We start from the raw sequence: 125098 nt of genomic DNA on the forward strand, positions 1-125098 counted from the left end.
GTTTTCAGTTTCAATTTCATTTATTTGCAAAAACCCTGTGAGCCATTCGGTTCTTGATTCGGGTGCAACCGCAACAAACAATAAAATTACCAGATACATGTAAAATGTACTGTCCGCAAAGTGAAACGTCCCCTACAAAAACAACAAAATATTCCAGAAAAAATATATCTGCGAGGACGTCTTTTCTTCGCTCGGGATAGGCCCTCGACACTTAGCTGGCCTGGACGAACCGAGGCGCCGATGGATCGGCTCGTCTGGCCCTTTGTAGCCAGGCTTTAGTTGTTTCCGCTGCAACACGGCGACGAATGCGGCTTCACTTTGCGATGTCCTTCGTGGTGAACTTCGTTCACGTAACAGGGTGGGCCACGGGAAGGCCGACATCACCCGCCCCATTTGCCTACTCCAAAAATGGTGATGCACCGCAGCAGTAACGATCATCGCCCCCCCCACCAGCACGACTGGCAGAGGAATGCCGCCCAGGATCACTCACAGACTCATCCTGCTGCTGTGGCGTCCTCACCCTGGAGAGGCAAGATCAACTTGCAACCTGGACCCGCTCGGTCAAGTTGCTCTGCTTTCTAGGGGATCTCCCCGATATCCGTATACCCCCCCCCCCACTCACTCATGTGAGGTTCTTGCGCCTTTAAGAAACCCACCTTGTCTTCTTGGTTATTTCGGTGAAGTCACATAGAAGGGAAAAAAAACATAATAAAATAATATATTATATGATTATATTATTTTATTATGTTTTATTTTTATTATTTTATTACTTCCCTTCTACGTGACTTTACCGAAAGAACCAAGGAGATGAATCCCTGCAGTCACGAAAGCTTTAAATCGAAATTTAAACCCACCTTGGTTTCCCCTCAACCCCCCACCCCCAGAAGCCCTCGTACGAATCTATGTTGTACTTCTTTTGCACCGTACGTAGCCAACCGTGCTAATCAGAGGTATCAAGTTCCTGCGCCTTTAAGAGGGGACTCCACGAATAAACTCGCGCTCTCCGGATCGGGTCCCTTTAAGGGTCCCGCGTCGCACGGTCGCTCGCCAGGAACCTCCCCGCCCCTAGCCCCCCCCCCTCTACCGCCCCCCCTCCCCGCCCCCCGCGTGACCTCGCCGCCCCGTGAGTGGTGGCCGTGGTCGTCCTCTACTCGAGGGTTCGTGTTTCTCGGCGTGGCATTGATTCTCTCGCTCGTCCGAGACGAATCGTGCCGCGTGCCTTTTCCCCGGGCGGGGCGCGCCTCGGATTTCCCGTGGCTCTCCAGCCGGGAGAGGCGGAGACGCGCCCGTGTCGGTCACTCGCTCGCTCGCTCGCTCCGTCACGGCCGTCGGGTCCGTCAGCGATGGAGTGCGCACGGTAATACTCGTCGACTGTGACAAAAAGAGGCCTCAGAGCTCACCAGTATAAATAGATGTGTTCTGATTCTGATTGAATTTGCCGCGTATGGATCAACGACAACAACGACACCGTCGTCCCTCTGACGTTCTGTGTTGATAACTGGGAGCGTGGCCGAGAGAAAACCGGACGCGTTGAGCGAAGTCTGAAGCCACGTGGCCGATCGTCACCCTAAAGTTGACCTTCTGAGCCACTCGCTCTCTCATCCCATCCACCTTTCCTCCTCTTCCTATCATTATTATCCTCCTTCTCCTCCTCATCATCGTCATCATCCCATCATCCTCCTCCTCCTGCTTCTTGTTGCTATGCGACCCTCCCCTCCCCCCAATCCTGCCTCCATGCCCCCCCCCCAACCTCATGCCCCATGCCACCCCGGGAGATTTTAAATCCAAGCTGGCCACGTGGGTTTGGACCCCGTGGCCTGACCGCCTCCCAACTTTACCCCCCCCCATCCCCCACTGGTGGTCTGGGGGCGTGGGGGGGGGCTCCATCATTTGAGGCGGTGCGGTGGGCAGATGGACACCTACAGGGCCCCATCTCCACCGCTGCCGCTGCCGCGACAAGCTCGCGAGACGTCTCACCTCCCTGGCGCGATTGGAGTCGGTCGCATTTCCCCCTCCTCCATCGATGAAATAGAACTGAGATTATTGTGATTTATGTGGCTGAGGAATACATCAATGAGCCTCGAGAATGTAAATTTGTATTAGAGCCCTGCTGCATTGGGGTGTTGGGTCAATTCCACCACCAACACCACCACCACCACCATATTAACCCAGTCACACAACCATCACAACCAACAACACCCATCATATCAACCATCCCTGCACTAACCACACAAACCACAACCACCACAACACTCACCACATCAACCATCACAATACTAACCGCACACTCCACAACCATCACCACCACCGTTCCCACGTGGTCACGAGGTGGGGTGGGTGGAGGGGGGACGAGGTGAGTGGGGGGACGAGGTGGGGTGGGTGGAGGAGGGTGGAGGTGGGTGCGGGGGGGCCCACTCCAGTTCAGAGTTCACTCGCCGTGACCGGAAATGGAATGTAAGTGCCGTGAGCGTGAGAGTGGAGGTCGCTCACCGCGCTGCGGGTCGCTTTATAGGGGGGTGGATTTGAAGGGGGCGATGGCTCGGTGGATGGAGAGGGACGGGTTTCTATGCTGGGGTGAGGTTGACAGACGGGTTCATGGGGAGATGAGCGGCGCGTTAGGGTGCGTTCGGAGAGAGTGGGGAGCGGTGGCGTAGCGATACGAACCCGGTGACGATTATCTGAACCGGTCTTGAGCCTCCCTCTAGGTCGATTCAGTGTGAAATGAGTACCTGGTGCGGTGTGTGGTGCTGGCTCCTCTTGTGTGCCGTGCCGGCCTTCATAGGTGCTACTTGCTAAGAGCACTTGCCCCAACAGTCTGGTAAGGCTATACGGGCGGTCTTTGTCTTTGGAGCGAGCGGGGCGTATGAGTTTGAAGTGATGGTTCGTGATGGTGCGCTTACAACGAGGTGTGAGTTTATCATGAAGAATATATGCATTGTAGTGGTGATGCTGCAGCATTGGCAGTGATGCACAATATAGAGTTTTTTTTTTATTAGATCGCGTAAGCGTAAATGTGTCCTTAAACCCGCCACCACCCGACACAGCCAATTAGCAAAATTTGTCACCTAGACAAAACATGCCAATTCGTTACTAGTCCAGCACGCCGCTTGTGTTGGAGAGTAAACCCACAACATTTACAACTAGCTTAATTTCCCGTCACATGACGGGTAAAAAAAAAAACTAAAATGTAAAGATTGTATTGAATTTCTTTAATTTAAAATGTCTCTATATATTCCACATTCGGTGTAAATTGACGGTCATCTCTCAAAAGTGTTCTTTGAGATTACTTTTTGGATTGAATCGGCACTTTGGTGTCGGTGGAATTTTCTGGCATCTTGACAAAGCAACGTAATCACGAAGTTGCCAAAGGGGAAACAAACCCACCAGGTTCGTTGAGATGAAAATCCAACATTCCCAAAAGTGTGTCCTTGTGACTGATTGACAGTGACAGTAAATGTGTATTTGAGTAACGGTGTGGTGAGCGAAAAGACAGAATACAAAAACAGATGCGGCACGTGGCTTATCTCAAATGCGGTGCTGGACGATTTTTTTTTGAAAAAATCGATGATTATTGTAAAACCAAACTGATAATTAAGTTCCAATTTTAATAATAAAACTTTCATGAAAAGTAAAAAAGAATTGCATGAAAATCCACGTAGCCCACCCAGCAGCGTCACACACACACAGCCTACAGACACCTATCACCAACACGATCTGTGTAACATTCTGATTCTGGATTTCAAACCTCACTACTGCGCTAACGCTGCACCACCCATGACGTTCATCACCGTCAATACCAAATACCCGCCACAGACCAGGTGCACCTTAAGCGGCTCTTTCTCTATGAATATTATTATGTATATGTGTCATTGTACGTGTGTCAGTTCTGTGAGTGGTGAGGTGAGTGGGCGAGTGAGTGGATCGCGTCAAAAGCCTACCCAGTTTAACACGAAGGCTTTCGCGACCACTATCATCCATAAAACATGTTTTTTTTGGAGGGGGGTTAGATCGCGTAAGTATAAATATGTCGTTAAAGCCGGTGGTGGCGGTTTTAACGACGCATTTATGTTTATATTTGCGTAATCTTTCTAGCAACCAGCTGATAGCCAGAATTGTGGAGAAATCCTTAAATAGAAGGGGGTGGGGTGGGGGGGTTAATGTATTCATGTAAATTACGAGATCTGACCCCAATAAAAACCTCTATTATGGATAATATTGGTCGAGTAAAGCCGTCGTGTTAAGCTAATGCAACACATTCGCACGTTATTTACGTGCTGAAGAAGGGGCATTGCCCGAAACGTCGCTCATTAATATATATTTTTTAAGACCACAGGGTTATTGACGAATTCAATGTAACACCCGGAAGGCTTTCGCGATCGAATATTGCGATTCATGATTGACGCGCGCCGTCACGGGAATGTGTGCCGTGCACCCTCCTCCACCCGACCAACGCGTCGAGGTGGTTCAACACACGCCGCGTTCGGCTACCATTAGCCGCGATGCGAGCGTGACGCCGCCACTGCGCCCGTGTGCCAGGCTAGGTGCACTGTGGGTGTCGCGTGGGAGCACAAAGATAAAGCTACCCCCGTAGAGCCTCAACGGACTGTTGGGGCAAGTGCTGTTCGCGAGCACCTACGATGACTGGCACGGCACACGAGAGGCTGGGTGGCCGGCACCACGCCTGGCCGCCTTTGTCTCCCCAGTGGCGATGTTTACGAACCGCACCAGGGACTCATTTGAGGCCGAGTCGCCCTCGGGTGGAGGCCCAGAACCGGTTCACAAAGACCAAAATCCCCCGTATAGCCTTAACAGATTGTTGGGGCAAGTGCTGTTCGCGCTCCCCACACACACTCACACGCAACAGCGTTTGACAAATAATTAATTGAACCGGGTCTGGGCCTCCCCGATGTCAACTCAGTCGTAAATGAGCACCTTCGTACGGTGTGTATAAATCCTCAGCGCTGGGGAGACAAATACGGCCGGGCGTGGTGTTGCTGGCCACCCAGCCCCTTGTGCTCCGCATCGGCCTTCAGACAGCACTTGCCCCAACAAGCTGTTAAAGGCTATACGGGAGATCTTTGCCTGTGTCTTTGTGCCCGTGCAATAATACGAATGTGAGTGTGTGTATGCGGGTGATTTGCTCGCTTCTTTAAATCCCCTCGTTTTGCCGCTCTCTCTCTTTTCTCCTTTCCCTTTCGCTCTCCCTCCCTCTCTTCCTCCCACTCTCCACCCAGCTCGCTCGCTCTCTCTCTCTTCTCCTTTCCCTTTCGCTCTCCCTCCCTCTCTTCCTCCCACTCTCCACCCAGCTCGCTCGCTCGCTCTCTCTCTCGCTGTCTAAACCGCCCGCGCGGCTTTGTGCCATCACGGAGCGCGCATTAACGCGATGTCGCCAGAAACAACGGTCCCTGACGCGCGCTTCTGAGACACAATGGGAGTCCTCTAGACCTGGACAGGAGAACGCGGTGAAATGTAGACATTAGCGATGTCATGAAGACATGTGCTTGTGCGTGTGCCTTTTGTGTGTGTGTGTGCGCGCGCCTGCGTGTGCGTGTGTATGGGGAGCGGTGGTGTAGCGGTTAGCACGCCGCACTACAAACCTGGCAACCCGAGTTCGATTCCCGCTCACGGCCAATACCAGTGACGATTATCTGAATCGGTTTTGGACCTCCCCTAGGTCGACTCAGCCTCAAATGAGTACCTGGTGCGTGAAAAAATTGCCACAGGGGAGACAAAGGCTGCCGGGCGTGGTGCTGGCCACCCACCCCCTCGTGTACCGTGCGGGGCTTCATAGGTGCTCGCTAACAGCACTTTACCCGACAGTCTGTTGAGGCAATACCGGCAATCTTTGTTTTTGTCTGTGCGGCGAATGGAGAAAGTGTGCGTGTGCGGGGGTGGGGGAGAGAGCGGGAGAGAGCAGGAGAGAGACACGCTGTCTTGTACATCGTCTTGAGATGGCGATCCAATTGTCTTTATATATGATGCCAAATTGTGTTATGTGTGTATGTGCGGTGGTGGTGTGTTGAATGATTTTGTATGGGCGGTGATGTGTTTGTGGCGCTGTGCGTTTACGGTGGTGTTGTGGTTATTGCACCGCGCTACGAACTTGCCGACCAGAGTTTGATTCCCGCTCACGACTAAGAACAGTGACTAATATCTGGACCTCCCCTAAATCGACTCAGCCTGAATTGAGTACCTGGTGTGATGAGACAAAGGCGGCCGGGCGTCGTGCTGGCCACCCACCCACCCCTTAGCGCGCCGTGCCGGCCTTCAAAGGGGCTCGCTAACACCACTTGCCCAAATAGTCTGTTGAGCTATACGGATGATCTTTGCCTTTGTGTGCTTGCTTGTGGCCGCGTCGTCAACGCGCAGCGCCTCCAAGTGAATTGGCAACAGAAATTGGCTCAGCCCAGAGCAACCGTGAGCCCCCTCCCCACCAAACCCCACACCCCCCCCCACATCTCCCCCCCCCCACATCTCCCCACACCCCTCCCACCCCGCTACAAGCCCATTACCCAGGGTGGAATTCATTCTGCGAAGACAATCATGACTCGGAGTCGCGGACGCGCGAATTAATTAAGGCGCGCGGGCTGTGTGGTTATATTATTTGTGGAGTCTTGTGTCTCTCAAACAAACACTGAGATCTGCTCACACGCGGTGGGGGGGGGGCGATGCCTGAGCCTCCATGTGACACGGGCATGCCGTGCGATGGGGGCGGTTGTGATGGGAGGGGGAGCAGGGCCGACGGGACGAGTTTGCTGGTGGTGTGGGTCTGGCAAGTTCACTCTCCTCCACTGTAATCGTGACCCCCCACCCCCTCCACCCATAGCTCTACCCCCCAACGCCCTTCCTTGGTGATCTCCCCAGCTGGTGGGACGAGGCTATGGACCGAGCCGTTGAGAGGTCGCTTGCTGGGGGGGGGTGGGGGGCATCGATCCTTCCGCGTGGGACATCTCCACGTGGGGCGGATATTTCACAAAAAACAAAGTGGCAATCCATGCCTGGCCCTCTGCCGGCCGCAGTCTACAGCCACGTGTCGTGCACCGCGGCCGCACGGCCACTGTCCCAGGCTCGCCACTGTCCCAGGCTCACTCGCTCCTGAGATCTGACCAGGCCAGGCGCTTTCCGTGCGCTTTGCTCATTAGGCAGTTTTGTGTACGGCTTCAAGAAAAGGACACGGCTCATTAATGGGATAAGTCGGTGCTTTGCAACGCACGCGCGAAATTGAATGCATCACCACTACCATCATCATCACGGCGTGGACTGAAAGGTCTCTTCGTCTCAGTACGTCCAACACCGCGATACTTAATGAGCATTGCACCCCGCTTGGATACGTGTGAATGCGTGGTCTCTGAACTTGCAGCACTTGGTGGGCCGGTGGGTTCACAGACTCGTGGGGCCGTGCGCGAGCGGGCTGGCCGGCAGGGCAGGAGCCGCGGGTTGGCCGGCTGGCTGCCTGGCTGGCTGCCTGGCTGGCTGCCTGGCTGGCTGCCTGACTGGCTGCCTGGCTGGCTGCCTGGCTGGCTGCCTGGCTGGCTGCCTGGCTGGCTGCCTGGCTGGCTGCCTGGCTGGCTGCCTGGCTGCCTGCCCGAGTCGGCGTGTTGCCCTGCCGCCTGTCATCTGCCCCAGACGCGGATACTCGCGGGCACTCACATTTACAAAAACAAAGATCCCCCGTATAGCCTTAACAGACTGTAGAGGCAAGTGCTGTTAGCGAATACCTATGAAGGCCGGAACGGTACACGAGGGTGTGTGTGTGGCCAGCAACAGGCCCGACCGCTTTTGTCTCCCCAATCTCGATGTTTACACACCGCATCAGGTACTCATTTGAGGCTGAGTCGAGCTAGGGGAGGCCCAGGATCCGGTTCAGATAATCGTCACTGGTGTTGGTCGTGAGCGGGAATCGAACCCGGGTGGCGGGGTTCACAGCGCAGCGCGCTAACCACTACACTTCCGCTTCCCACAGTCACACACACACCCACACACACACCCACACACACACCCACACACAAGAACAACAACCGCCATTCGCCACTAAGTGGCGGTGACGTCACCACGACGCTTGTGCCAGGCCATGTGCACCTTGAGGCCACGTGAAGTGTCGAACGCCCGCTAGCAGGAGGTCACGGGGCAGACCCAGGTTCCACGGGTCGACTGACTGAGATGACTGAGATGACTGGCTGATGCACCACCTGTGCCCCCTACTGTGCCACACCCACGTAGACCGACAAAGATCCAGGCTGTTCGCGAGCATCGAGTAGAGGCTGGCGCGGCACTCTGGGGGGTGGTGTGATGCAACACCGTGCCCGGCCGCCATTCTCTCCCCAGCGCTGAAGATGTACACACTGCACCAGGTACTCATTTGAGGCTGAGTCAACCTAGGGGAAGCACACGGCTGGGTTCAGATAATCGTCACTCGGTGTTGATTGGCGAGAGAGAGGGTATCGAACTCGGGGCGTCGTCATGTTCGTAATCGCGGTGCGCTAACCACCGCGCCACCGCTCCCCACACTCGCACAGCGCGACGTTGGACGTTGATCCGGGCCGCGAGACGACCGCGATAACCGCAATCTCTGCTGCGATGTCTCCGTTATCTCGGCTGCCGAACCCCAATGAGCCCACGCTGACCTCCCTCGCTGACCTCACGCGCGCGCGGGGTGACAGCTGATGATGACCCTCGTGACGATGATTCACGTGAAGAGTTTGTTGGATGGCGGCAATGTGTCGTGCACCCGCCTCCACCCGGCGCAGCCAATCAATAAGGTTTGTCACGTGGTGGAACACAACGTGCCCATTGGTTACGACTTCAACACCACCGGTTGTGTGTCAGAGAGCATTCCACAACATCAACAATTGAGTTAACGACGTTTTGCTGGCATCTGCCATAAATTATAACGATGCTTATTAATGACGACGATGTAAACGGGCGTGATTATTGCTGGTAATGGTTATGCTGGCAGGGCACGTGGTGAGGATGTCGTTGTTTTACTTATCGCATTTATCCAGCGACAGTCGTAAGACTCTTTTCAGGAGGGTTCTGCCGATGCCACAATGAGGTTGTTGTTGTTTTTTTCATCTTAAGATGTTTTTAGTCCAATTATTCACGAGTTGTGTTTATGATACAAGTGCTAAGGACACCGGAGGACCCGGAGGTGGTAGAGCCAACAAACTCTATCCCCGCACAGATGGAAACAGATGGCAATCAGTCCACTCCCTGTAGCGCCTTCTCCTGGCAAGCCAGGAGTGTGGCACCTCTTCGAAGTTCCACAGGATGGCAGCTTCACGCCATCTGTGTGGTGACCCATCAATCCTAGCTGCTGCCTCAACATCAAACTTCGTGAAAAAACCCGATGTAAACTATTGTTTATTTTACCAGGTAAGGCCCACCGAGCTCTACAGCTCGTTTTAAGAAGCGACCTGGCGATCACAAATGACAGCTCAACGAAGCGGCTCATCACGCGGACAAATCGTCTAAACGCATCTTTAGAAATGTGGAGGGAAAACCCGAAGGACGCGGTGAAAAGTCCACGCGACTACGGGGAGAGAGGCACACAGACTCCAAATACACAGCAGCAGGCGTCAGGGTCTGGCTCTAGCACACGACCTCCTGCGTACCAGGCGAGGGAGTTCACATCTCGCCACTGTGGCGCCCAGCGATGGGTTACAGACAGCCACGTGCAGCGTATGAACTCAAGCAGAATGATGATGATGATGACATTACTCAAAGTACCTATAATGATAATTGTGATGATTTTGCTGCTGATGATGATCATCATCATGGTTACATGTGATGACGATTGACAACTCGCGTTGGCGGTGCTCCTGATGATGATAGTAATCATGATGATGTCGTCATCGTCAGCAGCAGCAACGACCCGATGATAATTGTAATTATTAACATAATAGTGTTAATTATAATTAAGCCGCTGATGCTGCTGCTAATGATGATGCATGATCCAACCATGCCCGTCTCCCCGGGGCCACGTGCCACCATCACGCTCACTGGAATGACAGCGGCTGCACCACCCACCCACTCCCCTCCCCTCCCCCCGCCTACTCCGCCCCCCCTCAGTCGCTCTAATCCCCCTCCGCCGCCCCCCAGGAGTAATCATATAATCGCAAAGGCATCGCGGTGCCGATGTTCACGCATGTCGCGCGGCCGATAGCGCGAGCGAATTAAAATCAAACATCGAGGTGGGTGGACGGGGGTGTCTCCTCCGTGTCAGCCCCCCCCCCACCTCCATCACCCCACCGTAATCTTCTCAACCGCGACACAAAAACCACGCTACCAACAACAACAACAACTACAACAACCGTCATTGGCCACTAAGTGGCGGTGACGTCACCACGCGGCGCTTGTGCCAGGCTAGGTGCACCGTGAGGGCGTCACGTGAAGTGTCGAAGGCTCTCTGCTGGCGGGAGGAGGTCACGGGAAAGACCCAGAGGGCTGGCACGCCACCCCACACACACACACACAGACACACACACACACACAGACACACACACACACACACATATACACACACACATACACACACACATACACACACACACCACACACACACACACCACACACACACCACACACACACACACCACACACACACATACACATACACACACACATACAGGCACACACACACACAGACACACACAGACACACACACAGACACACAGCCACCCCACACACACACACACAGCCACCCCACACACACAGACACACACACAGACACACACACACACAGACACACAGCCACCCCACACACACAGACACACACACACAGACACACACACACAGACACACAGCCACCCCACACACACACACAGGCACAGCAGTGTGGAGATCACGAGCCCGACAGGACGGCATAGGTCGGTCGATAGAGGAACTCGTAAAGGGGTGGTGTTGGCGATGGTGGCGATGATGGTGGTGGTGATGGTGGTGGTGTTGGCGATGGTGGCGATGGTGATGGTGGTGGTGTTGGCGATGGTGGCGATGGTGGTGGTGGTGATGGTGGTGGTGGCGGTGATGGTGGCGGTGATGGTGGCGGTGATGGTGGTGATGGTGTTGGCGATGGTGGCGATGGTGGTGGTGGTGATGGTGGTGGTGGTGATGGTGGCGGTGATGGTGGTGGTGATGGTGGCGGTGATGGTGGTGATGGTGGTGGTGATGATGGTGTTGACGATGGTGGTGCTTGTTGTGGTTGTGATGGTGGCGGTGATGGTGGTGGTGATGGTGGTGGTGATCATGGTGTTGGCCAGGGGCGGTTTCTTCATTAGGGCGATTGGGCGACGCACCACCAATGTCATTCAACCACAGAGTCACGCTAGCCGTCACTGTGCCTCTGGATATAGTCCAATCAGCGTCATGTCACGTTCTGTGGAGTACCGCCTCTTTTTGGGCGATTTCACTCCGGCTGAGAATCGCCCCGAGTGGTCCCATAGACTTACATTCAAAGAGGTTTTTTTTCGAACGGGGGGCGCTGCAATGCATTCTCTATGGCTTCCAGGAGGGCTCACCCTAACGTGCTTACGTCATCATACGTGCTTACGTCATCATACGTAAGCACGTTTCATCCAACAATATAATTTGTCGCCATCTAGTGGAATCTTTAATGAAATAAACTTTAGGGGTTTGTTTTAATAGTGAGTATAGAAACAAACAAGATGTATTGTAAGAGTCACTTGATTTTTCATTAATATTAAAGAAGTGAAGTTGCCTTTACATGCTTAAGCTGTTAATTCATCCATTGCATGGGTGGACCTTATCCTTATCAATCATCCAGACATTTGCCCCCCCTGAGAGATTTTGCAGGAGCTGCCACTGGTGTTGGCGATGGTGGTGCTGGTTGTGGTTGTGATGGTGGTGATTGCGGCTCCGTCTCTGTGCGAGACGCAGATTAGGAGGCAATCTGCCCCCGAGGCGCCCCTAATCCCCATCGCGGTATCCGCCGCAGCGCTGACGCTACACGCGGGTTGCCGTCATCTCGACGCGCTCGCCGTGCGTGTCACACGGCACACATCGTTCCAGGATGCCTGGCTTCTGCTTTTTTTTTTGTCTTTGACTGTTTATTTTGGCCACAGCTAATCATCGATTAGGCGATACGTGAAACTATTAAAACTAAATATTTTTTTTTATCATGTAAGGCCCACTGAGCTCCGTAGGTCTTTTTTTCAGAAGCTACCTGGCAACCACAAATGATGGCTCAACGAGGAGGATTATCGTGTGGAAATGCATCGGAGCCAATTACTCGAAACACATGTTTGTAAGTGTGGAGGGAAAACCCGGAGGACCCGGAGAAAAAATCCACGCGAACACGGGGAGAGAGACACGCACACTCCAAACATACAACAGGCGTCAGGGTCGGGATCGAACCCACGACCTCCTGTGTACCAGACGAGGTAGTTAACATCTCACCACCATGGCGCCCTATAAGGGAACTGGTTACATTCTCATTTCTGATGGGGAATTGGTCACACCACGCAAACTTGGTGAGTGCAGCAAAAAACTAAAAACAAAGATGAACGGAATAATTTTAAATCAATTCACATTGTCAAAGTCGGAATGGCAAGGTCGTCCATCAAAATGGTGAACTCAGCATGAATAATATTTAGAGATATAACGAGGCATCTGCTGATGAGACGATTAATTTCGCAAAGCAGTCTATTGTGTTACTTGTGTTAAACCAAAAATGCTGCTGAACATACATTAATTTTTTTAAAATCTATTTGAGGCTGCTGAAAAAATAAACTCCCACAATAAAATGTTTTGATGAATAATAATTATTGATGTATTCATCCAGGAGAGCGACACGGAGCCATATGACTCTTGACAAGGACGGTCATGCATTGTGTTTTTATTTAAGGCCAATTAAAGATGAGTGGTATGCTCATTAACGAGTGTTATATTCATTCATTGAGCTCTGTTGTCCTCTATGTATTAATATGTTATCGGCGAAATAATGAGTGCTTATCCACGTGGGAGGAAGCCGAAGGACCTGGAGAAAGCCCACACACGAGAGGGCGCAACACGGTATCCCATACAGATAGCTGTTAGATTAGCACAGTTGGCTAAGTATGGTGCGAGATAAGTTCAACATACATACATGCATGGTTAGGTTTAGGGCGCGTGGCCGATGGGATGAGTAACAAAGAAAGTAGACATTTACTTTTGACGTGGATAGACAGGAGAAGATGTTGTGTCTGCTTGTTTATTATGCGCGAGGAGAGGTTGACATTATAGGGGGCTGAGTGGGGGGGGGGGCAATGAGGGTACTACCCAATACTTTACTAAGCGGTGGAGGGGGGGGGGGCGTAGGCACCCCCATACATCTTAATTTTTTCACCGCCACAGAATGTTAAGTGGGGGAACGTCGGGGTGTCGCGACTGTGCAATTGTTTGCGGGAATCTGGCAGCAGAAAGGTAGCGACGGCGAGGCGAGAAGGAGGAGGAGTAGGTGATGGTGGCAACCGCGGCGTTGTGTTCATGAGTGTCTTCCCAGATCTCCCGGAGTAACCTATTTTAAATTGGGGGAGGTTACATAGGCATTTCGGTCGACTTGGCCTCAAATCGGTACCCCATGGGACATGCGCACATCATCATCACTGGGGATACAAAGGCGTATGGGCGCTGGTCACACCACTCTCACGCGTGCAGTTCCGCACTAATAGGCGCTAGCTAACAGCACTTGCTCCAACGTCCTACATTGGTACCACGGGGGTGTTTGTCTTTGTAAACGTGATTAATGAGAGGCCGTGGGGTGATTGTGAGTGTGAGAGTACGGGTATTAGCGGCCCGTGCCCTAGACCTCTCGTAGAGAGGTTGGCGTAAATCCGTTAATGAGGTCACTTTAAGTGACCGCGACTTGCTACATCGGGTAGTGGCAGACGGATGCAGAGTGTGATGGCCTGCAGGGATAGAGACGCAGTGCCATGGAGAGCTCCACCCTGGGGAAGAGACGAGGCACCATGGAGAGCTCCACTCAGGGATGGATGTTCATAACAACCTCCACGTACAGAGGTGCATGGTCATCTCTAGGTACGGACATAGACGTGTAATGTCCGTCATGTACGGATAGATGTTCGTGTATGGAGTGAGGGTGAATTGGTGAGAAGTGAAGCAGTACTTGAGTCTGTGAGTACTGTACATAACGACCGAGTGGAGAGCGAGTGAATGAATGAATTAAGTGGGAAGTGAATTAAACGAGTGCTGATCCAGTGCATGGATAGTGTGTGAATATTGGGTGCGTGGGTATGGAATGAGGGAGTGAATGACTTGAATGAGTGAATGAATGAGTTGAGGGGTGTGAATTCCGCGTGAGCTGTCGTTGCGTGGCGATGGAGCGCGCCGTTCGATTTTCTTCTAAAATCCCGATTTGGGTTTGACCCGAGATCGTGACCTTCCCCCCTCCACCCACTCACCTCCTCCCCCCGCCATCATCACATCGCCGAGTCCAGTGAAGCGTCCCTGGGTAAATGATTGACGTGATTGTTGTTGTTGTTGTTGATTGTGTTGGTGGTGTTGGGGGGTTCGGTTGTAGCATTTGGATTTGGCAGGGGTTGTGTTGCGTTCTGTTGTTTTTGTTGATGTTGTTGATGTTGTGCTATTGTTAGCGTTGCGGTTAGTGTCGTTGTAGTCGACGGCGATATTGATTGGTGTTGTTGCTATCGTTGACAAGTGTGATTGGAATGGAAACTTCTGTGGAGGATCTTTATTCTACTCAGAGGTGGGGCCACATATGGGAGGGGGGATGTTGGAGGTTGGGGGGGGTCGCAATGCTCCCTTTCTTCTGCATGGATCTAAGCCGCGAGACTACACTGCCCCACGTGCGCCACGCACATCAATATAATTGTCGTCACGATCATCGTCATTGCGAGCAATGTCCACAGCGTCATCATCAACAGATCATCATCACGAGAGGGGCGGTGGCGGTGGTGGCCACTAAAGGAAGTGGCCTGCAGCGAGGGTTGCTGGCTCGCCGCGCACACACACACACACAGACACACACACAGACACACACACACAGACACACACACAGACACACACACACAGACACACACAGACACACACACAGACACACACAGACACACACACACAGACACACACACAGACACACACACAGACACACACACACAGACACACACACACAGACACACACACACAGACACACAGACACACACAGACACACACACAGACACACACACACACAGACACACACACACAGACACACACACACAGACAGATGTTGTTATGAAACTCCCGTCCCGTGGGCGTCGATGAGCCGCCGCGTCCTCTGGCTCACCAGGAGAAGTCGCTGCAGCCAGAGTCTGGACTCCATCTGTTCCATCTGTACAGGGATGGAGTGTTTCTGCCCTCGCGCGCGCAGATTGTTTCCGGCTGCTCCGGGTTCCTCCCACAAGTATGATGAATTAATTGTACTGAAAATATCTTATTATATAGAGGACTGCAGAGCTTGGACAATCGTGGATCCTAATTGGCTCCTCACCGCGTGGGGCTGTCACTGTCTTTCTGCTCGTCTGTGGTTGCTCTGTCCGGGAAGGAGTGTTTTTCACTCACACGCGCCGGTTTCTTCCCGCGTGTAAACACTCATTAATTGGCCGATAACACCTTTATATATTGAGGACCGCAGAGCTTGGCATTAGTGCGTGGCTGCCGCTGCTGCCCTTCCCACTCGGCCGTGGTTCCTCCTCCTGGCGCCTCTGAGTCGCCCCCCCCCCTCCACCTTCTATCTCTGTACGAGATCGAGTGCAACCTGTTCATCGACGAAGCAGCGTTGCGAGCCGAAGCCATTGTGATTTGTTACTCATAGCAAGAGCAACTTCGCCTTCAACGATCAGTCATCGTCAGCCCAGCAATCAATCAGCACGGCCGGCGTCGTCACTCAGAGCGCGCCGTCTCCGCTGGTGCCGCGGACGGTCTCTGAAGCCAGCGCCACGATTCGCCTTTGAGGCGAATTGAGTGGCGACCGCATGGGAACAGTTAAAGCGACACGTGGCGGCACGAATAAAGGACGCCTAATCCACACACACAAACATTACACCCACACAAACACATTACACCAACACACACGTTACACACACATTATATACACACTACACACACACACACACTACGCTACACACATCACACATTACACCCACACAAACACATTACACCAACACACACATTACACACACATTATACACACACATTACACCAACACATTATATACACACACATACACTATACACCCACACATTACACACACACTACATACATCACACACACATTACACACACATTACACCCACACAAACAGATTACACCAACACACACATTACACACACATTATACACACACACTATACACACACACACACATTACACACACACACTACACTACACACATCACACATTACGTCCACACACACACATTATGCACACAGTATGCACACACATTACACACACACTAACACATTACACCAACACACACATTACACACATTATATACACATACACACATTATACACAAACATTACACACACATTACACACACACATTACACACACATTCTCAGGTTTTTTCGGTAAAGTCACGTAGGTAAAACATTAAAAGTAATGAAAGTAAAATAAAACAAAACAAAAATAAAAATAAAATTCACGACGTTTCGGAGGCAACACAAGTCTCCGTCATCAGGTGGGACCGTCACAGCCAGATTAGCTGCATCAAGTGAAGCAATGATTCAAAATGTAATCCCTTATAAGCAAGTTGAAGGGGGGGAGGAGAGGGGGGGGGAGTTCATCAGAATGTGGTAGCCAATGAATGGAACGTATCGGGAGGGAGGGGGGTGGGATGGTAGCCTCCTGGCTACCATCAAAGGTTTGTACACGAAGCCATACAAATATACAAACACAGACATAATTTCAACCGTGATGATGGGTACAAACTCAGTAATCACTGGAAAGATGTTATTAACCACGCAAAAAAGACTTAATTACACTTTTTGGACCATCTTATCTGACAGGCACTATTTTAATTTACTTCACCGAGTGTTAACATCCCCAGTTATTTTTAACAGTACTCTCTTCATTTTTCAGCCTGCATTGGTATAAACATGGGCATTTTCGTTCCTTTGTTCTATCATGTGTATCAGACCTCCCCTCCACCCTTTCTGCCCATTGTGTTGGCGTGCGCAGCAGCCGCGTCGAAGCCGTCGCCAAATGTTTTGTTGGCTCCCTCCCCCTCCCACCCCCCTCCCTCCCGATACGTTCCATTCATTGGCTACCACATTCTGATGAACTCCCCCCCCCTCTCCTCCCCCCCTTCAACTTGCTTATAAGGGATTACATTTTGAATCATTGCTTCACTTGATGCAGCTAATCTGGCTGTGACGGTCCCACCTGATGACGGAGACTTGTGTTGCCTCCGAAACGTCGTGAATTTTTTTTTTTTTTTTTTTTTTATTTTTTTTTTATTTTACTTTCATTACTTTTAATGTTTTACCTACGTGACTTTACCGAAAAAAACCTGAGAATATGAATCATTGCAGTCACGAAAGCTTCAAATCTAGAATTACACACACACTTCACACATACATCGCATACACACATTACACACGCATCACATTATACACACACAAATCATCGCACGTGTTACACACACATTATACAAACATAACCCAAGTACACACATTGCACGCACTACACAAACAAACATGAAACACATTACAGTACATACACACGAGCCGAGCAAATGACGCTTATGTTTGTATTTCACAACAACAACAGCAGCAGGAATAACAGCACCGCTCCCCGCTCGAGTTTTGTCACCCTTAATAGCCCGAGAGACTTCTTCCCTTTCAGCGAAATCAGCCCGAGCGCTTCACATCAAACCAGCGCGCGGTGCTGAGATGCCAGCTCCCAAAGGTGGGGGGGGGGGGGGGGGGGTGGTGGGATGGTGGGGGGAGGTGGGGGGATGGTGAGGGGATGGTGGGTGGGATAGTGGGGGGATGGTGGAGGGATAGTGGGGGGAGGTGGGGGGAGGTGGGTGTGATGGTGGGGGGATGGTGGGTGGGATGGTGGGGGGATGGTGGGTGGGATGGTGGGGGGGAGGTTGGTGGGATGGTGGGGGGATGGTGGGGGGAGGTGGGTGGGATGGTGGGGGGAGGTGGGTGGGATGGTGGGTGGATGGTGGGAGGGATGGTGGGGGGAGGTGGGTGGGATGGTGGGTGGGATGGTGGGGGGATGGTGGGGGAGGTGGGTGGGATGGTGGGGGGATGGTGGGGGATGGTGGGGGGAGGTGGGTGGGATGGTGGGTGTATGGTGGGGGGATGGTGGGGGAGGTGGGTGGGATGGTGGGGGGATGGTGGGGGATGGTGGGGGGAGGTGGGTGGGATGGTGGGTGTATGGTGGGGGGATGGTGGGGGATGGTGGGGGATGGTGGGTGGGATGGTGGGGGATGGTGGGGGGAGGTGGGGGGATGGTGGGGGATGTTGGGAGATGGTGGGGGGAGGTGGGTGGGATGGTGGGGGGAGGTGGGGGGAAGTGGGGGGATGGTGGGGGGGGGTAGTGGGGGGGAGGGAGGGAGGGAGAGTAAAATGCGGGTTGATGGATGATTGGAGAAGACCCGGGGGTCGCCAACCTTTCAATGAAGAAGCGCCAATTTTTGTTTTTGTTCCTCTCTTCGACCACAATATTTCGAGAGCCGCATCGCACGCAGCGCTAAGCTGCACACAAACACAGCAGCAGGTAGACGGCAGATGACAAACACATTCTGCCTTAATTCAACACAATGTGTGATGGAGTAAACTGCGTCTATTTATTTTTTCCTCTCTGAATTATTCTCGCCCCCCCCCCCACATCCCCGCCCCCACCCCTCCTGAGCTATTCTTCAGTTTGACTGCACATTTCGTCGTCACCAAGAAAATTAACATTGCGGAAATCCCCGATTTACGACGGCAACACCCGATTTACGACGGGGCTCTCCCGATTTACGATGGCAACCCCCGATTTACGACGGGGCTCTCCCAATTTACGACGACAATCCCCGATTTACGACGGAAACCCGCGATTTACGACGGGGCTCTCCAGATTTACGACTGCAATCCCCGATTTACGACGGCAACCCCCCCGATTTACGACTGGATTTCCGTCGTGTCGTAAAAGCGAGGACCGCCCGCGCTAGACTCGTAGAGGACGGGAGCCGCCGCCGTGCGTGGCGTTTGGAGAGGGAGAGAAAATATTACATAGAAAACAGGGGGGACATTGACATCGAGTAGGGAGAGAGGAGGGTACAGAGAGAGGGGGTGGGTAGAGAGAGGGTGAAGGGGTAAGAAGGAGGAGAGCAGAGCGTGAAATCTTTCGTGAAATCTTTCGTGACATCTTTCATTTAAACGGCGGGGGGGGGGGGCACTTAAAGCAAAGCATTGAAAACAAAAACGAAATGATGAACGAAGCAAAGTGCCGACTACACCGAGCATCTTCTTGTTTCCTCTGATCGTAAAAAAGAGAGAGAGAGAGGCGCTCACGGAGGAGAGATTGGCAGAGAGGGTTGGCGCGGGGGGGGTGGGCGAGAGCGCGGCTCAGCAACGGGAGCCGTGGACCCGGCTCCGAGCCAGACTCGGAGGACGACGGCTCCGAGCCAGACCCGGCTCCGAACCAGACTCGCGGCCGGGTGTGGCTCGGAGCGCCAACCCCGGCGACTGTTAGAAGCTCAGCTCACAGCGCTGATTCCCACCACTTGAATCAGAATATTTGTTTACGTCGGAGGAATCCGATGAGCTATGAAGCTCTTTTTGTTCACAGATTGTCCTGCAGGTGCGCGGGGTCAGAGCGTTAGAACAACAAAGAAAACAAAAATACGATGGGAGTGCAACGAAGCAGCCGTCTTCACCTGAAGACGGCTGCTTGCGTTGTAGCCGAAACGTCGTGAGAATTATTTCATTTTATTATGTTTTATCTTTATTATTTTATTACTTCCCTTCTACGTGACTTTACCGAAAGAACCAAGAAGATAAACTTTTTTTTTATCTTACCAGGTAAAGGCCACTGACGCATTAACTTATTCTAGATTTGAAGTTTTCGTGACTGCAAGGATTCATACTCTGTTTTTTTCGGTAAAGTCACGTAGGTAAAAAATAAAGAAATGAAAAAAACAACTAAATTTAATCACGACGTTTACTTATTACAGTGGCTTTGTCTGTAACGGTTCCACCTAAAGACGGAAGCTTGTGTTGCCTTCGAAACGTCGTGATTTAATTTAGTTGTTTTTTCATTTCTTTATTTTTTACCTCCGTGACTTTACCGAAAAAAACCAAAGAGTAAGTGTGACCTTATTTTTCAGAAGCCACAAATGATAGCTCAAACATCAGTGCTGATGTCAGCTCGAACCCGCTCCACAACCCTCAACCACAGCTCGGATACGAACCCAACTCGGCGCATTGCGACACCCACGGGAACTCGCGTTTCGTTGGTACTCGGGAGGAACCGGTAATGGCCGTAGTAGCCATCAGTCAATGTTTGTGTCTGGAATAATACAGCCTCCAGTTCAGCGACGACATCCGTTCTGGTTCATTGCGATGCAAAGCTCTTACTTTGCCGGGAACTTGGAAGCATTGCTGTTTTCATTTTTGCCGATTTTTTGTTTTTTTTATAATTGGGGTGTTCAATTCCCCGTGTTGACATGTTTCGTTTCTCTCTCTCTCAGTGCCGGTGACATTCCTTTGAGTGTCGTCTCCACGTTGCCAAAGCGACGTTTGTCCCAAAAAAGTTCCGAATTGATTTCACGACTCGTATACGCATGGGTGTATGCGTGTGTGATATACAGTGTTGTGTAGTGGAGAGCGGTGGTGTAGCGGTTAGCGCGCTGTGCTATGAACCTGGCGACCCGGGTTTGATTCGCGCTCACGGCCAACACCAGTGACGATTATTTGAACCGGTCCTGGGCATCGCCTAGGTCAACTCAGGCTCAAATGAGTACCTGGTGCGGTGTTTAAACATTGCACTTAGGAGACAAAGGCGGCCGGGCGTGGTGCTGGCCACCCACCCCCTCATGTGCCTTTCGGGCCTTCATAGGTGCTCGCTAACAGCACTTCCCCCAGCAGTCTGTTCAGGCTATACGGGGGATCTTTGTCTTTGTGTATTATATATGGGGAGCGGTAGGGCAGTGGTTAGCGCACTGTGCCACGAATACGGCGACCTGCGTTTGATTCCCACTCACGAATCAACACATCAGTGACAAATAACTGCACCGATCCTGGGCCTCCTTCTCGGTCGATTCAGCCACCAATTAGCACCTGATACGATGTATAAACATGAGCACTGGAGAGACAAAGGCGGCCGGGTGCTGTGCCGGCCTGCTTAGGTGCTCATGAAGAGCACTTTCCCAAACAGCTTGTGGAGGCTATACAGGGATCTTTATCTTCGACCCATGTATGTGTGTCCATAATTCATACAGCCGTGTGTATACAATTGGGAGGAGGCGGATGATAGAACTAGGTCAGTGTATGACCTACTGCTGCCTCCGTCTGCACAGATGGTTACTTTTAAAATAGTGCAGGGAAATACGAGGGGGAGGTAACGAGGAGGAGGAGGAGGTGGAGGAGGTGGTGGGCTGATTCAGAGACGCACACGAGAGACGCAGTCCCGAAGGATGTCGCTGTCCGTGGTGCTGACCTCTCGCCGCCACTGGCACGCCTCGGGTCGCGCGAGGTCATCCTCGATGGTTTGTCGGTACCAGCGAAGTTGGAATATGCTACCAAAGGTTTTCACAAAGCGTTGCACATCTAGATTACGGATTTATATGATAGCAAGAGTGCGCGAGTAGCATTTTGCAAGAATTAAATGTTGATCAACAAGGGTGACGTGGTGTGTTTGATTGCGTGTTGGCAATCATCCGTGGAACATGAGATTCAATCGGAAAATTTGTCCGTAATCGAGACACTGGTCATGCTTAGACTTCTGCTTGTGGCGATGGATACAGCCCAATGGTGAGGTGAAAAGAGTTTAGTTGTCTTTGTATTTTTTACCTTTCCTATTTTTGCACTCATATCGTGCTGTTTTGTTTAATGTTGTTGTTGTAACGTTCTGACCCGCCTCTACTGGACATCTTTAAAAATATCTTTGTAGGTCATCGGATTCCTCCTCCAGGATAAATACAGATTCTCATTTGCCACCCCCACGTGGTATCAACTCAAATTCCCTTCGTAATCACACACTACTCATGAGAAGTTGGTGGGGGCAATATAGGTCACAAAGCGACGAAGCAGACAACAATGCCTACGCGTATAAAGATAGGAACCTCCTGGTTACACCAGCCCACAGGGGATTATTGTGTCCGTCCGTCCGTCGTGAATCCAAAAATGAGAGGGGTGGGGCTGGGTGGAGAGGGGAGGGTGAGGAGGGGCTGGGTGGGAGGGTGGGGAGGGGCTGGGTGGGGAGGGTGGGGCTGGGTGGGGAGTGGGTGGGTGGGGTGGGGCTGGGTGGGGAGGGGCTGGTCACCCCGTGGTGCCCTTATAAAACTCAACGTTCAACCTACTCACGCCGGCTTGTGCCCGCCCTCACAGTCGGGCATATTTGCGGAATACACCACGCCGCCGTTGACCCTGGCCATTGACCGAGCAACCCGACGTTCCTACCAGCTCCCTCCGCAGGACAATGTGTTTACACGTCCCATCAGCCACATGGCCGTCCGAGAGCGCATCTCATCAGCAGCATTGGTTCAATTCAAGCAAACCTCGGGACCGGTTTCTACATTCGATGTCTCATCAGCAGAGTCGGGATTACTTGAAGCATTGCTGGTGAACTGCCAGAGTGAGCGACTCAGAGAGCGACTCAGAGTCGCGAATGAGGAGCCACAGACGAGCGGGAAGGCAGCAGCAGCCAGGCGGTGGTTGAGGAGCCGACGCCACCAGCAATTGCCCAAGCTCTGCGTTCCTTTATATATATATTTTAAGGTGTTATCGACCAACTACACGTGGAAGGACATCCGTAGCACCCGGAGAAAACCCACGCGTGCGAGGGGACAACACTCTATTCCCGGCATCATCGTCATCATCATGTGTAGGTCAATGAGCGGAACCCGCGTGGAGTTGATCCACTCCGCGGTGAACGCGCGGTAGGAGGAGGAGGCCCTATGGGAGTGGACATCACGAGTATGGGGCGTGTAACATGGATGCTTCGATTACTGGAGCAGTCATCGCAAGAGGTATCCTGGATGTGGTCTGCCGGGTGCGGAAACGTGTCCCGGGTCCCCTACCCGAAGCACAGTCCCAGCTGGATTGGAGCCTCTGGTTTGTAGCCGTACGGAAACAATTCCTAACCCACCCCCCGTACCCCCCCCCCACCCTCGCCTCACTCCACCCAGGAGCCCACACGGGCACACAGCACAGTGAAGTCGACCAGCACGTGGCGTGTGGCGGGGTAAAGTGCGGCTACTCCAACTCTATTTTCTCACTTGAACAGCGTGGAAGAGGAGGCCAAACGCCCTCGGGAGACTTAGGGCGGATCCCCGCAGCTCCCTCTGAGCGATGGACCTTCGTGAGCAAAGCGACTCGCACGGATTCTCCTTTAACCGATCGACCAACTGTGTCAATGGACTCATATCTACTCGGTCTAATGGGAGGCCCCATGTCAATGACGAATGACCCATCATCACCATCACCACCATCGTGGTCCGCCGCCCGCTCGCCTCTGCCAATTTCCCGTCTCTCCCCCAGGAGGGTTCCTCCGCTCGCTCGATTATGGATTTAATAACCGCGGAATGAAGCAGCAGCGGCGGCGGTGGCGCTCCAATCAATGCTGAGTGCGCGCTGCTGTTACCGAATCACGCGGTGAGGGCGGGGGGGGTGCGGGGGGCTGTCCGGAGCATTTGGGGGGGGAGCGGTGGGGGCGAGGGGGTGGGTGGAAGGCTGGAAGAGGGGGGTGAGAGATGTGGAACAGTAATATCAAAAGTGTAACGCGCGCATATTTCGTTCCCTCTCAGATGAATAAAGAGCGAAGGAGAATGAATCCGCGGGATGGAGAGGCGATTATTCAGGGAGACGGAGAAAACGGTTCAGAGAGAGAGCGACAGAATTATTGAGCAATAAAACCGAAGCTACTGTGCCAAACAATTGCCCAAGATCTGCGGTCCTGTTATTTTGATCATTGACCAATGCCATTGAGTGAGCGCCCTACGGACGTGGGAGGTAATCGGAGTACTCTGAGAAACCCCACGCGAGCCTTCTGCTCGCCTCTGGCTCCTCCTCGCGCCTCCGAGTCACTCACTCTTGCAGCTCGTCAGCAATGAATGGCTCAAGGAAGCCCGCTGAGGCACTGAATGTCGAAACCGGTCCAGAGGTTTGCTTGTATTGAGCCAGTGCTGCTGATGAGATTCACCCTCAGAAGGCCGCCTGCCTGATGGAATGTGTAAAAAACACGTGTTTTGTTTACACATAGTCATTGTTGTTGCATGCTTATACTGGTAGGAACCTCCTGGTTACACCAGCCCACATGGGATTATTGCGTCCGTCGTGCAGGGAGGGGCTGGGTGGGGAGGGAGGGGCTGGGTGGGGAGGAGAGGGTGGGGAGGGGCTGGGTGGGGAGGGTGGAGAGGGGCTGGGTGGGGAGGGGCTGGTCACCCCGTGATGCCCTTATAAAACTCAACGTTTAACCTACTCACGCCGGCTTGTGCCCGCCCTCACAGTCGGGCATATTTGCGGAATACACCACGCCGCCGTTGACCCTGGCCATTGACCGAGCAACCCAACGTTCCTACCAGCTCCCTCCGCAGGACAATGTATTTTATATTGCTGCCGATATTTCCCCCACCGACTTCAGATGTGTCTCGTGTTATTATTCAGGGGGGTTGAATCGGGACCACGTGGGGTGGCCAATCACAATTTGTTTATTTTGACTGCAGCAGGAATGCGATGAGCTGTGAAGGGCTCTTTTCGCAACAATACAAACAAACTATCGCATTGCAAAATAGACAAAATTGTTTAGAAAGTCTAAAAATGTGAGTAATAAATGCATTAGTTGTATCAGTCCGCTTCATCAAAAATTGGGCAAGGCAGCAGAAAACAAAGAACGAAACAGCCCGGGAACCACAGCAAGATAACACCGCACATCAGCACTCCCGCAACGACAAGGCAGATGCACATTCAACTCTGATCAAAGTCACAAATGAAATGATGCAAATGCGACTGCTTTCCAGCGCGAATCTTCCGCTTCAGCTGACACGTTTTTTTCGCGAGGAAGATTCGCGATGCTCAGGGAACAAGCGAGGTTATTCTCTCTCCGTGCGGATGGAAGTCAATCCCACTTGCTCAACTGCCACCACGCACCCAGGCAAGGCAGCAGTTGACACAGGCGGAGAGCGGCACTCTCACAAAGGCCTCTGTGTGTGTGTCATACCTGCCAACCCCTTATCAGCGCATAGCTCATTACAGACAAGTTCAGACCTTACTGGTCACCCCGTGCCCTTATAAATCTCAACGTTCATCCTACAAAGTCCCATCACAAGGTAGAAACACAAATAGACGCAACCAAATGTGCCCGTATTGAAACGTCTGTACGCAGTATGGAGCCGAAAACTCAATTTCCCTGTACAAGAATACGGTGGCAAACCGTGTGGGTTGACAGCTTTGGTTCGCGTGTGTAATCCACCAACCCACATCGCTGCGTCCGCGGTGCCGCGTGACCGTCCACGACGCGCAGCGCGCGGCTCACGCGAGAGGTGGTCGCCCCCTGCCGGCGCCGCGGGGGAGTTGAGGGGCGGAATGGGCCACGGCAGCCGCGTGACGGACGATCGAGCGGTGTGCAGGCGGTGCACCTGCGTCGGAGCCCACGAGCCAGGCTACGAATCGGGGTGGTGGTGGTGGGATTGGGACAGGTACTTCCCCACTATTAATGTATTTATTCATTTGGCGCGCCACGGTGGCTAGGAGATGTTAACTACCTCGCCTGGTGTGCAGGAGGTCGTGGGTTTGATCCCGACCCTGACGCCTGCTGCTGCTGTCTATTTGGAGTTTGCGTGTCTCTCTCGCTGCGCTCGTGTGGATTTTTCTCTGGTTCCTCCGGTTTTTCCCTCCACATTTAGAAACAACTTCACGCGTTTAGAGTATTTAGCTGCTATAAATGTCCACATGATTAGCCACTTCGTTGAGCTAGCAACTGTGTCTTGGTCGCTTCTGCAAAATGAGCTTCATAATTCAATGTGGGTCTTACCTAGTAAAATAACAATAGTGTATTGTTTTTAGTTTTATTAATTGCACCGGGTCCGTTGCCATCCACGGCACGCTACGAGTGGAACCAGATTAACGACCGCGACGATCATTCTATCGTTCGTGCCCTTTGTTTACAGCGGAAACGTCTCGCCGAGTCTCAAGGCAGCGTCCGTACTGCCACAGTTTTGGGGACGGACGAAACCTCGCTGAGCGTTCGCAGAGCTCCGCACAGATTGATTCAAGATGTTCATGGCTGCGCTCTTATCTCTTGGTCAGCTCGCAGCCCGATGCTTGAGGCACAGAGAGACTGAGAGGCAGAGGCACAGGAGAGAACGTCATGCATCTCGATTGAAAACTCATTTCTTTGGAATGAGTTTTCGTGTTTAGTTTGCTGTCCGGTTGGCTACGTACGGTGCGAAAGACGTTCAACACACACACACACACAGATAGAATGACATGGTCACTCACCTGCTCACATCGTCACTCAAAGAGACGGAGAGATACTGAGAGACGGAGCGATGAAGAGACGCAGACGGAGAGAGACACACACAGAGTTGGACATCACATTTGCCCCCCGGATATTTAAGACCGAAACAGGAGAAGGGACTTCTTTACAACTCTGGCCGTCGCCTGATGATGGTTGTTGTAATAACTGGCGAAACGTCGTACTCGAATTGTAAATGTTGTGGGTTTACTCTCCAACACAGCGGTGTTATTTACTAATAACTAATTGCCACGTTTTGTTCACGTGACAAAACTGATTTGCTGCGTCGTGTGGTGGCAGGTTTAACGACACATTTACATTGACGCGATCTCACCCAACAAACCCTCTGTTATAGAGTTGAACACTGTCACAGACACGGAGGCATGAACAGAAGCTTACACAGGGACAGGGAGAGAGACAGACTCATAGACAGACGGAGACACGGGCACAGATAGACACAGACAGCAAGAAGCGGACACGGAGACAAAGATCCCCCATATAGCCCTAACAGACTGTAGGGGCAAGTGCTGTTAGCGAGCACCTATGAAGGCCAACACGGGAAAGAAGGGGGTGGGTCGCCAGCATCACGTCCGGCCGCCTTTGCCTCCCCAGTGGTGATGTTTACGCACCACATCTGATGCTGAGTCGACCTAGGGGAGGTCCATGACCGTGTTCAGACAATCGTCACTGGTGTTGGCCGTGAGCGCGAATCGAACTTGGGATGTTGGGTTCATAGCGCAGCGTGCTCGCCGCTCTTCTACCACTGCACACAGAGGCAGAGACACAGGGACACAGAAAGACAGAGACGCAGAGAGACACCGAGACACAGAGACACAGAGAGACAGAGACGCAGAGAGACACAGAGAGACATGGACACAGAGACACAGAGACACAGAGATACAGTGAGATAGGGACACAGAGAGACAGAGACAGAGAGAGACAGAGACACAGAAAGACCGAGACACAGAGAGACAGGTACACAGACAGACAGAGACACATGGAAACAGAGAGACAGAGACACAGAGAGATTGAGTCACAGAGAGATCGAGACACATATAATCAGAGACACAGAGATACCGATACACAGGGAGACAGAGAGACACAGACACAGAGAGACAAAGACACAGAGAGATCGAGACACATAGAATCAGAGACACAGAGATACCGAGACAGAGGGATACAGAGAGACAGAGACACAGAGAGACAGAGACACAGTGACACATGAAAACAGAGAGACAGAGACACAGAGAGACACAGTGACACAGAGAGACAGAGACACAGAAAAACAGAGACACAGAAAGACAGAGACACAGGGACACAGGGACGGGACAGAGACACAGAGAGACAGAGACACGCCTCTGTGTCGTCCTGTGCAACGCACGTCACGGATTGACACGTGACCTTCATTTATTTGTGATCGGGTCTGAGCCCATTGGGACCGGACACCTCTTTGGCAATGGAGACCCCTGGGGGGGGGGGGGGGTCACAATCGTTGTTGATCGTTGAGCTTCGATTGCCAGCGCTCGGCAGGACCCATTGATGGTGTTTGCACGAGGGGATCGGGGGGGAGGAGGTGGGAGTCACGTGATGTGCTCCGTCACCGCCGCGCTAATTACCACGCGGGCCAACACCGGCACGTGGCGGGGGCTACGGGGGGGGGGCGAGGGGATTGAAAGCTGCAACTCATTCCGTATCGCCGTGTGGCTCATGTCGATGGAGAGATTAGCGGCTGCCGTGTCGCGTTGGGGTGGGTTGACGAGCCAGGGCAGCGTTCTTCCAATACACAGCACGTGAGCACGTCTGCCCAATCATCATCGTCGTGCTGCTGTCAAACCCCCAACAATTGTTTCAAATGCGTGGCGGCCCTCAACACACACTGATGATGTCTTATCGGCCAAAGTGGCACCCCTCTGAAAGTAAGTGAAGGACACCGAGCCTGATGATTGCGCCAGGAGAAGCCGAGTGGTTGGTGCATCATCGCTGTGATGACGATGACCCCTCCCTCGGAGATGTTTTGACCTCGCCAGCTCATTCGTTGCCCACCGATGTATGTGGCCGGCTGGCTGAGGGGTCAGAGAGACACTGAGCCTCACGCCGCTCAGAGCCTGGCTTCGAATTTTGGTTTCAGGCGCCCAGCCGTGATTAAACCCGCTTATCAAGTGGTGGTTAGTTGTTGGATTCAGCCCGGTCACAGATGACTTGCATAGAGACCCATAGACTTTCAGAGGCTTGCACAGAACACATTCCTGCGGAGGGAGCTGGTAGGAACGTTGGGTTGCTCGGTCAATGGCCAGTGTCAACGGCGGCGTGGTGTATTCCGCAAATATGCCCGACTGTGAGGGCGGGCACAAGCCGGCGTGAGTAGGTTAAACGTTGAGTTTTATAAGGGCATCACGGGGTGACCAGCCCCCACCCAGCCCTACCCCTCCCACTCCCCACACAGCCCCACCCTCCCCACCCGGCCCCTCGCCACCCTCCCCACCTAGCCCCTCCCCACCCTCCCCACCCAGCCCCTCCCCACCCTCCCCACCCTCCCCTCCCAGCCCCTCCCTCCCCACCCAGCTCTTCCCTGCACGACGGACACAATAATCCCCTGTGGGCTGGTGTAACCAGGAGGTTCCTACCAGTATAACCCATGGTACTTATATGGACACCACCAGACTGGCATAGATTGAGCTCTGATTAAAACCGAGTTCACAAGCGAAGTGAGCGTGTGGTGGATTCAAACAGGTCACAAATGACTGCACACACAAAACAAGACATTATTACAAGTTTACGTAGACTTATTATAAAACGAAGCGTGGTGCGGGGACTGCTGCCCCTGCTGCCCCTGCTGCCCCTGCTGCTGTGGAGCAGCAGAGGGCATCGTCGCTGAGACGTCTTCTTCCACGACGGGGAGCTGCGTCTCCCGCTCTGCGCGTGTGTCCCTGTGTCTTTGTCTCTCAGTCTCTCGGTGTCTCAGTGTTTCTGTCTCTCTGTCTTTCTGTTCTCTGTGTCTCTTTCTCTCTGTTCCCTGTTTCTCTGTGTCCCTGTGTATCTGTCTATCTGTGTCTCTGTGTCTCTCTTTCTCCCTGTGTCTCTGTCTCTCTGTGTCTCTGTGTCCCTGTGTCTCTGTCTCTCAGTGTCTCTGTGTGTCTGTGCCTCTGTGTCTCTGTATATCTACCACACAGGGGGTGACCGGTGCACTGCACGTTGAGATTGCCGAATGGATTCTTCGTCTGGTGACAGCGGGCCCCGAGAGCACGCACGGTGCCAGTGACCGCCGCGCAATTTAGAATCAGAATATTGATTCGTACTGGAGGAAGAATCCGATGAGCTTTGAAGCTCTTTGTCGCAGGTGTCCAGTCGAATTCAAAATGACAACGCACGCGCGAGGGAAAGGGGACGCTGGAAAACGTCAAAACGATTCGACGGAGATTCGCACGACTTGCAACAACAACAACAACAGCAACAATAACATTGTTAATCATACATCATGGCAACTCGTAACACTGCACCACCGCAGCCGCACGGGTACCCGCTCGCTCCCGTGGACTCAGAGAGAGGCGACTCACACGCGCGAGGAGGAATCACGGGCGAGCGCGACGAGGCAGCGGCGCACACAACGCGGTGGCCTGGAGCTACCAGCAATTGCCCAAGATCTGCTGTCCTCTACGTATGAAGACGAGAAAACCCGCGCGTGCGAGGTGTGGGGGGATGGCAACACTCAGATCAGAAATTGTATTCATACTGGAGGAATCCGAGGAGCTATAAAGCTATTTTTCACAGATGTCCACAAGATGGAACAGTTCATATTAGCACACAAGTCGCTGTGCCATCTTCTCCCCGGTGAGCCACAGGTCCGGCTTCTCCTCTCGACGCCCATGGGAAGCAGGGAGACTCGCATCATGTGTGTGCGTGATCCACCAACCCTCGCTTGCTGCCTCCACAGCGCTGGCCCACGTGTAGCAGTGGCAGCAAAGCCACCACCACGAACACTGCTACTACTGCCACCACCACCGCCACCACTACCACCGCCGCCGCCACCACCACGGCCACCACCACCATCACCACCACCACTGCAACCACCACCGCCACCGCCACCACCACCACTACCACTGCCACCACCACCACCACCGCCGCCACCACCACCACCACCACCATCACCACCACCGCCGCCACCACCACCGTCACCGCCGCCACCGCCACCACCGCCACTACCACCACCACCGCCACCGCCACCACCACCGCCACCGTCACCGCTGCCACCACCACCACCACCACCGCCACCGCCGCCACCACCGCCACCGCCACCACCACCACCGTCACCGCCACCACCACCGCCACCACCACCGCCACCGCCACCACCGCCACCACCACTACCACTGCCACCACCACCACCACCGCCGCCACCACCACCGTCACCGCCGCCACCGCCACCACCGCCACTACCACCACCACCGCCACCGCCACCACCACCGCCACCGTCACCGCTGCCACCACCACCACCACCACCGCCACCGCCGCCACCACCGCCACCACCACCACCGTCACCGCCACCACCACCGCCACCACCACCGCCACCGCCACCACCACCACCACCGCCACCGCCGCCACCACCGCCACCGCCACCACCACCACCGTCACCGTCACCGCCACCACCACCGCCACCACCACCGCCACCACCACCACCACCGTCACCGCTGCACCACCACCACCACCGCCACCGCCCGGGCTAATCACCCACCCCTGCACTCACCGTCGCTCTGCTCCCCAAGCACTCGTGTGCTGCACGTGCCTGGTGCGTGTGCACGTGCGCTGCGCGTGCAGCACCCAGCGTGAGCTCCACTGCTGGATGAGGACCTCTCCGAGTCCGTGCGGGGTCGTGGGGGGGGGGCTATTTGACCAACGTTCCGGAGCGCCACTCTTGATCAGCACGGGCTCGTGAAGGCGTGGGTGGGGGTGGGGGCGGGGGCGGGGGGAGTGCCGACGTGCAGGCATCGGCTTGGTTGCACTGCCCTCTGCTGTGCCGTCCACAACCTCAACCAGCAGCAGCCCGAGACCAACCCTTGCCACGCACCAGTTGGTCGCCCATCCACCAAGCCATATGCAGATTGAACTCTGCTCAACTTCTGAGATCGCCATCCTGGACGACGACTTGGCCACATAGAGGTGAGAGATAAAGGCGCAGCCCTTGAGATGTCTTGGCGCGCCACCGCTAGCGGAACTGCCTTCGACAGAGAGCACTCTGGGTACGAGATAGCCCCCTCCAGAAGGGATTAAAGACCCCATGTCACCACGCTGGTCACACAATGTGAACGGGCGTTTTCACGCTCTTCCCTCTTCTTGTTTTCAATTTTATTTTTTTGGGAACAAACCAACAGCAACCACAAAGAACCACAACGAAATCACAGGCGCACAGCGAACGCGCCTTCCTCACCCGCGGTGAGGCCAAGCGAGAGAGTTCGTCACTGCCCCCCCCCCCGCCAGGCTCCCCCCCCACCCCCTACGCCGCGCGTGTAATCATAGCCCCCGCGCGAAATTGGTTGAAGCTCCTCGCCTCTCGACAAACTCAAACATGAGCGCGATGTGCCACATTCTTAGTTCGTGTGAGTTCTGAGAAAGACGTGTGAATGAGAATGCAGAGTTATGGGCAGGAGGGCGGGGTGTGGGGGAGGCAGGGGGTGGGGGGCGGGGGGGGGGGGCGAGCTGGGAGGCGTGGGTGACAGTGGGATTGGTGTGGGTCCCCAGAAATATTGAGCGAGAAGGTCCTCAGAGTCCTGGGCGTGGGATGTCCCGGCTGCGCGTGGCTCCTCCACGCGACCCGTCCGTGGTTCTACCCTGTGGTAGTGCGTGGCAGGCTCACCTACCATAGGGTAAAACCACTGGCGGGGCACGCGGGGCATGCACGGGGGGGCATGGCGATGTAGGGCCCGGGCAACCTGCAAGACAATGAGATCACGGTCATCATCATTATTTAATAAATCGTGGTCATCATGATCGTATATAGTAACAATGTATCATTTCATGCGCTATGAAGAAGTGTCATTGCCCGAAACGTTGCCCATTATATCTCTCTAAATCAGCTCACGCCTCCTCCCGTAAACCACGTGACTTCTGTGTGGCCACCCCCACTCTGAGCCCCTCCCCTTCCCCTCTCCCCGCCCACTGCGAGAACAGACGCTGCTCCTCTGCGCATCAGCATCAGCAGCAGCAACATCAGCAGCAGCGTCGAGGCCCCGATGCAGCCTCTTCCTCCTCCCTCTCCTCATCTCTCTCCTGACCTGTGCCCCCGTTTCTCCGTCTCTGCTCCATCCTTTGCCTTTTATTTCCCATTTCCTTCTTTCTGTCTTTTCCCCACGTGGCACATCCCTGAAGCCGACTCCCCTTTGCCGTGCCATGGGTACAACGGTGGCTAGAGGTGATATCTAATTTTAAGGCCACAGTCCTATTGACGAATGTGTTCAGTTGGATACATAAAACAGGCCGCCCCTCGCATAACCTGCGACATGCGTTCCTGAAGAAAGCAGCGCGCTGTGTGAAGCCTATTTTCTCATAGAGATTCATGTTGTAAGGGGGGATGCGTTATCGAATAAAAAAGAAGTATGATTTCGTTATTTTAGCCATGGATTTACAAAATACGAATACATTTAATGATACAAATATTAACATTACGAAGCAATACTCAATAAGGAGTTTAATAACAAAAAATAATTACGATTAAAAAGATTATTACTGCCATGACGCACCTCCGAGTAATATGGTTGGCTACGTACAGTGCGAAATATGTTCAACATACGTACATATATCATATTGAGATTTTAGTTGGTTAATCTGCGAAATATATGTTTTACTTTTGACAATTTTAGATTATTATTTATTTTAAAATGTTTAAGTTGACAATTTTTCTTGTTTGTTTTTCTTGGGAGTGCGCAACTGTGAAACGCAGAGCGTAAGTGTGAAGAATGTCCCTAAAATATGAATCGCGTAACTGCGAAGTCGGGCCTGGTGGGGCGGGGGGGGGGGTGGGAGATTCACTAACTCACTTTCCCACTCACTCACCAATCCACCTACTCACACATCCACCCACTCTCCCATCAGCCTACTCCACCATCCACACACTCAATGTCGAACCCACCAACTCACTCATCCACTCACCACACCCACTCATGCACTGGCCCACTCACTAAAACACACATGAACTACACAAGTAACAGCACACTGGTGTGTTAAGAGAGGGGGAACCCCCTTCCCCCACGCAAGTCACTCACTCACCCACCCACCCACTCACTCGCCCAACAACCCACCCACTCACTCACCCACTCACTCAGTCACCCACTCACTCACTTATTATATATGCATAATTACAAACTATAAAATAATACAACCATCGCCATTGCCATCATCAATTTATCATAATTAGAAATATCATCCATATTATAATCAACATCTTCATGATCATCACCATCAATCCGTCACCAAAGCCATCAATCATCGCCAACATCATCATGAACATTACTCGATCTATGAATCTGCAGCATCGGGCTAAGGTTCATCGCCTGTCAATCTTCATCCCTGACGTGCTTCCCCGTGTACTTTGAACCTCTTCTTGGTTCTTTCGGTAAAGTCACGTAGAAGGGAAATAATAAAATAATAAAAATAAAAGAGAATACAATAATTCTCACTGGCTTCACCGTCGGTGTTTAATTTTTATTATTTTAATATTTCCCTTCTACGTGACTTTACCGAAAGAACCAAGAAGATGAATCCCTGCAGTCACGAAAGCTTTAAATCGAAATTTACTTTGAACCTCTTTCGCACCGTACGTAGCCAACCGTGCTGATCGTGTACTCGATGTCTGTGCTTCGGCACAACTGGTCCCGGGATGACACTCCCGCGGCCTGCCACGCACAGTCAACACATCTCAACTCTCTCTCTTAGCTTTCGATTTAAAGCTTTCGTGACTGCAGGGATTCATCTTCTTGGTTCTTTTATTTTTTTTATTTTATTATTTTCTCTTTCTCTCTCTCTTTCTCTTAGCCTTGGCGTCACTCGCGCACGGGAGGGCCCCCATTGATCGGGTCACTCGATCAGACACATTCATTGGTGGCAGTTTAACACGTAAAAGGGCTTTCACGACCAATATCATCCATAACACAGGTGTTTTGGGGTGAGATCGCGTAACTATATAAATGTGTCGTTACACCCAAGAATAGCACACGAGTGACGTCATCACATCTTCGCCTCTATTTATGGAACGAAACAGGTGGACGTCTCCACAACTGTGGCTGTCGCCTGATGAAGCTGGTTGTAATTACTGGCGAAACGTCGTACTCAGATTGTGAATGTTGTGGCTTGGCTCTCCAACATACCGGTGTTGCTGTACTAGTGACGAATTGGCCACGTTCTGTTTACGTGGCAACCCTTACTAGTTGGCTGTGTCGGGTGGTGGCGGGTTTAACGACACATTTATATATTTACGCGATCTAACCCCAAAAAACCTGTATTAGGGATAATTGGTGGCAGTGGTGCACAAAACACAAATAAGAACAAACGCAATGTGGCCTTAAAACATACACATATTTATAAACACACATTTATATAAACATACTTATATAGAAAATTGGCGACGTTTTTGCTCAGTAGCCCTTCTGCAGTGGCTCTACTACTCTGGCCTATCTACGATTAAAGCGGTTAACTACGTAAGGTGCGAAAGAAGTTCAAAGTACACACATGCACACACGACTGGGCCTTGACTCGGCCCCTCAACGAATGAGGCGTCGTGTGCCACTTTATGGAGAGTTCAAAAAGTGGTTGTCCGATGGACAGACTCGAACTCGCCATAGGAATGCGGAATTTCCACCGCTGGCTCAGGGCTGTAAACAAGAGATGCGCGCTCTCTCAATGCTCATTTGAGCGGGGGGAAAAAAATCACCTTTGACACGAGACCCCAAACAATGTAGAACTACTCTCGAGTCTGAGCCTGCCAGGACACCTCAGGTAGTCCTTCCCACTGCCCATGTAACCCCTCCCACTATTCACGTAACCCCGCCCACTGCCCAGGTAGCCCATCTCACTATTCAGGTTTGACCCGCCCACTGCCCAGGTAGCCCATCTCACTATTCAGGTTTGACCCGCCCATTGCTCAGTTAGCCCCGCCCACTAAGGTAGCCCCACCCACTGCTCACACCACGAGGCCAGAACCTTGGAAACTGGATTCAGGACAGAGTTTGACGAAAGTTTCGGCGGAGACACGGGGATAGTTTCTGTATCTACCCGGAATGTCCCGGCCAAAGAGGGACCTTTGACGGCTTCACTGAACGCGATGTATTATAGTTTTGATTAATTGGAGTTAGAAATTATATAAATTTGCGTCGAACTAGGAGCGATTTCTTACAAAGAGGGTCTTTGTCCATGAACAGTTCACCAGGATTGGTTCAAGTGAGCCTGACTCCGCTGACGGGACATTGATTATGGAAACCGGTCCTGAGTTTGCTTGCTTAGAACAAACGCAGCTGATAAAAATTCACGTCCAAGAGGCTTGTCCGGAAGAATGGTTTTGCGTTAAATTTATTTTAATTTATTTTATCGTGAGGAGATCGCTATTTTAAGCGAGCCCACGTCCACCCTTGTATCTCCAGTGCTGAATGTTTTACTACACACCACGCCAGGTACTCATTTACGGCTGAGTCGACCTAGGGGAGGACCACTTCAGATAATCTTCACCGGTGTTGGCCGTGAACGGCGATCGAACTCCAGTGGCCGGGGTTCGTAGCGCAGCAGGGCGCTAACCGCTGCGCCACCGCTCCCCACCCCAATCCAAGACACCTCGCCGCCCAACAAGCACCAATCACAAGCTGCCAAGCCGCAGCGATAAGTGAGCCTCCACTCCTCCAGTCACGCGAACTTGCACCCACATGCGGGCACAGCACCGCGTTACTATTCTGTTCAATGGCATTAGAACCAAGTGTCTCGTTACCAACAAACCACTGCTTGCCAATGAGCTGCGTGGTGAGTTTAGTGGTGGGTGGTGGTGAGCTGCGTGGTGAGTTTAGTGGTGGGTGGTGGTCAGTTGCGTGGTGAGTTTAGTGGTGGGTGGTGGTGAGCTTGTGGTGAGTTTAGTGGTGGGTGGTGGTCAGTTGCGTGATGAGTTTAGTGTTGGGTGGTGGTGAGCTGCGTGGTGAGTTTAGTGGTGGGTGCTGGTGAGCTGCGTGGTGAGTTTAGTGGTGGGTGCTGGTGAGCTGCGTGGTGAGTTTAGTGGTGGGTGCTGGTGAGTTGCGTGGTGAGTTTAGTGGTGGGTGCTGGTGAGCTCGTGGTGAGTTTAGTGGTGGGTGCTGGTGAGCTGCGTGGTGAGTTTAGTGGTGGGTGGTGGTGAGCTGCGTGGTGAGTTTAGTGGTGGGTGCTGGTGAGCTGCGTGGTGAGTGTAGTGGTGGGTGGTGGTGAGCTGCGTGGTGAGTTTAGTGGTGGGTGGTGGTGAGCTGCGTGGTGAGTTTAGTGATGGGTGGTGGTGAGTTCGTGGTGAGTTTAGTGGTGGGTGGTGGTGAGCTGAGTGGTGAGTTTAGTGGTGGGTGGTGGTGAGCTGAGTGGTGAGTTTGGTGGTGGGTGGTGGTGAGTTCGTGGTGAGTTTAGTGGTGGGTGGTGGTGAGCTGCGTGGTGAGTTTAGTGGTGGGTGGTGGTGAGCTGAGTGGTGAGTTTGGTGGTGGGTGGTGGTGAGTTCGTGGTGAGTTTAGTGGTGGGTGGTGGTGAGTTGCGTGGTGAGTGTAGTGGTGGGTGCTGGTGAGCTGCGTGGTGAGTGTAGTGGTGGGTGGTGGTGAGCTGCGTGGTGAGTTTAGTGGTGGGTGGTGGTGAGCTGCGTGGTGAGTTTAGTGATGGGTGGTGGTGAGTTCGTGGTGAGTTTAGTGGTGGGTGGTGGTGAGCTGAGTGGTGAGTTTAGTGGTGGGTGGTGGTGAGCTGAGTGGTGAGTTTGGTGGTGGGTGGTGGTGAGTTCGTGGTGAGTTTAGTGGTGGGTGGTGGTGAGCTGCGTGGTGAGTTTAGTGGTAGGTGGTGGTGAGCTCGTGGTGAGTTTAGTGATGGGTGGTGGTGAGTTCGTGGTGAGTTTAGTGGTGGGTGGTGGTGAGTTCGTGGTGAGTCTAGTGGTGGGTGCTGGTGAGCTGCGTGGTGAGTTTAGTGGTGGGTGGTGGTGAGTTCGTGGTGAGTCTAGTGGTGGGTGCTGGTGAGCTGCGTGGTGAGTCTAGTGGTGGGTGGTGGTGAGTTGCGTGGTGAGTCTAGTGGTGGGTGCTGGTGAGCTGCGTGGTGAGTTTAGTGGTGGGTGCTGGTGAGCTGAGTGGTGAGTTTGGTGGTGGGTGGTGGTGAGCTGAGTGGTGAGTGTAGTGGTGGGTGGTGGTGAGTTGCGTGGTGAGTTTAGTGGTGGGTGGTGATGAGTTGCGTGGTGAGTCTAGTGGTGGGTGGTGGTGAGTTGCGTGGTGAGTCTAGTGGTGGGTGGTGGTGAGTTGCGTGGTGAGTTTAGTGGTGGGTGCTGGTGAGCTGCGTGGTGAGTTTAGTGGTGGGTGCTGGTGAGCTGCGTGGTGAGTTTAGTGGTGGTGGTGAGCTGCGTGGTGAGTGTAGTGGTGGGTGGTGGTGAGCTGCGTGGTGAGTTTAGTGGTGGGTGGTGGTGAGCTGCGTGGTGAGTTTAGTGGTGGGTGGTGGTGAGCTGCGTGGTGAGTTTAGTGGTGGTGGTGAGCTGCGTGGTGAGTGTAGTGGTGGGTGGTGGTGAGCTGCGTGGTGAGTTTAGTGGTGGGTGGTGGTGAGCTGCGTGGTGAGTTTAGTGGTGGGTGGTGGTGAGCTGCGTGGTGAGTGTAGTGGTGGGTGGTGGTGAGCTGCGTGGTGAGTTTAGTGGTGGGTGGTGGTGAGCTGCGTGGTGAGCTGCGTGGTGAGTTTAGTGGTGGGTGGTGGTGAGCTGCGTTGTGAGTTTAGTGGTGGGTGGTGGTGAGCTGCGTGGTGAGTTTAGTGGTGGGTGGTGGTGAGCTGCGTGGTGAGTTTAGTGGTGGGTGGTGGTGAGCTGCGTGGTGAGTCTCATAGCGACTGCTTCAAGTCAGCATCGTGCAACACGTGCAGCGCCCTAGGACAGACGGACGAGTACAGACAGACGGACATGCGCAGCGTCTCCTGCAGCAACGTATCCCGCCCGTGCCATGTAGACACAAGGCGCGGGCAGCTGTGTTAGAACGGGGCCGACAGACAGCCACGCGGACAGCTGTCAGGTGCCAGGAGCACAGCCAACCCAGCCGGCCCCAGCAGCACCCCGCCCCAACGCATCTCCCGCACCTCGTAGCCAGACAGCAGTGGGGGTGCGTCTGCCAACGTGTGACTCGCTGCCTGAGACTCGGTTGGAGTTCCTCGCACAGTGAGTCTCGCGGTGGCGAGAATGTTCACTACCTCGCCTGGTACGCAGAATGTCGTTGGTTCGAGCCCGACCCTGACGCTTGTATATTTGGGGTTGGCGTGTTCTCTCTCTCCTAGTGGTAACGTGGATTTTTCTCCGGGTCCTCCGGTTTCCCCCCCCACCCCCCCTCCACATTTAGAATCGTCATGAGTTTAGAGAATTTGGCTGAAATACATTTCCACGCGATAAGCCGCTTCGTTGAGCTATCATTTGTGGCCAGGTCGCTTCTAAAAAAAGGCTACAGTGCTCAGTGGGCCTGACCTGGTAAAATGTAAAAAGTATAAGTTTTCGTCTCACAATGAGTCTCACTCACTTTCGAGATTCGCTCGCTGCCGGCCTCACTCGTAGTGAATCCCACTCGCAGTGGCACTTACTCAATGTCTGCGCGTCTCGCAGTAGAGAACGGCCCGCGGAAGGAGTCAGCACAAAACTGCTTCTGGGATCGCACCACGTGACCTTTTTATCTAGACACGAGGGGGCGCTTGCACTTTCGGCTCGCCCCTTTAACGGAGGAACTCATCTCCGTGTGGCAGCTAAACTATATATTTATTTTTATAATACAATTTCTCAGAGCTGAAAGTTTGCCAAATGATGTGCAACCCGTAACGTAACACGACTTAATAAATGATCACATAACGGCACGCATTAAAAGGTTCACACATAAATACCTGCATACGCAAACCCCCCTCGCCACATCACAAGTGTGGTCCAGCGGCGAGTGGAACTGCTGGCGTGTTTCACACGCGGCGTGGCCCGGCAAAGTCTCAGTTGTGCCAAGCGGCAATTTCGGCATTTTTCGAAATCGTAGGAACGATCCTCACTGCTCGCAAGCGATGACAGAAGAACTCTCCCCCCGTGCCGTTCAGTTGCCGATCTAGCCTGCCCTCTCCCTCCCTCCCCCCCCTCCCTCCCCACCTCTCACCCCCCCTCTCACCACCCGCTCCTTAGACGCGCATGCGCAGTGCGGCAGCAAACAGCCGTTAGCCCCCACCCCCGGCCCCTCTCAACTCGCCCACCGCCGCTGCCTCCCCCAGCCTGACACTGCTCGTCAGCAGCGTCAGGGCTGGCTGAGCAAGTGCTGGAAGTGTTTGTCCACACTCGACGTGGGTTGGGATCTGCTCACGACCGTTTCCAGCTCAATGTCACTCGCCACTGATGTCAGCCGTGGCCGGGTATCGAACTCGGATCGCAGTGCGCTAACCACTCCGCCACCGCTCCCTCTACCTACCCACCCACCCACATGCTGTCCTTCCCCTGCACCTCCGATTAAGCACGGTCGGATACGTACGGTGCGAAAGAAGTTCAACGTACAGACAGTAAAAAATGAACTCCACTCCGGCTCCAAATCCACGGTGGGGGAGTTTGCTTCCAGCGCCGTGGACACGTGGTGACGTCACGTGCTTAATACACTATGACGTCACAAAGACTTACAATTGTCCAGGTGTCTTCTTTTGCGTGCCCAGGTGAGAATTGGAGAGGACAGGACCGAGACTCATTCACAAGAGCGGCCCGGGCTATTCGCGTTTACCAATCATGAGGCGCGTGTGGTGTGTTTCTTCTAAACCTGTATTCGAGTGGATTAAAGCCTGTTGGCATTATTACATTCCCTGTGTGTGTATAATGTATGTGTCTATATAAATGCATTAGCGGGGAGCGGTCGTGTAATGGTTAACGCACTGCGCACGAACCCGCCCACCCGAGTTCGATTCCCATATATATAATATCGAGTTCGATATTATACGAAAATAATATCGGTGACGAATATCTGAACCGGTGGTGGACCTCTTCGCTACGTCTCACCTCAACCTTAAATGAATACTTGACACGGTGTGTAAAACATAGCACTGGGGAGACAAAGGCGGCCGGGCCTCGGCTTTCATAGGTGCACGCAAACAGCACTTGCCCCGATAGCGCGTGAAAGATTCTACGGGGGATCTTTGCTTTTGTTTTTTTATATTTGTGTGCAGAGGCAGAGTGGAACGTTTAACTTCGCCGGGTTATTGGATAACGGGTTAATTATAAGTAATAAGGGTGCGTTCTCTACTGTCACCGGGACGAAAGAAAGGTCTCGACGTTTCATTTGGTTGGCCTCTTTCAGGAAATATATTCCTTTCACTCCCACTGGTGACAGATTCAAGCAGCTTGCAACTAAAATGATCATCATCATCATCATCAATACCCTATGATTTTGCCTGTTTACCGCAACTTATATCTCACGGGAAATATTTAAATGAATATGCAATCAATAATTTCGTCGTGGTCAATCCACTGCTGGACTGAAGGGCCTCCCGAACTCGCTGCCGATTCTCACGATCCTGTCACGTGATCAGCTCCACGTCTCATTTAGTCCTCGCCAAAAGTCCGTGCCCTTCCGATTCCATTCCATTCTTGCGCACGATGATAACGATGATGACGACGATAACGACGATGATAACGATAACGACGATGACGATGATAACGATGATAACGACGATGACGACGATTGCGACGATGGCAGGAGGAGCAGCAGCGATGTGGTTCAGGAAGAAGCTCCATGCCAATGTCGAGTTTGCTGCTGCTGCTGCTGCTCGCCACGACGACGAGGCGGCTTCAGCAGACAGAGACAGAGTTCGTGCCGCTGTCTCCTGCCTCCTGCGTTCAAGGAGCTCAGACTAAAGCGCTTCGCTCTGCGGCCCAACGTTGAGTGAACGTCACGGGGCGGACTTCGTTTGCCTGCATGTCGTGTGCATACTGTGTGCATACTGTAGGCATGGCGTATATACTGCATACGCATATAATAGTGACGGGTAGCAGGTCTTTTTTTGCCGGCATTTTGATCGGCTTTAGCGTCACACTCCTTGCGATAAGTATCCGAACAAATTGAGCGGTCGAAAAGTGTGATTTTTTTTGTTACCATTAAGATTCAGCGCCCTTCAAAAACGATATCCGGGTACAAAGCAAAGTGGATCACAACAACGAACACATAAAAAACGTTACAAACATTTTACGTCCTCAGTATATTTTTCTTGCGGGTGGAGGGGGGGGGGCAGAATTTGGGAAGGATTTTGGGAGTTTTCAGATTTTTTTTTAAAAGTGCTTTGCTTTGAGTACCCTTTCTAAAAGAAAAAAACGTTCCTCGGCCTTGGTTCAAGAAATGAAACTTTTCCACTTAAAAAAAATAATAAAAATATATATATCACCTTACGCACTTTTTTTTGGAAGGCCTAAATATCGGAAAATGTGATCAATAAGATTTCAAAAATTACGTCACGGCCTCATTTGGATTTCGCAACCTCTGGAAAGTGTTCCAGACAAACGTGGACGCGTCGAGATACAACAACATTCGGTTGCCAATGTGCCCAGTATTTGGCACTGGACTTGTTTTAATTATTTTCGGCGTAGACAGATGATACGTTTGCGAAATGTCGTCTTTCTAGCATAATAATAATAATATGAATAAAAAAAAACATTTCTAACGCGCAGATATTTCTGGAATAGAACTTAACGTGTCGACTGAGAACTCTAACATCGTTAGGATTGATGCCATTCACCGACCTACCTCGCCCACTCAGGCGCGACAGTCAATACGAGCGAAACACTCTCGCGCCTACAGTATACAATGCCCGCGCCTGTGCCTGTGCGTGTAACGTGGCACCATCATCATCGTCGTCGTCGTCGTCATCATCACGCGAATTCATCATCCACTGGCACGCATCGTTACACAACCTAGTCAAAGAAACGCATCACCAACTCCATCGCCACATCGTGAATTCATCATCATCACTCAAACTCACCCGCTCACTCACTCGCACGCTCATTAATTCACTGGCCCACTTACTCACCCCACTCAATCACTCACTCACCCGTCCACCCGCTCACGTGCTCACTCACCACTCACTGGCTCACTCACACACTCACCCACTCAATCACTCACCCATTAACCGACTCGTCTAGTAACTCACTCACCCGCATGTACACTAATTCACTGGCCCACTCACTCACCCCACTCAATCACTCACTTACTCACCCGTCCACCCGCTCACGTACTCACTCACTCACACACTCACCCACTCAATCACTCACCCACTCACACACTCACCCATTAACCGACTCGTCTAGTAACTCACCCACTCACGCGCTCATCCGCTCACTCACCTGGCGAGAGCCGTGGGGGGTAGCCGAGTGGTAGCCGGGTGGGTGGTGGGGGGGGGGTGCTGGCTGGGAGTGGTCGCCGGGGGTGCAGACACCCCGCGGCGACTTGTTGCGGTCTCAGCCCAAAAGAAGAACATCTCTACCACCGCAAGTGGCCGCTGCACCGACACGCCGCTGCCCCCCCCCCCCGGTGCCTCCACGCGCTGCCGCGCTCCGCGTGCGCGGCGCGGGGCGCGGGGCGCGCGTTCTGGGATGCCGCTCGTGCCACCCACTCCCCCCCACCCCCCCCACCTCACCCACGGGCAGTCCGCGAGTGGCCGCGTGCGACCGACGGGGACGAGGAGGTCGCGATGAATGCGGTAACGCGGCGCCGCGCTTTATAGGGGCACCTCGCCGGGCGCGGCCGCTCAGCACCCGAACAAAGAGAGCCCATTCAGACGCGGGACGCGGCCTGGCACGGGAGCGCGCGCGCGCGACTCCGGGCTCGCCCCCTCTCCCCGCACCCCCCCCCCCCAACTCCCCCGCCATCACCTCGTTCCCTCTCCTCCCCCTCCCTCCCTCTCGCGCCCATCCCCCCGCTCCCCCCCTGTCCCGCACCGCGCACACGGGCACACAGCGCACGCTTGTCCGAGCGCGTTAGAGGCGCGCGGCTGTGAGACCGCTAATGCCGCCGAGCCGCCGATGTATAATGACTCGAGGAGAAACCGCGTGCCGCGCCGTGACCTCACACGAGGGAAATTGCGTAAAACGAGAGAGTGAGAGAAGTCTAAAACTGAACACAGGAGGGTGGGGTTGAGGTGGGACGTGTGTGTTAGTTTGTGGGTAGAAGGGTGGGTGGGTGGAAGTTGTGGCTTTTGGGGGTGCGGGTGGGTAGGGGGTCGGGGGGGAACAGGAGGGAGGGAGGTACGAGGCCGTGGGGGGCTGGGTGCGGTGGGCAGTTTGGTGGTGGTGGTGGTGGTGGTGGTTGTGAAAGGGTGGAGATGGGGGGTGGGTGAGTGAGTGGGTTGAAATATCCGACTCTGTTAGAAAACACCACCGCCACGGCCTCCACGAGCCGCCTATTAAAGTCGCCGCGTTGAACATTGCCCCGTGGCGGCTGGGCGCGCTGCGTTTGCGGCAACGGCGGCAACAGCAGAGGCAGCAGCAGCAGGCGAAGGCGGCCGGCAGGGGGGCCTTTAAGAATCACGTGATTGTGCCGCCCCGCGCCGGCTCCTCGCGCCTCCTAGAGCGGCACGGCTTGAGCCAGGAACAGAGCCAGGAAGTGAGCCAGGAACCGAGCCAGGAACCGAGCCAGGAACAGAGCCAGGAACCGAGCCAGGAACAGAGCCAGGAACCGAGCCAGGAACCGAGCCAGGAACCGAGCCAGGAACCGAGCCAGGAACAGAGCCAGGAACCGAGCCAGGAACAGAGCCAGGAACCGAGCCAGGAACAGAGCCAGAAACCGAGCCAGGAACAGAGCCAGGAACAGAGCCAGGAACCGAGCCAGGAACCGAGCCAGGAACCGAGCCAGGAACAGAGCCAGGAACCGAGCCAGGAACAGAGCCAGGAACAGAGCCAGGAACAGAGCCAGGAACCGAGCCAGGAACAGAGCCAGGAACTGAGCCAGGAACCGAGCCAGGAACAGAGCCAGGAACCGAGCCAGGAACCGAGCCAGGAACAAAGCCAGGAACAGAGCCAGGAACAGAGCAAGGAACCGAGCCAGGAACCGAGCCAGGAGCCGAGCCAGGAACCGAGCCAGGAACCGAGCCAGGAACAGAGCCAGGAACCGAGCCAGGAACCGAGCCAGGAACAGAGCCAGGAACCGAGCCAGGAACAGAGCCAGGAACAGAGCCAGGAACAGAGCCAGGAACCGAGCCAGGAACAAAGCCAGGAACTGAGCCAGGAACAGAGCCAGGAACAGAGCCAGGAACCGAGCCAGGAACCGAGCCAGGAACAAAGCCAGGAACAAAGCCAGGAACAGAGCCAGGAACCGAGCCAGGAACCGAGCCAGGAGCCGAGCCAGGAACCGAGCCAGGAACCGAGCCAGAGGGGTTAACAGAAACCGTTCCTGAGCCGGGCTCCAAGGAGTTGAAATGAGCCAGGCCCTGAGCAATGTTTTTGAGCAGAAGAGTTGAGAAACGGTTCGGGGCAGGAACTGAACCAACTGTTGAGTCGGTTCCTGAGGCATGGTCAGAGCCACGGGGGTTTGAGTTTCTGATCCATCCAGAAGCTGGCTCAGCTGCTGAGTCAGACCATGTATGTTGTATGTATGTTGTATGTATGTTGTATGTATGTTGTATGTATGCTGAACTTCTATCGCACCGTATGTAGCCAACCGTGCGGGAGAAGGACATCAAACTAACACACAAGGACCGGTTCAAGAACATCGTCACTGGTGTTGACCGTGGGCGGGAATCGAACTCAGGTCACTTGGCTTCGAGGCGCGGGGTGGAAGGACAACAAACTAAACACAACACAAACACGCCCTGCTAAAGTTTCGATTTAAAAAGTGCATGGCTGGCTTCGGCGGGCTTCCTAATCGTGAGCAATCGGACCAACGCGGTCCGCTGTGGTCCCACAACCCCTAGTTGACTTCAGGGGGGCATGTGGCCCGTGTTAGGCAGTAACAGTAATGCAATGAGTGTGGTGGTGGTGATATAACGATCGTAATTTACAACCCAATGGAGAATTCACGACCGGAGAGAAGACAGCCGAGTGCACGTGTCGGTATTCGCCGGTTGTTTGACCATACTTCACCACACTGGTCGCTGCGGCTTGGTGAAATGGGTGGCGGTGCAGGCACGGTGCAGATCTCACTCGCCACTGATGTTAGCCGTGGTCCAGAATCTAACGCAGCTTTGCCGGGATCGTGATTACTACAGGGCGCTTCAAAACAATGTGAACACTGCTATGGGACTTTCGTTTTTAATGGTAAAATAACGGATAAAACACTGTAACTTGGTAACAAACGTAATGTTAACAGCTTCAAAAAGTCAAATAGTCCCCACTGGTTCGCCATCATCGTCAACGCGCGCCTGGAATCTTCTCCGGGTGGTCCCCAGAGCCCGGAGGCACATTTCTTGTGTTGTAAATTCTCCGAAGTGTTCACATGTTTTTGAAGCACCCTGCATTTTAAGTAGTACAATGTTAACTTTACACGCTAATGCTGATTATCTCCCCCCCCCCTCCACCCGTACACATGCCGCACTGTGCACGACACATCACGCCGACACACAGCGGCACGCTGCTTCGAAGTTTGCCACCAGAAGCCACTGACGAGCAAACGCCGCTAGGGGCCTCTGACCGTCACCCCTCTCGCCTCGCGGCCCACGTGATCAGTGGCGGATCCACAAGCGACCAATCACATCGCCGGCGGGAAAATTAATCGCTCACTCAGCCCTAATTGCGCCCGGGGGTCTGACCACCGTTATTAGCCACTGGCATGAATAATGATGGAGCCACTGAGATCAGCAAGGAGAAAGGCTCCACTGAGTCTCGAGGCGCATGGTACAAGAGGGTCCTGCTACAGCGAGATGTTTGGCGAATTACTCTTTTTTAAAATAAATAAAAACTTCACCGCGCAGACGAGGGGAGAACACCCTTCATGGGAGCGTCATACAGGCGGATTCACGGTCCCACTTGCTGCACTACCAACCTCCTCGCAGCCCTGCGGGGAGTTTGTGATTCCATCGCTCCATCTCCGCAAGCGGACGTACTCTCGATCGTAACTCCCCACTTTGGGCTGCAGCTCCGTCACCCGTCACTACCGTCGACCCATCGGTTGGCTACGCACGGTGCGAAAGAAGTTCAACGTTCATACAGACCCGGCCCAACCCGAACCCACCTCTCTAAGCGGTCAACACGACGTCTGTGACCTGCGCTCGTTCTCTAACCCACGCGTTCCCCCCCTCTCTCTCTCGCTGCCTCTCAGTGACGGTAACTTACACAGTCGCAACTGCTCCACTCGTGACCACTCCACCAGGGGAAGCGTAGTAGAGGCAAGCGAGAGATGGAGAGCAGAGCGAGAGAGTAGAGAGAGAGCACGGGGCATGAGATGACAATTATGGAACGGGAAACTGGAGCACGGGGGTGAGGAGAGGTGACGAGAGGGAGAGGAGGAGGAGGAGGAAGAGGCTTCAACAGCGCCTCGACGCTGCTGTACGGAGCAGCGTCTGTTTTCACAGTGGGCGGGGAGAGGGGAGGGATTCAGAGTGCGCGTGGCCACACTGAACTTCCAGCATGCGTCTCTCTCTCTCGGAATCTTTGCGCACTTTTGCAGTTTTTGTTTGTGTTGTTGTTGTTGTTGTTGTTTTTATTTGTGGTTGGCCGTGCCTCCGATAGCGCCCCCCCCCCCCTCCCTCCCCCTCACACGCGCGTGCCCCGTACAATCTCAATCTAATTTATATATATAGAGAGAGGGCGCCTTCGCTCAGGGCGCTTGGCCTAGCTATCAAAGCGGTGTGACACAATGGGATGATGTAGTTGGCAGGGCAAGTGCTGCGAGGGTTGGCGAACGGGGCTCTGATGGCTCACGGCAATGTCGTGGATGGACGAGAAGGAGTGGAGGTGCGAGGGATGAGGAAGATAAATCGGCAATGGGGGAGAGGTGAGGCTTTAAGAGAGGAACGGAAGGAGGTTAAGGATGGGGGACTGCTTCATGTACATCACATGCGGGGAGAGGAGGGGGGGGGGCGGCATTTAGTGGATCACGCAAAGTGATCCGTGAACTCCTCAACCCCGCCGGTGTTCCGCGATGGCAGTACAGCAAGTGGGTCGGTGATCGACCCCGCCGTGTGCGCGCAGCGTCGCCATCTACCACGTGACGGGTGGCACGGAGCATTCGCCGGGACTCCTTCCACGCGCCGCTCGACATCTCAGCGTGGCCGGGCACCCTCCGCTCTCGTCGAGCCTCTCGATACTCGAGTGAGATCTTCCAGATATAAATAAATGACATTATTATTTGTATTATTGAAAGATTTTACTTTTCTTCATTCATCGTGCAAACGTGGAATGAATGCGTCGCGTATGACACACCGCATGAGAGGGTGTCATATTATATACTTATGTATTTTCTGTTTTTTATTTATATATCTTTTTTACTTTCGTGAAAGCGGAGCTGACTCTCCTGTTCATAATTGGAAGCAGTGATGCAACAGCGAGCCGCAGATTTGCTCGGCGACAAAATTTTCCACTTCTTGTCGTTTCAACGCAACTCGCACCCACTCCGTCTGGGTGGGTCACGTTTTAAGAGGCGATCTGCGTTCTCGCCCGAATAACGGTCTCCTGTGTGTCTGTGTGCGTGTGCGCGCATGTATGTGTGCTTTGTGGACGTTTTGCTGACGTGAACGTTTCTGTGTGTAATGTGTAGTGCTTATGTTTGTGAGCATGTCTGTGGATATATGGGCGCGTGTGTGTGGGGGGGGGAGCGGTCGTGCGGTGGTTAGCGTGCTGCGCAACCCGAGTTCGATTCCCGCTCACGGCCAACACCGGTGACGATTACCTGAACCGGTCCTGGGCCTCCCATTGGTAGACTCAGCCTCAAATGAATACCTGGTTTGGTGTGTAAACATCGCCACTGGGGAGACAAAGGCGGCGGGGTGTGGTGCTGTCCACCCATCCCGTAGTGTGTTATGCCGGCCTTCGTAGGTGCTCGCTAACAGCACTTGCCCCAACAGTCTTGTTAAGGCTACACAGGGGATCTTTGTCTTTGTGTACATGCATCAACTTGGAACCAGTGGGCAGCATAGGTGCTGCATCTGCTGGTCAGCTCATTCAGTGAATCGAATAACACCTGGGTCTGTCCCTTGACCTCCTGCCAGCAAATCTTCACTAATGTCTTCACTAATGTCGTCTCATAGTGCACCTCGCCGAGCCAACAATCGCGCGAGGGTGACTGCACCGGCACTTAGTGGTGAGTGGCGACTCTTGCTGTTGCGTGTACGTGTGTGTGTGTGGGTGTGTGTGTGTGGTTGTGTGTGAGTGTGGTTGTGTGTGTGTGTGGTTGTGTGTGTGACCAGCTCCGGTTTAACAGCAGAGGTCTCACTCCGAATCAGTCGAGCGGCATTATCTTTTCATCGGTTGCGTAACGCTGTGTGGAAGCTACCTGGTCTGTCGCTCCGCACTAAGCTTCAGGTCTTTTCGGCCACGGTCATTCCCTCCCTTCTCTACGCTTGCGAAACGTGGACTATCCTAATGGAGCATCTTTGCCGGTTGGAAACATTTAGGCTGGCCTGCCTACGATCCATCCTGGGTTTAACCAGGCTAGATTGTGTGAGGAGCTCACAAATCCTTGAAAGATCTGGGCAAAGTCCCATCGGTGAGCTTCTCTGGCAGGCAAGGCTGCGTTGGCTGGGTCATGTAGCCCGCATGCCCAGCCACCGCATGCCTAAACATCTTTTGTTCGGCCGGATAGAGGGGGCTAAACGGGCGCGGCACGGGCTAGAGAAGAGATGGAGTGATGTGGTACAGGAGGACGTGGAGCTGAGTGGATTTGCCGATGACTGGTACCAGCGGTGTCAAGATCGGCCTCAGTGGAGGAGGCTCGTGAAGGACGCAACTGGGCAGTTGGAGGCAGTCGCCCTCCAACAACAACGGAGGGCGGAGGAGCGACGCTCACCACAACGAGCGGAGCGCCGGGTGGCTAAAGCACAGCAAGTTGGCACAGTAGGGGGCACAGGTGCTGCATCAGCCAGTCATCTCGGTCGTCTCAGTCAGTCGACCTGTGGCACCTGGGTCTGCCCCCTGACCTCCTGCCAGCGGGCGTTCGACACTTCACGTGGCCTCAAGGTGCACATGGCCTGGCACAAGCGTCGTGGTGACGTCACCGCCACTTTGTGTGTGTGTGTGGTTGTTGTTGTGTGCTTCAGTGTGATTGATGACGACCCGAGGATGATGGTGACCGTGATGATGATCCCAGATTATTAATGATGACTCCGAGAATATGATGATGATGACGTTAATCCCCCACAGGCACCCCCTTGAGCTGAGAGCTCCTTCCTGGCTTCGTTCCTTCCCAGACGCTTCAGAGAACGGGCACAGGCAGCCTCACACGTACGGGCCGAGAGAGAGAGGGGGGAGGGAACGGAGAGAAATATAGACAGAGAGGGAGGAGAGAGAGGAGAGAGGGAACAGAGAGGGAGAGAGTGAAGAGGGAGAGAGAGAGGAGAGAGGCGCCTTGTGCGTCCCAGCCGCATCTGGTATTAATTTGTTAGGGGGAGACGCGCGGAGCGTGCGTGTGTTTCTGTGCGTGTGTTTGTGTGTGTGTTTGTGTGTGTGTGCGTGTGTGTGTGCGTGTGTGTGTGCGTGTGTTTGTGTGTGTTCGCGTTAGTGTGCATGCGTGTTTGTGTATGTGCGTGTTAGTGTGTGCATTTGCGTATGTCCGTGTGTGAGTACGTGTTTGTGTGTTTCAGTGTGTGTTTGAGTGTGTGTGTGTGCGTGTGTTTGTGCATGTTTGCGTATTTACGCGTGTGTGTGCGCTTGTGTGTGTGTATCAGTGCGTGTTTGAGTGTGTGTGCGTGTGTTTGTACATGTTTGCGTATGTGCGTGTGCGTGTTTGTGTATATCAGCGTGCGCGCGTGTTTGTGTGTGTGTGTGTGTGGGGAGCGGTAATGTAGCGGTTAGCGCCCTGCGCTAACAAAGCCAGCGACCCGAGTTCGATTCCCGCTCACGATCCTGGGCCTCCCCCCCCCCCCAGCCTCAAATGTGAGCACCAGTGGCGATGTGTCCTCACATCGCCACTGGGGAGACAAAGGCTGCCGGGCGCAGTGCTGGCCACCCACACCCTCGTGTGCCGTGTCGGCCTTACGAGGTGTTCAGTATGTGAAGGCTATACGGGGGATCTTTGTCTGTGTGTGTTTGTGTGCTTGTGTGCTCATGTGCATTTCTATGGCCATGTGCGTGTGTGCGTGTGTGCGTGTGTGCGTGTGTGCGTGTGTGTTCATGTCATTGTGAGTGTGCGTGTGTGTTCATGTCATTGTGAGTGTGCGTGTGTGTTCATCTCATTGTGAGTGTGCGTGTGTGTTCATGTCATTGTGAGTGTGTGTGTGTGTTCATGTCATTGTGAGTGTGCGTGTGTGTTCATGTCATTGTGAGTGTGCGTGTGTGTTCATGTCATTGTGAGTTTGTGTGTGTGTGTGTTCATGTCATTGTGAGTGTGTGTGTGTGTGTTCATGTCATTGTGAGTGTGCGTGTGTGTTCATGTCATTGTGAGTGTGCGTGTGTGTTCATGTCATTGTGAGTGTGTGTGTGTGTTCATGTCATTGTGAGTGTGTGTGTGTGTTCATGTCATTGTGAGTTTGTGTGTGTGTGTGTGTTCATGTCATTGTGAGTGTGTGTGTGTGTTCATGTCATTGTGAGTTTGTGTGTGTGTGTGTTCATGTCATTGTGAGTGTGTGTGTGTGTGTTCATGTCATTGTGAGTGTGCGTGTGTGTTCATGTCATTGTGAGTGTGCGTGTGTGTTCATGTCATTGTGAGTTTGTGTGTGCGTGTGTGTTCATGTCATTGTGAGTGTGTGTGTGTGTTCATGTCATTGTGAGTGTGTGTGTGTGTTCATGTCATTGTGAGTTTGTGTGTGTGTGTGTTCATGTCATTGTGAGTGTGTGTGTGTGTGTTTAGGTATACGTGCAGGGCAGGATTAAGGCACGAGCTTTAGGGGCTGCAGCCCAAAGATGAAGTGAAAAGTTATTTTATTTGTGAATGCTGAATTTTATTTGTTGTTAGCCTCGTAAAAATACAATTTTATTTTTCTTTAACTTTGTTTTCCTTTTGAAAATATTACTGGGGGGCCTCACAGGACCTGTAATCCGGCCCTGTATACTTGTGTTGCGTTTTTTGTGTTTGTTTGCGTGTCTGTTGATCTGTGCGTGCGCAGGTCTGCGTGTGTTTGTGTCTGCGTTTACAGCACTTGCCCCAACAGTCTGTTAAGGCTACAGGGGGTCTTTGTCTTTGTGTGCGTATGTCTGTGTCGGGCGCGGTGCTGAACACCCACCTCCTCGTGTGCCGTGCCGGCCTTCACAGGCGCGACTCGCTAACAGCACTTGCCCCAACAGACTGCTAAGGCTACGCGGGAGGTGTGGGTGCCTTTGTCTCTTGTATGTCTGTGTGTCTGGTGTTGTGTGCGCCACTGAATGTGTGTGCAGTAGTGTAGCGGTTAGCGCGCTGCGCTACAAACCTGGCCACCCGGGTTCGATTCCCGCTCACGGCCAACACCAGTGACGATTATTTGTACACGTGCACGCGTGTGTGTGTGCACGCGTGTGTGTGTGCACGTGTGTTTGCACGTGTGTGTGTGTGCGCACGTGTGTGTGTGCACGTGTGTGTGTGCACGTGTGTGCACGTGTGTGCACGTGTGTGTGTGTGTGCACGTGTGTGTGTGTGTGCACGTGTGTGTGTGTGTGCACGTGTGTGTGTGTGTGCACGCGTGTGTGTGCACGTGTGTGTGTGTGTCCGCGTACGCCTCTCGGTGTCAGTGAATGTGCGCGCCTTCATGGACTCGAGGCCGCGGCTGCAGTAATTGCTGCCTCGTGTCTCGCCAACAAGGGCCCTTTTCATTTCGCGTGACGCAGGCGAGACGGGAGAGAGAGGGGGGTGGGCGAGGGCGGTGTTTGGTTGGGTTTTGGTGGTCTGTGGGGGGGGGTGCCGGGGTGATGGAGGTGTAAGGGTGGGGGTCAGTTTGTGTTACAACTCGGAGCGAACACAAACGCAGAATTTCTTTGGTACAGACACTCCCATTGCTTGAGTCATGCCGCTGCATAAGGAACTCCTTTCAGTCCAAGACTCTTTCCCTCTCTCGCCTGCGCGCCCCCCGCCCAAGTCCCCCCACCCCCCAATCCCCACCACGTCCATCCACCCCACCACCAACCACCCCACCTCCACCACCACCACCACCACCTTGTGTAGTTAATGTAGTCTCTGTGTGGAAGTCGATGCGACTGGCACACGTGGGGGTGTGTACAGAGTGTAGGGTTCTGTGTGTGTGCGAGTGTGGTTAGGATTGTGCGAGCGTGTGTGTGTGAGTTCAGCTCCCACACGTACATAGCGGCAGTGTCGTGGTGAGCGCGCCGCGCGACAAACCCGGCGACCCGAGTTCGATTCTCGCTCACGGACAACATCAGTGACGATTATCTGAACCGGTCCAGGGCCTCCCACTGGTCGACTCTGCCTTAAATGAGTAGCTGGTGCGATGCGTAAATATCGCCAGTGGGGAGACAAAGGCGGCCGCGTTTGGTGTTGGCCACCCACCCCCTACGTGTGCCGTGCCGGCCTCCATAGGCGCTCGCTAACAGCACTTGCCCCAGCAGTCTGTTAAGGCTACACGGGGATTCTTTGTCTTTTGAGTTCAGCTCTCTGTGGGATTGGAGTCTGGCTGCATGAAACCACGAGGCGCATTGGCACCGCCGTGCCCCGTGACCCCACGTCGGCAGCCGAGACATGTGGGGCGTCCCGATTTGGGGGGTGCGAGCGCTCACCCGGTTCGATGAAGACCCATGCGGGCCGGCGAGTCGGGTGAGGTCCCGCTCACAGGGACATCCACGGCGTTGGCCATCAGCTACTGTGTCCAGCCCCGCAGGAGCCGTGGTGGAAATTCCACGTTCCTATGGTAGTGGGGGCGGCGGGGCGCCGTCTATCCATGGGACGACCACTGTTGGTCGTCCACACAAAGTGGCACTCACCTGCTGTTGATAAGGGACACGCTCTAATTTTGTTGTTTATGCGGCGAAAGTCTCACCGAGTCTCAACTTCTCTGAGATTCACCAGCAGGGTGTGGCCCACTTAACCAAACGCTGCCGTGTGTCCAACACGTCCCAGGCTACGAGGCTTCGCCTAACACCCACACGGTGTGTGTGTGTCAGTGTGTGTGTCAGTGTTTCGCCGGTTGGAAACATTTAGGCTGGCCTGCCTACGATCCATCCTGGGTTTAACCAGGCTGGATTGTGTGAGGAGCTCACGAATCCTTCAAAGATCTGGGCAAAGTCCCATCGGTGAGCTCCTCCGGCAGGCAAGGCTGCGTTGGCTGGGTCATGTAGCCCGCATGCCCAGCCACCGCATGCCTAAACAGCTTTTGTTCGGCCGGATCGAGGGGGCTAAACGGGCGCGGCACGGGCTAGAGAAGAGATGGAGTGATGTGGTACAGGATGACGTGGAGCTGAGTGGACTTGCCGATGACTGGTACCAGCGGTGTCAAGATCGGCCTCTGTGGAGGAGGCTCGTGAAGGATGCTACTGAGCAGTTGGAGGCAGTCGCCCTCCAACAACAACGGAGGGCGGAGGAGCAACGCTCACAACAACGAGCAGAGCGCCGGGTGGCTAAAGCACAGCAAGTTAGCACAGTAGGGGGCACAGGTGGTGCATCAGCCACTCATCTCAGTCATCTCAGTCAGTCCACCCGTGGCACCTGGGTCTGCCCCGTGACCTGCCAGCGGGCGTTCGACATTTCACGTGGCCTCAAGGTGCACATAGCCTGGCACAAGCGTCGTGGTGACGTCACCGCCACTTAGTGGCGAATGGCGGTTGTTGTTGTTGTCCGAGCAGAGTTTGTGCGTGGAGCGGTGGTGTAGTGGTTAGCGCGCTGCGCTACGAACCCAGTAATCCGAGTTCAATTCCCGCTCACGGTCAACACCAGTAACGATTTTCTGAACCAGTCTTGGGCCTCCCCTAGGTTGACTCAGCCTCAAATTAGTACGGTGTGTAAACATCGCCACTCGGGAGACAAAGGCGGCCGGGCGTGGTGCTGGCCACCCACCCACTCGTGTGCCATACCGGCTTTCATAGGTGCTCGCTAACAGCACTTGCCCCAAACGTATGTTAAGTCTATACGGGGGATCGTTGTCTTGAGCAGAGTTTGTACAATTCGAGCACGCTGTGAAATGTCATCAACATGAAATGTCACGGACTAACCGCACGGAGTCTCAAGACTACGTCTCAAGGTAACACGAGGGTGCTGTTACATTTGGAATGGTGTGGTCAATTCTACCGAGGGATCGATATTTTTCAGAAGCAACCTGGCCACCACAAATGATAGCTCAATGAAGTGGCTTATCACATGGAAATGTATATCAGCCAAATACACTAAACGCGTGATGTTGATTCTTAATGTGGAGGAAAAACCCGGACGACCCGGATTAATCCACGCGAACACGGGCACATATACATGCAAACTTCAAATATGCAGCAGCAGGCGTCAGAGTCAAGATCGAACCCACGACCTCTTGTAGACCAAGCGAGGTAGTTAACATCTCGCCACCACGGCGAGATGTTAACTCTGGTGTCCCGAATTAATTAAACACCTCCCCACGTCTCCCACAAACGCCAAGGCAAATACATGTTTTCGTAACCAGTCTCCCATGAAAAGATATCGGCACCATCGCATCTCGCAAACATCCACTCAGCCGTTGAGAAGCAAGTAATAAAGGGTTATGATACATCCGTGGGGTATCTACAAATGGATCGTGGTGATGTTAACGACCTCGCCTGGTATGCAGGAGGTCGTGGGTTCCACCCCGACCCCTACGCCTGTTGTATATTTGGAGTTTGCATGTTCCCCTCGCGGTCGCGTAGATTTGTCTCCGATCCTCCGGTGTTTCCCCCAACATTAAGACTCACCGTGCGTTTAGAGTCATTGACCGCTATACATTTCGGCGTGATGATAAGCTACTTCGTTAAGCTATCATTTGCGGCGAGGCCGCTTCTGATGAAGAGCTATACAGCTCAAGCGGGACTCACGTGGTAAATGAACCAAAACTAGTTTTGGTTGAGTTTATAGTTTGTAAGTGAGCATCAGCATGGTTTTCACTGCGAGTCAGGGAGAGGAACACGTGGGTTCGAGAGAGTCTCGCAGGTTAGAGACATCATAGTCACGGGGTTTGGGGTGAGCAGGAGGAGAGGCGGCGAGACGAAGGGCGGTGGCCGTGGGGTCGAGGCTGGTTACGGAGTGGTGTGTGTGTGTGTACGCTGGACTTCTTTCGCACCGTACGTAGCCAACCGTGCTAATCGCAGGATGGGTGAGTGTGTGGGTGAGTGACTATGTGAGTAGGTGAGTGACCACGTGAGTCTATATATGTGTGTGTGTATGTTGAACTTCTTTCGCACCGTACGTAGCCAACCGTGATAATCGGAGGTGCGAAGTGGCAGCCCAGGGTGGGTGGATGGGGGATGACGCGCGCCACAGAGGACGTCAAAAGCGGAGATGGAGCGATTCAAAAGCACGCCGTGTTCAGGTGTAAATCGTCAGATCGTTACTCACATCACAAGACGGTCGAGGTCTTGGGGAGGGGTTAATCTCGCAGTGATGGTTTTCGTGATGTTTTCTAACGTGGTGCTCATTAGGAAATGATTGTAACAATTACTGTGGTTATACTATTAGTACAGTGGTTATACTATTAGTAGTATTGTGCGGGTATTCATCTTAGACTCGTGGTTATCATGAGACTGTAATTTGGATTTAGTTTATATAATTCGGGAGATAATTAAGGTACAGCCGTCTGATGCGTGGTGCCGTTCGGCACGATGTCCGACGTTTCGCGTCACGTTCTGGGAACTTCTTCTGGGAGTGGACAAACTTCCAGCACGCGGCGCGAAACTTGGGACACCCACGTGCTGGGGACGTCTGCACTTCCAGGAAGGAGCTCCCAGCACCTGGTGCGAAACGTCGGACATATCGCGCCAAACAGCAGGCAGTACGAAGCCCGAACACAGCACACTGCGGAACCCCATGCAGTGTAGAGTCATAATATTTTCATTGGAATGCAAATTATTATATTATAAGCAATACCAAGTGTAACATTAAAATAACGCTCGTTTGCAAAGACAGCAAATTCAATTCAATTCCTTGAGCTTTAATCGGGGATTTTAATTGGGGCTCCGCTCAGTGTGCGTGGGGTGCTACGGTGGCGAGATGTTAACTACCTCGCCTGGTCGACATGAGGTCGTGGGCTCGATCCAGTTTGCGTGCCTCTCTCGCAGTGGTCGCGTGGATTTTTCTCAGGGTCCTCCGGTTTTCCCCTCCACATTTAGAATCAAGGTCACGCGTTTAGAGTATTTGACGACTGCTATACATTTACACGTGATGATGATAAGCCACTTCGTTGAGCTATCGTTTGTGGCCAGGTCGCTTCTGAAAAAGAGCTACAGAGCTCAGGAGGCCCTGCTTGGCAAAATAAAACATAGTTTAGTTCGTGCAGAGTAATTCACCCTGACTTTAAGAGAAAAATAATCCTCGCTAACCGATCGGATGAAGTAGAGGTGACGAACCCCCACCTCGCACGCGTGGGTTATCTGCGGGCGTTCCGGTGTGCTCCCACGTGCAGCATTAACACTCGTCAATTGGACGAAACATCTTAATATACAGAGGATCGCAGAGCTTTGAGGCAAATTAAGTTGTTCTCTCTCCTCGAGAGCGAGCGACTCATGTGCGGCGACAGAGACGCGTTACGAGTGCAGATGAATCAGTGTCATGGAGTCAGTGGTGGAAATTCGATGTTCCTATGGCGGGGCCGAGTCTACCCATTGGATAACCGCCGTTGACTTCCACGCTGTGGCGCGCATGTTATCAGTTTTTTTTTTTAAATATCACAAATATGTACACGGGTGCTTTGCATGAATAATTTTGTTACCGGAATAAATGAACCAATTGTTATTGCTCGTTACCTATGACGCGTGTGTCGGCGTCGTTGAGAGACACGTGACGTCGATTAATCGACGAGGGCATCTGCCTCGCCGAGATGTCGACACACCCACCCGAATCGCGAGTGCAACATTTCGCCGTTCACCATTCAAGGGTCGAGGTCTGCGGTGACGACGCCGCCGCTGATACCGCCGCTGCAGCTGCTGCGTTGGTGCCCAAGGAGAAGCAAGCGGCAAACAACAAACACGAAGCATGGTCGCCCTGAACACCGCGTGTGTGTCGTGGCCTTGAAAGGGAACGTGTACAATAGGCGACGTTTCGGGCGAACGGCCCTTCTTCATGGCATATCAATCATTTAAGTGAAGAGGAAGAGGGACTTGGCCCGAAACGTTGCCGATGTAAAATATTTTATTTTAAGGCCGCATTGGTTATGATTGGCGAATGTGGAGGAGAGTCGCGGTGTTTACGGGTCGCGATTTCACGCGGTCCCCCCCTCCCCTTGCTGCAGCCACTAGAGGCCGCTACATTCGCCAGAAAAAGAAATTACAAAATAAACATAAATCGCTTCTCGAGGCTTAATTGCGAACCCATTCCTGCCAACCCCTTATCGGTGCCCTATCTTATTACAGACCAACTCAGACCTTAGTGCTCACCCCGATTTTCTGTTTGCACTCAGTCACATATTCAATTTAAGATGTTTTTTTGTTTATGTTTTTTTGTTTGTTGCGGTTGCACCCGATTCAGGAGCCGCATGGCTCACAGGGCTACACCTAATAAATGACCTTGAACCTTAGACATTTCAACGTTCATCCTACAACGTGCCATCGCAAGAGAGAAACACAAACAAATAGACACATTTGTTTGCAACGTATTGCAACGGCTGTTCCGAACTCAGATTCGCGAACATTAAACTATTTTTATTTGAAGCTTTCGTGACTGCAGGAATCCCTACTCTTTGGTTCTTTCGCTAAAGTCACGATGGTATAAAATAAAATAAATCACGACGTTTCGGGCGCAACACAAGCAGCGTCCATCATGTGGGGAAAGCATGATCTGCTGCTGCGCCCGAAACGTCGTGATTTATTTTATTTTATACCTACGTGACTTTACTGAAAGAACCAATGAGTATGACACTATTTACACTTTTATTACAAAGCACGGTCGCCCCGTGTCGCCTCGAACAGACTGTTGGGGCACGTTGCTGTTCGCGAGTTGCACCTACGAAGGCCGGAACAGCACACGACGGATGCTGGTGTGTCCACCTCCAAGCCCGGCCGTCTTTGTCTCTCCCAATGCTGATGATGTTTACACACCGTGCCAGGTACTCATTTAAGACTGAATCGACCAAGGCGAGGCCCGTTCTGGGGATTAAAATATATTCGCCACCGTTAAACGGTGCGAAATAAGTTCAACGTCCACATATATCGACTCACATGGTCACTCACCTACTCACTCACCCACACACTCACCCATCCTGCGATTAGCACGGTTGGCTACGTACGGTGCGAAAGAAGTTCAACGTACATACGTCTGCCATCGGTCGTGAGCGGGAATCGAACTCGGCTCGCCGGGTTGGTAGCGCAGTGCGCTAACCGCTGCGCCACCGCTCCCTACCGAAGCACCCCGCGCTCAGCGGGTGCTCGCGACTCCGCGACCGTCCGCGCGATCGTGGACACGGAGACGCTCACGGTACACACCGTGCGGCAATCGTGGATCGTTCGTCGTATTGAATTATGTGGCTAAATGTATATTTGTATGATTATTAAGGAGCGCTAATTCTATGATTTGAAAAAAACATGAATTTTATTTCCTGGAAATATGTTATAATTATTGTTGTTGTTGTTGAGATCACAATATGTAAAGTTCATAAGAGTTCTACATTGAATTGCTCTGTACTCATGACATCACTTGCTTTGTCAATTTTTTTTGGAGGTAATTGGAGGCTACTATATTTAGATAATTACAATGTTACTTATAGAGGGGACTTTAATACCACAAGGCTCATGGCCACTTGACACAAGTCGCGATAAAAACAACACAGCTACAAAGACACTCGGCTGTAGAAACGACTCGCGAAAAAATTAAAAGCGCGTGAAGAGAAGGGATTGGTGAGGATTGGAACCTTCTGTGCAGCCGTGAAGTCATCAGAGGGTGCCGGAATGAAAAACCAGAAAAATGAATTATAGAAAAGAGTTCTCAGGACACGCAAAATAGTTCAATAATATAAGCGTAGCCACTGTGGGGCGAACCTTGTAACACGAGGGGACGACTCAGAGAGAGAGGGGACGACTCAGATAGAGAGGGGGAGGGGACGACTCAGAGAGAGAGGGGACGACTCAGAGAGAGAGGGGACGACTCAAAGAGAGAGGGGGAGGGGACGACTCAGAGAAAGAGGGGGAGGGGACGACTCAGAGAGAGAGGGGACGACTCAGAGAGAGAGAGGGGACGACTCAGAGAGAGAGGGGGGGGAGACGATTCAGAGAGAAAGGGAGGGGCCGACTCCGAGAAAGAGGGAGGGACGACTCAGAGAGAGAGGGAGGGGCCGACTCAGAGAGAGGGAGAGGACGACTCATAGAGAGGGGACGACTCAGAGAGAGAGAGAGAGGGGGCGGGGACAATTCAGAGAGAGAGAGGGAGGGGCCAACTCAGAGAGAGAGGGAGGGGCCGACTCAGAGAGAGGGAGAGGACGACTCAGAGAGAGAGAGAGGGGACGACTCAAAGAGAGAGGAGGGGACGACTCAGAGAGAGGGAGGGGACGACTCAGAGAGAGAGAGAGGGGGGGGGGGACGATTCAGAGAGAGAGGGGACGACTCAGAGAGAGGGAGGGGACGACTCAGAGAGAGAGGACGACTCAGAGAGAGGGAGGGGACGACTCAGAGAGAGGGGAGGGACGACTCAGAGAGGACGACTCAGAGAGAGAGAGGACGATTCAGAGAGAGAGGGGACGACTCAGAGAGAGAGAGGACGACTCAGAGAGAGAGGGGACGACTCAGAGAGATAGGGGACGATTCAGAGAGAGTAGGGACGACTCAGAGAGAGAGAGAGGGGACGACTCAGAGAGAGAGGGGACGACTCAGAGAGAGAGGGGACGATTCAGAGAGAGAGGGGACGATTCAGAGAGAGAGGACGACTCAGAGAGAGGGAGGGGACGACTCAGAGAGAGAGGACGACTCAGAGAGAGGGAGGAGATGACTCAGAGAGAGAGAGAGGGGACGACTCAGAGAGAGAGGGGACGACTCAGAGAGAGAGGGGACGATTCAGAGAGAGAGGGGACGATTCAGAGAGAGAGGGAGAGGACGACTCAGAGAGAGAGGGGACGACTCAGAGAGAGAGGGAGGGGACGACTCAGAGAGAGAGGACGACTCAGAGAGAGGGAGGGGACGACTCAGAGAGAGAGGGGGGAGGGACGACTCAGAGAGAGAAGACGACTCAGAGAGGGAGGGGACGATTCAGAGAGAGAGGGGACGACTCAGAGAGAGAGGGAACGACTCAGAGAGAGGGGGGACGACTCAGAGAGAGAGGGGACGACTCAGAGAGAGAGGGGACGACTCAGAGAGAGGGGACGATTCAGAGAGAGAGGGGACAACTCAGAGAGAGAGGGGACGACTCAGAGAGAGAGCGGACGACTCAGAGAGAGAGGGGACGACTCAGAGAGAGAGGGGACGACTCAGAGAGAGAGGGGACGACTCAGAGAGAGAGAGAGGGGGGGACGATTCAGAGAGAAAGGGAGGGGCCGACTCAGAGAAAGAGGGAGGGACGACTCAGAGAGAGAGGGAGGGGCCGACTCAGAGAGAGGGAGAGGACGACTCATAGAGAGGGGACGACTCAGAGAGAGAGGGAGGGGCCGACTCAGAGAGAGAGGGAGGGGCCGACTCAGAGAGAGAGAGAGGGGACGACTCAGAGAGAGGGAGGGGACGACTCAGAGAGAGAGGACGACTCAGAGAGAGGGAAGGGACGACTCAGAGAGAGGGGAGGGACGACTCAGAGAGGACGACTCAGAGAGGGAGAGGACGATTCAGAGAGAGAGGGGACGACTCAGAGAGAGAGAGGACGACTCAGAGAGAGAGGGGACGACTCAGAGAGATAGGGGACGATTCAGAGAGAGTGGGGACGACTCAGAGAGAGAGAGGGGACGACTCCGAGAGAGAGGGGACGACTCAGAGAGAGAGGGGACGATTCAGAGAGAGAGGGGACGATTCAGAGAGAGAGGACGACTCAGAGAGAGGGAGGGGACGACTCAGAGAGAGAGGACGACTCAGAGAGAGGGAGGGGATGACTCAGAGAAAGAGAGAGGGGACGACTCAGAGAGAGAGGGGACGACTCAGAGAGAGAGGGGACGATTCAGAGAGAGAGGGGACGATTCAGAGAGAGAGGGAGAGGACGACTCAGAGAGAGAGGGGACGACTCAGAGAGAGAGGGAGGGGACGACTCAGAGAGAGAGGACGACTCAGAGAGAGGGAGGGGACGACTCAGAGAGAGAGGGGGGAGGGACGACTCAGAGAGAGAAGACGACTCAGAGAGGGAGGGGACGATTCAGAGAGAGAGGGGACGACTCAGAGAGAGAGGGGACGACTCAGAGAGAGAGGGGACGACTCAGAGAGAGAGGGGACGACTCAGAGAGAGAGGGGACGACTCAGAGAGAGAGGGGACGATTCAGAGAGAGAGGGGACGACTCAGAGAGAGAGGGGACGACTCAGAGAGAGAGCGGACGACTCAGAGAGAGAGGGGACGACTCAGAGAGAGAGGAGACGACTCAGAGAGAGAGGGAGGGGCCGACTCAGAGAGAGGGAGAGGACGACTCATAGAGAGAGGGGGGGACGATTCAGAGAGAAAGGGAGGGGCCGACTCAGAGAAAGAGGGAGGGACGACTCAGAGAGAGAGGGAGGGGCCGACTCAGAGAGAGGGAGAGGACGACTCATAGAGAGGGGACGACTCAGAGAGAGAGAGAGGGGACGACTCAAAGAAAGAGGAGGGGACGACTCAGAGAGAGTGAGGGGACGACTCAGAGAGAGGGGGGGACGATTCAGAGAGAGGGAGGGGACGACTCAGAGAGAGGGGACGACTCAGAGAGAGAGGGGACGACTCAGAGAGAGAGGGGACGATTCAGAGAGAGAGGGGACGACTCAGAGAGAGAGGGGACGACTCAGAGAGGGGACGATTTAGAGAGAGAGGGGACGACTCAGAGAGAGAGGGGACGACTCAGAGAGAGAGGGGACGACTCAGAGAGAGGGGACGATTCAGAGAGAGAGGGGACGACTCAGAGAGAGGGGACGACTCGGAGAGAGAGGGGACGACTCAGAGAGAGAGGGGACGATTCAGAGAGAGAGGGGACGATTCAGAGAGAGAGGACGACTCAGAGAGAGGGAGGGGACGACTCAGAGAGAGGGAGGGGACGACTCAGAGAGAGACAGAGGGGACGACTTAGAGAGAGAGGGGACGACTCAGAGAGAGAAGGGACGACTCAGAGAGAGAGGGAGGGGACGACTCAGAGAGAGAGGACGACTCAGAGAGAGGGAGGGGACGACTCAGAGAGAGAGGGGGGAGGGACGACTCAGAGAGAGAAGACGACTCAGAGAAGGAGGGGACGATTCAAAGAGAGCGGGGACGACTCAGAGAGAGAGGGGACGACTCAGAGAGAGAGGGGACGACTCAGAGAGAAAGGGGACGACTCAGAGAGAAAGGGGACGACTCAGAGAGAGAGGGGACGATTCAGAGAGAGAGGGGACGACTCAGAGAGAGAGGGGACGACTCAGAGAGAGAGGGGACGATTCAGAGAGAGAGGGGACGATTCAGAGATAGGGGACGACTCAGAGAGAGAGAGGGGACGACTCAGAGAGAGAGGGGACGACTCAGACAGAGAGGGGACGATTCAGAGAGAGAGGGGACGACTCAGAGAGAGGGGACGACTCAGAGAGAGGGGGGGCGATTCAGAGAGAGAGGGGACGACTCAGAGAGAGAGAGGGGACGACTCAGAGAGAGAGGGAGGGGACGATTCAGAGAGAGAGGGGACGACTCAGAGAGAGAGGGGACGACTCAGAGAGAGGGAGAGGGGACGACTCAGAGAGAGAGGGGACGATTCAGAGAGAGAGGGGACGACTCAGAGAGAGAGGGGACGACTCAGAGAGAGAGGGGACGACTCAGAGAGAGAGGGGACGACTCAGAGAGAGAGGGGACGATTCAGAGAGAGAGGGGACGACTCAGAGAGAGAGGGGACGATTCAGAGAGAGAGGGGACGATTCAGAGAGAGGGAGGGGACGACTCAGAGAGAGAGAGAGAGAGGGGACGACTCAGAGAGAGGGAGAGGGGACGACTCAGAGAGAGAGGGAGGGGACGACTCAGAGAGAGAGGGAGGGGACGACTCAGAGAGAGGGGACAACTCAGAGAGAGGGAGGGGACGACTCAGAGAGAGAGGAGAGGGACGACTCAGAGAGAGAGAGGGAGGGGACGACTCGGAGGCGCCAGGACGAAGAGCCACGGACAAGCGGGAAGGCAGCAGCAGCCCTGCGGCAAGGAGCCGGCGCTACCAACAATTGTCCAAGTTCTGCCGTCCTCTATACATTAAGATGTTAATGAGTTATTTATGCACGTGGGAGGAAACCGGAGAACTCGCAGAAAACCCACGCGTGCGTGCGAGGGGGCAACACTCTATCCCATACAGGTGGAAATAGATGGGAGCCCACAGTTTGTTTTGCTGCATCGTTTTTCCCCTGGCGACCAACCCACGCGAAATGAGTCTCGCAACATCTGTGCGTGATCCACCAACCCTCGCTGTTGAACTACAGACCACGTGCACCGTAGCCACCACCACCACCGCCACCGCCACCACCACCGCTGCCGCCGAACGGCTCAGCAACTTATCGTCCCGAGCCGGCGGCACGCAAAGCAGGGCTGCCACCATCAGCTGGGACGTCTCGGAGGCGAGCTGTTAACGACCTCGCCTGGTCTACAGGAGGTCGTGGGTTCGAGACCGACCCTGACGCCTCTGCTGTATATTCGGAGCTTGCGTGTCGCTCTCACCGTAGTCGCGTAGATTTGTCTCTCTGGGTCCTCCGGTTTTCCCCTCCACATTTGGAATCAACGTCACGCGTTTAAGAGTATTTGATTTCTGCAATACATGTGCAGGTGATGACGAGAAGTCGCTTCGTTCAGCTATCATTTGCGGCCAGGTCGCTTCTGAAACATAGCTATATGGCTCAGTGGGCTTTACCTGGCTAAAAAATAATAATGTTTAGTTTTAGCTGATCTCATCATGATCGTGGGACGACCCCTAATGATTTCATGATCTCGGGCGTGTGTGACTGACCGCACGTGCGTCAATATATTAAAACGCGTTACAAAGTTACAGCGGGTTAAACAGGATCATATTTCAGCGAACTGCGGTTAAATGACTTTTAAACTGCATTTCTATTCATCGTGATAGTGCAGCAAATCAAAAATACCGATACAATAACATTTGTTCACTACAATTTAAAGTTATGGGACAGCGATGTCGCGATAATCGTCATGTCGTGTTCGTAAAAGCGGAAGATGCGTTACCCTACTACGGTGGTGCCACGTGAGTTCGTGGTGAGCGGTGGCGCAGTGGTTAGCGCACTGCGCTACGAACACGGATAACATCAGTGGTGATGATATAGCTGAACCATGCCTGCACCCGCCACCCACTACGCTAACCCCACCAGCGTTGACCAGCGTGGTGAAGTATGGTCAAACAGCCCCCACGACTGAAACGGCTTGCAGAGGCCTTCATCCAGCAGTGGATTAATCATGGCTGAATGCAGGTGGCTGGTTCAGTGATAAGTGTCTGCGTGTCTCTGTCGGTGCATCAACTTCCGGCATGTCGACGGTAGTTGTTCCTATGCCGTGACAGGGCTTGGTCATAGGAATGTGGAATTCCCACCACCGGCTCAAACCATGAACGCAGATCTGCACAGGTTCGATAGTCTATTGGGCAGGCACTTGAACGTTGTGCTCATGCGTAGGCCCACTTTGTACAGCTTTCAGCGTCACACTACACGGGGAAGGCGAATTACTTGGTCCACCGATGACGAGGAACGTTGCGTGCTTTACCACATTTCTATTTAAAAAACTAAACTAGTTTTATTTTATTAGGTAAGGTCTACTGAGCGATATAGCTCAGAAGCAACGTGGTCAGAGATGATAACTCAACGAAGTGGCTTATCACGTGGATGTTTAGAACGGCCAAATCATCTCAACGCGCGTTTTTAAATGTGGAGGGGGAATAAAACCAAAGGACCCGGAGGAAAATCCACGCGACCACGGAGAGAGAGAGAGACACGCAGACTCCAAAATACAACAGGCGTCAGGGTCGGGATCGAACCCACGACCTTCTGCATACCAGGCGAGGTAGTTAACATCTCCTAGCCACCGTGGCGCCGATGCTACAAGACGGACCACACAGCGTGTGCCCCGGTGCCATGTGTGTGTTTGAGTTCGTGGGACTTGTTACTTAGGTACGCGGGACGTTCGGCCGAGTCTGCATGTCCCCCCCCCCGCCCCCCACGTGAGCCAGATCTGAGGCCCGAATTCCACACGGTGCAGATTGTTTCTCGTTACGACCAAAGAGATCGGCGACTCCGTGCCACATTCCAGCTCCTCCCGAGCCCTCCCGAGAACAACACGCGGCGTGCGCGGCACTCGGCCTCGTGCGTCCGCGCGCGCGCGCGTCCCGCGGTGTGTTCACGCCGCGTGTGAACGTGGCGTGTGCACTTCAAAGGCTGCACGGCAAATTCGATCGCAACGCTTGCCGGTGGCAGCCTTGCAGAGGCTAAACGACGCCCTGCGCCGGCACTGCGAGGTCTTCATACCGCAGTGGATTGACCACAGCCGCCGATGATGACGATGATGACCATAATGACCATCATCATCATTATAAAACAATGTTGTTATTATTAACTTGCACGTAATTGTAAAGCTGCGGGCCTATCATTCTCGGAATTGCACCAACAACCTCGGTTAAAGTATGTGCACAACGCCCTGCGTGTCATTCAACTTGGGCCCGTGATGAGGACACTCACCTGGTGACGGGCGGTGGATGCGAAGAGCAGGAGCCGAGCTGGTGTGGGGAGAAGAGGAGCAGACGAGGGGGAGCAGAGAAGGGAGTTGATGGCGAGGGAGGGGGGGGACAAAGGGGGGCGGGCAGGGGGGGGGCAAGGGGGAGGACGCGGGCATTGTGGTGAGACGGGGTTGAGAGGAGGAGCCTGTGGAGAGAGTGGAGCGAGGGGGGAGTGGGGAGGGTGATAACGGGGAGGGGAGAGAGTGGGGATTCGTTGAGAGGAGATGGAAAAGAAGATGACAGAGGAGAGTGGAGAAGGGAGGATGAGAGGTAGCGAGAGAGTTAGAGATGAGATGGTGGAGCGAGATGGGGGAATGGAAACAGGAGGGGAGAGAAGAGAGATAAGGCAGAGGATAGAGAGGAAGGGAGAGAGCGTCAGGGGAGGAGAGGCAGGGGAAAGAGAGGAGAGATGGAGAGAGGGAATCGGGAAGTGGAAACCGGAGAGCTGGGAGAAAGGGAGAGGGGGGCTCTGGAAAGAGGGGAGAACGGCGCTCAGAGATGAAGACAAACAGAGAGTGGAGCGAGCAGCATAGGGGATAGGAACAAGTGTTTTATAATGGAGAGGAGAGTGGAGGGTGGGGAGAGAGAGCAGGGAGAGCGGGGAGTGCCCGGGAAAAGTGGGGTCCGTGAGCGGCGATCGCTAGTTCGTGATTCTCGTCACCGGTTGATGTTTTAGTTTAACCGGTTAGAGCTACTCACCTATTTATACTTACTATTAAAAAAACAGCGCCTGCCATATAGATGTACTCGCCCCCCCCGCCCTAGGAATGTGGAATTCCCACCTCTGGCTGAGCCCCAAAGAAACACGAGCCGAGCTCAAAGCCACTTGGGACTTTTTTTACTTTAAAAATATAACCATGCTCCCTCCGCCCCCCCCCCCACACACACACCCTGGCGCTGTCATCGGCGGTGAAAATTCCACATTCCTATGGCGGCCAAAGGCAGTTTATCCATCGCGGCGAGCATCACCACCGCCACCACGGAGGCGTCGGGCTTCGTCGCAAATCGTCAGCGCGATGAAAAAAAATCGGAGTTCGGGGCCCCAAAGAAACACGGCGGCAGCGCTGGCTCGGAGCGAGCCGCCTCTGGACCCGTTTATCGGCGGCGGGAGCCAGGGTTAGAGGGCGGCCGTCGGCAGCGGCGGCTCGTGGAAGGTGGGGGGAGTAGGGAGAGGAGGGCGGGGCGGGGGGAGGAGGTGGGGGGAGGGAGGGAGACGAGGTAGAGGCAGGGGCCAGTAGCGATGCAGGGCTCGCTCGGCAGACGCGACGCCACGCAGCGCCGTGGCTGCCAAGCCCAGCACGCCGGGCCGGCACGCCAGCGATGCACGCCACACAAAGCGAGATGTCAAAGCCCTGCGGCAGTGGGAGGGGGGGGGTGGGAGATGTGGGGGCAGCTGTCGGCAAGGTGCGAGATTGCGGTCCCAAAATCCAGGAGCGGCGCTGCTGGAACTGAATGTCTGGAATGAAAGTTTTAATGTTGTGTATTGGGGGGGGGGCAGGCAAATGCTGCCAAGGTGTGAAATATAAACAGAAATTCACGATTCACTGCTCAATCGAGCATTGTGGTGGACATTCCACGTTCACGTGGCGGGGGTGCGAGTCTAACCATGGGACAACCAATGTTGACTTCACCACAAAGTTGGTCCTTGTTTGATCGACCCACGGAGGGGAGGGGATGGTGACGATGGGCCGAGTTAACCCCCAAACCCAACCAGGGCCTGAACTCGGATCCTCCCGATGGCGAGCCGATCGCTCCACCCGCCGGGAGCAGAACGGAATCCCGGAGCGGAGCGCAGCGGGTCTGGGAGTCGTCTGGAACGCGCCGCTCGTGTTGTTTGGAGCGACGCACGCACTTGGCAATTTTCCGCATTAATCGTGAAATCTGTCGACAAAAATGTGCCCCGTTTAGCAGCGGCCGTGATGACCATGGGGAGCAGGAATCCAGGGCGGGCTCCGTTATTTATTTATTTAAAACCCAAGCGCTGTACATTTTATTTTTTGGTTCGGGAGGTTCAAGCGCGTCTCGAAAAGCACGAAGCGAATTGCAGAGACGCCGTGGAATCGTTCCCGAGATTGTCTCCACACCCCCCCCCCCCCATTACGCGTGGCGACGTAAATAACCGCACGGGGCCAGGACCAGGAGTCCAACTTGTCAGTCCCACCCACTCCGAGGGGGCGAACATTTGAATTGAAAACATTTCCCAATATGGTCATTGAAATACATTTATTATTAAAATTATTTTCAATGGCCATATTGAGCGATTACATAATTCACTTTGGACGGCCGTGTCAAGAAACTGCTAACTCTCTAATGTGTTTAGCTGGGGGTAGAGGAGCGGTGGCACAGCGGTTAGCGCACCAAACTCCGAACCCAGCGAGCGGGGTTCGATTCCCAGTCACGGCGAACACGGGTTGCGTGCGATGCCTGAACTGATCCTGGGTCCACCCTTCACCAACCAGCACCAACCAACGTGGTCAGGCGTGGGGAGAACATGACCTCAACCAACACGGCATGCATGGGGAGGCCTTCATCCAGCAGTGGACTGTGTAATGTTGTTTTTATTGCAAGGCTTTGCAGTTAGCACCTTCTGCTGCTGCCACCCCTGGACTAAGTGGGACACCGCGTTGAGTCCTCCACGCAGTCCCAGGGTCCCTGCCGCAACGAGCGACCGGTCAGATGGGGACACCCAGCACGCACAAAGACAAAGCTCCCCCCTATAGCCTCCAACAGGGTGCTGGGGGCAAGTGCCATTGGTGAGCACCGAGAAGGCACGCACCGGCGGTGGGTGGCCAGCCACCTCGCCCCCGGCCCCCTTTGCCTCCCCAGTGCTGATGTCTAATAAGTACCGCACCAGCCACATACTCATTTACGGCCCGGTCGACTCGGGTGAGCCCCTGGGAACCGGTTCAGATTATTCGTCACGGACGTTCAGTCGTGAGCGCGAATCCAACGTGGGTCGCGGCGCGACACAGCCGAGCGGTGGCGCTAACCGCTGCGCCACCGCTCCCCGCGTGCTCGTACACACGCGCCCACACACCCACCACCCACCCACTGTTGCAACACGCGTTACACAACCCACAAACACGGTGTTATCTCCCGATCCGCGACACGCACGGCCCAGAGCTTCCAATCAAATGTCAGTGCGGGAACGCACAACAGCAGCGAGCACGCAACTCAACAACAACACGGGGAGGGGGGGGGGCAGAGGGAACAGCTGTGCCCCCCCCCACAAACAACTTTCAGACAGAGGAGATGAGCCATAAGCTGTGCCCCCTAGCCAACAATTAAGAGTTCTCATGGGGAAATGGTCGACTCGATAGGGCACCACCCCCACAGCCATGGTGACTTGCCTCCCCCCAAACTTTAACATCGCTGCCACGAACCCGTTGACAATTACAGTGCGAGTCTGACCCCAGACGAACACCGACATTTAAAATGGTCTCCTTCTGCTGCACCACCATCTCCCAAATCCTTAACACCCCCACCACCCCCCAACCACCTCCCGCCCACCAACCTCCACCCTCTCTTCAGGATCAAAACGTCGCCACCAGAGTGAGCGCCGCGGTCCCAGGTGATGAGCAGCGTCCGCTTCAAAAACGGCGCTCTCCTACGGCCGTTGTGACCTATGTGAACCGAGCAGAGGTCATCAGCCCCCTCCAACACCCCCCCCCCCGGGGTCACCACCAGTCTCACTCAGTGGAGGGGGGGAAGCAGCACGACGTCACAACAAGCTGCCTCAACCTCGATTCTCTCTCAATCCTCCTCCACCTGGCTCCCTGAAATCGTGGGGGGCCCTTCTCCTTCTTCTTCTGCCGCTGCTGTTTGGGCATCCTGGGGGGCCGGCGTTGTTCCGGACGGAGCGTCCGAAGCAGGACTTGGGTCCCGCGGCGGGGGCTGGGCCTCGGTGGCAAGCGGCGGGCCGTCCGGGAGGATGGGGGGGACCGACGCGAGAACGGCGATCGGTTGGGGCGAGCCACTGCTTGCGGGCGAGCCACTGCTTGCGGGCGGGGGAGGCGGGGGCCCCGACTGGGGGGGGCGCCGGCACGAGCGGTGGCGGCGTGAGGGGGGGCAGCTCGGGCGGCGCGGGAGGGAGCAGCGGCGCCAGGGGGGCGATGATGGCCTCCACGTCCAAGCGGCCGAGGTGGCCCAGGCGCGAGAGATGGGCCAGCGAGACACCTGCAAGCAAGCAGACGGCAGGCACACGGGGACACGGTGAACATGGGAGACACGGAGACAGGGGTACATGGGGGACACGGGGACACGGAGACACGGGGAACACAGAGACACGGAGGCACCGGCACACGGGGACACGAGCAGAGCACCACTCAGCATTCCGCCCAGGCCTCGGGGAGAGCTCACACATGGCTTAGAGAGCGATTTGTGTACGGCACGGAGGGAAGTGGGACCTGCCAGGGGAATGCGGAATTTACAACCGGTGGCTCGGAACCAACTATGGTGACGAATGCTGCCCGGCAATCGACACAGATTACCAGCGTCTGACTGTGGTCAGACGCTGGTAATCTGTACACAGGCGTGTGCACAGTAGTGCATGTGTGCGTGTATGGGTGCGTGAGCGGGCGTGTGTGCGTGTATGGGTGCGTGAGCGGGCGTGTGTGCGTGTACGGGTGCGTGAGCGGGCGTGTGTGCGTGTACGGGTGCGTGAGCGGGCATGTGTGCGTGTACGGGTGCGTGAGCGGGCGTGTGTGCGTGTACGGGTGCATGAGCGGGCGTGTGTGCGTGTACGGGTGCGTGAGCGGGCGTGTGTGCGTGTATGGGTGCGTGAGCGGGCGTGTGTGCGTGTATGGGTGCGTGAGCGGGCGTGTGTGCGTGTATGGGTGCGTGAGCGGGCGTGTGTGCGTGTACGGGTGCGTGAGCGGGCGTGTGTGCGTGTACGGGTGCGTGAGCGGGCGTGTGTGCGTGTACGGGTGCGTGAGCGGGCGTGTGTGCGTGTATGGGTGCGTGAGCGGGCATGTGTGCGTGTATGGGTGCGTGAGCGGGCGCGTGTGCGTGTATGGGTGCGTGAGCGGGCGTGTGTGCGTGTATGGGTGCGTGAGCGGGCGTGTGTGCGTGTATGGGTGCGTGAGCGGGCGTGTGTGCGTGTATGGGTGCGTGAGCGGGCGTGTGTGCGTGTACGGGTGCGTGAGCGGGCGTGTGTGCGTGTACGGGTGCGCGAGCATGTGGGGATTGGTTGATGTAGACGTCAGCGCACGGCGCTATGAACCCGGCGACCCGAGTTCGATTTTCCGCTCACCATCAATAATAGTGGCGAATATTTGAACCGGTCCTGGTTTTACCCTACATCCACTCCATTTTAAATGAGTGTGTCATCAACATCGTCATTGGGGAGACAAAGGCGGACGGGCGGGCGTGGTACTCGCCACGCCCCACCTCTTGTCGTTGCCCGCTAACGGCACTTGCCCCGGACATCTTGCTAGAGGCGACGCGGCTTGATCTATGTCTATGTGTGTGTGTGCGTGGGTGTGTGCGTGGGTGTGTGCGTGGGTGTGTGCGTGGGTGTGTGCGTGGGTGTGTGCGTGGGTGTGTGCGTGAGTGTGTGCGTGTGTGCGTGCGTGTGTGCGTGGGTGTGTGCGTGGGTGTGGGCGTGGGTTTGTGCGTGGGTGTGTGCGTGGGTGTGTGCGTGCGTGGGTGCGTGCGTGGGTGTGTGCGTGGGTGTGTGCGTGGGTGTGTGCGTGGGTTTGTGCGTGGGCGCGTGCGTGGGTGCGTGCGTGGGTGTGTGCGTGCGTGCGTGGGTGCGCGCGTGCGTGTGTGCGTGGGTGTGTGCGTGGGTGTGTGCGTGGGTGTGTGCGTGGGTGTGTGCGTGCGTGGGTGCGTGCGTGTGTGCGTGGGTGTGTGCGTGGGTGTGTGCGTGGGTGTGTGCGTGCGTGCGTGGGTGCGTGCGTGGGTGTGTGCGTGCGCGTGCGTGTGTGCGTGGGTGTGTACGTGGGTGTGTGCGTGGGTGTGTGCGTGGGTGTGTGCGTGGCTGTGTGCGTGGGTGTGTGCGTGGGTGTGTGCGTGGGTGTGTGCGTGCGCGTGCGTGTGCTTGCCCCCCACCGAGTGCGCGTGCGAGCTCCGCGGGGGGGAACAGTGCCTGCAGGCAGCGGTCGAGGTGCGGCGCCAGCTCCCGCGCCAGCGCAGCGCAGAAGCGCGCGAACAGCTCCGCCTCGCGGGCGCTCATCGCCGGCTCCTCCGCGCGGTGGAATGCCAGCACCGCGTCCACCGCCTGCCCACAGCACAAAGACAACAATCCCCCGTGTAGCCTCAACGGACTGTTGGGGCAAGTGCTGTTACATCGGCGGCGAGTCACGCGGCAAGGCGCCGCATTTGAGGTAGAGTCGACCTTGGGGAGGCCCGGGACTGGTCCAGATAATCGTCACCGGTGTTGACCGTGAGCGGGAATTGAACTCGGGTCGCCGGGTGAGTAGCACAGTGCAGCGCTGACTGCTGCGCTTAATACACACAAAAGACGAAGATCACCCGTATGAGCTTAACAGACTGTTGGGGCAAGTGCTGTCAGCGAGTGGCGCTTATGAAGGCCGGCACGCCACACGAGGGGGTGCGTGGCCAGCACCATGCCCGGCCGCCTTTGTCTCCCCAGTGGCGATGTTAACACATCTCACCAGGTACTCATTTGAGGCTGAATCAACCTAGGGGAGGACTAGGACTGGTTCAGATAATCGTCACCGGTGTTGGCCGTGAGCGTGAATTTAACTCGGGTCGCCGGGTTCGTAGCGTAGCGTGCCAACCGCGACACTGCCGCTCCCCACACACACGCGCACAAATAGAGATCCCCGTATCATCTTAAGACTAAACACTCTTCTCCAAGAGTGTTTGGCACGTGGTAAGAAACTGCCCAGAGAACAGCCATGCACACGAGCTGGCTAACATTCAGAGCACCAAGCAGACGTAACCAAGAAACCATTGCTGACGGTGCCTATCTGCTGGCCAACTCGAAGCCCATGCCTACAACACCTGGTGTTCCTGGGCAGCCTCTCCATCCGAGTGTAAACCGGGCTCACACTTTACGCGGCTTCCAAGGATCTGACGAGATCATTCGGTAACTTCTGGGTGGCACAACAGTTGGTGAGACAGCGGGGTTGAGAGGCGAGGTCACGCTAGCGTAAATACGAGACGCATCTGACCGAGAACTGCAGATTGATCATTGAGCCGAGGACGGCCGGACGGAGCCCAACTCTGAAACGTTTCTTTCAGAATACATTTTCCGTTAGGAGCAGCATTCCTCCTTACGAGGACACAGGAAATTGCGCATCTAAAATTAGAACATTACCGACGACGACTGGCAGGCGGCAGCAGCAACAGCGGTGAGGTGTGATGGCATCATCAGAATTGGCAATCGCGGCCTCCTAACTTTACAAACCGCATGACCCCGACACACAAATGTCGATGTCCTCCCTCCGACTCTCGTCCCAGAGGACTGACACGAACCGACGGCTCGGAGGGGCGGCCTTAACCCACAGCAGTGGACCGATCACGGCCGGTGACGAGTGTGGAATGCCCACACCTGCCTTGCAGAATTCGTCTGAGCTCGTGTCACCTGCTTTAAATAAAGGGGGCGATTGCTGGAAGTACAGTGCAGTCTCGCGGCTTCACAGAACCCAGGGGCCGTTGACAGTCCAGCTTTGATCCAAATCAATGCCGGTATTTCTTTTTTCCCCTCCGAGCGCATAAACAGCCGGGCGGGAGTCTGCCGAGCGGCCGGCGCTGCCAAGACGCGTTCCGTAAACAGTGTCGGAATGTCATGGCAATCGCGGTCAATACGATCGCTTATGAGGTGCGGGCACGTGCACACAGCGGCGCCCGGCACCTTCAGCTGCCAGTCGGCCCTCTGAGCGACTCAAACCCCTCGTGAAAAGATGCCCTCCCTTTCTACGTGAGCAGTGTCCTCTCTCAAAGGGGTCGGAGACTACGGCCTCCTTCCTTCCATTTAGCTCTGTCCATAATATTACTCTTCGGTTTGTTAGTCTAAGGGCAGTGTTCATCTAAGGGCAGTGTTAATCTATGGGCAGTGTTTGTCTATGGGCAGTGTTAGTCTAAGGGCAGTGTTCATCTTAGGGCAGTGTTCATCTAAGGACAGTGTTAGTCTAAGGGCAGTGTTAGTCTACAGGGAGTGTTAGTCTGTGGGCAGTGTTAATCTATGGGCAGTGTTAGTGTATGGGCAGCGTTTGTCTATGGGCAGTGTTAGTGTATGGGTAGTGTTTGTCTATGGGCAGTGTTAGTCTATGGGCAGTGTTAATCTATGGGCAGTGTTTGTCTATGGGCAGTGTTAGTCTAAGGGCAGTGTTCATGTAAGGGCAGTGTTTGTCTACAGGGAGTGTTAGTCTGTGGGCAGTGTTAATCTATGGGCAGTGTTAATCTACGGGGAGTGTTAGTCTATGCGCAGTGTTTGTCTATGGGCAGTGTTAGTGTATGGGTAGTGTTAGTCTACGGGCAGTGTTAGTCTATGGGCAGTGTTAATCTATGGGCAGTGTAAGTCTAAGGTCAGTGTTAGTCTATGGGCAGTGTCAGTCAATGGATAGTGTTAGTCTATGGGCAATGTTAGTCTACGGCCACGTGCAGCATAACCACCAACGCCTGGCATTTCAATTACACACGAAAACCACGCCGAGTCTCCCGCACTGACCCAGCGTGGTGAAGTATGGTCAAATACGACCCGTACGGCTTGTGGGAGGCCCTCATCCAGCAGCGGAAAGACAATAGGTCTGGAACATCATTCACCCTTTCCGAAACGTCTGCAAGTTGCAGGTGGAGTCCCATTCACCACTGAATCTCGGAACGTGCACGGGGTTAGTGTTAATTTCAGTTAGAGAGGCATAGCGCTGCTGTCTTTAAATACATTGTACTCACCGCAGAGAACTGTCGCCACACGACCGAACTCTACGATAGCTGGTGCCAAACTGTGCCACGCCCTCCTGCATGGCCTTTTACTTACGATGTACGCACATGCATGTCGTCGCAATGGTACATGCACATCATCGCAACAAGGGTGAACCAGGAGCCGTCTGTTTGAGAGCAGTTCAGCCTGGACTCTCCCTACGAGCCCCTGGCTTTTCCAGCATTTGCCATTTACCGGCACCGCAGACGCAATCCAATTGTCACGTACGCGCTCGACCTAACGTAGTTTACAAGTCAACGTGCAAATGCACGTCTGCCATCTGCCGTTGGCAGACCCCCTGCCAGGCTGTGGGTGATGCGACCATGTGGGCTGCTGTTCGTCAGCACCGGGATTGGGCGAGCGTTGTTTGCTGCGAGAGTGTCAGGAGTGCAAGGACAGCGGTGGCAGCGGTGGCAAGTGAGATCTGAACCAGCCGGTCCCGACAGCCACCACCCTCCACTAGCAGCGGCTTTGTACACACGTCCCGACCTCACCTCAACCTACACCCCAACCTCACCCCGACCATACCACCTCACCCACACCCCAACTACACTCCAACCACAGCCTGACTGCACTCACATCGACCCCACCCCCAACCTCACCCACACCCCGACCTCACCTTGACCACACCTCAACCTCACCTCAACTACCCCCCTCACCGCCCCAAACCACACCCACACCCCGACCTCACCCCAACCAGCGTGGCCTCCACGCAGGCCCCAACATCCTCCGCCAGCGCGAGCGGGCAGCACAGCCGCAGCTCGTTGAACGCCGCCAGGACGTTGTTGAGGAAGTACGCCAGCGGCGGGAAGTCCATGAGCGTCGCCGGCGGCTGCAACAACGCTCCGGCCTGCTGCGAGGTTGCCGCACCCTGGGCGCCAACCCCTCTCTCCGGGCGGATTCCCGCGCCGCCCGTCAGCTTGAGCGGCGTCGCCACGAGCGTGTAGGCATCCATGTCGTCCCGGAACGCATCGCCCGCTTCGGCCAGCGCCCGCGCCAGCGCCTCGCGTGCCGCCTCCTGGAAGAGCGGCGCCAGCAGCGCGCGGAAGTCGGCGCCCACGCGCCCGAACGACAGGCCGAAGTAGAAGCACTGGCCCACGAGGGCGTCGAGACGTGGGCCCACGCCGGCGCGGAGGGCCGCGCGCAGCGTCGCGAGGAAGTCCGCCACCTTGCGCGCCACCCACGCGTGGAAGAGGGCCCCCTCGCGGGCCGGGTCCCGCTCGCCGACGCCGCCGCCCGACGACGAAGCCTCGTGCGGCGCGTCGTCGTCGGCGAAGACGGCGCGGTACTGCGTGACGACGTCGAAGAGGTGCACGCGGCAGGCCTCCACCGTCTTGGCGACGTGGGCGTAGGGGTCGTCGCGCGGCAACGCCGACAGCACCGCGGCGAGCCAGGCGTCGCGCGCCTGCAGGAACTTGAGGCGCAGCTCGGCCTCGGAGAAGGCGCGCATGCGGCGCAGGTAGCCCACGGCGCGGAGGCACGCGGGCAGTGCCAGCGCCGTGCGCAGCTGCTGCAGCAGCTGGCTGAGCATGAGCTGCGCGGAGGCGCGCACCTCGCTCACGATGGCGGCCACCACGGGGATGGAGGCGTGGCGCTTCTCAAGGCGCTTCACGTACCTGCGTGGAGGTGGGCAGCGGCGGGGGGAGGGTGGGGGGTCAGCGGTGGGGTCAGCGGTGGGAATCAAGCTCAGCCGCGACCGGCGCTCGGAGTTGGGCTGATGTCATTAGGGTGGCCGGATAATGTGGCGATGCTGCTTCTGCTGCGTTGGCAGAGGTGCACAAACAACAAACAAACCTCCAACACATTCGTCAACAACACTGTGTATGCCCTTCAAATGAAAACAACAAGTATATGGCTATAATAGGCGACGTTTCGGGTAGTAGACATTCTTCCGAGCACACAAAGAGAGCGGCAGCCGGAGAGGAGACACGGGCAGGGTGGTGGATGAGTCGGGAGACTGCACTTGGATCCACCGTGGAGGCTCCGTGCGAGGTGACCAGGTCAGGTCACCAGGTCGGGGAGTCGAGGCACCAATTCAGAATGGTCACCTCTACTCACGGTGGGGAGGGGGTGGTGGGGGTCACGTAGACTCGCGCAGGGGGGTTGGGGTCACGTAGACTCGCGGGTAGGGGGGTCACGTATAATTGCGGGGTGGGGGTCACGGATACTCGCGGGGGGGGTGGGGGTCACGTGTACTCGCGCGGGGGGTGGGGGTCACGTATACTCGCGGGGGGGGGGGGGTGGAGGTGTGGGTGGTGACCTACTCGAGCAGCTCCAGGGCCTCGTCGTAGTAGGCGTTGCGCACGCACGTGTCCATGAGCTGCGGCGCCTCGAGCAGCTCCAGCAGCTCGGTGTGGCGGCCCAGCGTCAGCGCGTTCGTGCGCCGCTGGGCCCCGAGGCCTTCGGCGTCGCGCGCGAAGCGTCGGCAGCGCTCGCCGAAGGCGGGCAGCTTGTCGAGCAGGGCCCCCAGGCGCTCCTCCACGTCGCCGAAGTCGCGCAGCACCCGCGCCGAGCACTCGGCCGTCTGCACGAAGGTGCCGTGGTCGTGGTAGGCGAGCTCGCGCGTCTGCTGCTGGACGCGGCCTCGCTCCTCGGCGAGGCGCTCCGGCTCCCGCCGCAGCCACTCGACCCCGTGCGAGCTCAGCTCGCGCAGGTAGAGGCCCACGTCGCCGCTGTCGCGCCAGCCCGCCGGCAGCGAGTCGCCGAGCAGCGAGGCGAGCGAGTCGAGCTCGTCCTCGACCTCGTCCTCAATCGCCGTGGCCATGGTCCGAGGCGCGCGGTGGCGGCGGTGGGTTTCTTCCTGGCGAAAAGCGTTTGAAAAGCGTACAGCGTATTAGCGCGGCTAGCCGTGTCGACGCCTCCCATTGGTCGATGCTGAGCGCGTGCTGCGGCGCGACCCAATCAAAAGAGCCGACACGGCGGGAGTCGCCTATGCGGACTGTGGAATGTGAAGGCGGATCTGGCCACGGTGGCAATGTTTATTAAAGTTGCCGCCCGAGTCCCCGCGGTTTGCGTTGTGGTTGCCACCTGTCCCGGGGTTTAACCCGAGCAGTCCGGGAACTGGTGTTTGTGTGGGAGGAATTTGTTTGTTCCGAGATCTGGTGGTGGTCCTGCATTGTGTCGAGCTTCTCATTACCGTTTAGCGCACTATGTTTAATGTGAAAGTACGGTACAGTACCACGTTTTATTTTGGTCAGTGTTAAAGGTGGTAAGGGTCAGTGGGCGGGGCTAGAGATGAAATTTGCATGTAAATGTAAGATCGGAGAAATCTTGACAAACGAAGTTGTGGGAGTGGCCATTGTATTGTGAGAGAATAGCATGTCAATGTAAGAAATTTGTTTGTAAATGTAAGATCGGAGATAGCTCGGAAAGAGCCATCGCCACATGGAGGAGGCAACGGATGGCAAGCCGCCATGCAAAGATAACCTGATTTCCAAGTTCAACCGCCTTTCCAAGAAGCCAGATCCATACATTTAAAAGTTATATGGTGACAAGATTGTTATCAATCAGAGCAACAGCCCAATTTCCGACAGCCTAAAATCGGTTTTAGCTAAAGGGTTGAATTTCTCAGTCACCTCTAAACACATCCCAGTTGATGATATAATTGACCAGTGCCCTTCAGGGTTTGGGACACATTCCTGCAGACGTAGCAATCCTCAAAAATGCTAAGACACATATTAGCAACATCAGCAAGGATGAGCGCCTTAAGCTTTCTCAACTAAAAAAGAGAGATGAAATAGTCATCCTCTCAGCCGACAAGGGCAATGCCACTGTCATCATGGACAAAACCACATACAATAACACAATTCAGGACCTTCTTAATGATGGCAGCTATACCAAAATCAATAGAGATCCTACCAACCGCCTGGTTACAAAAACAAATAACATCATGACTGATTCAACATCTTTAATCGAACCAACCAAGTGGCTTTCCTTAAAACCCTCTGCTGCTGGACCACCCAGCTTTTATGGCTTACCAAAAATCCATAAAGAAGGTACACCACTCCGTCCTATCGTCTCCACTATGAGCTCACCCATCTACAAACTGACCCGATTTATGTCTGAGACCTTGTAACCATTCACTGGTAAGACCACCTCAGCTGTACTTAACTCAGCTCACTTGATATCTTCAATAAAGAAAATCTCACTATCTCCAGGTGATTTGCTTGTCAGTTTCGATGTGGTGTCTTTATTTACCAAAGTTTCTGTGCCTGACACCATTACAATCATTGAAGATTTGGTTCAACAATGACTGAATGCTGATGTACCGGCCCTGGTTAGACACTGCCTCACCAACACTTACTTCACCTGGAATGGAACATTCTACAAACAAGTTGAAGGTACCCCAATGTGTTCTTCCTTATCCCACAGGTGTAGCCAATGTTTTCATGGAGAAATTTGAGACAGATCCAATCCAGGCATCCACCCTACGTCCGTGTGGAAGAGATACGTAGATGATACGTTCATCATCTGGCCACATGGCCTATCAGCTCTGGACCAATTCCTCAACCACATCAATTACATACACCCAGCCATCACATTCACCATGGAGGTGGAAAAGGAAGGCAAATTACCATTATTGGATGCTTTAATCTATAAGAGACCTGATGGCTCAATGGGACACTGTCTACAGGAAAGCCACCCATATAGATGCCTACCTAAAGCCTGACTCCCACCACCATCCATCCCAGAATTCCCTCTTCAAAACTGTATACCATAGAGCTCGTTGTATTTCCCACTATCACCATCTAGCCAGTGAACTGGAGCACGTACATCAAGCCCTCAAGAAGAATGGATATTCAGACTACACAATCCGTAAAGCTATCACCTCAACCGTTATGGAAAGAACCATCTGAGGACCCAATCAAAACCATCACCTTTTAATGCTGTGGGCACACACGAAATTGATTTTGCCAAGACGAAGGTACTCTTAAAACCCACTGGCTATCAGCAAAGATTCGTTCATGAAGCCATCCAGATATATAACACAGACACAATTTCAACCGAGAAGATGGGTACAAACTTAACAATAACTGGAAGGACGTTATTACCAGTTTAGGTCATAACTGGCTGTGTTGTTCTCTTCCTACCTACCTATGTTAGCAGATATTTTCGACTCTCTGAGTTACATTCACTAACACAGCCACCGTTAGCTGTGTTAGTAAATACAACAACAAAAGCAACAACAAAAATAACATCAACAACAACATCACCAACAACATCAACTAAAACAACACCACCATCAACAACACCAATAAAAAATATCTCCAACAACACCACCAAAAACATCAACACAAATAAAAATAACACCACCAACATCAACAACACCATCACCAACAACACCATCAACAACAACAGCTGACTTGCTGAAGACCGGTACCAGCAGTGTCAAGATCGGCCTCTAAGCTTAGTTCTTTAGTACAGTATTGTTATAGATGTGTCGTGCGCTATATGTGGTGTCCTCCTCTCGGCGTGTCTGTGTGTGGTGTGCGGTGCACACATTCAGTCGGAGACAAGGTAGTTGCAGGAGGCACCTTCTCCCTTTTTGTCTTTATTATCCCATCACACCAACTCCGGCCTCCTCTCTCTCGACCACGCTGCCGTACGGGCCCGGCCTAGACACAACCCTGACCGCGTTGCACCGACGGCATCGACCGAGACAGCCAACTACTGTCCGGCCGCGCAATGATCGGGCGAAGGTGGCAGCGACGAAGGCGGCCATGACAACAGCGACGACGAGACGAGTCCACTCCCAGAACCGGCAACCCGGAGCTCCCGCTCTCCGCTGCTTTTATTCTACTCGGCCCTGGCCGCGCCTCCCTTCTCAAACCCACTAGAGGGTTCCAGGGGCCTTCCCATGAGGTTTTCCGTGACCCTTGCCCCAGTTCCTCCGCCCTGCCGGTACACACCCGTGTCTCTGCTCAACGGCGTGTGCGCTAACTGTCCACCGCAGTTGCCGCTGCTGGACAGCAGTCGGCGCTGTGTCACTACACGTTATAAAGTGTTCATTTTTAAATTAAAGTGTTCATGTATACGTGGGTTTGTAGAAATGTGTTTGTTATTTTACTTTATTATATTTAGTTTAACACTAAACAGTTTTTTTACTTCTTAGTTCTTAACGGATTTTTTTGTATGTTTTTAAAATTCTCAATTTTTAACGGTTTTTGAAACAAGTATTTTTTCATTCTCAGTTTTTAACGGGTATTTTCATCCGTTTTTGTTAATTAGCAGACGTGTTTTGTGTTCGTATTTTTTTCTTTGTATATCTGTTTTAGTATTTGTATGCATGTTCACGTGTGTGTCATTTAATGAAGAGTATTGTACACTGCTGCATGTTCACGTGTGTGTTACGTGTGTGTCATTTAATGAAGAGTATTGTACACTGATGTACTGTATAGCGGGATGTTGATAGGTGAAGTATAACGTGTCGTATAGTGGAGTAGTGTTTGATAAATATTGCAGTCTGTGATGCAACTTGGTGTGTGTGTTGCAATGTGTCGTTCGTGTACTGTGTGATCTGTAGTGCAGTGCCCCTTTGGCATCACCGTCGACGCACAGCGGTGCTCTGCGCCACCCGCTCCAGGGAGCCGAGTTCCGCTCCGTGCGTCTCCAGCACCCAGCTGTTTGGCTGCCTCAGCCACCGCTCTGGGAGTTCACTCGATGAAGACACCGTGCAGTGGCCATGGCATTCAAGATGGGCTTCTTGCTCGAGAGGTTCTCTCCCATCTGATATTGGGTTTACTAATTGATTCAAAACTTAAGTTCCAACCACGTATTAATCACATCTCACAGGAAATCAAATCAAATAAATAGGGTTTTATATAGACACAAACATGTATTTTCCATTCGATTACACTTGCAAATTGTTCAAGCTGTTATTCTACCACTATTTGACTACTGTGATGCTGCTTACATATCAGCTTCAGATGAATCACTCAACAGACTAAACCCGCTTCATAATTCTCCTCTTCAATCTGCACCATACAAGACACACCATTGTGACCTCCACTTAAAATCCAATCGTATATCACTGGATGCAAGAAGAAATCTACATTGGGCCTTGTTCATCCATAAAATCCTTCTTGGAAAATCTGCGCTATACTCAGATAATTTACAATCCCGATTGTCAAATCCAAGAAACCCAAGGCGTCCATCAAATTGCCGTTTAACTTTGCGAAGAACGCGAATTGGAATAGGTGACAATGCCCTTACCATTGCAGCACAGACGTTTTGAAACGACCTCGTTTCCTCCCATAACATAGAACAATTTCCGAAGCAGCTTACTGCTGGATACAGCCACATTTGCCAATGTGATTTGAACATATGATTCGTAACAATGTATCGATAGCTCAATTTTATCGAGGGACTGTTTTAATTACTTTTTAAAGCTTGGGATTTGATGTACAAACAAATGCACTTTCAACCGAGATACTTTATGTATTATTTAAGGGGCGCCACGGTGGTGTGATGTTATCTTCCTGGTCTGATATGCAGGCAGGTCGGGGGTTCAATCCCGACCCTGACGCCTGTATATTTAGAGTTTGCGTGTTCTTCCCGTGGTCGCGTGGATTTTTTCTCCAGGTCCTGTGGTTTTTCTCTACATTTAGAAACACTCGCTTAGATTTATATTTTGCTATAAATTTCCACGTAAGCCACTTCGTTGCGCTATCATTTATGGCCAGGTCTCATTTGAAAGAGAAGCTAATAGCTCAGTGGACTATATTTTGTACTCCCATCGTTGTTTTTGTATTGTTTGTTTTAACATTCTATACTGCACTACTCGACATCTGTGAAAAAGAGCTGCAAAGCCCATCGGATTTCTCCAGTATGAATATTAATATTCTGAAATATTGGCATGTGTTCAGGTGGTAGGAATTGTACTGCCGCATAGAGTGTGCGTTTTATCATCTGGTATCTGTATGTGACCGCATTTGCAGTAATCGTATTCAGACCAGTCACAAGTTCGGGGTGCGTCTTACTTTCCAGTCTTAATTTCCAGTCTTAATTAGGAATTCGTTCATGACCGCATTTGCAGTAATCGTATTCAGACCAGTCACAAGTTCGGGGTGCGTCTTACTTTCCAGTCTTAATTAGGAATTCGTTCCTGACCAAACGAAACCGGAATACGCCCCGATATCAGAAGATACTCTGGGGTTAAGCCTGGCGAGTTGCTTGCATTGTACATAACGAGTGTTAGAAGATACAATTGTGGGCAGCAGATGGCAGCGCAGCAAAATCGATTGTGCTGTACTTGTGCTCGCAAGCCTACCCCATCACCCCCCCACCTTTACCAACCAGCGTGGTTAAGTATAGTCAATCCCTCCCCACCCCCAACGACTTGCACGGCTAAGCCCTAATCCAGCAGTGGAATGACCCAAGCACTGTACGTGTGTCGTAGATGTGACCGTGTCCCGATATTGGCAAGGATACAAACGCACAAAACGCACACACGTGTTGACTTCCTGGAGAACATGGCCCAGCCCAGGCACACACTCTTTATTGAGTTTCCACCGTACATGAATAACTTAGTTCGTAAAACAAGGTAAAGCTTATGCGTGGTTACAAGCAGGCATTTTCGCAGTGGCAAGAGAAACACATAGCACCGTATTTATAACACCGTGTGTATATGCTTGTGCGAGTGTGTGTATATATACGTCTACACATATTACATAAGTGACGAGAGGCGTTTTTTATGGGGTGCCACGTGAACGCACAACAAACCGAGCGTATACATTCGGGATGGAGATAACCAAATCCGAAACCTTCACTTGTAAATTTTTAATCGACTACGCAACAATAACTTAGGCTACCTTTTCTAAAATAAATAGTTCAGAGCTTATACTTTGGCCAGGTCTGCGTCCGTTTGAGTGATCCGGAAAATATTTCTGCACACCGGCACACACCGCATCCATCCTGTTTACCGCTCTCAATGGCTGTGGCTTACTGCCAGTCACGCGCCAACCTCCTCCAGTCTACGAGAGGTCCAGAAACTATTCAGGGAGATATTCAAGATCAAGAGAAACCGTCAATGCCACCGCACCTCATCGCCAACGTTTTCCACCCCCTGCCAGATTACCGCAGCTGCTGCGCAGTAGAGACGCGACCTCCAAGACGTGCCTTCAACAGTCTCCCACCATCTGATCTTCTCATATTTATATAGAGCGCCTTCACTCAAGGCGACTTAACATCGTTTAAAAAACGGTGACAACATAGAATGATCTAGATGGCAGGGGCGTGCAAGGGTCAACGAAGGAGTGACCGCCGCAGAGGGTACTTAGGGATCACGAATGGGTAGGGGAGGGACGGAAGGTGTGGAGGGATAAGAGGAAGAGAATCGGCAATAGAGAAGAGGCGAGGCTTTAGGTTTTTCCCTTGGTCGCCGGACTCATGGACACCACTCCAATGCCTGCCTTGATAATAATGAAGCGCTGTAAACAGTGTCCCCGGGTGTCCGCGGGTGTTCCAGAGTGTTCACGGGTGGAGCTTGGGCAGCCAACCCGGTCAGATTTTTTTCTCTGTAGTCGGGGGGGGGGCGGTTTGTGAGGAGGCCTTTCATCATCCCGGGACTCAACACAGCAGCTGTATGGAGCGAGCCACCTCCGGGTTTCTCCAGTCTTGCCGGATGTCCGCTAGGTGCGCGTCGAAGTCCACCAGTCGGCTGTGCTCGCCCGAACCCAGCAGCGATCCCGTGATGGGGAGAGCCTCTCGCTCCAGGAGGACCCTGCCCCACGACGAGTGGCGTTAGGAAGAAAAGTGGGGAGGTGAGAGGCGGGCTACAAAAAAAGAACGTGGCATTTTGGTTAAACCAGAAGTGGTTTCCAAGCCACGTAATCCCGGTGAGGCCACGTGCTGAATATTTATTCTCTGAAGCTCTTGCTATACACTACTGCGCATATCTTCAGTAGTAGAAACGAGGACTCTCATGTGGCCTCCACAGTTAGACGTTGTTTTGTATATTGGTTGTCTGGATAAATAACCAATCAGTAAGCTGGAACATAAAAACAGTTTTCGATTCCCGAGTCAAATGGCGACCCCAGGCCGCTGCAAATTATTTATCTCGTCGCTGGAGCTTGCGTAAATCGCTATGTACAAATCAGAATCTTTAGTTAGAATGGAGGAATCCAATGAGCTATGAAGCTCTTTTTCACAGATGTCCGATACAAAGCGGGACGCGATCGAGGCTCGCCGACGAGCTGCTGGCTCGAATCTCGTGACACCCGAGATGAGCCCTGCTCAGCCAAGCCAGCTGCCACGCCTCCCCCGCCCTGGCTGGCCTCACAAAGTTGCAATGGTTTTGGTTACAATTTCATAGGAAAGGACGGTATTGCCGGGCTTAATATTAGCCGGGTCTGTTGATGTCGGAGACCCAGAAAACATTTCCACACCACCAATAACACGCTGCATCCAGTATAATGCCTCTCATTGTGGGATGTGGCTTCTTGTCAACATACCCGCCTACTCCAGTCAACCATCAACCTGGAAAATACCCAGTCAAATGTGAAGCTCTGGCATTACTCACTGGTTGAGGTCCTTCCTTCGCCACTGTGCGCTGCCCTGGCTCTCGTATACGCAGATGGCCGGCTCCTGGTGCTCCAAACTCATGCGCTTGTTGTCCAGCTGAATGGGTGTCAGGAGCCACACACAAACACGCAACATCAGAACCGGGCGGTTTTGATTGCGGTGTTCGCAGTGGAAATCGCGTGTGAATGGGCAGGGCGACATTGTGAGGACAATGAGCGAGAGAGCGAGAGACTGACAAAATTAGCGACTATTGAACTATTTATTATTTTACCAGGTAAGGCCCATTCAGCTATATAGGTCTTTTTCAGAAGCGACCTGGCCACAAATGATAGCTCGACTAAGTGGCTTATCATGTGGAAATTTATAGCAGCCAAATATTCTCAACGTATGTTGATTTTAAATATTGAGGGATAAACCAGACGACCTGGAGAAATATCCACGCAGCAACAGGGAGAACATGCAAACTCCATATATACAGGCGTCAGGGTCGGGATTGAACCCACGCCCTCCTGTATACCAGGCTAGGTAGTTAACATCTCGCCATTGCGGCGCCCCAATCAAAGCGAGCGGAAGAGATGGCGAGATGAAATAAATGAATTTGGAGGCCACGACAAAGGAAAAGTGGAAACATTGGGAGAGGTCTTTGGCCAGCAGTGGGAAGTTACAGGCTGACAAAAACAATCACCCCATAACAACAACAACCCCATGACAACAACAACCCTCTGCAGAAGTGGATAAAACAAGTTTGAAACTACGTGTCGATGCAAGGCGTGATTACCATGACGAGAGTGGCGTCGCGGAAGTTGTCCAGGATCCGATCGGCTACCTTGTGAGCGACCACGTTTGGCCTGTGGGACACAGCACCCAAAGACAAACATCCCCCGTATAGCCTTTAATACACTGTTAGGGCAAGAGCTGTTAGCGAGTACCTATTAAGGCTGGCACGGCACACGAGGGGGTGCGTGGCCAACACCACGCCTGTCCACTTTCGTCTCCCCAGTGATGATGTTTACATACTGCACCAGGTACTCATTTAAAGGTGTGTCAACCTAAGGGAGGCCCAGCACCAGTTCAAATAATCATCACTCTTATTGGTCACGAGAGGAATAGAACTCGGCTTGCCGGGTTCGTATAGCAGTGCGCTAACCACTATGCCACGCCCAATACACATGCACGCACGCATCAACGCACCATCTTGAACCTGCCTTTCTTTTTTAAGAGTCTGTTAAAGGGTTATTTTATCCCATATTGCCAAACACCTCCCCATGGCTTCCATGACCAGGCACAAAGTGGTTTCTGTGAAGGCCATTCGACTGAAACTGCTGATGTCTTCCAGCTCTACATTACCATGGACTCCATGACCCCAATCTCACTGTTCGTTCTCACATCCTGCCTGTGACACGGCTAGTTATCGTTGTTTGCGCTGTGGACACTAAGCCATGGGTCTCGATGCTCTTGACACCTCGAGTCGTTGACGTTGATGTTGGCCTGGTAGTATCCTGCGATTGCCAGGCCATGCTCTTTGCACCACGCATCGATCTGAAAGTACACACGAACAAACATGAACACAACAACATTTATATAACGCAAAACCTTTTACCCGTGCCACACCACAGGAAGGGAAGTCGAGGCGCGCACAGAGGGCGTGGCTCAAAAAGAGCAGCACGAAGGAGGAACGCTGGGGAGGATGAATGACTCAGATGGCAGGGATGCGAGAATCACGAGAGCGAAGGGAAGAGTAAAAGAAAAGAGAAGGAAGGAGCGAGTAGAACTGAGCTGCATGGAGCAGCTGCTGTTTTCACAGGAGGTGGGGCGAGGGGAGGGATTCAGTGGGGATGGCCACACACAAGTCACATGATTGATGGGAGGGTTGCCCGTCCAAGGACGGGTGTATTGCAGTAAATGTGAAACTTGCAAGCGAAAGGCAGACCGCGACGTGATATTCATTGCATCCATTCGTGTGCAATTTGTAAGGGCGCGGTGACACAGACCTATTTCATTTAAAGGTTATAATCCCTTGTTCAGCATGACGTCCTTTTTACATCGATGTCTCAATCGCGTTACAGAGATCGCGTGACGTGAGGGTTCTGCCTTTGTAGTGAGGGTTATAAGTTGACGCTGAGGACGTCACCTGTTCATGATTAGTAATGTGGGGGGCTGTTCGATGTGGAGTGATGTCACCTGCTCATGGTTATTAATGAGGGGCGGGAGGTTCACCATGCGGAGTGACGTCACCCGCTCATGATTATTAATGAGGGGGGCTGGTCGATGTGGAGTGACGTCACGCGCGGGACACACAGACATTCTTGGCTCTTTATAGTAGTAAATAACCTCTGTTCGGAGCGGAGTGGTAGTGTAGCAGTTCAGGCATCATGCAAAATATTTGGCAATCAGAGTTCGATAATTATCGGCCACAGCTGACATGAGTAGCAAGTTATCCTCCAAACCGGTCCTGGCCTCCCCTACCTTCGCCAACCCCAAATGGCCAGCATTTGGTCGGCTATGTACGGTGCGAAAGTAGTTCTACATACATACGTAAAGTACGGTCAAACATAACCAGCACGGGTGACCAGCACGACGTGGTTGACGCCTTCATCGAGCAGTGGATTGACCATGCCTAATGGGGATATTGATTCCCCCTCCTCACTCCCCTTCCCCGTAAGAAAAGGTCCCTTCGCTCAATGTCATGAACCTCCACACCTCCGATTAGCATGGTTTGCGAAATAAGTTCAACAAACACACACATACATGAAACAAGACCCGCACAAAGCAAACATGAACATGACATGGACCTAAGGGGTTAGCTCATATTTCTCTGCCAGCCTTTGTCGATCAGTACTATGCAGTACACTGTAACACATTTAACACAAAGCAGGCTTTCACGACCAATATTATGATTCATTATAGATGTTTTTGCTGAGACAGATCGCGTGAGTAAATTCCCAATGTGTCGTGCAGCCTCCTCCACCCGACACTGCCACGACACTCACAATTCTGGCAATCGCCTGATGCTGGTTGTGGTTCAGCGCGAAACGTCGTACCAAATAATTAAATGTGTGTGGATTGTTATCAGACAAAGGCGGGACGCTGAAACAGTAATAGCTCTTATTTGGCAGTGTCGGGTGGAGGGTTGTACGACACACACGATTGGCATTTGATTCACGAGGCGATCTGACCTCCAAAAAAACAATACACTTCGACGCAATGATCGGTACCAGATATCGTTACGAATCAATTCCGATCACAAGACGCCGATTAATGATTCCCGGGACCGGTGGCAACCCCAGACCCGCCGGCCTCCAGCTGCGCCGACTTGGCCTAGTGGCCCGGCCAGGCTTCGCTCGCCGAGCCGACAAGGCCCGAGGGGGCACGGGGGTCCAGACCAAGAACAACGGAGCTCCCTCACCAGAGAGAGGGCCACCTCCATCATGGGCGCCAGGGAGAGCGCGGCGTGGAAGAGCGGCACGGCATCGCACAGCAGCACGGCCCGACTGGGGCCGTTCTCTCCTCCGTTGTGGTGGCGGTGGCCGCCGCCTGCGGCCTCTCGGTCTCCCTGCTCGCCCGCGACGTCGCCCTCGTCCCGCTCCTCCCGGTCCATCTTCTCGTCCGTCTGATGGTCGTCGGCGCGGCGTGCGGCCAGCAGCACCCCGCTCACGGGGCAGTGCGGGTAGCGTGCGGCGTGCAGCTGCATCTTGGCGTAGGCGAGCACCGTGAGCGTCAGCTCCACGTCGGCCATGGCGTGGGGTGGAAGGCCTCCTAGGTAACAATGGGGGTGGGTTGGGGGCTTGTTTTTTGGGTCAACCTCCTGGATCTGAATTGTTTTGTTCAACCTCTTACGAGCTTGATGGAGTGCGCGTTCCGCAGGGAGACCACCCCCATTCGTTTGCCTGGGACGCGCCGGTGCTGGCGATGCCCCCGCTGAAACGTTGACCAAATGTGGAGAAACAACAGAGGCCACCGAGTCGAGAGAGAGCGGAGTCGGTGGGCCGGTCCCTTGCTCGCTTCGTCTCCCAATGGCCAAGGCGGGCGGGCGAGGAGGAGCGAGGAGCGGCAACTCGCCGCCTCCTCCTCCTCCCTGCTCCTCAGCAGTGACGTCCAGGCACTCGCCATGGTTTTAGTGGTAGGGGGGAGAGACGCCGTGGGGCACCATCTTACTGTGGGGGAGAAAACACATTGTGTGTGTGTGTCTCTGGGTTGAAGCGATGCTGCTGGGAATTATTCCCTGCCAGAAAGCCCTTTGGTTGATGGGATTTGTTGAAAACCAGTTGGGTGGAGACACTGATATGTGAAGGAGACTTCACAAACCCATTGTGTGTGTGTGTGTCTCTGGGTTGAAGCGATGCTGCTGGAAATGATTCCCTGCCGGAAAGCCCTTTGGTTGATGGGATTTGTTGAAACCCAGTTGGGTGGAGGCACTGATATGTGAAGGAGACTTGTCTGTTTATTTTCGACCATCGTCGTTCTGTACGATGGAAACGTGAAAGAGTTTGATCGTCTTGAATCAATGCTGCTGACATTATACACTCCTCCCCCCTCACCCCCATAAGTTCGTTCAAACTTATGGGATGTATGAACCAAGGCCGGATTAAAGTTCATAACTGTCAATTCAGACCTTATTGGTCACCCGTGTCCTTATAAATCTCAACGTTCATCCTACAAAGTCCTATCACAAGGGAGAAACACAAACAAATAGACAACACATGTTTTTCCCGTATTGAAACGGCTGTAGGCGGTATGGACCTGAAAACTAAATTTCTGCGTACAAGAATACGGGGTAAACTGTATGGGTTTACAGCTATGGGTCGTGTAGGCCCTAGGCACTTTTTTGTAGGGCTTCATTGATACAGTCCCTCAATTGGTACAGCTGCCCATGTAACTACCGCCGCGGTCACTCACTTTATTGCAAGAAAACACCATTTGAAAATGTTATTGTTAATTTTGCATGTTCTCCAGTGTTACATTCTCTCACCTTATGGAAAAAAGAACGATTGACATTATCATGCCTCTGCCTCTTCTTATATACACTGTGCCTACCCATGCAACTTTATAAATATATGTATTAAAGAAGATATCTAGGTAAAAAAAAAATCATAAACCCCCCCCCCCCCCCAAAAAAAGTCATTTTTAGTTTTCGTAGGCCCTTTAGTTTTCGTAGGCCCTACTGGATAATACAGCCCTGGTATGAAAACACTTTTTATATTTATTGTGGAGAGGGCAGATATGTAAACGAGACCTATTGTCTATTGATCACTATCGTCGTTGCGGAGAATATACTTATAAAGATGTCAAAGTAAAAAAGTTTATTGTCCTGAAACAATGCTGTATAATGCACTCCCAAAAGGCCGTGGGGCTGATGGGATGGTGTCACAAATTCGTTTTCGTGTAGAGAAACGGTGTCCACCTGGACATTGTAGAATGTGCGGCTAAACTGGTGATGGCAGGAGTTGAGCACTTGTATTAAGTGTAGTATATCCCTCTGATGGAGGTACATGTCTTGGTTAGCCGATGATGGAGATGGGTTGTAAGTTACATCATGAGACCTCCTTTGCCAGTACCAAAATATGAGAATAGGTTTTCCCCTTGTTTGTGGCAACAAAACAGGTGTTAAGATGTTAACACACCAAACTGAAACCTTTTACAAGGAATCATGTCTGCATTAACCACAATACTGCGAGTATACAGCCCTGCAAGTATTGTGGTTAATGCAGACATGATTCCTTGTAAAAGGTTTCAGTTTGGTGTTTTAACATCTTAACACCTGTTTTGTTGCCAGAAAAAAAAGGAAAACCTATTCTCATGGGTTGTGTTTAGATAGGCTTTAGGCGATTGTTGAACGTTAAGCTGAACCTGCCTAATGGTTGGAAACCAAATAACCGCAGGGCTGTGATTTTTTAGACATCCAAATTCTCACAAATGATCTTGTGCTGCTGCTGGGTTGGCAATGGTGCACAAGCGCAGTTAACGAAAACTGAACAGTTGACAATAGCACTGTAGCCTTAAAAGGAAAAACACGAGGACCAGAGTTAAAATATACATGTAATTGATTAAAATTACCCAAAAACGTTACAGTGTTTATAAATGTAATACTTTATGAGGTACACTCGGTGCTTATCACCTCTATTGAGCGCAATCAAACTGCCGCAATATTTTAAACATCCATAACTTATACTCTGTTTTTTTTGGTAAAGTCACGTAGGTAAAAAAATAAATAAAATGAAAACTAAATTAAATCACGACGTTTCGGGCGCAACACAAGCGTCCTTCTTCAGGTGAGGACAACGTAGCGAAAGCACAACCGCTTAAGTGTGTGATTTAATTTAGTTGTTTTCATTTATTTGATTTGATTTTTTACCTACGGTGACTTTACCGCAAAAAACCCCAAAGAGTATGAATCCTTGCAGTCGCGAAAGCTTCAAATCTAGAATCCATAATTTAGTTAATTACTGTACTGTATTGCAATTGTCTAGAATATGAATGCATAAGGCATCCAGGCCAAATGTATTTAAAGATTTGCCATTTGTTAAGGAAACATCCCAGTATATATGCCAACGTCGGGCCAAATTTTTGCGTTTTCTGCGATTTTATCAGGTTGGGTTAACTGATTATTTTTAAATAAAGGGCTTGTTTTTTCACGTAAGATTACACATGATAAGGTTAAACAGTTTAATTCAGACTGTGAAGCTAATGGAGAGTAATTTTAAGGGCGGTGTTTCTCTTGGCTGATTATATTATTTAGTGATATACTGCGTCCATGATTGGCAGTGGTGCACAAATAACACAAACTCAACACATTCGTCAATGTCACTATGTAGCCTTAAAGGACAACTATGTAATAGGCGACGTTTCAGGCAATGACCCTTTTTCCATGTGCTATGAAGGGCCATTGCCCGAAACGTCACCTATTAGTTTATTTTTCAAGACCACAGTTTTCATTGACCAATGTGTTACGTGTTTTACAATGGACCTTCATCAATGTGCCATGAAGATGGGCCATTGCCCGAAACGTCGCCTATGAACTATAGTTGTGTTCCCTTTTAAGGCCAGTGGCTATTGGCTGCTGTGCTTCCCTTCCCAAGATGCCCGCCGTCACTTCTCTGCGGGCAGCACTGCCCTGACGTCACGTGGGCACGCCGACGCGCGTTTAGAATTCGTAGCCCGCTTCAGCGCCGGCTCCGTTATCCGACTCACGCCGCCCGTTGCGCGTGCGAACTAGGAAATTAAATCTCCCCAATCTCGCAACCCCATAAACACAAAACAGCTGTGGCCGACCCGGGCGCCCATGAGGGCATTCGCAGGGCATAAAGGGGCATTCATGGGGCATGGGATGGACGGAAGGGCAATCAGGGGGAGACTGAAGGACGGTGGGAGGCAGTCAGGGGCCAAGGACGGTCTCCGGCACGGCAGACTAGATGGGCATTCGAGGGCAAGGTTTTGACAGAAGGGCATTTAAAGGGGCGGTTCTGTCAGGTTAGGGGGTGGCCCTCTGGGAGGAGGAGGCATACGTCTCTCGCAGGGGGAGTCGGAGCATTCGGGGGCATGGCTGGGCAGAAGGGCAGTGAAGAGCAGCATGTATAGGGGCAGCCTCGGAGTTGCCCCCATCAGGGAAGGGCGGATAGGGCAATCGGGAGCAGTTTCTGTCCTTATCAGGGCACACTTGACCTGTCCGCCTCTAACGTAGAAAGCCAGACGGGCAATCGGATGTAAGCTCGGCTTCCAGGACAGCGCACGCCAGAAGGGCATTAACGAAGCAAGACTCGCCCTATTATCTGGTCAAGTAATAAGGTCGGCCTGCAAGCAGAGCAAGTGGGAAGAGGATTCTTGGTAGCTGCTCCTGGCAGGGCACGGTCGTGGGAAGGAATTGGGAGGGAGAGGGCATTGTAGACGCGGACCCGGCCTCTAGCAGGGACACCCCAATGGAGGAGGAGGAGGCTGAAGCTACGCCGGCTTTGGTGGCCCACGGGGCCGCGGGCGGCTGGGCCCGCTTGGCCCTCCTCTACGGGGCCGTGTCGGCCGTCTTCTGCGTGGCCGTGGGCCACCGCCTGCTGCGGGCCCGCCTGCGGCCCGGGGTGCGCGCCGCCTGCAGCCTCCTGCTGCTCTTCATGGGCGAGCCGCTGTGCGCAGCCTTCGCGCCCGGGGCGCCGGGCCTCCTCGCCTTCGCGCTCGCCTGCCTCCTCTCCTACGCCACGCTGCCCTTCACCGCCTCGCTGCCCGCCGCCGGGAGGGCAGTGCTCATCGTCGGTACGAGGCTCGTTGTCAACAGGCCTCTCGTGGCCGTGGCTCTTGTTGGGCCACGTTGCTCGTCAGCGGTCAGCTTCTTCTCGGGCAGGCTGAGGCTGCTGCGTTGGCTGGGTCACGTAGCCCGCATGCCCAGCCAGGGAATGATGCCCAAGCAGCTTCTGTTTGGCCGCATAGAGGGGGGCTGGGGGGGCTGGGGTAGAGATTGTAGACTGATGTGGTACGGGAGGATGTGGGGGCTGAGTGGACTTGCCGAAGACCGGTACCAGCGGTGTCGAGATCGGCCTCTGTGGAGGTTCGTGAAGGACGCTGCTGCTGCAGCAGCGACAACGGAGGGCAGAAGAGCTTAAAATAACGAGCGGAGCGCTGGGCGATAAAATACAGCGAGTTGGCACAGTAGGGGGCAGAGCTGGTGCATCTGCCAGTAATCTCAGTCAGTCAACCCATGGCACCAGGGTCTGCCCCGTGACCTGTCGGCGAGCTTTCGACACTTCAAGAGGCCTCGAAGTGCACCTAGCCTGGCACAAGCGCCGTGGCGACGTCACCGTCAGTCACTTCGTGGCGAGTGGCGGGTATTTGGTATTGGTTGTTGTGGTTAACCCGCTGGAACGTGCGCCCAAAACGGCCCGAGACTTTAAGGAAAATATTTAAGTCATAGTCAGTGTTATCAGAATATTATAGGGGAGACCTTAGAAAGCATCGCTTTGTGATCTGCCAATGACATTGCTGCGGGGAGCGGTGGTATAATGGTTCGCGCACTGTGCTACGAACCCGGCCACCCGCCCTTTGCGAGGGCACCGCTAATGAACTCGATCTGTCACTGCCGGCATCTATAGCCGCGCTAATCGGGTACTAGAAGGCGACGGAATGACAACAACACCACGTTTATGTTTTTCCCCCGCGCTCAGCCGCGTCTGTCGCCGTACGGAGCCGACCGTGCTCATGAGAGGTGCGGTGGAAACACAACAAACAAGTGACTAGAAGCGTGCGGATTGATGTTGGTTAGCCCTCGTAAAAAATATATTTTTTATGTTGGCCCACGCCCTGTTGTGGAAAAGTGTTGTGGCACGGATCGCATCAAGCGAGTCGATGCCGGCCTCAGAATTGATGGAGATAACCTTTGACTGGACGCACATTGACCAGCCCTGTGGAAGTACAGTAAAACCTTGGATTGCGAGTAACTTGGTCTGCGAGTGTTTTGCAACACGAGCAATTTTTTTAAATAAATAGTAATTTGATAAACGAGCGAGGTCTTGCAATACGAGTAGTACGTATATGCTTTGTCTGCCGAGCGCCACGTGATCACAACTGATATACAGTACGAGTGCTTTGATATACGAGTGCTTTGATATACGAGTGCTTTGGATTACAAACACGTTTCCGGAACGAATTATGCTCGCAATCCAATGTTTTACTGTACGGTCAAAAGACAACTCCGCGACTCGCACCGCGTGGGACATCTGTGAAGAAGAGCTTCTTAGCTCATCGGATTCCTGGACAAATAAAGATTCTGGTTCTGATGGGGGGGCAGGGGGAGGGAAGTGGGGGTAATTTTCATCCAGGAGTGGGTATCTTATTTAAAGCCAGGACTCCGATTAAAACTTTGATCATTTGTCTTTTTAATAAATACATATCTTGAGAGGAACAAGATATACATTGTTATTAATTCTAATAAGTGGAATGCTTTCTCTTTGAAATACAAACTTGTGAAATGCCTTCAGTGTCACATTTACCCGACTTTAATCTCCCTCTTGTGTGCCTGCAGCCTGGCTCTCCCCTCCCGCCCCTCACTTCCGAAAATAACAAACACCCCCCCCTCTTCCTCACTCGCCCTCTCGATGCCTCCCCCCCCCCCCCCAGTTTTACACCGTCTTGAGACGCGGGGGCACATTCAGACGCTTTATAAATCCAAACCGCGCCTTATCTCTCGCTCCCAGGTTCCCGTTATCTCCGTCTTGCCTCCCGTCGTTGTTGTCGTCGCCACCCCGCCTCACTTACTCTCTGTCTCACCTCTCTCTGTGTCGCTCTCCATCTCTCGCTCTCTCGGGCAGCAGACGTGTGTCTGCCCTTCTCTTCTTTAGGTCCCACCATTGCTCAGCAGGCACACTTCACTATCGCAACATCATCATCATCATCATGCCCAGCACCGTCATAATCATCGTCGTCGTTGTCAGGAGTGGAGTGTGGTTGGCATTGGCCCCGTGCAAGGAGCACAATGGGTACCCCCTGTTTGTCTTCCTCCCTCTTTGGAGCCCAGTGCCCGTGCCCGTCGGCCCTGGTGGAGTTGCACCACCTGCACACTCGATATTTACGCCACTGATCATCAACATCACAATGACCATCGTCAAAATGCCCATTATTATTGTCGTTATCATCATCACAGTCATCGTTATCTTCCAGACTGTGGCTTTCATGAGAGCCAATTCACCAGTTATATGAATTATTATTCATACTTTGTTGTTCATATTTGTGTTACTGATGCTTTGCTTCACCCGCACGAATTAGAAATCAAACTTATTCTTTCAACCCAGCAGGATGATCTTGCAGAATGAGACCATGTTTCCTATTTCCTTAACCGGCCGCCTTCCATCTCGCTCTTATTTGGAGATTGTCAACCCGCTCATACTGAACATCTGTGAAAACGAGCTTCCTAGCTTATCGGATTCCTCCAGTCTAAAACAAATATTCTGATTCTGAAAGGCTAAACAAGAATGTCGCGGTGTCGTGAGCCTTCGTGTGGCGGTCTCGTTGATCCGCTCGCCGTTTCCCGTGAAGTGTTGCTGTGGGCGAGAGCTGGCGACGCATTCACTCTGTTTGGTCTCCATCTCTGCAGTCGCATTGAGGACTATCACAGTAAACTTGCAAAAGTTGACCTGCAGGTGGCCCAGCGTTGGCCCAGTGCTTGCATGTTTACTGAAAGCTTTGATCTCCCACTTGTGGAGTAAAGGGGGGGAAGGGCAGTATTCGGTTTGGAATCGATCCGATTGCGGTTTTTCGTGGGAATTTTTGATCTCCCACTTGAGGACGGTGCCGAGGTGAGATGTTAACTACCTCGCCTGGTATGCAAGCGCTCGTGGGTTCAATTCTGACCCTGATGCCTGTATATTTGGAATGTGCGTATTCTCCCCGTGGTCTTGTGGGGTTTTCTCTGGGTCCTCCGGTTTTTCCCTCCACATGTAGAAAGATGCGCCGAGAGTTTTTGGCTGCTGTACATTTCCACATGACAAGCCACTTGGTTGAGCTATCATTTGTGGCCAGGTCGCTTCTACGAAATCGCTACATAGCTCAGTAGACCTTACCTGGTAAAATATAAAATTGTTTAAATGGTTTAATTTCCGTGCGTCTCGTATCCCTTCAGCTGCCGTCTTAGCTCGACAACATCGAGGAGAAGGATGTGTTTGTTGCGGACCTCAGCACTGTTCCACAACACCGACCTCAACCACTCCACCACACATTTGTCGAGTCCTGGTGGTGATTTTAACTGTTGACATCGTTATCCCTACTCCTGCTCGCCTGCAATTGGAGCAGTAGTCACGAAGCTATCAACGGGGCCACCGTTTCAGAAGTTCCTCCCAGGTATCACCATGATCCATCGCCCCCTTGCCAGACCTCCTGTCTGATAGACCTGCCCCGCATCATCGAGGGTGATGATCCGTGAGCAGCACCCGGTTGAGCGTGGGCATGCCCACGTACGGTCGGGTTTTTTCATAGCCCAATAACCACGCCTCCCTGGATGTGTGTGTGTGTGCGTGCATGCATATGCATGCCACTGTGGGGAGCGGTAGTATCGTGGTTAACGCGCTGCTTTACGAGTTCAATTCCTGCGCACGGCCAACACCAATGACAATTATATGAACCAGTCCTGGGCCTCCCCTAGGTCGACTCAGCCTCTAATGAGTATCTGGTTTGGTTTTTAAAAACATCGCCACTGAGGAGACGAAAGCAGCCGGCATGGTGCTGGTCACCCACTCCCTCATGTACCGTGCCGGCCTTCATAGGTGCTTGCTGACCGCACTTGCCCCAACAGTCTGTTTAGGCTATACGGCTGATCTTTGTCTTTGTGCGTGCCACCAGGCTGCGAGTCGGCCGCGAGTCACGTGCTGGCCAGGCGTCTCGCCGAGCTCGGCTGCCGTGTCTTCGTCGGGGTGAGGGCCTCGTCGCACGCGGAGGCCGGCCGTATCGCCGGCGACTTGGCCCCCGACCCCTCGGGCGACCCGGCGAGCGGTCGGCCCGGCCCGGTCCACGTGCTGGGCCTGAAACCCGGCGACCCTCGAAGTGTCACCGCCGCGGAGAAGGAGGTCCGCTCGCTCGTGGGGGCCGACGGTGAGGGTCCCGTTTTCTCCCGTCACTTGTGCTTTTTCGCCGCCCTCTTAGACTCCCTTTTTGCGTCTCGGTCGCCCGCACCGATCGCCCACCCCCACGGCCAGACCCGAGACGCCCTGAGTTCCACCGCGACTCAACGCGCGTTCCCTCGGCACCGCGTGGGGCTGCTCATGCTGATGTTCTTTCAGGGGGTAGAATGGTCAGCACACTGGGCTCCTGGCATGGCAGCTGAAACATTGGGCACGTTGCTTCAATCCCAGCTGGATAACTGGGTACACGCCACAGTCGATCGGCAGGTCATTTACGGCGGGGTAAAGTGTGGGTTAAATTTCGATTTAAAGCTTTCGTGACTGCAGGGATTCATCTTCTTGGTTCTTTCGGTAAAGTCACGTAGAAGGGAAGTAATAAAATAATAAAAATAAAACATAATAAAACAATTCTCACGACGTTTCGGCCACAACGCAAGCAGCCGTCCTCAGGCGAAGAATGAGAACATTATCAAGCTAGGAGCTTATGTAGGTGTAGCGAGGAGGAGCGCCTTAACAAAAGAATGTGCATATGAAGAGGAATTTAGCATACCAATGGGCAATGAGTAGGAGGTGGGCAGAGGGGTTTCAAAGTCCCATTATGCCCATGCATTATGCAGGATCAACAGCACCACGGGGGGGCGCAAGGAACAGCGTTAATAAAGGAAAGGAATGTTAATGATATGTAGCTGCATTTACCCAACAACCACGTAGAAAACCAAAGTAAAAACTACATAAAAAACTAAAATATAAACTGATACTTACTATACTCTACAATAAGCTGAGTTACTAACAACAAATAATAACTTACAATTCTACGTCGTAAGAAGTATATAATATACTTCCATCTAAACTTTATTCTCTTAGCATATACAGTACTATATACTGCCATAGATAAACCCAACATTAAATTATATACTGTATTGCTGTAAACCACCCTATACGTTATACATTTTAATATAACACTATGTATTATTCAACTCACCCTAATGTGTATCGAAATGGTTTATTACGTCCTTCCAATGATTGCTAAGCCTGAATCCATCTTCTCGGTTAAAATTGTCTCTGTGTTTGTATATGTGGATCGCCTCATGAACGAATCTCTCATGATAGCCAGATGGCTTGCAGAGAACCTCCGTCCTGGAGAAGTCAATGTCATGTGAGCCCACTGAGTTGTAACAGTGGTCTGCCACGGCTGAGGTGTTTGTCCTACCGTGTTTTAGATCAGCTTTATGTTCACGAATGCGGTCTGAGACGTGTCGTTTGGTTTCCCCAATGTAACTGCTACCACAGAGGCAACTTAGTTTGTAGACGCCAGGGTACTGTATGTCTGGAATCACATCTTTTACAGACGGTACCAGATCACGGATTTTATGTACTGTGTTGAATCGGACCTGGATCTTGTGTTTAATCAGGATTTTGGAGATCTTTTTTGTGACCCCAGCAATGTAGGGTAAGGTGATGGTCTTGAAAGGCTCCTCAACAGGATCTTTCTTGATGGTTGGAGTGATGGCTTTGCGGATTGTGTAGTCGGAGTAACCATTAGCCTTAAGAGCTTGGCGTACGTGTTTGAGTTCACTGGAAATGTGTTCATGGTCGGAGATGCATTGGGCTCTATGATATAGAGTCTTGATGAGGGAATTCTTCTGGGATGGATGGTGGTGGGAATCCGGTTTTAGATAAGCATCCGTGTGGGTGGCTTTCCTGTAGACAGAGTGGCTCATTGAACCATCAGGTCTCCTTTTGATTAGGACATCCAAAAAGGGTAGCTTGCCATCATTTTCGACTTCCATGGTGAATTTGATGGCTGGGTGTATGGAATTGATGTGGTCGAGAAATTGGTCTAGAGCAGGCCGGCCATGTGGCCAGATGACAAAAGTGTCGTCTACGTACCTCTTCCATAAGGTCGGGCGTAGAGTGGCAGTCTGGATGGCGTCCGTCTCAAATTTCTCCATGAAGATGTTGGCTACAACCGGAGATAGGGGGGAACCCATTGGGGTGCCCTCAATTTGCTTGTAGAAGGTTCCATTCCAGGTGAAGTATGTATTGGTTAAGCAGTGTCTCACCAGGGGGGGTACCCCAGCATTTAGTCCTTGATGAACCAAGTCTTCAATGATTGCGATGGTGTCAGGCACAGGCACCTTGGTGAACAAGGAAACCACATCAAAACTGACAAGCAGGTCGTCTGGGGACAGGGCAATCCCCTTGATTGTCGATACCAGGTCAGTAGAGTTTAGTACTGCAGAGGTGGTTTTTCCAGTGAAAGGCCGTAGGATTTCGGACAAAAAACGAGCCAGTTTGTAAGTGGGGGAGTTGATAGTAGAGACAATGGGACGAAGAGGTGTATCTTCTTTATGTATCTTTGGCAAGCCGTACAATCTTGGTGGCCTAGCTGCAGAAGGTTTCAACGAGAACTGTTTGGTCTGATCAATTAATGCGGTTGAAGCAGAAATGATGTTGTTGGTTTTGGAGACGAGGCTGTTGGTGGGGTCTCTTTTTATTTTTGTATAGCTGCCATCGTTGAGTAGTTCTTGAATTTTGTTGTTGTATTCTATTTTGTCCATGATGACAGTGGCATTGCCTTTGTCGGCTGAGAGGATGACAATGTCATCCCTCTTTTTTAATTGAGCTAATTCAAAACGCTCATCTTTGCTGATGTTGCTAGCTGGCATCTTAGCGTTTTTGAGGGTTACAGAGATTTCAGATCTTGCTACGTCTGCAGCGATGTGACTCAAGCCCTTGAGAGCTACATCTACTCGAGCAATTATATCATTAACTGGTATGTGTCTAGGTGTGACTGCAAAGTTTAGTCCTTTAGCTAAAACGGATTTCAAACCTTCAGAAATCGGACTGTTACTGCGATTAATTACGACTTTGTTAACATCTAGCTTTTCAATGTGTGGGTCCGGTTTCTTGTTTGAGAGGCGGTTGAATTTGGAAATCAAGTTGTCCTTACATTTAGTCGACATAGCGGCAGCTGAAGAGGCAGTCATTTTTTCCACGTGTTCCCAATCCGATGTGGACATTGTTGCACTCAAAGATAAGTGTGATTTATAGAGTGTCTTGTCTAACTGATCTAGTTCGGTGCGCGTAAGTCTGATTTTCTCTGAGATAAGAGCTAAGCTAGTTCTAGACAGAATTCGTTTCGCATTGGAAGAAGTTACAGCAGCAGATGTTAGTGTAAATGCGTTTGGTATTACCTTAGAGTCGCGGCATCTCTTCAGAAAGGTGAGAGACTCGATTAGCTGAGCCTTCTTATCCCGGAGCTTGTTGAAGGATCTCAAGCCGACAAAGGCAATGCCACTGTCATCATGGACAAAATAGAATACAACAACAAAATTCAAGAACTACTCAACGATGGCAGCTATACAAAAATAAAAAGAGACCCCACCAACAGCCTCGTCTCCAAAACCAACAACATCATTTCTGCTTCAACCGCATTAATTGATCAGACCAAACAGTTCTCGTTGAAACCTTCTGCAGCTAGGCCACCAAGATTGTACGGCTTGCCAAAGATACATAAAGAAGATACACCTCTTCGTCCCATTGTCTCTACTATCAACTCCCCCACTTACAAACTGGCTCGTTTTTTGTCCGAAATCCTACGGCCTTTCACTGGAAAAACCACCTCTGCAGTACTAAACTCTACTGACCTGGTATCGACAATCAAGGGGATTGCCCTGTCCCCAGACGACCTGCTTGTCAGTTTTGATGTGGTTTCCTTGTTCACCAAGGTGCCTGTGCCTGACACCATCGCAATCATTGAAGACTTGGTTCATCAAGGACTAAATGCTGGGGTACCCCCCCTGGTGAGACACTGCTTAACCAATACATACTTCACCTGGAATGGAACCTTCTACAAGCAAATTGAGGGCACCCCAATGGGTTCCCCCCTATCTCCGGTTGTAGCCAACATCTTCATGGAGAAATTTGAGACGGACGCCATCCAGACTGCCACTCTACGCCCGACCTTATGGAAGAGGTACGTAGACGACACTTTTGTCATCTGGCCACATGGCCGGCCTGCTCTAGACCAATTTCTCGACCACATCAATTCCATACACCCAGCCATCAAATTCACCATGGAAGTCGAAAATGATGGCAAGCTACCCTTTTTGGATGTCCTAATCAAAAGGAGACCTGATGGTTCAATGAGCCACTCTGTCTACAGGAAAGCCACCCACACGGATGCTTATCTAAAACCGGATTCCCACCACCATCCATCCCAGAAGAATTCCCTCATCAAGACTCTATATCATAGAGCCCAATGCATCTCCGACCATGAACACATTTCCAGTGAACTCAAACACGTACGCCAAGCTCTTAAGGCTAATGGTTACTCCGACTACACAATCCGCAAAGCCATCACTCCAACCATCAAGAAAGATCCTGTTGAGGAGCCTTTCAAGACCATCACCTTACCCTACATTGCTGGGGTCACAAAAAAGATCTCCAAAATCCTGATTAAACACAAGATCCAGGTCCGATTCAACACAGTACATAAAATCCGTGATCTGGTACCGTCTGTAAAAGATGTGATTCCAGACATACAGTACCCTGGCGTCTACAAACTAAGTTGCCTCTGTGGTAGCAGTTACATTGGGGAAACCAAACGACACGTCTCAGACCGCATTCGTGAACATAAAGCTGATCTAAAACACGGTAGGACAAACACCTCAGCCGTGGCAGACCACTGTTACAACTCAGTGGGCTCACATGACATTGACTTCTCCAGGACGGAGGTTCTCTGCAAGCCATCTGGCTATCATGAGAGATTCGTTCATGAGGCGATCCACATATACAAACACAGAGACAATTTTAACCGAGAAGATGGATTCAGGCTTAGCAATCATTGGAAGGACGTAATAAACCATTTCGATACACATTAGGGTGAGTTGAATAATACATAGTGTTATATTAAAATGTATAACGTATAGGGTGGTTTACAGCAATACAGTATATAATTTAATGTTGGGTTTATCTATGGCAGTATATAGTACTGTATATGCTAAGAGAATAAAGTTTAGATGGAAGTATATTATATACTTCTTACGACGTAGAATTGTAAGTTATTATTTGTTGTTAGTAACTCAGCTTATTGTAGAGTATAGTAAGTATCAGTTTATATTTTAGTTTTTTATGTAGTTTTTACTTTGGTTTTCTACGTGGTTGTTGGGTAAATGCAGCTACATATCATTAACATTCCTTTCCTTTATTAACGCTGTTCCTTGCGCCCCCCCGTGGTGCTGTTGATCCTGCATAATGCATGGGCATAATGGGACTTTGAAACCCCTCTGCCCACCTCCTACTCATTGCCCATTGGTATGCTAAATTCCTCTTCATATGCACATTCTTTTGTTAAGGCGCTCCTCCTCGCTACACCTACATAAGCTCCTAGCTTGATAATGTTCTCATTCTTCGCCTGAGGACGGCTGCTTGCGTTGTGGCCGAAACGTCGTGAGAATTGTTTTATTATGTTTTATTTTTATTATTTTATTACTTCCCTTCTACGTGACTTTACCGAAAGAACCAAGAAGATAAAGTGTGGGTGCCTCGCATCTCTTCCAAGATTCCTGTCCAGTATGGAAGAGTAGGCCAAGTGCCTCCTCGATGGATTTTTCTGGAGCTCAATCTCCATTGGAGGCCACCACACAGTGGTGCGAGTGAGCTCTTATAGGGTCGCACCATCGTCTCATGGAATGAGAATCTTTATTTACCCGGTCGAAATCTGATGAGCTAGTAAGCTTTTTTTCACAGATGTTCCAGTAGGGGCGGTTTGGAAGTTACAACAACAATGATAGGAGTGCAAAGTATAGGAAAGGTAAGCAAATCACTAAAAATACATATGTAAAATAGATAACAGTATATACAGTAAAAGCTTGGATTGCGAGCATACTTCGTTCCGGAAACGTGTTTGTAATTCAAAGCACTCGTATATCAAAGCTCTCATATATCAGTTGTGATCACGTGACGCTCGGGAGACAAAGCGTATACTGTACGTACTACTCATATTGCAAGACCTCGCTCGTTTATCAAATTAATATTTATAAAAGAAATTTGCTCATCTTGCAAAACACTCGCAGACCAAGTTACTCGCAATCCAAGGTTTCACTGTACGCTTAAATTACGCCAATTCCGAAGCTTGGACAAGGCAGCAAAACAACAGCACAACCAGTGCCAGACCACACCACGACAACACGCAGCCCCTCAATACAACGTGCACGACCCCCCACACGTGCAGGCATTGCCCAACTCCGTGTTCGCTCGCGCTCGGCGTGACTGTGACCGCGTGTCCCGTGCAGGTCTGTGGGGGCTCGTGGTCGTGGCGGCCGCCGACGGCCGTGCCCCGTGCGGCGTGGGGATGCTCTCGGAGGTGCCCGACGTCGGGGCCTACCGGCGTGGCCTGGAGCGCGGCCTTCTGGCCCCCATGGAGCTGGCGGGGGTCTTTCTGCCACTCGTGCGACGGGCCTGCGGGAGGGTGGTGTTTGTGGGGCCTGGCGCTGGTACGGGTCGGGGGTCAGGTGTCGGGGGGTCGCAGTAACGGTCTAAAATAAAAGAAACTATTTTTATTCCGATTCTCTCTAGGGCACGTGCCTGCGGAGAGCTGATTGTAACGTGATGCAACCATCACTATCGGCGCAGCAACTTGGAGGTTGGGAGTTGAACGTTGCCGGAAAGAGATGTAGATGACAACAAGGAAGAATCTGAATATTTAACGAGACTGGAGGAATCTGATGAGCTATGAAGCTCTTTTACACATCTGTCCAGTAGGGGCGGGTCAGAACGTTACAACAACAAACAATACGAAAACAAAATAGGAGTGCAATTTATAGGAAAGGTAACAAATCACTTAAAAATATATACAAATAAAACTGAACAATTATTTTGTATCTTACCACGTAAGGCCCACTGAGCTATGTAGCTTTTTTTCAGAAGCAACTTGACCACAAATGACAGCTCAACGAAGTGGCTTATCATGTGGAAATGTAGAGCAGTCAAATACTCTAAACGCATGATGTTGATCTTTTATTTGGAGGGAAAAGCCTGATGACCAGGAAAAAAATCCACACGACCACAGGGAGAACACGCAAACTTTAAATATACAGCAGGCGTCAGGGTCGGGATCAAACCCACGACCTCCTGCATACCAGGCGAGATAGTTAACATCTCACCACCGTGGCGCCCACTACGAGCATCATCGCCGCGCTAATCGGGTACTAGAGGGGAATCTATGTCTTGCGTACGGCAATATGTTGGGGAACTAGATGCCAATTTCCAGATCTGCTAGCCGTGAAGAGAGAGAAAGTTCACATCGTTTTGTTATTCCTCCTGGTTTACTATATCGTCCATAGTTTCGGTCACATTTTATTTTTGGGTTATATTTAAAATTTTCACTAACTTGCCAACAATTTTTTTTCTAGCATTCATCTGTTGTTTTGTGCCGTCTACCTTGTGGTTGCCTGCCAAGGCGATTCAAAAGTCCTATTGGGCCCTCGGGAAGAAAAATGTTCCCCACGATTTATCCTGAACGTTCTAACCGGCTTGCTTTTCTCTACTGTGTCCCCCCCGCCCCTCACCCCGCTGTCACTCTTAAGCGGTCGAGGCGCCAGCGGGCGGCCCGCAGGCGGTGGCAGCGGCGGCGCTGGCTGCGTTCTGCGTGGCGCTGCGGGGACGGCTGGGCTCCGAGGGCACGCACGTGTGCGGGGTCGAGGTGCCAGGTGGGTGTGCGGGGTCGAGGTGCCAGGTGGGTGGGGGCACGCGGCACCGCTCGCGGCCTTCCCGCGAGACGTAAGCCGCCCTCATCCAGCAGTGGATTGAGAAAGGGGGCCACGCATCTCGCTTATGTTCCCGTCAAGGAGCATAAACCATCACGCGAACATCCTCACCCACAGCGGCTTTTGGCTAGCCATTGGACAAAGACGGTCACTGCATCGCGCCCTTGCGGGTGCGCTTCTGCGGCCGTCTGGAACGATATTAGGAAGCCACTGGAGCTGTGCACATTTAAATCTAGATTTAAAACTAATTTCTTTTTTAAAAATATGTCTTTAGTTTGTTGTCCTTCCCCCACACCTCCAATTAGCACGCTTGGCTACATGTGGTGCTAAATAAGTTCAACATACATACCTACATACGCGTTACGGTACGAGATTAGACCGATGTTTAACACGCGACTCGCTCCCGCGGGATGCTGCGCGAGAGTGCCTGGACACGTGCGTTGAGGTCGTTTTGCAGAAAAATTGTCTCTTGTTGGGGATGGAGCGGAGGGGGTGGACGTGTTTCAGGGCAGAGGGAGGGCACACGTGATGATGGGCGGAGGAGGAGTGGATATTAAAGACTTCCCGCGGTGAACGTTTTGCAAAGTGAGCCGTTCGCCCGACGCAAGAGTCCCACAGATTACATCGCACAGTTCAATATCGCTGGCAGCCATGTTAAGTATAAACATTAATAACGCCCCCCCCACTACGACATGGCTTGGGTCAGCCAAGTCCGGGCCTGCCCAGGAGATAACGCATCCCATTGGGCTTTCACCTGCAACGATAATAAAGGACATTTGAGTGAAGTGTAATAGCCCATTAGCGCGGATGCAATTTGGGTTAATGTCGCACTCAGCAAGCATTCCCTAAGTGGTCCTGCAATGACGCGTCGATTGAACTCGAGTCGTGCGCTCGCAATGCTTGTAGCGTACGTGCGTCCTGCTCGCAAGAAGCCGCCTCTGCGTTATTACTCCGATCGTGATTGTGCAAGTGATGCTAAACTCAAACTACAAACTAAAAATTTTTATCATTTTACCAGGTAAGGCCCACTGAGGTGTATAGCTCTTTTTTCAGAAGCGTCCTGCCCAGAAATGCTGTCCCAACGAAGTGGCTTCTCATGTGGAAATGGATATCAGCCAAATACTCTCAATGCACGTTGATTCTAAATGTGGAGGGAAAAATTCGGGAGAAAAATCCACATGACCATGGAGAGAACATGCAAACTCCAAATATACAGGTGTCATGGTCAGGATCGAACCCACGACCTCCTGCATACCAGGCGAGGTAGTTAGCATCTCACCGCCGTGGCACGCCTGTTAGATTCATTCCAATGGCCCGAACTAAACTATAGAAATAAACGACCCCCGACCCCGTTACCAAGTTTAAGCAGAGTTACCTTGAAATTATTTTTTAAAAACGGGACAAATAATCGAATCATAACCATGAATCGTAATACACCAAATCGCTGGGTGGGTGGGAGGATCGGTGGGTGAGTTAGCGATCATCTCGTGTCCGTTACGCGGTACTCGCGCTACAGTCTCTGACGAATGCACAGCGGTCTGACTCTCGGCCACTCTGGCATCGGCAGATTCCTCCGGCAGCGAGTGGGACCCTCTCCGTCCATGCGGCCGGGCAAGGCCGCCTCAGGAGGCCTCGGCGGAGGCCACCGAAGAGGGCCCACCAGCGGGCGTGGCCGAGACGGTGGCGGCCCTGCTGTCCAAGCGACCCGCTCAGAGGTACCCGCTGCCCAGCGGGGAAGGCCTCCTCGGCCACGCGTGGGCTCTCGCCCGCCGGGCGTCCGGCCTGGCGGCGTGACGTGCTTGGGGCCCATCGGAGGTTCACGAACTCTTACTGTGCCTGCGCTGCACAGCCGCCACCGACCCGTCGCTGAGCCTGCCCGGAAAGGAACGCTCGCGCGTCGTCGAGCCGAGCGCATCGCTTCGTGGCGGCGATGGCGCTCTTCATGCAGGACGCCGCGGCTGCAAGGCCGCACACACGCGCAGCGACGGTGCGTGCAGAACGCGACGTATGGACGGCAAAGAGTGCCATTGTGTCCAGTGGATCAGTCCTCCCCGTGTGTCGTCGTATGAAACTCGTGGGTGTTTTTTTTGTCCCCCCCCGGCCTGCACTATCCTTTTGTCACGGTGCGATTCGTGAAGTTGGCCTTAAGCGGGAGATGCCGTCGACCGTTCACGTCGCTTCTGCCGCCGCGTTGGCCCCGGTGGCATCGCAGCTTCGTCTCTGAGGACGGCTCGGGTGAAAGCTTCCCTTCGGAACGGGTGCCGCGTGGACCCGGTGCAAGCGAGGCCCGTGGTCCAGGAATCCGGGGGCCGTGCCCACTACACTCCACAGCAAGCCAGGCTTGGCTTGCTGTCCAGTGGTGGTGGGAACGTGGCATGATGCAAGAGCCATAGACGCAAACTTGTGTGCCGATGTCGTCGTGCGCAAGGCACAAGTTGCAAACGTGACCGTGCTGTGTATGGCAGCGCTGGCAGCGCTGCCAGTTAAGAGTCGGTTGATCGTCCTTCGAGTCGTGAATAAAATGCACACTTTGTCGGAAATAATCAATGGTCGTCCTTTGTGAGAGTGATAATGTGCCATAGCAATGTGGAATTTCCACTGTGACTCGGGGGGCCACTAATAGAGATGATCATGATGACGACCACATTTCGCGTTCGTGTGGACGAGTGGAGGGGAGACGTTGAGCGAGGCTGCGGTGGACTTCCAGTAATGGACGAAGATGACCAGAAGAGGGCACCATTGCATCAGGAAGGCAAGGTCTCCTCCCTGGGAGTTGGACACGTGCGGTGATGAACCAGATACACGTACGGTGATGCACTGGATACACGTGCGGTGATGAACCAGATACACGTGCGGTGATGCATGAGTTTCACTTGTAGTTACTGGCCATTGTCAACACTCAGGTGCATTAACTATTTAAATATTCTTATATATACAGTACCTCTTTATTAACTCGCACTCACCAGCGTGGTGAAATGTGGTCAAGTAACCCTCCACGACTGATGCAGCGTGGCGAGGCCCTCATCCAGCAGGAGACGATCTGGAAATCTCTCTTTCTAACTCGGCTCAAGCCTCCCGTACACCACGTGACTTCTGTTGGGCCACCCCCACCCTGAATCCCCTTGTCATGACGACGCCTCCTGTGAGAACAGACGCCGCTCCGTGCAGCCGCGTCGAGGCCCTGATGCAGCCTCTTCATCCTCCCTCTCCTGTCCCCCGTGCTCCCGTTTCTCCGCTCCTTTCTCATCCTTCTCTCATTCCCCATCTGTCTCTTCTTCTCTCTGCCCTTTCCAATCGCCTTCTCTTTCCCCATGCATCACACACCCTCACCTTAATTCCCCGCCTCCCGTGGTGCCACGGGAACAACATTTGCGAGGTTGTTACCGCTTCATACGTTGATCATGGACAACGGGTCGGCAAACCAAGCTCACGAGAAGAGCCAATATTTCAAGAGCCGCAGTGGTGGGTCCTTCATAAACAACGGTCACGAAGCAGTCCTTTAAAGAGCCGCACGCGCGCTCCGGAGCCGCAGGTTGCTGACCCCCGAGTCGTGGACCTTCGCTCGACCGCCGTCGGGAATGTGAACTGGCGGTGGTGGCGCCACTTGACCGTCCGCATTGAGGCCTTGCGTCCCTCCCAGCACGCGTCCGTCCCGGACACCGATTACCGCCGCCGAACATCTCGGCATGATCCAGCAACAATAATAGGAGCAAAAAAAATCACGATTCCGTTGTGAATGACTCGGAAACCAGCGTGGTGGACGTGCGCGTTGGCCGTGACGCCGTGCACGCGGCACGCGGCTCGCGTCGGGGCGGCTCCTTTTAAACCCCCCCCCCATGCACTTCGGAGAAGGGCCATTGCCTAAAACGTCGTCTATTATTGATGCTTAATTTTAGGGCCACGCACACACAGGGTTGTAATTGACGATTGTGTTGGGTTTGTTGTTGTTTGTGCACCACTGGTGACGCAGAAGTAGCAATATCACCGCCATAATCTGTTTAATTTAAAATCTGCGCCATCTCAGTTCCCTCTCCTGTATTCTTCGACCGGATGGGGGACCGAAGGGAGCGTGGGTGGGAGACCAGGTGGGGAGAGACGAGGTGGGAGACCAGGTGGGGAGAGAGGAGGTGGGGAGAGACGAGGTGGGGAGAGAGGAGGTGGGAGAGGAGCCGAATGGAGAGTGGGTGTCATTATATAGCCGTATAAGTGAGCGGTGGCGCAATGGTTACCGCGCTGTGCTACGAACCCGGCGACCCGTTTTCGATTCCCGCTCACGGCCAACGCTGGTGACGATTATCTGGACCGGTCCTCAAATGAGTACCTGGTGTGGGGTGCAAACATCCCCTCTGGGGAGACAAAGGCGGTCGGGCGTGGTGTTGGCCACCCACCGCCACGCGTACCGTGCTGGCCTTCATAGGCGCTCGCTAACAGCACTTGCCCCAACAGGAAACTACGGGGGCAGACGAGGGAGGGGAAATGCACGCGATGGAGGTGAAGCGACAACGATGGATTGTTTTTTTCGTGGGACCCCGATCGATGGTTGAGGCCTTCATCCATCATCCAGCAGCGGGTAGATCACGGCGGAGGATGAGGGGACGCGCAGCCTACCCCCGGAATGTGCGTCTCGTGCCCCCCCTCTCCCCCACTCCCTGCCCAACCTCTCTACCCCCCCCCCACCATTGCTCCCCTCTACCCTCCTCACTCCCTCCCCTCCCCCCCCATCTCCCTCCTCTATTTCCCCCACCCAACTCTCCCCCCACCTCTCTGCGGCCAAACTCTCCCACCTACCCCTACTCCCTCTCCTCCCCCCCAACCCTCCCCGCTAACTCCACCCCCCTCTACCCCCCAACACCCTCCAATCTACTTCCCTCCCTTCCCCTCTCTAACTCCTCTTTCGCATCTCTCCCCTCCTACTCCCCCCACACTCCCCCCACCCTCCCACCGCTAACGCTGAGCACCCCGCCCGCGTGAGTTCGTTGCGGGCGACCCCCCACCTCGCCCCCCCCCCCCCCGGGGAGCTCGTCCCACGTGGCTCCCATCCCCGAGTGGAGTGGCGGAACTGGCCTCCTCCATCGCGCCTCTCGTCTGCCGGAGGAGCCGCTCAACCATTGACACTTGGGTCGTTGTTAATTTGACCCGGGCTAAAGGCCCGCAGAGCGACACAGCGACCTGGCCACCGCGAACGGACAGCGGCTCAACAAGATGTGGGCGGCTTCTCGTCGTCGCGTGGAAATTTACAAGAGCGGCCGACTGCTCTGCCGACTCCTCTGCCGACGCTGAATGTGGAGGGAAACACACCGGAGGAGCCGGAGAGAAAGAAAAAAGCCCACACTGCGCATTCCCCGCGTAATCTCGTCACATTGGCGCAGATAATTCGCTAATTACAAAATACAACCCAAGCAAGGATTTTTTTTGCGGAGGGGGGGCTGCTGGGGGGGTGCGGTAATTCATTTACATTTTAATTAGGCCGATATTTTGCGCTAAGCCGCATACAAATTGCGGCACCGCGCGGCGGTGCATGCATTAGCTGCGCGGGGCTAGCGCGCCGCCACATTCTTGTGTCTGTGCATTAATCAGTATGGCCCCCCCCCCCATCCTCCCGTCACTGTCACCCCCCCCCCTCCTCGCCCCCCTCCAACAAGTTCTCCCACCGCCCTCCCTCTCTCATATCGAGAAATATAACGCCCGTGCGTTACACACAGACACTGACCTTTACACGAGTCGCGAGTCATTTCCCTGCCGCTAAATCGAACATTGACGCATTGATGTCCATCTCCCCGCTTGCAGGCCCTGCCGACCAGCGGTGGAAATGCCACGTTCCTAAAATCGGGGACCTGAGTTGTATGTTGAACTTCTTTCGCACCGTACGTAGCCAACCGCGCGAATCGGTTGGCATACAGGGGACAACCACTGCTGACTTTTCCCACGTAGTGATAGTTATTTTATCGACCCCAAACGAGGATTTGAACTGGAAAAGATTCCAATTGCTGCGAGCCGCCTCTGCGGATTCCATCGCCCTCGGCTCTCACACCGCCTCCCTCCCAGCGAGAGAAATTGGCACCGGTGTCGACTGAGGTGGACGTGGCGAGCGAGCGAGGGAGCGACGGAGGGAAAGGTGGACAATGACAGAGCTCCGGGACAAAGGAGGCGTCCGGTCTCTCATTTCGAAACGTGTCTTCAGATTATTATTAGGCTCCTATAAATGTCCACGTGCATAATATGTCCACGTGAATATCCGCTTCGTTCGGTTATCATTTGTGGCCAGGTCGCTTCTGGAAAAGAAGCTAATAGCCGAGTGGGCCTTACATGGTAATAGAAAAAGTTGTTTTATTTCTATATTTTTTATTTGTTTACTTACCCTATACTTTGCACTGTGATCGTCTTTTTGTATTGCTTGTTGTCACGTTCTGACCCCGCGGCCCTACTGGACACCTGTGAACCAGAGCTTTATAGCTCATCGAATTCCCCCAGGTAAAGCCCACTGAGCTCTTAGCTTATGTTTCAGAAGCGACCTGGCCACAAATGATCGCCCAACAAAGTGGCTTAGCATGTGGAAATGTATTGCAGAAAAACATAATCTACCTAATATAAATGCATGTTTCTAAAGGAGGGGGAGGTGGTGGCCGCGAATCGTGGAACATGAATCTAATCCCTGAAAAGGTTTTAGGATGAACAAAAGAATAATAAAATACAGCCATACGTTAATCCACTGCTGGATGAAGGCCTCGCCATGTCGGCTATGGTGGCCGCTCGACCATACTTCATCACGCTGGTCAGTGCAGCTCTGGTGAAGCGGATGAGAGGCACGGCCCGTTCAAATATGGCTCGCCACCGATATTAGCCGTGACCCGAAATCAAACTCGGTCATTGCCGAGGGTCGTCGCGCGTGGCGCTAACCACTGCGCCACCTGCGAATCATGACACGCCTTAGCAATGAACACACAATGATCACACAATGATCACACAATGATCACGCAATGATCACGCAATGATCACACAATGATCACACAATGATCACACAATGATCACACAACGATCACACAACGATCACACAACGATCAAACAATGATCACACAACGATCACACAACGATCACACAATGATCACACAACGATCACACAATGATCACACAACGATCACACAACGATCACACAATGATCACACAACGATCACACAATGATCACACAATGATCACACAACGATCACACAATGATCACACAACGATCACACAACGATCACACAATGATCACACAACGATCACACAACGATCACACAACGATCACACAACGATCACACAACGATCACACAATGATCACACAACGATCACACAATGATCACACAACGATCACACAACGATCACACAATGATCACACAACGATCACACAACGATCACACAATGATCACACAACGATCACACAATGATCACACAACGATCACACAACGATCACATAATGATCACACAACGATCACACAATGATCACACAATGATCACACAACGATCACACAAACAGTGGAAAGCGAGTGGAGGAGAGATCATGGGGGGGTCCCATCATCCTTTCTCCCCCCCCTCGTCCTCCCCTCCTCCCTCGCCACTCACGTCCGCCCTGGTCTCCCTCCCCCGCGGCCGGCTTTAAATAAGCGAGGCGTATCTGAGGCCAGCAGTCCATAAAGGCTCCATTACGGCGGCGATGCGGCGGCGCCGCCTGGGCCGCTGTTACACGCGCTCAGCGCTTTTATCGCGGCGCGCACAGAGCGCGCTTTGTGGTGTCGCTCCCCGCTCCCCGCTTCTCAAAGCTCCCCACTCCTCCTCGCCACCCGATACTTCCTCGCTCCTCGCTCCACGCTCCCCGCTCCCCGCTCCTCCATGATCCACGCAGAGCGCGGGGCGCGGGACATCAAGGCGCGTGCCCGGCGGGAGGGCCGGGGGAGGGGGTGAGGGAAGGGGGGAGTGGGGTGTGGGGTGTTAGGGGGAGTGGGGAGCGGGAAGTGTGGGGGTGGAGGAGAGAGAAGTGTGTGGAGCGGGGAGGAGGTGGGGGAAGGGGTGGAGAGAGATGTATGTGGAGGGGGTGAAGATGGAAAGGGATGTATGTGTGAGTGCTATAATGTCTGTGTGTGTGTCTGGGGAGGGGTCCCCCAATAGTCTGCTAAGGCGAGACGGGGGATCTTCGTCTTTGAGAGTTGTGTGAGGCTAAGTGTGTGTGTTGGGTGTGTGTTTTGGGAGTAGGGGGGAGTGGTGGTGGTGGAGGAGGCGAGAGAGGAGAAGAGGTGTGTGGGGGGGAGAGGGAGGGTGGTTGCATGCAAAGGCATGAGCGCGGAGTACTGGGGGAAGGAGTGGGAGGAGGGGCGGTGGGGGAAGTGGGGGAGAGGAGAGGCGAGGAGGGGGGTCTGAGCGTGGAGGGAGGGGAGGGTGGAGATGGGGGAGGTCAGTGTGCTACAATGTGTGTCTGTCTGTGTGTTAGGGGAGTGGAGAGCGGTTAGGTAGCGATTAGCAAGTTGCTTTACGAACCCGGCGACCCGAGTTCGATTCCCGCTCACGTCTAACACCAGTGACGGATTGTCTGAACCGGTCCTGGGTCTCTCCTAGGTCGACTCAGCCTCAAATGAGTACCCGGTGCAGTGTGTAAACATCGCCACTGGGGAGACAAAGGCGGCCGGGCATGTTGCTGGCCACCCACCCCCTCGTGTGCCGTGCCGACCTTCATAGGTGCTCCTCGCTAACAGAGTTTGCTCCAACAGTTTGTTAATGAGTATGTCGAGGTTACATAGGGGGGGGGATCTTTGTCATTGTGTTGTGTGGAAGTGGAGACGTGCGTGGGAGTGTGTACGGGTGAGAGTGTGAGCGCTTTGGCGGAGGAAGAGCGGTGTGTAGAGGAGTGGAGGGGTAGAGGAGAGGGGGTGGATGGCAGGGGTGGCATGTGTGTGTCAATGTGCCAGAACGTGTTCATGCGCGTGTGTGAGTACATTCGGGTGTGCGTCGAGGTGGTGTAGCGGTTAGTGCGCTGCGCTACGAAACCTGGCGACCCGGGTTCGATTCCCGCTCACGGTCAATATCAGTGATGATCATCTGAACCGGTCCTTGGCCTCCCCTACGTCGACTCAGCCTCACATTAGTACTTGGTTCGGTGCATACAAACATCGCCACTGGGGAGACAAAGGCGGCTGGGCGTGGTGCTGACCACCCACCCCCTCGTGTGCCATTCTGGCCTCTATAGGTGCTGCTCGCTAACAGCGTTTGCCTCAAAAGTCAGTTACGGCTATACGGGGGATGTTTGTCTTTGTGAAAGGGTTAATGGTGAGCGCGTGTGCGTAGTGAATGTTTGTGAATGTGTGAAGGGAGAGTGCGCATGAGTGTGAGAGTGTAATGTCTGGGGGTGTGGTGATGTGTAGGGGGGTGTGATGGTGTGAAGGCGTGTTAGGATGTCTTCGTAGTGGTTTGATTCCCGTTCACCGGTCCCTGGCCGACGTCGCGAGGGAGACAAAGGCAGCAAGGCATGGTTCTGGCTACTCAGCCCCCTCGTGTGCTATGCTGGCCTTCATAGGTGTTCGCTAACAGCACTTTCCCCAACAGTCTGTTAAAACCCTATGGGGGGGGGGATCTTTGTCTTCGATCCTTGTGGGAAGTGGGAGTTGTTTGAACGTACTTCACCACGCTGGCTCAGTGCAGTTGGTTTAGAAAGCGCCCAGGAATCGAACTCGGGAAGTGCTGTGAGCGAGCAGTTACATGAGTGGGTGGGTGGCCAGCACCACGCCCGACCGCCTTTGATACTCATTTGAGGCTGAGTAGACCTAGGGCAGACCCAAGAGCCGGTTCAAGTAATCGTCACTCGTGTTGGCCGTGAGCGGGAATCGAACTCGGGTTCGCGCTAACCGCTGCGCCACCGCTCCACCCCGCACAGACTGAATCACCAGCGACGCCCCTCGGGTTTCAGCACCAGACGGCGGTGGACAGCGACCCAGAGCTCAACACTCAACTCGCTGCCGTGTCACATCCACACGGAGCCCCTCCCACTTATTTCGCTTCCCCCCCCCATCATTACGTGAGTCTTTCCTTTTAGCTTATTGTCTGTCTGGGTGTTTCTCGTGTTTCTGAACCGGTCCTGGGCTTCCTCTAGGTCGACTCAGCCTCATATGAGTGCCTGATGCGGTGTAAAAACATCGCCACTAGGGAGACAAAGGCAGCCGAGCGTGGTGCTGACCACACACCCCCTCGTGTGCCGTGCTGGCCTTCATAGGTGCTACTCGCTAACAGCACTTGCCCCTACGGTCTGTTAAGGCTACACGGGGGGATCTTTGTTTATCGATCCCATGCTGATGGAACAGGCGGAGCCCTCATTTCCCGTGGCACATCCTCGACCACCGACGCAATGTGTGTGATCCACCAACCCTCGCTGCCTCCACAGTGCTGGATCACGCGTCACGTGCATCGCTACCACCGCCCCGCATCGCTCCCTTCTGCGAGATGCCGCAGCTGTTGCAAACTTGACACCCGACCTTCAAAGTCAAACTTCGTCTCATCACCACCACCACCACCAGCCACCACCGCTCATTCTACGTCGCCGGACCTCTGGGTGCCTTTGCAATGTTCATCTCGGTAACCTGCCCTCCCCCTCATCCTCCACCCCGTCTACGTGCCCCGTCCATCTCAACCTCCTCTTCCTCCTGATTACATCGTCAACGCTTTTCTGCCACCTGTTCCCAACCTCCCAAGTTGCTTACCCCGTCACCCTCCTCCATCCTGCACCCGTGCCCCACCCACCATTGCCACATCGCTCTTGCGATCACATCTGCAACGCTGCCACGGCACCTTCGATTAACAGGGTTAGCTACGTACGGCGCGAAAGAAGTTCATCAGAGCTCCCAAGTCGCTTCACCCGACCCGGCTCAGCGCAGAGACAATCGCCGAACCCGGTGACTGAATGGGGACATCCGTGGACAGAGGCGCCAAACGCTGTCTCCCCAAACGAGCGACCGGAAAGCCCCCGAGCCAGCGTGTTGCAACTCCACATTCCCACGTCTGGGGCAGTGAGGAAGGGGGGGGGGACAAGTCCGTCACTCTTGCGGAATGCGGCAGTGAACACACTAAATGTCATCGCAGTGTGAGGATACAGGCGAGGAACTTGGGGGTATCTATTTTGGGTCAAACCGCGCATTAGAAGCGGTGATGTATCTGTCACGAGAGCTAATTAAGACGCGGGCGGCTGGGTGGGGTGGAGGGAGGGGAGCGAATGGAGGGGGTGGGGGGAGATGGGCAGGAGGAGGAGGAGGGGGGTGGGCGCGGGTGATTTTTGTAAACAAAGTTAATTTATGCGGCTCGCGTGCACGCAGAGCGGCGCGCGCCGCGATTAAAGCCACAGTCGGTGTTTATTTTGCATTTACAGACAAACAAAATAATTATAATTACCGCACCATTAATTATATTTTTTGTGGATGGTGGGGGGGTGTGGGAGGTGGTGGGCACTATGTGGTTTATATCTGGCATGCGTATGTACACACACATGCACACTTGTGTGTACAACAGCACTATATTATGTAGTTATATACAAATGGGGGGCTGTCGGGGTGGTCGTGGGAGCTTGATGGCGTGGGTTAGAGACGGGGGGGGGGGGCGACATATTTGCACACACATACACACTTACACACTTACACGGGGGGGTGGTGGTGGTGGTGGTGGGGGTGGGAGTGTGTGCGGAATGTGTGCATGTGTGGGTGCACCGTGGTTCGTCTGCGGAAATAATTATCGGATGATGAAATGAAAACCCTCGGATCAGTGGCGCGCGCCATCTGTGGGAGCAAATTGAATGTTGGGCGCCTGGGCGCTCTGCGCGCGGCGCTCGCCTCCCAAATTACAACGAGAAGTTTCTGCACGAAATAATGAATCAATTTGCATAATTACGGTGACTGCATTTTAATGAGAGCAGCCGGCTGAATCCGGCTCCGGAGCTAAACAAATCGCGTTTAATGGCGAGAGAGGTGGGTGTGGGATGGGGGGGGGGGTGAGGTGTGTGTGGGGGGGAGGGGGAGGTGGGGGGAGGTGAGGTGAGGTTGTGTGTGGGGGGGGGGGGAGATGAGGTTGTGTGTAAGGGGGAGGTGGGGGGAGGTGGGGGGAGGAGATGAGGTTGTGTGTGGGGGGGAGGTGTGGGGGAGGTTTGGGGGAGGTGGGGGGAGGTGGGGGGGAGGTGGGGGGGTGGTGGGGGGGGGGAGTTGGGGGGAGGTGAGGCTGTGTGGGGGGGGGGAGCGGGGAGGTGGCGAGGGGGTGGTTGTGTGTGTGTGGGGGGGGGGAGATGCGAGTGTGTGTGTGTGGATGTTTAACCCCTGTCGCGACTCGTGTAAACGACGCGACCTCGATGGCCGAGTCCAACGTGTGACGCGTATTACGCGACTCTATTATTGATCGTATTTACAGGGTAAAGCCGACTGAGCTATTGGCTCTCATTCAGAAGCGACCTCGCCACAAATGTATGCATGCATCTTGGACTTATTTCGCACCGCACATATCCAATCGTGCTAATCGGAGGCGCGGTTAAAAGCAGCCAGATAATGTTTCTGAATGAGGAGGCAAAACCCGGAGGACCCGGGAAAAATGCGGAGTCCGGATCGAACGCACGACCTCCTGCATATCAGGCGAGGGAGATAACATTCAGTACAGCTGTGTCCATGCACACACACATGCGCGTTCGTACGTACACGCACGTACACGTGCTTACACGGATATACATAGCGATACACGCGTGTATACTGTGTATATATATGTAGTGGTGATACGCGCTGGTAGTAAGGATCGTGGGGTAGCGCGTGGTGATTGGCTGTGTGTTGGTGACGCGCGCTGACGGTGAGGGATCGTAGGTCAGCGCGGGGGTCATGGGTTATGTGATGGTGATTGGCTGTGTGTTGGTGACGCGCGCTGACGGTGATGGATCGTGTGGCACCGCGTGGGGATTGGTTATGTGCGCTGGCACAAGAAGGGATCGTGTGCAGCGCGTGATGATTGGTCGGTTAGGGTGGGTGCTCGCATCGCGGTCCGCATAGGCCCCGTCTCCTTGGAGCGGAGGGCTATATAAGGCGGTGCGCGCGGCGCTCGAGGAGAAGTTGGTGACCAGTGAAGACGGAAGACGGAGGAGGAAGAGAGATAGGGCCCTGAGACACCTAGTCCCGCTGTCCTTGTAAGGACCGAGGCCCTGTGTGGCTCAGAGGCGGGACCTTGAGACCCGGGGGCCGGACGTCCGTGTGAGGACCGGGCCACGGGACCCAGTGGTCGTGATCCGTACCCAAGCTGGGGTGGGTCTAGAGGTTCCCCCGGATGCTACGGGGCTGGAATGCCCGTGTGTGTGTAGCCGGGTGGAACTTGTAGCGTGAGCAGTAGTTACCACCCGTGTCAGGTGGAACGTGTAGCGTGAGCAGTAGTTACCACCCGTGTCAGGTGGAACGTGTGAGCGTGAGCTGTAGATACCACACGTGTCAGGTGGAACGTGTAGCGTGAGCTGTAGTGACAACACGTGTTATTATGACAACCCAAGTGTGAATAAAGTGTGCTACCCGTCAAGTGGTTTCCCGCCGTAGTTTACTATACTTCAACTGGCGTCAGGAGTGAAAGTCTTCCAGGCATGGATACCAGGAAGACTCATCGGACTCACAAGATTGACCGCGAGGATAACCACGACGACGCGGGCCAGCAGGCATCAGGGGGAGAAGAGGAGGAGATGCCTGCGCCACAGGACCCCTCATGGCCGCCGGACGAGCGGCTGGGGGCTGATGCCGGACTCCGCGAGGCGCACTCCCGCCTGGCGGAGCTGCTACTCGCCACGGCGTCCATCCTGGCGGAGATCACCATGTCGGGAGGAGCGGGGACGTCGGCGGACATTCAAAGGACTCGCCTCGCTGCTTCCCGCCAAAATGACTTTGCAGTTCCCGCCATTTCTACCGGGCGGACATCTTTTGGCGGGAATGGCGAGCACCACGTGGCTGGGGTCCTCCAAGCGCGGCCGCTTACGTCATCGGCGCGCGCTACGGGCCGCCATCTTCCACCTGCCATAGGGGCCGCCATTTTGCAGACCGACGGTGCGGTGGGGGAGAGCCACGTGGCAGAGGACGACATCATCTTCCAGCAGCGCCTTCCCACGTTGACAGCCTTCAAGGCGGACGGCGGGGACTGGGGCGCATTCCAACGGAGGTTCCTGGCGCATCAAGAGATGTCCGGCCTGGTCCGACGCTACGGCGCTGCGGGCACTACCGGCCATGTTGGACGACGACGCGCTCGCGGCCTTCGGGTCCGCATCGAGATCGGCCCGCTCCCACGCTCAAGGCTGCGCTGGGCCTCATGGCCAAAGTTTACGGACCACCTTCGGCCTGCCACCACCTATTTTACGGCCGACGGAAGGCGGACACGGAGACCGCGCTCGCCTACCGCACGGCGTTGCTGGCCCTCGCCGATGCCGCGTTCCCTCGTATGGACGAGGAGGGGCAGGACGCTATGGTTTTGGAACAACTGCTCAAGTTGGCACAGGACCTGAGGGTCCCCATCAACACAGCCGACGAAGTGGATATATGTTCGTTGCGTGTTGCAACGAGTATTCAAGCGCACGAGGTCCTGCAGTGGAAACAAGGTGGTCGTCTGCACTGCTGCCGGGGTCTCAGCTCCGGGCCCGGTGGTCACCGAGCCCCAGGTCGTTCGCCCACGGGAGGAGGCGGTTCGCGGCTGCACGACCGGGGGATTGGAGGTCGGGGGGGTCGCTCGCCTCTGCGATCGACCCGCAAGCTGGAGCAACCGAGACCTCCGACGTCCCTCATCACGTGCTACAACTGCGGCCTTCGGGGCCACGTGGCGTCCGGGTGCCGCGCTCCACATCAGCGCGCCACGGGACCTCGGGCTGGACGACGATCACGGCCCCAAGTCGTCCCAACTACCCCCGGCAAGTCGCGGCACTTCACATGCTCGGCCTACATACACGACACACATGGGCCGTCCGCTTTGCGGGCGGAGGATGGGCGATTGGGGGTCGGGGAATCGGTTCGGAGAGGGGGGTTCGTACGGGGCGGGGGGGGGACATTGAATGGTCCGAGTTGGGCCACAGAATTGTGGCCGCGGCGGCCGGTTCGTCGGTCGTTACGGGTTTCATAGACGGGGTCAGGTCAGGGTGTTGGTGGACACGGGAGCGTCGGCCACTATAATTTCAGACTTCATTCATAACATTCTCCCCGTCCAATGTCGACCTCTGCTTCCGGTGGACGTGCCATTTTACGCGGCAAATGGGGGCTCATTGGGTATTATCGGTCAGATTCGGGCGTCCATTTAAATAGGTGATATTAAATTGGCGGGACCTTTTTTCGTCTCCTCTTCTCTAGCGGTTCCTTGTCTGTTGGGCACAGATTTTTTGGCTAAGATGCCCATTAAAATCCTCGTGGATCAACGTTGTATTGAGCTGCCATCGGGTCGCCATATTTCTTTTTTGTCTAACCCTACTGAAATACGGACGGCATGCGCGACGATCCAAGCGCTAGCGACACAGACGGTGCACGTTGCCCCCGGGTTCGCAGATGTTGATACCCCTCCGGTTGCGGAAGCCATTGGGTGGGGAGACTGCGGGACAAGGCGTGCTTTTGGGTCCATCGAATAGAGCTGTCGGGGGTCTGGATTTGGCGGTGGCTCAAACGTTGGTTCGGGCTGACGGGGACCCGTTCGTTATGGTGTTAAACGCGGGTTCTAGGCCGGCCATTATTCCGCAGGGCACCGTGCTTGCTCACGCGGCACGGGTCCCTGCGGAAGAGCGCCTTGTTGCACATGTTTGATCCCGTCCCGGCGCAGAAAATTGCATCGGGTGATGACCTTGAATGGGTCGATTCGCTGTGTGCGGACTCGAGTGATTTGTCAAGGGTGCAATTGGGTGCGCTGCGCGCTCTGCTGATCGAATTTTCCGACGTGTTCAGCACGCACAAATATGATATTGGGTGCACGGACCTGTTACGCCACCACATTGAAACAGGCGATGCAGCACCAGTCCGGCAGAATCCCTTCCGGCTGAGTCCTGCCGAGAAGGAACACATTCAATCGGCCGTCAATGACATGCTGACGGCCGACATTATTTCGCCCTCATCCAGTCCGTGGGGATCACCTATCATTCTGGTTAAAAAGCAAGACGGCTCCTTGCGATTTTGTGTGGATTTCCGTCGCTGAATAAAATCTCCGTGGCTGACGCGTATCCGCTCCCCAGGATGGACGAGTCCCTGGACGCATTGTCCGGGGCGCAGTATTTTTCTACGCTTGACTTACTGTAGGGATTCTGGCAGCTGCCACTCGACAATGAGTCTAAACCTAAGACAGCATTCCGGACCCCAGGGGGCCTGTTCCAGTTTAATCGGTTGCCCATGGGACTCCACTCCGCTCCCGCGACGTTTCAGCGCCTTATGGAATTGGTTTTGTCGGGTTTGCAATGGGATACTTGCTTAATTTATCTTCACGATGTCATTGTTTTCAGTAAAACCTTTGAGGAACACCTCCAGTGATTAAGAGGGGTGTTCTTGCGGATGCGTTCGGCTAAGTTAAAGTTCAAACCGGCGAAATGCCACCTTCTGCGAAAATCCGTAAGGTACTTGGGCCACATTGTCGATTCTTCAGGGATCTCCACCGATCCCGCGAAGACAAACTGTGTCAGTTCATGGCCAACGCCCACGTCGGTTTCTGAGGTCCGCAGCTTCATTGGTTTTGCGTCATACTACCGCCGATTCGTGGAGCATTTCGCCACCATTGCCAAACCCTTGCACGCTCTAACAGCCAAAGGAGTCAGGTTTCGATGGGGGGCCAGAGGAGGAGGCCGCGTTCTGCTCCCTTCGGGACGCCTTGGTGGGTGCCCCGCCCTTACGTTACCCTGACCTTACGAGTCCCTTCTTGCTGGATACTGATGCTAGTAACACGGGCATTGGGGGGGGTGCTCTCACATGTCGTTGGGGGAGTTGAACGGGTGGTCGCCTATGGTAGCAGGGTTTTGTCGCCTGCGAAACAGCGCTACTGCGTCACCCGTCGCGAGTTGCTGGCTATTGTTTTTTTTGTGCAGCAATTTCGGCCTTAACTCTATGGCCGTCATTTTACGGTCCGGACGGACCACGCGGCGCTTCAGTAGTCATTGAGGGGTCGCCCAGCCCTCGGGCCAATTGTCACGGTGGTTGGAAGTCCTCCAGGACTATCAATTTACGACCACTTACCGTAAGGGGTTGCGCCACACCAACGCGGATGCCCTGTCGCGGTTGTCGCCTAGTCCTGAATGTGCGTGCTTGATGGGGTCGGCGCACTGTAAACCGCCAGGTGCTGTGCCCGAGAGTGAGTTGGTCGCGGCCACGAATGCGCCAATGGTTGACGTTCCCGCTAACCCTGCGGGCGGAGACTCGCTGACAGCTCCCTGCTCGCGTTGCGTCGTAGGGCGGGGGGTCCCGAGGAGGGGTCGAACACGGGCTGGCTCCTGGCTGCTCAAGCAGGGCCTGCTAATGAGGTGGGACAATATGTCCCGGCGGCACGCACTCGTCGTGCCTTCCGCTATGCGGGGCAAATTTGTTTTGGCTGCACACGAACGCCTCTTACATCTGGGGGTAAACAAAACGCTTGCCCTGATCCAGCGGGACTATTATTGGCCGGGGATGGGGAGCGATGTGGTCAATATACTGAAGGGGTGTGTGTATTGCGCCAAACGGAAACCACTGCCTGTTGCGCCGAATCCACCGCTGCAGTCTATTCAGGTCTCGCGCACCAACGAGCTCGTTGCGCTGGATATTTTGGGGCCTTTTCCTGTCACGCCTAGGGGTAACAAGTACCTGTTGGTTGGTGTGGAATACTTTACCCGATGGCCTATGGCGTGGCCACTCGCCAACCAGTCAGCGGCGGCCGTGGCGGATGCTTTTGTCCAAGGCTACGTCTTGGACAAGGGGGCTCCCGAACGCTTGCTGACAAACCAGGGAAATAATTTTTCGAGTAAATTGCTCAAGGAGGTGTGCGACCTTTTGGGTACTAAAAAGGTGCGTACCTCCCCGTACCACCCACAGACCGAAGGGATGGTGGAGCGACTCCACAGGACTTTAACCTCCATGTTGTGCCAGCAGGTGTGCGAGGCACAGGTTGACTGGGACTTGCAGGTCCCGGGGGTCCTCGCCGCGTATAGAATGGCCCCCCACGCAGCTACGGGGTTTTCCCCATTTTATCTAATGTATGGTCGGGAGGCCGATCCGCCCATGGAGACTCAGCTGGGACTTTCCGCGCCACGGCCCAATTCCAAATTGGCCGACCATATTAAATTTAACATTGCAAAACTCGCCGAGGCACGGGAGGCCGCACGGCTTAATTCAAGATCTCGGCAAGTCGCCAACGAGCGCTTGCGTGCACGGAAGGTGTCCATGCACGATTGGAAACCGGGCGATAAGGCCTGGCTGCACTGCCCTCATGCACCTTTGGCTACGTCACCTAAATTGT

The 125098-nt window shown here is 53.6% G+C and overlaps 3 protein-coding genes and 2 long non-coding RNA genes across 8 annotated transcripts; 2 read left to right on the forward strand and 3 right to left on the reverse strand.

Moving 5' to 3' along the window:
- Window positions 1-31975: 31975 nt before the first annotated feature.
- On the reverse strand, window positions 31976-66946 carry LOC144727751 (uncharacterized). The gene is made up of 2 exons (XR_013587440.1): window positions 66844-66946; window positions 31976-32599 (listed from the first exon to the last, which is right to left on the reverse strand). It is a non-coding gene; the product is annotated as an uncharacterized LOC144727751 (long non-coding RNA).
- Window positions 66947-68827: 1881 nt separating this feature from the next.
- On the reverse strand, window positions 68828-78740 carry COG8 (component of oligomeric golgi complex 8). Its single transcript, XM_078606809.1, is given in 5 exon segments — window positions 68828-70916; window positions 70918-71057; window positions 72933-73101; window positions 76463-77387; window positions 78036-78740. Coding segments are annotated over 5 exon segments (2016 nt in total). The 5' UTR covers window positions 78536-78740; the 3' UTR covers window positions 68828-70634.
- LOC144727754 (uncharacterized) lies at window positions 78036-85057 on the forward strand. The gene is made up of 2 exons (XR_013587441.1): window positions 78036-80111; window positions 82295-85057. It is a non-coding gene; the product is annotated as an uncharacterized LOC144727754 (long non-coding RNA).
- Window positions 84226-90369, reverse strand: LOC144727753 (ER membrane protein complex subunit 8-like). 2 transcript variants are annotated; one of them, XM_078606811.1, is made up of 5 exons: window positions 89699-90369; window positions 87755-87831; window positions 87071-87140; window positions 86291-86388; window positions 84226-85492 (listed from the first exon to the last, which is right to left on the reverse strand). In XM_078606811.1, the coding sequence occupies exons 1-5, from the start codon at window positions 90026-90028 to the stop codon at window positions 85339-85341; spliced, it is 729 nt and encodes a 242-aa protein (XP_078462937.1). In that variant the 5' UTR covers window positions 90029-90369; the 3' UTR covers window positions 84226-85338. The 2 variants fall into 2 exon arrangements, with proteins under 2 accessions (XP_078462937.1, XP_078462936.1); XM_078606810.1 differs by having other exon boundaries at window positions 84226-85544.
- A 3127-nt stretch (window positions 90370-93496) lies between these two features.
- On the forward strand, window positions 93497-109194 carry LOC144727755 (17-beta-hydroxysteroid dehydrogenase type 2-like). 3 transcript variants are annotated; one of them, XM_078606812.1, is made up of 5 exons: window positions 93499-94530; window positions 98602-98850; window positions 105179-105379; window positions 106472-106620; window positions 108219-109194. In XM_078606812.1, the coding sequence occupies exons 1-5, from the start codon at window positions 94206-94208 to the stop codon at window positions 108519-108521; spliced, it is 1227 nt and encodes a 408-aa protein (XP_078462938.1). In that variant the 5' UTR covers window positions 93499-94205; the 3' UTR covers window positions 108522-109194. The 3 variants fall into 3 exon arrangements, with proteins under 3 accessions (XP_078462940.1, XP_078462938.1, XP_078462939.1); XM_078606813.1 differs by having other exon boundaries at window positions 93500-94530; window positions 106472-106594; XM_078606814.1 differs by lacking the exons at window positions 105179-105379; window positions 106472-106620; window positions 108219-109194 and adding an exon at window positions 104414-105170 and having other exon boundaries at window positions 93497-94530; window positions 98602-99161.
- The last annotated feature ends 15904 nt before the right edge of the window (window positions 109195-125098 follow it).

The sequence above is a fragment of the Lampetra planeri genome, chromosome 26, assembly GCF_965212315.1.
Source record: "Lampetra planeri chromosome 26, kcLamPlan1.2.h2, whole genome shotgun sequence".
NCBI classification, from domain to species: Eukaryota; Metazoa; Chordata; class Hyperoartia; order Petromyzontiformes; family Petromyzontidae; genus Lampetra; species Lampetra planeri.

Excerpts from the sequence above, each read along its gene's own strand:
- LOC144727755 (XM_078606812.1), top strand. The coding sequence starts at position 94,206 with ATGGAGGAGGAGGAGGCTGAAGCTACGCCGGCTTTGGTGGCCCACGGG. Across the intron at positions 105,380-106,471 it reads GTTTGTGGGGCCTGGCGCTG|CGGTCGAGGCGCCAGCGGGC; the intron begins GTACGGGTCGGG and ends GTCACTCTTAAG. Across the intron at positions 106,621-108,218 it reads GTGCGGGGTCGAGGTGCCAG|ATTCCTCCGGCAGCGAGTGG; the intron begins GTGGGTGGGGGC and ends TGGCATCGGCAG.
- LOC144727753 (XM_078606810.1), bottom strand. The coding sequence starts at position 90,028 with ATGGCCGACGTGGAGCTGACGCTCACGGTGCTCGCCTACGCCAAGATG. Across the intron at positions 87,141-87,754 it reads ATCAACGTCAACGACTCGAG|GCCAAACGTGGTCGCTCACA; the intron begins GTGTCAAGAGCA and ends TGTGTCCCACAG. Across the intron at positions 85,545-86,290 it reads CGAAGGAAGGACCTCAACCA|CCCGCCTCTCACCTCCCCAC; the intron begins GTGAGTAATGCC and ends CTTTTTTTGTAG.